Source organism: Anopheles coustani, chromosome 2 (assembly GCF_943734705.1).
Source record: "Anopheles coustani chromosome 2, idAnoCousDA_361_x.2, whole genome shotgun sequence".
Classification (NCBI taxonomy): Eukaryota; Metazoa; Arthropoda; class Insecta; order Diptera; family Culicidae; genus Anopheles; species Anopheles coustani.
In genome coordinates, this window is record NC_071289.1 from 6,502,890 (window position 1) to 6,604,095 (window position 101,206).

Here is a 101,206-nt window from a genome sequence, read left to right on the forward strand (position 1 = left end):
AGGAAACCTTTACTTTCTTCACTGGCAGTTTCACCAAACGAGGAAATCCTTTTTTATTGAACTTTTGCCACTGGTCGACGATTCACTTCTTCACCGGGACTGTATTTAGACACTTCACTTTTGGTTGGTTTGTTTGTTTAGGGACTTTTTTTCGCGGGTTTCAACACAACTCATGGAAGCTCGATTAGTTTAATCTGGTTTTTCCTTCCCAAAGACTCGTTTATATCACATTCACTCCAATCGATCACTGTTGTTGTTTTCACTTGTTATCAACTGAATTTCCTTCCTGTGTGTCACTTTCTTCTTTTGTTTTCTTTGACATTCGTTAAAAACACAGTCTTTTGCACACGATATTCACCACATTCTGTACACTTTTCCTCGCATTGTCTGTGCCCCTCTGTTTTGATGAATCGTGCGCCCCGTACCGTTGCTCAGTTCCGTGTGGACGTAGGGCTAAGCGTCGAGATACACCACCTGATCATCGCCCCCCATAGACTCGGTGCACTTTGAGTGGCGGGAAAAAAAAGAAAAGAAAAAACAAGAAACAACGCATTGATTAGAAAGGTAGGACTTGTGGTGTGTTTCACCACAACGATGGACGGGGCTATCGATTGCAGCGACGGCGCGTCGTGCGGTGCATCTCGATGCAATTTCATCTCGACAGCGAACCGACGCACAGGTCAGTTCGCCGATCCGTCCGGAGATCGATAGAAAAACGATTATCGGGGACCACCACCACCGGTTTCTATGTCTCGATGAAGTTGCAGTTTATGCGAATGCATAAACGGAAGCAGACGGGAAGCGACCTGGAGGAAGGTAACGAGCGAACGAAAAGAAAAAAAAAAGTCACGCAGCTAGCGAAGTGTGACGTGGTGACAAAATGGTTGCAAATTTATGCAGCCCTGTCCACCACCACCACCACCACCACAAGCTCTTCTCGAACCTGTCGATCGTTGATCAAGTTGCAGCAGCCGGGGTGAGCCATTTATTTATTTATTTCTTTATTTTTTAACGCTCATTCTTCGCCACCGATTGCGCCGTTTGCCGACGGCATTCTGGTAAGCGCGCGCAAACAAAAACACCAGCGTGCGGTATAAATTTCCACGACGTGTTGAAAGCGATCGAAAGAAAAAATCGAACGTTTAAAAGCGATAGAAAAAGGCAGAATGAGTGAGTAAAACTTAATCAGGATGTGGCAAATATGTTGAAATCGGTAAGGAACTAATAATTGCTGGTGGCGTTTGTGACGCGCGACCCGGACGGTTCGGGCAGTCTATGGACAGCCCAGCAAAAATGCACTAATATTCTGAATTTTAAATCTTTCCAACTTTAAAAACAGCCTGTTTAACTTTAATCCTGCTTTTTCCATTCTTTTCTCTCCACCCAAAACCGAAGAAAAAGGACGATAAAATAGGTTGTTTACCGCTCAGTGGTTTTGGCAGGATTTATCCAACCAACAGGAAAAACCATAATTACTCTCTCCAGCGTAAAGATTTACTTACTTACTTACTTATGTGGCGCTACAACCGCTGAGCGGTCTTGGCCTGACGAAGCTCCATCCGAAACCGCTCACGGTCGCTCGCCACGCTGGTCCAATTCCGTATCCCGGCTTTATTGGCGGCTTCGTCTACGCCATCCTTCCACCTCAATTTAGGCCTACCACGCCTCCTCTGTCCTTGGGGACAGCCTAAAAGGACTTTACGGGCTGGGTCGTCCGGTGCCATTCTCATGACATGACCAGCCCACCGGAGCCTGGCGAGTCTAATTCGCTGTACGACAGTAAGGTCGCCGTACAGCTCGTAGAGCTCGTCGTTATAACGGCTCCTCCATTGTCCCTCCTCACATACGGGGCCAAAAATCCTCCTGAGCATCTTCCTCTCGAACACGGCTAAGAGGGTTTCGTCAGATTTGGACAGAGTCCATGTCTCGGAGGCGTATGTGAGCACTGGTACTATGTATGTTCGGTATAGTCCCAGCTTCGACTGTCTTGACAGGTATCGTGAGTGGAAGAGATTTCTCAGACTGTAATATGACCGGTTGGCTGCCAGCACCCTAGCGCGAATTTCATCTTCAATGTTGTTGTCGGTGCTGACCTTTGACCCAAGATAGGTGAAATTTTGGACGACTTCAAAAGTGCGTTCACCTACTTGTACGTCACCCCCGCGTAGGCTTTCGGCAATTGTTGGCAGGGCCGCTGATGGTGCCACCATCATCTTGGTTTTTCCCTCGTTTATCTGCAGTCCGAGGTTATTCGCCGCTTGCTCGATCCTTTGGTATGCTTCCGCTACATAGGAGAGTCTTCTACCAATAATATCAATATCATCAGCGTATGCCAGGATCTGGATTGACTTATAGAAGATGGTCCCCGAAGTTTCCACCTCCGAGTCTCGGATGGCCCTCTCTAGCGCTAGGTTGAAGAGTATGCAGGCAAGCCCATCCCCTTGGCGCAGTCCCTTGGTGGTAGCAAAGGAACTTGAGAGTTTTCCATCCACCTTCACCTGACAAGTGACGTTGGTCATGGTCATTCTTACAAGTCTGATTAATTTAGCCGGGATTCCAAATGAGCTCATGGCTTGATACAGTTTTACCCTGGCTATGCTGTCATATGCGGCTTTAAAGTCAATGAAGAGATGGAAAGTGTTTTGTTGGTACTCTGCCATCTTCTCCAAGACTTGCCGCATGGTGAAGATCTGATCAGTGGTTGATCTCCCTCTTCGGAATCCCCTCTGATAGTTTCCTACTATCTCTTCAGCGTATGGGTCAAGTCGTTCTTGAAGAACGAGGGAGAATATTTTGTAGGCGGTATTCAACACCGTAATACCCCTGTAGTTACTGCAGTCTAACTTATCTCCCTTTTTGTATATGGGGTAGATGATACCAAGATTCCAATCACAAGGCATCGATTCGCTATCCCATATCTCAGATATCAGTCGATGAATTTCGTTCTCTAGATTTGCGCCTCCGTTTTTGATCAGTTCGGCTGTTATTCCGTCCGTGCCAGGCGACTTGTTGTTCTTGAGGCGACGGATAGCCTTTCGTGTTTCTTCAATGCTAGGTGGCTGAAGCATGATTTCATCTGCTGGTGGAGCCTCCAGCTGCTCGTTAAACTGATCATTTAGTAATTCATCGAAGTACTGAGCCCACCGCGAGAGGACCTCTGGCTGGTTGCTGACCAGATCTCCATCCTTGCTGCGACAGCAGGTCACCTTCGGAGTAAAGGTGCTTCGGTGGCCTGCTATCGCTTGGTAAAACTGTCTTGTGGGTCCGTAACGCACTCTGGTTTCCTCGAATCGGAATCTTCCTTCGCGTAAAGATTTACCCTCAACGAAAATGCAAGAAGGCACCATCGAAAAGGAGCTTGGTGCGTGCTAGTATAAGAAAGTAGTGAATAGGGTTTCCACGAGCTCGAAGAGCACCAGCACGAGCCAGAAACCGTTGGCAACCGGGAAAATTAAGGGAAAAGTGTGTAATTAGTATGCGACGCTGGTCACAGGCACTAAAAGAAGACTTCCTGGAGGGCGGGGGAGGTTGGAAAATTTGGGAGCACAGCAAGCCTTGGGAGTGATTTTTATTTTCACCACTTACGGTTTCCCATTTTTTCAACCATTTCCCGTCGTTATGGGTTTGATGAAGAGATAATGCTGGAAAAAAGGGAACGTTGAACGTTCGTTTAACTTTTCCGAATAGCATTCAAATAAGAATGACTTGCTTGTACCGTATTCCTTCTGTTTGTTAAGACCAAATTATGAAGCGAAACAAGCGGAGATGCACACACATCTTCATCGCTCGCACAAGAACGGGTTTGAGGTACCGAGATGGAAGAAAATGGTCGGCTCCCTCCACAGAAGGGTGGCCACAGTGCGCATGATTTTTCCTCCCGTGCATACAAACGTACACGTACGTACATATACATATGGAAAGGAAAGCTCGTATTGACGTACGCGCAGGCCTCGAACAGGTGTGGAATCTAAAACAGTGCTCATTAACATGTACTCATTATACGGTGCGGTGACCGCCAGGAATGGATCTCCGATCGTTGGAGCTAGAGGCTGGAAGCCCATGGGCTCCATTACAAGATACATAGACCGCAAACTGCATCGCAATCGCTAGCGATGATCCACCAATGTTGGTTGCGATTTAAGGGCATGCAAATAGGAAGAAAAAGTGGACGTTCAGCTCAAGACGTTCAGTCGTAAGGAAACTGAAACATCCGAAGGTAAAGTGTGGCCTTTTGGGTGGTTTCATTTTAAAGGAGAGAAAACGAAACCCTTACTGGCGGTGTGGTTTATGGTATGGGGATATGATGATACCTTGAGCGTGCTTTAAATGAACCACACGACGAAACATGACAGCAAAGCAGTGTTTACTCGGCTCCACTATGAAGTTATTTATATGCCCATCGGAAAGCGTGAGCGTATGCATTCCTTGCAGCAAATCCACACACAACGAGCTGAAAAGGCACAAATGTGAAGCGAAATCGGTATGGCTCACCCGCAAAACCGGCAATGCATTTTCCGGCATTGCAGTTTGCAGCATATTTGTGACCACAAAACCGTGAGTGGGTGAGTGATTTTTACGATCAAAATGTTGACTTATGTCAGGGCGGGAACGCAATCGTTCATCAAAATGCCACCAAACGAACCCACCTTTGAGCCTTAACAGTCAGGTGCATGTGGTGCGCATCTACGTTGCACTTTGCCGATCCTTTTACGCTAAAGAAAACCCCATCGTCTTCGTTTTGCAAACCGAATATCCTTTAGTAGACGGTCGGCAACGGTTCGCTGGAAGCGTTATATTTCGCACATAGCTCCATTGTAATGGATACCGGTGGCAAACCAGGCGTAAGTGAGCCACGAGCACGCAACCTCGAAGCAATGGCGAATCGGCGGGGGTGAATGAAGTTGGCAAGGAAAAGCCCTCGTTGCCCGAGGGCTGGTTTAGTGAGGGAAAAGAGAGAACCTTAACACACATCGATTGAAGCGGAAGTTTTCTTTTCGTGTGTTTGATAGACAAAAAGGCATTTAAACTCGTTTGGGATGATTTTGATTCTCAAAAGCTTAGTTTCATTTGGTTTAAATTAAGCAAGCAAATTAAAGCAGTTTCAGTAAACCTCTTGTCAAATATACCACAAACTAAATAACTCTGCTAATAAATACATCAAATGATTCCTTCAAACTATGAGATGAGTGAAATGTCGAATGAAGCAAATTTGCCGCAGTGTGCTTTCGTGAAACATTACTCAAACCAACACCCACCTCCCATTCAAATCGGATGAGGTTGCGCGGTCAGCAGCCAGCATCGGATGACCGAAATAGTCTGGCACATTTCCGTCGAGCGTCGCATAGCCGCGCGCTTCGCATAGCTTTCCACCGTGGCAGTCGTCGCGGAAAATGCGCTTCACCGGTGTGGATGGGCCAGGGAGGGGAAGCAGAGAAGACCCGAGGATGGGGCTTTGAAAAATCCCACCCACCCCGAAAAAGGTCATCCCCAAATACGATGGGGCCCGCGCGTCGAGTATGGGGCGGTGGAATCCGGTGAAAAATCTCACCCCCTCGAGCCGGTTGCGGCGAAGAATGTCCTGTAGTCTCCCCCCACCCCATGGGGCTTGAAGTGTTAGTGTCAAACGCGAATGCATCGTGATAAACTAGATAACAAACAGCTTACTTTGGCATTTGGCGGGAAAAAACGGAAGCACATAGCTTTTTCCATCTCCGTTCGAAATGATAATAAAACTAGCAAAGCTACCGAAAGCACTGCGTTTGGAAAATGGTACCGGGCCTGTCGAATAGAGGCAATGGAAATGTCAAACCCACTTACGTATGCTAGCTTCGTCGCTTGCCGCTTGTGAATTCGCTCACAAAACCAACGATGCCACCGTTTGATCGATCGATTCCGTCCGGATTTACCTCTTCCTTGCTCGTTTCGTGAAGGGCTTCTCTGGTTGTGGTGGGGATGTTTGTTTTGTTGCTTGTTAATCCTTTCGTTCCCTAAACACCTACACACGCTCAAACACAAAAGCACAACGAAGCGGCGTTTTTCGTTTTCTTTTCAAAGTGCTTCCCTCTGTTACGCATCGTCGGATTCGGCAAAACACGTGCCACCCACTCGGAAAACCGTCGAATGCTCTTTCGAAGGACACACTTCCTGTTTTGCAACACACCCACAAACTGACGGCACCGAACGCTTATTTCCTCCTTTTTCTATTTCTTTTTTTTCGTGCTCTCAATTTTCAGCTGTCCATTATCACCGGAAAATGGGGCTGGTCTACACACAAAACTCGCGGCACACTTTTCCACCCGGATCGATATCACAGAATCCTCGGCAAAACAAACGCCAACAACACACACACCACACACACATACGTTCGCACGTCCCGCCGTTTTTCCTTTTTTGTTCGCGGCCAGACAGAAAGCCGTTGTTTGGCGTTTCGAACGGGGGGGTGGGAGGATGGGAAAAATCACTCCAAATACAAACGTCACTGAACAGAGCCCGAAAACACGCGGGCTTTGCACCTTTCAACGCGGGCCTTCACAACCTCGTCAACAAACGGTTACGCACTCGCACTTCCCGTCAGCTGGCCAACGGATGCTGTTGCCTCTTGCGCCGTTCTTGGGGAAAACACACGCCGTGGTCTGTCGCGTGGTGTGCATCGCACGTTGTTCAAACCGAAACATCAACTGACGGGCGAACGCTTCGTTCCACACTGCGAGCTCGAGAAGGTCCCGCCGCGCGCATCGCGTCTGCGTACTCCTCTGCGAAGGCAGGGCACGAGGAGGGAGAATGAAAAACCGGTTTTCCTGCCTTTGTTGTGTTGCCTTGCGTTTGCTGTCCCGCACGGGTGGAGGAAGCGGGACAGCTCTGGGTATCGCTTGTTGGCTTTTGTTTCCCTCCACTCGACGACCCAATCGCTGCATGGGGAACGAGGACACTGGGCACCCAACATGGCCGGTAAGTCCTGGGGCTCGGCTCGGTTTCAGTCCTTCTGCTGGGTGTGCTGGCCTTCGCTGGAGTTGCATCCTTCCGTGATCCTGCCCAGATCCGAGGGAGTTTCAACCCTCGAAACAATTGTGGTAAACATTAATTTTTATGATAACTAATCTAAATAAATTTAAAGTGTCTCTAAAAAGCAGTAAAATTTAATTAAACAATTTTCTGAGAGGACACAGTGATAACTTTGATTAAAATAAAATACATCTCTACCACTCTCTTGTTTACATTTTTTACACCCTTTTGCATCTCATCAACCACCCTGTAAAAGATCTAAGATTTACGTTACCAGTCACCCTGTAAAAGGCGTTTTTAATGGTATCTGATTCGTTGTTACTTACCCCTTGGTGCCAGAAAAGGACCGCAAACAATCAGTGAGAAAGAAACGGCGAATGGTCACCCCTTTGGCACCGCCTCCTTCGTCGGAAGGAAAATACTGTACGAAGGTGAACTGTTTGGCGATACCTGAAGTAGATAAGTTTGTGACTCACAAAACCGATTTTTCCATGCTTCCTGCGATCTTTTTCCCGTGGAAAACGCACAAGAATGGAACGCTGCGATTGGCTACACGAACCGGTTGATATCCCCGGGGTTTCTACGCGTGAAGGTCTATGAAACGGTACCGCAGTGCAGCGCACATCAACCGGTTTGAACGGTTGAAGAACGTTCGGTTGCGAGGCAGCGTTGGCTACTATACGGTTTTGGCCAATTTCATTTGGTGCAGTTGCAACATCAGTTATAACATCGAAGCTTTACGAGCGAAACAACATAATGCATCACAACTTTTCATCAAATTATTGGGATTTATGGTCATGTATTGAATGGAAAATCAGTCAACTGCAAGGATAATATTTGCCTTGACATTTTAGAAAGCAACATAATAAAAAATGTTATGACAATAATAAAGTACTGCTACATTTATTCTCGGGTATATTTTCTGAATCTGATACGTAAATATAAAATTAAAAAATGTTGAACGTAGAACAATTTTGCTTGTGTTAATGCTTCAAAATTATTCGTACGGACAACCATGAATAAACTGGACCACATATGTTGCAATTTCTCACAAGTTTTCACAGCGATAAGCTATTATTAAATGATATAAGAAACACCAAAACCGATAATTTATCAAAATTAACATATCATAAAGCCTCCACTCTTTCCAATCGTTTCAAAATGAAAAAAAACCACCGAAACTCCACACTCCCCGATTCTGTTTACCGAAGAGGCATCAAAGTTTTTGCAATTGAAAACATTTGCAACAGGTTACCGGCAACAGCAGCCGGCGGACAAAAGGATCACACAACCCGATGGGGCTCAATCGACATCCCCGCTCGAAGCGGACGAGGCCTGTACACGGGAGATTTTTGGGAATGCACGGTGGCATCGTCATCATCATCAACCTCGTTGGGCCCCTGGCCCGCCCCGGCTGGCGCTGGGGGATGCAGTAACCATACCATACCGCCGAAACCGGGGCCCGAAAAGAGGCGGACAAAAAACACTACCAACCGGATCGTTACCGGTCGTCAACAGTTGGTCGATTGCGAGATGCGAACTGCCAGCGTCAGCTTTCCGGGAACAGGCAGCGGTGAGGTGCCGCAAACCCTCGCGTGGATCAGACCGGTCGTGCGTCCCAAAAGCAGGGAAAAAGGGCGTGCAGGTGAAGTATGAATGATTTTCTCTCACATTCCAGCCCGGAACTCGAACGGGTTTTCTGAAGCCCTCTGGTTTTTCGAGTAGGTTGCAAACGCACACCGATAGCAGGAAAGTGTGTGGGAGAGAGAGGGAGAAAGAAAAAACAGGGAAAAATCGCAGCAAAACCTACACACGCACGCACGCACTGAAAAGTCCTCCCAGCTTGTGAGGAAGGATGGGATACCGGTTCGAAGGTTTTGCGAATGAATGAATCCAACCAGCAGCAGTTCGATACCGAACCAACATCCCGTCGGAGCAAATTTGTCCGAAATTAATAATCGACCACTCGATCGAACGACGAAAGTATGTCCGACGTGCAGCATGCGAAAGGAATGAATTCTAAAACTGTTATGGTTTAATTTACTGGCATTCTTCTATGTACAATTTTTTTCCTTGTGTTGTTCTGAACTTCTTCTAGTACAAACGTATAAGAATTTGGAGAAAGATTTACAACGAATTCTACAACAAAACTATGAAGTGGACTCTATCGAATTCTGTTGCTGGAAACACTCACAACAAAGTAATGCAAATTCCTGGAAACGGGAAACAATTAAATTGCAATCCCTCTTCGACACGAAATTGACATGCGGCATTCAGCCATCCATCCGTCATCCGGTCGATCCGGTTGACAGCTTCCGCAATATATGATGGATGAAATTAAGTTCAGTCGACCAGCATGAATGCAATTTTCACACAATCGACTCCATAACTCTCGGTGTGTTACGTCCCTGTCCCCCTCCCCTGCCCACCAATAAACCCCCTCCAGTCATCATTTACATAAAACAATGCCGAGTGACATTGCAATGCCCCACTCCCCTGGAGTGGTGTTGATGGCGCCATGCCAAACGTTCGTCATCATTCGAATGATGGGCGAACCCGACACTTCATCATAGGTATGTCATCGTCCTCGTCAAAAAAGACGCATTAGAATGGGAGGAAGCCAGGACTCAAGCCGGGCTGGACTGGGAGCGACTCGAGGATGGAGCCACCGTTCGATGGAATGAAATTAAATGCAAATTAAGCGGTTGTAAGACGAAGGTTCTAAAGCCTGCCACCTCCCCCTTCCGACGGTCTCCCTTGTTGCGTTGCCCGTTGTTGAACTCTTCATCGTCAGGAATCAAGGAGGAAGAACGAGGTCGACCGATAGGGACGACGGCAAAAGGAAACGCCAAGCAATGATCCAACCAACGACCGTCGGGAAAAATGGACAGCGGGGAGCAAAAAGGAAGTTTATCGATTTTTAAACGGTTCCATCCATCTGTTTTATTATTCCGACGCCTTCCGATGTTACCTCATCGGGTCGAGGGTCACAGCGGCAAGGAATACGCACGCCAAAATCCTTCCCACCCCTCCGTTTGGTTGATGTTGGTGGAGAGTTTTAATTAAAAAAAAAAAGAAACTCCAAGGAACCAAACAAAGGAGGTACAACGCGAGAAATTGCCCCCAGAAAAAACATGGTCAAATGTAAAGAAACCGCCCGACAAAGGAAAAGAAATGGCAAAGTCCGTGAGGTATGTCACGGGAGTGAAGAAAAAGAAGTCTCCCCCCCGAGAGAAGCGGGTGGAAATACAAGGAAAAGTCCGGGGGAGGGAGTCTTCAACAAAAGACCAATGTCCAGGCGTGGTGAACTTTGGAGCAAACTACTTCGAAGGCAATGAAAACGATGATGGTCCGGGAGATAAAAGGGCACGGTTGTAATAATTTCTTCCCGCCCGATCCAGGAGTCATTTTCGTATTATCGTTGGCTTTTATTTGTATTTTCCACAACAACACAACACGGCAGCGCCAGAACGAGATGAAGGGCGTAGCTGCTGTTGTTGGTTTTTATTTCAATGTGCTTTTTATGGTCCATTTTTGATGCTTATCGCTTACGACTAGGTTGGTTCGGTTTTATGTGCGCAGTCTACACTTTGTAAGTGCCCGGTTTATGATTTTTATAATTTAATTTCTGCTCCCAACAGCTGGGCGCAACTATGTCAATAATAATGTGCGCGTGTCGTAAACGTTCGGACAAAACTTCGGACTCTAATTTAAATTGTGCTGTAATGTTCTTTTTTTCTTTTTCATTTACTAAAGGCCTCATCAAAACTATCTCCTATAAAAAAAAGTGTTACTGAAATAAAACTACGTCAGGTTACCACTGGTTTAAATGTTATGAATCTTCAAACGAATGTATTAAAATTGAATTTATCTCGCTTCTAACAAGCAGCGATTGAACTTGTGTCAAGAAAGGACAACGAGCTGACCCTTCGTAGACCTCGCTTTGATGCACTTTTCCTACAACTGCATCGCAACTAGAATCAATAAAAGATCAGAAATGAAATAAAAACGAGCACAGGAACACCGATATGTTTCCATTTGATTCCACATTGGACAATTTATTTCTCCCTCTCCCTCTCTCTTTCATGCCTACAAACACACTTACGTGGAGTCACACGTGATTCAATCGAAAAGTTGGGAAGATAGGGCAGGAGCAGGAGGGAACACAAATTCCTCCGGAGAGCAGTACATAGTTTTTCCCGCAAAAGAAAAGAAAACGGTTTCCCTCGGTTCGACAATCGAACGTTTCGGTCGCTCCCCGATTGGTTCCCACTATTATTGGCAACCCTTTTTTTTTTTTTGTTTTGCCCTTGTTCTCTTTTTTTTCCTAACCGATTTCGCAAAACGAATCCGAAAGATAAAACGAACCGCTTGCAAGGAAAACGAAAAGAAAAAAAATACCCGCACACAGCTTCTCGAACAAACCAAAAGAAATCACCTCCTTGAGACAAACTCCGGCGCGAGCATGGAACGAAAAGGGACGAACGACCACTTGAAGACGGATGCGGTGAAGTCATCTACCCTTTGGCTTCCCCCTCTCCTACCTTCACTGTTCGACTGTGTCCGGTCGCATACACATAACCAGAGGTGGCCCCCTGTGTGTGACCGCAACTCCATCCCAATCCTCCCCTTTTGCGGCGCATTCGCAACCCTTCGGCTCCACGAGACGGGTTTGCAGATTTCTTTGAGAACGGCCTCAAAATGGCGTCCATAAATAAGTGCCACTGTCCGCGCTGCCAATTGTACGCCACGGTCCATTTTTAATTTCTTCTTGAAAGGGGGGAGCTTTTTGCTTTCGTTTCTTTTTTTTTATTGTGCGATCCTTTTTCCACCATCCTTCTCTTGCCGGATGCGATATCCTTCGTTCATTCTTTCTTTTACTGCTGGCGGGTAGCAATTGTTTGCACGAATTTCTTTCTCGTAACCGCTCAATACTTCCCGCTTGCCGAGTGTCGTCCTTGTTTCTTTTCTCATTTTCTTACGTATTATCTCGTAAATCCAATGATGCCGCTTTCCGATGCCGAAGGGCTCCATCTTTTGTGTTCGATTTCTGGTCATTGAACAATTTCATTTAAGATGCAATCAATGCTGTTTTACTCCACAATGGAAAGTGGTTCGTTGTATTTTATAGTCGAGCAATGAAACATGTATTAAGAGAGTGTATAATTGAAAATTGGATTGAACCCTCTATTTTAACAATTGTTAGCACGCAGGCAGTTTGTTAGGAAAAACCATGTGAATGGATGGTTATCAATGTTTTTAAATTCTGCATAAGATAAACTTTTCCAGTCATTTCTTTTGCTAATTTGTAATTGAAATTTACCCTTTTCAAATGCAAAACTTTCTTTCTATTGCAAAGGAAGCACAAAACAAACCGAAAAAATCATTTGCAACTCTAAGAAAATTATAAATGTGCAAATGCAACTTTCTTTACTATGTCAAACCCTCGCATAAGTTTGTAATGAAACGCAAAATAGAGTATGTTTGAGTTTTTATAATATTTTACAAGTATTGAATGTTCTTTTGGCACATTTTTTTTTAAATTGTGGATTAACGTATAAGATGAATCGACTATCCCTGTAGGAAAATCTTGAGCCTTAGATTTATAATTTATTTTAATTATTTGAACATGAATAATATATTAGTTAATATTCATAATAATCAACTGCAACTTATTATTTTGTAAACTGTATTAATTTAATATTTTAAATACGGAATACTGAATTATTTCAGTTTGTTGGCTGATGAAATGTTGCTTGAAATTGTTCCGCATCGTGCACTGCAGCGCCACTACAGGACACAGTGTTCGGTTCATGCAACAAGGTAATCCGCATTTTTGTTTTGATTCTCATTTCGTATGAATCTTACATAAATTTAGCTGATATTCTGTAGATTCTGTGATACTTCATCAGAATTCTACGATGGGATCAACAGCAGTGGAACAAGAAAATAGATTAGCTCCTACAATGGAGCTATCCGAGGACGAAAGGAAATTTCGCTATCGAGGTAATAGAATAGAACCCAACGACGAAAAGGAACTATGCTAACAATCAAAGTAACCTTCTCTTCCAGCGGGAGCATTTTTAGCAACAGTCGGTGCAACGTCGGCGATTGCCGGATTCAGTAAAGCAATCATGTCCGCGAAAAAATCTGATCCTAAATACTTCGACAAAGGACTTCACGGAAGCATAGCCCTGCACGAAGCCGGTACCAGCTTGGCACTGCGGGCACTCGGCTGGGGCACACTGTACGCCATACTCGGCACGGGAACGATCTGTTTCGGCATTTGGAAGCTGAGCGGTGCAAAGGACGTAAGTAACTCTGCCATAAATAATCTCTGAAAATGCTTTAATAACCTGTATAACACGATTCCACAGATGAAGGAATTTCGTGAATCAGTGGGTAGAGTGTTCCCAAGAGTGCCGAAGAATGATCCACCAAAAAGTCGTACGGAGTTCGAAGGGCTTACCGATCTCATGCAGTACCTATCGACTTGGGGAAAGGATGAAAAATAGTTTTTACTGGGTTACTAGTCACTTATAACATGGTTCAGCGAGAAAAGCAACGATCGAAAGGTGCTGCCATAAACCTGTAAATACAACACAATGCAGTTGTTTTATTCCTAAAAATATCACTTTATTATTTTGTGCGCAGAAGAGTAACAAATAGGATCACAATAAAACTATCCAATCGCAACAATACATGCAACAACTTTCCAAGTTCCATCAAACGAGTAGAACTCGTAGCACCATTCCGTTACGCAGCTTTTTAGGCACATTTCTCTTGTGGGAGGAAGAAATTCACTTGAATAACTCTCTTACATACTTTCTGCATCGGTAGCACTCCTTCGAAGTGCAAAGAAAAATCTCTAAACGTAGTGATCGGGATGAGTGGAGTGGACTACTGGGATGTAATCGATGATTCCGTTCTACTTGAACATCGTAAAACTATCACTCAACAAATCGTTTGTCCTGCAACATTTAAAAAAAATGATTAAGTATCCTAAATAAATTTATCCACTAACTTACGTTATAATCAAAGTCTCATTAGCAGCGATTAAATCCTCCACGTTGGGACCTTCGCCGAAGCACAAGAGATTCTCATCGACGGACCCGCCACCACTGAGGGTCGACTGTAACGGGGTCATCGGACCACCGACTAGAAATTTGGGTCGGCCGTGTTTATTGCCTCCATCCTTGTCCATGCTCACCGAGCGCATCATTTGGTCGAGGTCGGGCACCACGGAACCATTCGTTCCGTTCAACAGTGCCCCATTCGACGTGCCGTTGTTGACCCGTCGCGAAGCGTGACTTTCATCCAACAGTTTCCAAACTTCATCCTGATGCTCCAGTGTTACCCGTGCCAGCTCCCGTTTGTACTTTTCCGTCAACTCCACCACCTTCTCGAGCACCTTTTCGATCTCCTGCATCTCGGTGCGAATGTCGAGCAGTTGCCTGTACACAAGGGAGACAATGAGTTTTGGAATCTACGAATGGAACAACAATCGTTAGAGACTTACTGTTGCAACTCGTGGAATGAAGGATCACGGAGCAGAACATCACGACGTTTCAAACACTCGTACACCGCCTGCGACATGTCCATGTGTGATTTTTCGGTGGTAATCTTCTCCAAAATGCGTGCCCGCGTTTGTTCGTAGCGTCCCTCAACACCTTTCAACCCGAAATGGTCCTGCTGTTCCATCTCCGCCAACAGCAGCTTGTGCCGAAGCGAGTCTCGGCTTCGCTTCAACACCGAATCGTACCGCTTGCTAATCTTGTCCGCCATTTCGGCCAGTTTGCGTACGTTTGTTTCGATGCGGGTGGACCGTTCTTCCCACTGTTGGCAGGAGGAATCAAACATTGCCGGGGAAATTTGCTGTAAAACAGGAAACAAATTATGTATTAATTCCTTTTATGACAGAGGCCATGCCTGCCTTACCTTTCCAACATTTAATGCATCTCGAGCGTGTGCTACCGTTAGTTTATGGTATTCCACACCGCCCAGTATTCCATACACGACCTTGTTCATCCGACCGATTTCGTCCTTCCGTCTGGCAATGCCGTCGTTCAGAATCAACCCATAGTTCCGGATACCATCAACGAGCAAAAGGTAGAGTCGTTGCTCGTTCGCAATGAAATAGTACGAGTTTGCGATAAACTGCCGCAACATGTGCGGCTTCAACTTAAGCTTGATGTTTTGAAACACATCCGTAATACTCTTCGGTATACGCGGTTTGAGATCACGCTGCACAATGCTACCCCGGTATCCCCGGTGCATCACGAACACCATCGGTTTACCGTAAAACTCCGGTAAGTACAGATCGATCGGGCGTGTGTTGGGCTCCACGCGGGACTGTTTCTGCTCGAGGGGAAGGATAAATTCAACCTCCTCCGTTGGGATGCCCGTAACGAGTGAGACTTCCTCGCGAACCTGCGCCATATCGGTTTCCGGCGTTACCTCGAGCGATATCCACCGACAATCGTACAACGAGAAGAGCGTTAGATATCGTTTTTCCAGTATTTGATCGAGTAGGGAGAAAATTTTCAACACCATCGAAGGTGGCGTCGAGTTGCTGCCGTTCCTTTGTTTGTCCTCCGCAAATTTGACCGTTTTCAGTGACGCTGTCGCACCGACCGTGGGGTCATCCGCTGCTGCCGGAGCATAACCGCGCTGTTTCGGGTTCCACTCAAGTGCCAGCGTGAGCCAACGTTCGAGCTGCCGCCTTAGAGACTCTGAGATGTGATTTTCCGCAAAAAGTTCCGTGTGATAAGTGTAGTTATCCCGGTTATCCTCGGTGATCGCAATGTCGGCCGGTTTCTTCTGCTGTACATGCAGCATCCACTTGGTAATGGGCGAATGGGGGATAAATGGACGCACTCCGGTCACTATTTCGAACCCGATCACACCCATCGACCAGTAATCGACAGAACAGTTGTACCGATCGCAGTAGATGAGATCCGGTGCGATGTACTCCACTGTTCCGACCAGGCTGGCATTAAGACTTTGCTTGTCGAGCGCTTTGGCATAACCCAGATCGGTGAGCTAATGAGTGGGAGAGGTTGAAAATGTAGCTAAAATGAACCTAATCTCACAAGGACACTGGAAAAAAAAACGTTACCTTATAAACAAACCGATCACCCTGCTGCTTTAGCACCAGATTTTCCGGTTTAATGTCCCGGTGGGTTATTTTTAGACTGTGCAAATATGCGATAGCATTACGCAGCGAGCGTAGCACATCTCGAACGTCCTGCTCGCGCAAACCGGAACAGTTCTCGACACGGTTTAGCACACGCCGCAGGTCACCCCCCTCGCAGTACTCCATGCACAGGATCGGCAGCCCGCTGGCCGAGCTACGCATCAGCTCCCGAACAAAGGCTTCCGGCTGGACGGCCACAGTGCGTACGATGTTGTCATTCTGCACTTTTTCGGTCATCAGCTTCACCTCGTTGCGCCATCGCTCGCAGTGCTTATCGGTGATTTCACTGTTATCTTGAAGAATGTGGAATTTCTTTATCGCTGCAGGGAGAAGAAAATAAAGATCAGTGTTGAATTGAAAGGTGATTCATCACGGGGTGCATGTTCTGAGGGCCCGACCAACACATACCCACGGTTTGTTCCGTTTGTTTATTTCTCCAAAGGGTCACCACTCCAAAGCCACCATTTCCGAGTCGCTTCTCCCGGCACCAATCGCCGATAACCGGTGGATCCTCGAAAGGTCTTTGCATTTCGATCGTATATCGAACTACTTTCCTGTACTAGAAAACGTCTCAAACTAGACAATCGTTGGACGACTGGAAGAAAGTAAAAGTTTTGCACTAAGCACTCTGCGAACGCCACTCTGGCCTATTTTACCCCGCGAGCAATGCAGCCGAACTAGCCTATTTTTAAACCATTTGCCAGATTTCTCATTCCCGGCACGCGCTTTACACAGACGATTCCGCGGCGAGGTGAATCTGCTGACGGGTTTCCCTAAACTCTCGGAGACACCACGAATCACAGTTGTTTTATTGCGTTCTATTTATAAAGCACAAGCAAACAGCATCATCTGTGCGAATGGTCGAATGAAAACAAAACACCGATTGACAGCAACGACTCTGAGTACCAGTAGTTAACTATGAATTATAAACACGAAAGGAATTATGAAAGGAGGCAGTTGAGAAAAGATACAAAGTTTTTCTAATCGTTTTGATAAAAGCAGTTTATATCGTTTTTTGACCGGCAAGTGATTGAACAAGAAAATATGTTTGATTAAAAATATGGTGCGGTAGCATATGAGATTCAATTTGGACAATTGTCAACAGATTGGTGGACAAAACCAAGGTGATGTATACCGCAGGTGATTCCCAAGATGCCGCCTGAAAAAAATGTTTTTGCAGCTCTTTCTTCTATGAAAATACTAACTGCATAACTATAGTTATGTGACTAATTTGACTCAAATCATTGTGAGTCGATTCAAACAGTTTAGGAACAAGTCAGAATCGAATCAAATCGAGTCGCAAACCAATCAAATCTGATTCAAATCCTAATCGAATCTTTAGAATCCGTCAAATGGGATTCGAATCATTGGAATCCCTCTAGGGATCGAATCCCGATTCTGCCAACACTAGTTGGCACAACACTATTACGACGACTTGTAGTCGGAATTTCGGCCGTCCCGCGGATGGACCGTTTCATCCCATGAAAAATAAAATCCGATATCGAATCGAACTTTGGTAGCGTTTGGTAGAATCAGTTTGGAAAAGCTGCCCGATCGGAAACTGGCCGCCATCGGGCGGAAAGTGTTGTGTGCTTAAAAGAATGTTGGAAACCGCACGGTGAGCGATTGAGTGTTTTCATCACGGTTCACCATGTTTATGTGTACATAATGTGCTGTGCTAAAGAATCTGTGTAGTTTCGGTAGTTACAAAGTGGTGCATTTTCCCTACCCTCAAAAGCTAAAGCTACTAACAGCATAGTCGTACCAGCGCAGTGACAAGAAAGGCAGCGAAAGCAATCGTAAAATGCTCAATTCGTCACGCACCTCCGGATAGATTCTTATTGTTGATCGTTTCGTGAATGAAACGCTCGCGCGGGGTACGGACGGTGATAGGAAAGCGGAAAGCATCGAAGCATCGTTGATCATCGCACCGTCCGGCGGGTGCGGTGCGGTAGTGGGGAAAAAGATCTTTAAGAAAACGGAGAACTAAGCGACTGATACTCGCCTCTTCCTCCGCCGAATTCTCCGACAGTGATTAGCGCGGTGATTTTTCATTCTACAATCCACCACAAGCGGGCAGACGGCGAGCAGCGATGGCTTACATAAATGTCGCAGAATGGAGCGCCGATATGGTGACGGACTGGTTAAAAGGTAAATAGAAACGAATTCAGCACATTCCTCAAAGAGAACCAATATTGCAGCGATTACAACAAAGCAGGCCTGGTGGAACCAAAGTTTTGAACCTATCGCTTAAAGGTTACTGGCATCGTCTCGTAGGGGAATGTTGATTCTGCGTTTTGGGCCACGGCAAGGGGTCAGAGGGTTTCTCTATGCATTCAAGCGATGTTGGCACATTCCACCAAAGAACGCGCCCCGCGCGCGCTGATATCATCAATTTTCGTTCGAAGCCGCCACCATCCGCACAAGGTAAGGTCCAAAAACAGGGTCAGGCGCGCGCGCTACGGTGGTTTGTAGGTTTCGTCGCACACCTTTTGAAGCATACCGTGCCACTTCGCATTACCGATCCTCCCGACGATCCTCTGGAGGAATCGCGCCTCCCTGTTGGAAACATGAATTGTATTTTCACTTTGGTGCCATACAAAAAAAAGAGAGGTAGAAAATCCTCGTGCGAATAAGTTTGAATCGGGGTCGGGCCCGGTTGGAAATAACGAGGGTGCGCCCCGTATCGGCCGCCGACCACAACGGTTTGCGGAACGGAAACCGGACGTAATTAAGGCACTGGACACTCTGGTCAACAGGGGGCAACAAGTCCAGCCAGATACATGCATAATGATTGCCCAGTAACTCCTATCACTGATCTGCGGGTTGGGTCACCACGACGAAACCGCGGATGATTCACTATTTATTACCTTTTTTTTTAGTTTACTCAGAAATTCTTCGTGGAACTGAAACAACGGTTGATAACTATGACTCTATCGGATGACTTCTTCTTTCTATTCAGGTCTGGACAACTCGATGTACCACTATGTGCAGTCGTTCACCAACAACGGTGTCGGCGGAAAGCAACTGCTCAACATCCGGCCTTACGAACTAGAGCAGCTCGGTATGCACGTGATCGGACACCAGGAAATCGTGCTGGAGGCTGTAGAAAATTTGAAAAACTTCGTAAGTATTTCTGCCAACGGTTTTATCTAACATACTCATTACAAGTACGCTGTAGTTTCTATCTGTATGTCTATAGAGAACTTTTTACAGCATATTTAGTAAATTGAATTAAATTGCGTACTTATCTCATACGTAGGACAAGTTAATTGAAACGTGTTTCCAACGGGGAAATTAATAAATTATTCAATTTTGTTTTGTCGAATAATAAATCATTCATGTTCCATTGTCACGCGGAAGCATGAGAATTTTGCTTGCAAACTAAAAAATTTGTCCCACTGCCTGAGAACAACAAACGCTCCTCGATACGCAACCACCCCGGATCGCATGTATCCCAGCAGCAAAGGCCTTCCATCAGGCGGCCACTTCCAGCCAAGCATCTCTCCCCGAATGCGTTTACAGTTTATTAACGCTAATTACAGTTCGCTTCCATAAAGCACCCGCCACTTGAAACCTCCGACCCGGCGGCCAGCGTTCCGTTGGTCGCGGTTTCGGATGCGATTCTTACACCCATGTTGCTCCCTCCCTCACTCACTCACTCACTCTATCTATTCTGTCAGCCATTCATTGTTGGGTTTAGCGTCAGCGTTGCGCAGAATATGTGCATCGTGTTGCAACATGTTTGATCTTGCACCCAAAAGTGCATCCCAGCACCAACCAGTCCCAGTCCCCCAAGGCCCTATGTTTACACTGCATTAGTCAGCAACAACCGTTTCCATCGGACCGAAATGGGCAACAAAGGGCGTACGAAGGGAAAGCGGAGAACGAAAATGAAACGGCCATGTGCACAAATCGCGGGAACAGGGACCGCACACCATGCGGGAACGGACGATCCGCGCACCGGGTGAGCAGGGAAGGGTCTCAGTTGTTGGGGTGTGCTGCAGCAAATGTTTTGCCGTGTTGAGCGAAAGACGACGGAGGAAACTAAAAAAAAAAAAACATGCATCGAAACAACAGCCTCTTCAAACCGGCAAGGCGACCTCAAAACTGGCCTTCTTTGCCCATCCCTTCGTTTCCTACACGCCCTTCGTGTTGCGCAACGCCGCCAGTTGTGGGTCTGGGAGAAGATAAAGAAAAGAACATTCTTATGCACGTTTGCCTGGACCAAGGGAACGTTTATTTGTACTTCTTCATTCACGATACCACCACCGGCTTTGGCGCTGATAGTGTTTTGGGGCGCGCACGGTTGGAGCTTGTTTATACTGGCGTCCGCTTATCGCGTGGTGCCCCGGAAGTGGGACAACTTTTTCCCCGTTCTCATCTTTTCGCTGGCCGATCGTCGACTACTTTGCCTTCACTATCGGCTACACCGTGACCAGTGTATGGGGCATTGCTTTTGTTTCTTTCGCTCATAGTCACGTACATCATTCGGGAGAACGGCGCGTGATAAACATGGCTCACGAATGGTCTCTAACTTAATCTCCCACAGAACTACAACCTGGACAAGGAGAACCTACAGTTCCTGGCGCTACACGTCGCGACCGCGGCCCATTCGCTGACGAAGCAGCTGGAATTTTCCGACCAGGAAAAGCTCGAGACGGCCGTACTGAAGGATATTACGCGCACGATCACTCACCTGAAGGCGCTGATCGAGTGGCTCGATCGGGCACCGTTCCGAGGTGGGAAACATACCAAACGATAATAATCCTTCCCGAAAGTTTTACAGCACCTTCAATCGATCGTCTTCCATTTATTCGTTCGTACAGGTCAAAAGAAATTCGATGAACTACGGAAACAGTGTATGCGATTCGGGCTGGAAGTGGCCACGGTGGCTATGCGCGACCGGTTCTCCCTGATGCCAGTACAAGCGGTACGACCCTACACCTTTACGCGTGCTGCTCATGTTGTGCTACTATAATGTTTTGTTTTTTTCTCCCTTTGATAGATCCGCCAAAACGCGATCAAGCTAGCGAACATCGGTGAATACATCATTAAGGACATTACCGATCCCATCATCCTGCAGCCTGCGTCGCTCGATCTGGTAACGCTGAAGAAGCGCGAGTCGGACCTTGGTTTCCTGATTATGCAAAGCTTCCATGGTGTGCACCGGTAAGTGCAAGATAAAAGAGAGTGTGAGGATCAAGAAGAGCATGTCCGTTACAAGCTGAGATCATAAATTCTTTTTGTCCCGAAAAAGGGAAGGTTAAAACAAGTTGTTTTGCTTCCCTTCTCTGTGTTCCTCACATTCCGATGATACGTTCGTTCCCTTTGAAGGTTATTTTGACATCACGCCGGGAACAGAAGGCAGCGCGCCTACTGTGATCCTCACCAATTATCGTGCAAATGTGCTGTGAAAACATCATCCGTTTCTAATCCCATACCTTGCTTTTCGTCGGTTTTTCATGTTTCGTTTTTACCTTCCCTTCCCCGTTTGCCAGCATCACCGAAATAAAGTTCAACTCGCCCGCCCACAACTCCGGCAAGGTCGAGGAAGGCGATGAAATAGTGCAAATCAACTACCAGACCGTGGTCGGCTGGGAGTACAAAAAGGTCCTGCTGCAGCTACAGGAATCACCGCCAGGTAAGTGCCGTTGCTTGGGCTTATGGCTTGGTGTTGGTTTTCCCCTGTATGGTCAAAAGGTAGCCGAAACACGTTGTTCTTTCCTTCGCTTTCTCATCCCTGATCTTTTGATTTGTGTTTATTGGTTTTCTATCCAAGCAACCTTTGCCGCGATTTACGACGGCGTTCGATGAAAAAGGCCGCTGATGTCCAGTACACTTGAGGGATAATTATTGCGTATTTTCTTCTTCACTATAATCCCCTTCTCTATTGTTGCCCTTTTTTGTTTTATGCCTCAATGCTGTGGTTTTAACGATCTTCATGTTTCTCTCGTGTGTTTGTCATTCCCTTCCCCTATATTACAGATGTCCTGCTGACGCTGAAAAAGCGACCCAAACACATTAAGATCTACGGCCAAATCTACATCAAACCGTACCGCTTGCCGAGCAAGAAGCGATCACTTCCGTACCGCTGGGGTGAAAGCGTCCCCAGCCCTCGGGCCACCGATACGTTCGCGTTGCAGGACTTTTCGCTCCTTCCGCTCGATCGCGTCCCGGAGAAGCACGTCCCGTCCGACACGGAATCGGACGGCAGCGACATCCTCACGCCAACCGATGTCGTGGGCGGTAAGGAGGCGGACAAGGGCGAAACATTCCGACTGTACCTGCCGAAACCGCGGGCGGTTTTGCAGCGGCGCCATACGCTGTCCAGTTTCAAGGATCTGGTCGGTGTATCCTCGTGGCACGAAGGCCGGAAAGGCAAGCCGCTACTCTCGAGCGACCTGCAGCACTTGCGCGACAAGTCCGTGTCGTTTGGGTTCGGGCTGGAAATGTCACCCCGACCTACGACGACCTGTCTCGGGCTAGTGGGCGGTGGTGGAGGTGGTGGTGGTGGACCATCGTCCACTGGCATCGATGCAGTAGCGGCCACGGTCGGGGTGTCCGGAAAGTGCAGCAGTTTCGGTGGACTGCAAAGTTCGCTTCCCGATATCGTGCCACCGGAAGTTCCTCCCGTAGTCGTACCGAGACAGACCGACTTGCTGGCTGGTACGTCCGTATGTGCGCCACCGAATGATCTTGCAATCATCACGGGAGCAGCCAACGGTGGTACCAGCGCCGATGCGTACAAAGCGGGCGTCTCGAAAGTGGTGCGCTTTGAGTCCAGTTCGAAAGCCGACCAGTGCCACGTGGACACCAAGTACACGTGCAAGGTGGACAGCACGGTGCTGGAAACGTTCGAACCGATCCCGTACGTCGACGAAGATCTTCCGCCCGCCGTGCCCGTCGTAGTGCCACCGACTGTCACGGAGCGCGTGAAGCGATTCGAATCTTTTGCGAATCGAACCAAGGCGCCCACCATTACCAACGGCCATCACAACGGAAGGTAATACTAACGAATCCATCACGGATCATCCCTTTGCATGGGGCATCGAAAGCTGAATAATTGATGCCCAATTTGTCCTCGTTATTTTTAGCACGCCGAGTGGTGGTGTACAATCCACAGCGATTTCAATCGCACCGCCAGCACCACCTACGACAACGCCATCCACGGTAGCACCGTTGAAGCCGATACCGATGCAACGACACCTTTCGAAAGAGCCAGAGCTGGCCGAAGCGATCAACACGGTGGTTGTGAACCGTGAAATGGTCAAGCGAGGGCGATTGGATAAAAGCTACAGTACGCCGGCGTATGATGATGAACTGAGCGGTAAGGTTTCAAATGCGCATTGGAAAAATGTTAAGTGAGACTGATTACCTTATTTTTTCTACTTTATCGTATAGACATGCCACCTGCGATAGAACCCCGTAAAGAGCACCTTCAAAAGGCTCCACCTGTGCCACCACCGCGCCCCAAACGAACCCTACCACCCTTTCCGGAACCCGGCTTCGTGTCTTCTCTAAGCAACACACTCGACAGTCGGGACGATAATCCAAACAAATCGAAACTCGCCAACGTAATCGATCTAAAGCAAAACCGAACGCAACCACTACCCGCTTCACCGACCCCGAAACCGGCCGAACGCACAGCTATTCCACCGGTTCCGGCCTCGAGACCGGCGGTTCCCGTGCCGATAGCGAAAATCGTACCCACACCGAACGAACCGCCACCATCACCATCAGTTCCGGTGGCGCCGCCAAGTAGTAGCACCGGAACCACCACCACCACCACCGTTCCGAGCCTTCCAACCGGAGATTCGAGCTCGGAACTGTTGACCCCAAACAAAACCAAGAGTCTTACGTTGAAGAAGAAAAACTCACTCCTTTCGAAGCGCCGAAATGTCTCACTAAAGACACTCTGTGTTAGCGACATCCAGGGTCATTTGTACCGACGTACGAAGGACCGCAACGGTGTTTCGTATTGGGCGAAATACTACTTCGTTCTAATCGAGACCACCCTGTACGGGTTCCGCAGCAAAGAGGCACCGAAAGCGAACAGCATGATCTTTCTGTCGGGCTTTACCATCTCCCATGCCAAGGAGGTCCATTCGCGGCCGCACGCCTTCAAGGTGTACCATCCGTACAAGACGTTCTACTTCGCGGCCGAAACGCAGGACGCACTCGTCCAGTGGATGGAGTACATCAAGCAGGCGACGCTCAAGGGTGTCACGGTGGGTGGCGGAACGGGAGGTGGATCAACCGGTGCCACCCAGCACACGCCGTCGGAGTTTGACGCGAAAAATCTGTACTCCGAAACGGACAGTTCCGACGAGGAGCTCGGGTTGATGGATAGCACCACAAAGTTGAATCTTCTCTGTACTCCATCGCCACAGCTGGCCGGTGCCGGTGGCAACGGATCGCACTCGATGATTGCGGCCAGCAATAGCACTCCGACATCGTCCAAGCCGGATCGATTCAATTTTGGTTCGTTAAAAAAGTTTACCAAGATCGGATCGGATACAAGTCACCAGAGCCATCAATCCGGTAATGCTGGTGGTGGTGGAGGAGGAGGACCAGGAGCAACAGGCAGTGGTTTGAATGGTCCTGGTGGAGGAAATGGAGGTAGTGGTGGTGGGGAGGGTAGCAAGTTTTTTGGGCTTTTCTCCTCCCATCGAAGCGTGGAGAAAAGTAACTCGAGTGAAATGCCAGTGCCAACGCCACAGTTCAAAAGCTACCGAAAGGTGCCGGGAGCCGGTGGGCTTCAGATCGGGACGGCTTCAGTTTCGCCCGAGAGCGGTTACCCACTCTCAACGGGGATGGCGTCCACATCCGCCGGCATGGCACACGCTGCCGATGGAGGTAACTTTAGTGCCAGCAATCTTTCACTCGCATCCGGTTCGGGTTCCTCGATTCCGGTACCACGCGAAACTGTAGAGAACCGGCCTGCCGCCGCCGTTCCTCCTCCCCCTCCCCGAGCGGCCACCCCGACACCGGCCCCTCCACCGCCACCGCCACCGGTGATCATTCGCGAGCCACCCGCTACACCGACGATGAGTGAAGCGGCCGAGTTGCTGAATCGTGCCCGCAAAACGAAACGTATCTCGCCGCACAACTACATTCACGCGTCCAACCCGAACCTGGTGGAGTTCGATTTTACGACGTCGAAAGCGATGGATTTTACCGTGCCGAAGATACACGCCGGCAACACCTGGGACACGGGGTCGCACTCGCACAGCGGCAACCTCCAGTCGATGATCACGCTGAAGGATCTGATGCTGCAGAAGCAGGCGGAGGAGGCGCAGGATATGTACAACAAGCGGGTGTGTCTCGGTGTCGAGAAGCTGGACGATCGGAAGGGTGGCAAAAGGCCGACGGGATCGAACGCGGATGGGCAGGGTCAGCTTTCTGCAACGACGGCACCGGCACCAGCGATTCCCGAAGCGGTAAAACAAATCCAGCGACGGCAGTTACCGATCACTCCCGATTACGCGCAAAGTTTCAAGCTGGACGATGAGGATATTCTGTACACGCGCAGCAAGGAGGGTCAAAAGTTGCGCGATTTCGGGTACGAAATGATTTCCGGCGACGATCCGTATGATCAACGAAACAAAACGAACCGCACCGGTGGAGCAGGAGCTCTCGCTGGTAGTTCAAGTTTGAACGCCAGTGGCGTAACCATCGGTGGAGCTAACATCATCACTAGCAGCAGTTCCACTGGCGCGGGAGGAAGTAGCGGTGGTGGTGGTGGATCGATAAAGAAAAAAACCTTCAATTGGATAAACTCTGGTGATCGCAAGGTCGCACCGGATGCGTCCGAATCTGTAGGAGGTTCGATGATGACGGGTGCTGGTGTCGTATCGTCGTCATCTTCTTCCTCGCTTTCGGTTTCCAGTTCGAACACAGCGGAGCAACATCACCACCATCGGAGTGGACTTTCGCTGCGGGATAGTTTCAAGCGGGGCAAGAACAAGGCTCGGTTGGAAAACTTTAAGGCGAGTAGCGAGAAACTGTTCCAGTTCAAACAGTCTGCACCGGGGGGTGGTGGTGGTGGCTCTAGTGGCGTTGGTGCTAGCAGCAACAACAACGATAAGGAATCGCTCAAAACGAAGCAGCTCGACAAACCGGCCACGCCGGGGGCGATAGTGAATGTAAACCTGAAACACCAACCGGCGCTCATTCCGTTCTCGGGCGTCATCGGTGGTGGAAAGAAGAACAACAACGAACTGAATGCAGCCTTCGAGCAACATTCTGCACTGCTCTTTCAGCAGGTGGTCGGAGGCGTCGGGGACGCTGGTCCTAGTGCTGGTCCCTCTAGTGGTGTGGGACTTTTCGGCACGGGAGGAATAAAAAAATCCAACACATGCAATAGTTCGTCGGATTTTAAGGAAAACTCGGGCAAGCAACAAAATATGCGGAAAAATTCGGCCCCAGAGCGAGGCGCCAATGGAAGTGGTGGTGGTGCTTTTGGTGGAAGTGGTTCAGCGGGGAGTGGAAACGGTGGAGGTGGAGCTAGTAGTGGTGGTGCGACATCCTACTTCACGAAGCTTAGCTTCGGTTCGACAAAGACTGCGAAGGAGAAAAAGTTACTTGGGTCACCCGGGTTACATCGGGCGATTTTCGGTAAGAACCACCAACAGCATCACCATGGACCGGATCAGCCGATCGATCATGAGGTGTTCTCTCCGATTTCCTACACCAAGGTAAATGCCTCGTCCTGTTCTCTTTTCTTGGTTTTATTACACTTTCATCTATTTAATCTTCTCTTGTTTTTTTCTGTCTTGTAGGTTCCTTCACAGGGAATCCAACAGTTACCAACGGACTCCGGTGCTGCGCTTCCGATGGCGACAACCGCTGGTGGCAACGGGATCCCCTCGGTGATGACGGCCAGCACCACCTCGACGGGTACCATCCTAACAACCAATTTCGGCCCGAATCAACCTGCCGTTGCTCCGACCGTACTCGACTATCCCAACATGGAATATCCACCGGTGTTCGAACCGGAAACGTACTCGCTGAGCGATCCCAGCACGAGCCTGACGCTGCTGAAACGCCGCCAGAATCACCACCACCATCAACCACACCCGCACCATCATTCGCACCAGCAGAAATGACGACGTGGCAAGAAACTGCTCCCAACACTGCGGGAGAATGAAATCGGCTAAGATAGCAATCAAAAAGTATAGCCATCGATAAGAAACGCGCGGACGGAATGGTGTTTTTAATTATTGTAATCGTACTTTTAATTTGTTTAAGTGTTATAGTATTATTTTGCCCCCAGGGCGCGATGAGGAGGCGTCCGCGAGGTTTGGGTTCGAAACCACACAAAATGTTAAGCAAAACCTAAAAGAAGCTTTACCTCCTTTCACCACGTAGGATTTCTTGTAGCCCCTAGAAAGGCAATGCCATGGATGTAAGTAAAAATCCAATACGCTGATATTGTACTAAATGATAGAAAACGGAAGGAATGAAAGGCAGAGGAGCCTTGGGAGAACTTTACCATCCCCCGCTTTGGGGCGGAGTGATAAACGGATAGATTCGTCGCTTTGGGAGAAATTGGAAAGCGGAAATAAAACTACAATACTGTTCAATTGTGATGTTAGAGCATATACGGTGACATGTATTTCCGTTCGGTGCACGTGCACGAGCTCACTTTAGATTCCCTTTTTTCGTACCCTAAAAGTATGGCATGGAATAAGATCGGCAGAGACTGTAGGCAAAGCAACTGATTGGTTGGTCTAAAGATAAGCGGAAAAATATAGAAATGGAACTATCTATGAAAAATCCATTTAACTTATGAATCGTTCGTTGTTCTTAGAGAATTTAACTAGATCAGATCTGGCAAAAAGACAAGGGAATATACTACAGTTCGCACTGTTACTGGAATGAGCACATCGTTCTCCTTGTGGCTCGATCGAAACTTTACGGAAAACACCAAAATTGAAGCTGTTACGAATCACGTGTTTGTAGTCGTTAGTAGATGTTGAGCGTTTAGCTCCTGTAGACGATCCTCCCGCTTCCACACTCCGCTATGCGTGCCGGTACATTCCAATGCTGTGTTTATGTGCCCAAGGATTCGTGAGCCATTGGTTAATCGTAATACCATAACCACTAGTTCCTCTCAGAATAGAAACGCATCTATACTATCGAGACTAAGCAATGTGAAAGAAGATTAGTATAGAAGTGTGTACGTGTTTCGCATTTCATTGTTAAGCCCTGTTTCTGCACAAACATGATATAATAAAATAGTGCCTTACGAGTACATGCAAATAGCTATTTTCCTTTTTTGTAGAAATTTAGATGGTAGAGTAAATGAGGTCCCGGCGTTCGTTTTGTTCGGTCGTGGGTCTTGTGTGACAATATACCGAATGTATGCAACAGGTGAACCAGTAGAAAGACTAGGATCTATGTCGGGGCCTCATTTACGTATATATTTTTAAACTATTGAACTGAATTATTGTTTCTATTTCTTTTGACTGCCTTCAGTTGCAATTCAAAATGTTTCATTTTCCAACCAGGTTCTTCTACCAAAGCTTAATTTAAGCAATTAGCTTAGTCAAAGTAACCGTGGGCTTGCTCGTTGACAGTTTCGTTCTAGTGGTGGGGAAATCGAATCCCTAAATCCCAATCTCAATCCGCATACAATCGCGAGACAATGTAAACCAATCGATGCTGGTCTGGAAATCGTTTATCCTAGTCTGAATCGCTTCTCAAATTGCAACTAACAACTCGCTTTTTTCATAATAAAAACGTTCCACACAAAACCGATGTGTGGTTTACCGTTGTAAGTAGTTCTATCCAGCTTGAAATTCAAGGAACGTATGAAAACGATGTTCTTAGCAGGCACTGAAAGTCTGGTACAGTGATTTTTACATGTAGCACTATCTAAAGAAGAAATTTAAATCAGGTCCTGGTCTGAATAATTGTCACTCCGTGGACTACATGCAATGATAGAACATCTCTGTAATCGACGTTCTACTATATTTCTTTGTTAAAAATAGGTTAATGTATCGAGTCAAATCTAATTCAATAGATTCGGATCAAGCCAGAAACGGTCAGTTCGAATCAAATCCCAAACGAATCAATCTTGATCCGAATCTGTTAAATGGGACTCAATCCTTTCGGATTCGCGAAGAGATCGAGAGCTCGAATCTTCCGAATCCCGATTCTGCCAACACTAAGCGAGAGCCCCGACGTCAGATCAGTACTTTTTCCAGCGTACCACCGTTCGATAGCAAATTTTATTTGCTGGGATAGATTTTCTTTCGGTCAGTAACTAGCCACCCGAGAAGTTTTACCAATCTCCTCGAATAGCCGTGTACACGTTGGGGCGCCGTAATACAGCTCGTCGGTAGGATTCGCTGCGGTTCAAGTGAAACACGATACTCGCTCCGGGAATAAATTAGGTGTATGCTCCTGATTACGCTGCGAAGGTCCGTCCGTGATCAATGTCGGGCGCAGGGTGTGCGAAAAAAGAATCACGAAATCGTATTCGCGGCGCGTCAGTGAATCCCGTAGTGAAGATTTCGCATTGTTTCTCGACGTTAAAACTGGTCGGAATTGTGTGAGCAATTGAAGGTTGCAGGAGATGCTGATGACGACGAATGTCGTGGAATTTAGGTGTGAAGAAAAAAATCCCGTCCCGTATGAATGGTGAAAATTGAATGAAAACTTGAGCTCCCTTTCGGATTGGTGTCGCCCCGCTCTTTCGTCATAGAATGTCATTCACAATTTTGAAGTTTTGATCAGTATTGAAATAACTTGCTGTCCGGGGCTCATTGATGTCCGAGGTGTTTTGATAACTAAAGTACTTTCACCACTAGCCTTTGTTGGCTTCGGTTTCCTTTTATGCGAAAAGTCATTAGTGACAATAGTATCCAAAGGTCGTGATTCATCTCAACTGTTCGTATCGCGACAGACGATTTCGAAGGGTACCGGGATTCCGATGTCATGAGCAATAGCAAACGACACTGGGGTAGCGACCGTAGCGGAGTTATCGGCAACCTGACACACCGTCTTAAGCGCTGCATGGAATGCCGCAGGTCGGAGGTGGCCACGGGCCCTTCGTTTTCCCCGTCGTCGGCATCATCGTAGCCAGATATTACCAAACTAAGAAAAAGCAGGAAACCACACAACGTTGAAATCCTAAAGCAAACACGGCAAAAACACGACACTAACCAACCGGAGCGCGTGTTGTTGTTGTTGTTGGTGGTAGGTTTGGGCATGGAAAACGGGAAAAGCTAGGTGTGTCTGCTGCGCTCTACCGAAACTGACCGTGTGTATACGCTTTGCTAGATGCACCTGCTACGCTGTATGGGTGTGTGTGTGTGTGCGTGTAAGTGTGTTTGAATGTGCATGTGCGCGCGCGTTTGTGTGACCCACCGCCGTCGAGCTGTCGTCGTTTTCATGTAACCACATACTTTTTCGCCGTACGGTGGAGGAAAATATCGAGCGGAAAAGTTATTGATTTCCTTCCCGTTTTTCTTTTTTCGTTTTTAAGCCCGAGGAAACCTCCCTGGGCGTAGTAAAGGGAGCGGTGAATTGGAGATAGAGAAAAGTCTTGTCGTGAAAGACGGCCGGCGCTCGTCAAAACGATTGCACTCGGTCGGGTAATTCGCACAAGAAACCGTAGCGCCCGGGGGAGGTAGCGGTCGAAATGAGGGTAGCTGGCTTCAGGCATCGAAACCCTTTCTTGCCTTCCTTTCTTCTTCAAGGGCGGATGGAAAGCGTTCGTACCGATTACGCCCCTCAGGGTAGCACTGCATCGAAACGGTGTAAAGTCGTGGACTGAAGCAAATAGAAACCCATCTTTTACCCGATGCCATATGCTTTATTTGCTAGCCGTTTTATAAAGATTGGAAATCGTTTGTCAAGGAAAACATCACGAACTCGTTTAAAATTGTCCAAAGAGTTCGTGGCGAAAGTATTTTTCCTTGCATCGTCGAAAGCTACCTTGTTTGACATTTCTTGGAATCGGATGTCATCGTCGAAGGATGTAACATTGCGGATGTTTTGGCAGCGGATGGTTGTAATCCTACTACTTTGTAGAAGAAAAACTATTATTTAAAGCATAGGAACACAAAGCTAAGAGAAAGTGTTATGTGTTGCATTACGCTGATTTGTCCCATTGGTACTTGATAACTATTCTGGTGGTAATCTTGTTCAGCTCTTTCCTTTAAATTCTCTAATTGATAATGTCCTTGTTGTCCTTGCAGAGTGGAATCAGGTGGTAGCGGTGGTGTGTGCTGTTCATTTGTAGTAATCAATCGGCACGTGGTGCTCCTGCGTGCATCGATCGAATCATAGTAGCAAAAAGTAGCAAAGTAGGCGTAGGTTTACAAAATTGCATTTGCTTAGGAGCGCATCCGTCAACCTGCAACGAAAGTGAAGCAAGAAGTGAGTTTGTGAAAATTCCCACAGTGCGGTGTGAAGCGCATCGAAAAATCTTCCAACCTGCTCAATCTTCGAAGCGTACCGTCGAAAAATTGCCATGTGATGCAAATGCGCTAAAGTGAATGTGTTTCAGCCGAATGCATTAGAAGTGTGTGCTGCTGTGTGTCAAAGGTACACACAATCCTCGTTTGGGAAAGATAATCATCGAAACCGGCACACCAAGCCAAAATATATCCTTTGTGCATTGCTGCTGCAATCGAGAAAAAGAAGAAAAATCCCAAAATCCTCAAACCTGTGGTGTGGTCTTGAGATTTAAATCCGGTGCTCTACCGGGTCGAAGTGAGTGTGAGTGTGACGAGGGTAGAAAACCAAGTGCGAACTAAGGGAGGGAGGCGGCGACGGGTGTACATCCGTAACTAGATAGGGCGATGGCTTCCGGAGACACGGCCGCCATCGAGACGATCGACCTCGAGTCGGCCCTGTCGACGAAAAACTCCGAGTTCACTACCAGCAGCAAGGATCAGCCGTCGGAGCAAGATGAATATGGTAAGATATTGAATATCCAGCCACCTTCTATGGGTCCTTTCCGGAAGATTGTTCTGCTTAACAATGTATATTTCGCATTATGTTTCGTTTTAGGAAAATTCAAAGAAACACCGGGAAAGTTTAGTATTGCTGAAGGGGTAAGTAATTCCACGGTCAATTATTATCCTGTTCAAGAAGCAGTTCATCGATTCGATTGATCAATTTAAGGAAATCACAGCAGGCTTTATCGAAGATTTTTGAATGTTTTCCCTCGCAAAGGTTCCATTTTTCATTTGTTTCACACGCCTCGTTTCCCAGCCCATCACACTTGGTATGCAAATGAAGTTTTCTTGCCTGCTGATTTATTCATGGTTTACGCGGCCAAGCAATCATTGGCCAAAACCCTCCTGAGATCGCCACACGATGTTTTCATTTCCACGGAAGCACGAGCACGCGAAACCGTAACCCATTTTCCCAAGGTGGCGTTGGTGGGTCGTTCCCGTTCCACCTTGGGTAGCGGCAAAATCCTGGACCTCTACTGGTAGAGAAGTTCTAGATCCCTGCTGTTAAGGCCTTAGAAAACCAGAGGCCAACAAGAATAATATCGATTGACCCATATTCGTTGCACCTTCCGGAACACTTTCGTTTTCACTTCCCAGTGCCGCCGACGCCTGGAGTGAACCAGCACTATTTCACAGCGGCTGGCCCTGAAATGGACATACAGTATCGGCAATTTTACTGCTGCAACAACTCGAAGGTGTGCTGCAAAAGCGCCTGCTTTCGACTCAAATCGTTCCGCTGGCTTCCGCTGGTTAATGTCGACAGGTTGTGTGTTGTTTTGCGATTGTTTATGGAACTACCATGTTCATCTTTCGTTCTTTGTCCAACTCGGTTCGGTTCTGGCACTGGTCTGACCGCGTAAATGCATAATTTAGTGTGTGGTACTAAATGTTCCCCCCGAACGACGGCAACGACTATGGAGTGTCCTTTCCCGGCACAAGGACATGCGATATATCGCGCCGTGTCTTCATGTCATCGCCCGCATCTGCCCTTGGCCATGCAGCGTTCGGGATGTAAGCGACACTTTAATACAGCTGAAAGTGCATTTAAACCACGATAAAGGAATAAGAAACCTTGGCTGGCATGACGTCAGTCACCAGCCCGAAGCGGCTCCAATCCGGAGTGGAATTTTAATTTTGCCCCAAAATTGAACGCCGATTCAAAACCGGTTCCCGGTTGATTCATAGAGTCGTCGTCGTTGCTTGAGCAATACTCTCGACTGCAAATATTCCTGCAAGATGAAGAGTTTCCAAGCTCGCAGGAAAATCCATAATTTCGCACCTGGACTTTCATTTCGTCGGAGACACAAAGCTCACGATGGCTTTCTTGGGTCGGTAGTTAATTTCAACGTGCATGTTACGGAGAAATTTGCAAAACGAGTCCATGCGACATTCTCATCATCGTTGGGGGAATTAAAACTCTAGCAAAGTAGGTATGCTTATAACATTGCCCCTAATCAATTTCAGTTTCATCTTACTTCTATGTTTGCTGCTGCGGTGTTCTGTATTAATTTGGTTTCCCACAGGCCTGTTTGACTTATTTTTAAAAGTTCAACGTCCTTTTCTATGGAGGCCGGTTTCATAAGACGCGCCCATCCAATCGACCGGATAGCATATGCGCGAGTCTCGTGGGATAACGATGGTTTTTGTGAATTATGTCTCTAGTGTCGCTTTGTTCGTTGTCTTTCTTTCAAAAATAGAACTCCGGGAGACTGAACGCTTACAGTTTGCTTACACGGTCGGTTGTTGTTTGATTAGGAGTTTGCTTAATTTTAAGGCAACTTTAAATAAAAATTAAACGCTTTTTGTTGGTTTGGCAAACACAGTACTTTCAGACAATCATCATACCAAGTGCCTCCAAAAGACACCTCACAAAACCAACCCCAGTGCAACGGTCTTCACGTGTTTTTAATTCCAAACAAGGCCGTTGGGGAATTCGGAGCCGCACAATGTTAGTCCCTGTTTTTCTCGGGGCCCGAACTCGCACTTCTGCAAACAACAGTACGCTGTGCGGTCATTAAACCGCCGTTTTCCCATCGGAGGGTTTTAATTACATATTTAGCATACATTTACGGGGTACGGGGGTTCTTGTTGGGCCGGTATTTTGCCAACGTTCCCTTTCTTGGTCGAATCCGCGAAGGCAAACCTCCTTCGCTTTTTTTTTTTTTGTTGGTAAATGATGTCCATCTTTGTATGTGGGTGACGTAGATTGGGAAGGGCCCGTCAATCCTCGTTTCCCGCGTGAGTGGGTTGTAGCGTGCGTGGGTCACGCGTGTCACGAACCTTTTCGCTACCGCGAGCACCACGAACCCCCTGACTTTCGTGTTTCTAAGTGGCCCTTCGGATCCCGTAGAGCTCTCGGAACTATGCGCGATATTTATGGAATGTGAACATGGCGACCGGGGTAGTCCCGGTTGTCCGTGAACGTTAGCGAAAAACCGGAGCACTAGTTGCGCCGGTCATGACTTACGATGTGTTTACACCGTTAAGCAGGGGTTGGCAAGTGGCTTTTTGGAATGTCTGAGATTTACGAAAACATTTTCGAATGATGTTGAGTTTTATCCCAAATAACGTTACATGAATTTCAGGACAAAGTTGAATAACTTTTGCTTGTTAGTAATAGTTCGATGCAAATGGCACTCCAAGAGTTAAGACCGCTGATTAAGAGTCCGAGTCAGCTGATGGTCACGAAGTGATCGACCATGGAGAAGACTTTCTGCTTAGTCAAACCTATCTTTGCTATCCCGTAACTTGGGGGGCCAGCATCTTCTCCTGGAAAACCCCATATCTTCTCTTTTTGCTCCACCTTCCAGGTCGAAGTAAACCGCACTCTCTCGGCCTGCCTTCAGGCCCCGGGGGTCAATTAATTTGTTATCTAAACAAACCATCAGCCATCTTGTGGGGATGGTGTTTCGATTGCCAATGAAGGCAAATGAATTCGTTCGTTTTGCCGCTGATTGCTTATTACGATCGCGAGCTGACCTTTTCGCGCGAGCCGAAGAAAGCAAAAGAGGAAGGGAACGAAGCTGGGCAGCGATCTTTTTTAGCGACTGTGTGTGTGTGTGTGTATGAATCGGTGTTGCGTCCACCACCTTCTTCTGAGGGGAAAACATATTTCTCTTGCGCCGCGCGCAACCTTTTGTTCTTGTCGGGGGCGGATTACAACAAAGAGATTTGACGGGGTCTATCTGCTGTGGGTTTTCCGCGCAAACAGCTTTCCCAACATCCTCCCCCGTTGGCTTTGTTTTTGACTCGGGTAATTCTGCTTACTCGTTCCCTGGCGCCTGGCGTCTTACTTTTGACATTGACACCTCGCGGTGGTGTTTATGGAAGTGCTTCCACTAAACTGAGGGCCTTTAGTTTACACACGCTTCTGGCGGGAAATGGTTTCGAGAAAAGCAACGATCAGTCTTTCAACCAGAGGCAAGAGCACCCCCATTGCACCGTGGGAAAACACGAGGGAAAAATCTACCATAATGGTCCACGATAAAGCAACACCGCACGTCTTGTTCCAGTTCTCTTCTCATAACAATTGATGCCGACCGTTCGCTCCCACACGCGTTCGATGAAAAGGAAAATTTGTAATGAAAAATCGTTTGCTAAGATATGCGGCTCAAATCTCTGGCTCGTTTCGAATTATTTGTCCAGCAATAATCGTGCCTAATAAGGCGTCATTTATCACAACATACCAGCCAGCGACCAATCTACTCAATTAATGCAATTCTTTTTCCATTAAACTTAGAGTAAACTATCTAACTCCATTTTGCACGATTCCGGACTTTTTTCTTTTCTTCTAATGGTCACGATTGAGGCGCACATTTCGTTTAGGTAATTAGATAATGGTTCCGCATGACGGATCGTCAATTCATTCACCGTTAAAGCCTAGGGGTGACTTTGCATCGGGAAACAAATTTGTCATCGTCTATCGACGGGTTTGATGGAATCCCCCCCCCTAATTGTGTCCGCCGACGAGGTGCTAATTGTATTCAAATGATTGCAAAATTCCTAATGGGCGAATCGCGGGGGAAAAAAGAATATGTATCGTTTTAATTACCCATCCATTCCGTCGTTCGAGTTCGAATTCAAAAAGCATTCCTTGTGCAAATGCAAATCTGTTTGACACACACACAAACATTCCAGCGAATTCATGTGCAAGTATTTTATCTCTTAAGTTAAACACCAACTCGTTTCATGGCATGGCATGAAGCATTTAGCTGCTTGAAAGTTGATCAAAAGGGAGCTTCATTTTATGTTGCGAATCTTTTTCTCAGAAAACTCCAGGACTAAAGGTTTGGCCATTCTCGAAACATATGTCCTCTTCTTGGCCAACGACCTTAGCGGACCTTTTCTTCCAGTACCGTAACCAAGATCGGAATCTACCGAAGATACCTTGCTAATTCATTTACCTCGCATGAGGTGTTTGCGAAGAATCATTACTATTCTAACCAACTTTTCCATCGCTCCTCCTCGGCTGGCTTCTCTTAAGGCTCTAATGGACCACTTTAACAGTTAGCGATGGCGAACGCGATGGCGGGGGGGAAGAAAAAGAATAATTTTTCGCGTTCATTTAATGACCCCGAAGGAACGCGCGCACGCTCTGCTTGGTTCGGTGCTCACAAGATCTTGCTAGGCTTCCTTTCTAGACTTCAGCTTCACATTCTGCCGCTCGCTTTTGCCTCCCCAGCTTGTTTTAAGTGTTTAGCCCACTATTGCCACTTTTACTAGCAAGTGTCCTTCTGCGCTCATTAGTGCAAACCGTTTCGACAGACACTCGAGCCTCTGGAGACTCGCATGTGATGTAGTTTAAACGAATAATGTTTCTATTTTCTGCCTCGCACAACTATACCTGGAAAGTTCGCCGTAACTTTGATGGAAGATATGTTGTTCGTCTTTTTTTCCATGTATGGTTCGTCAAATCTAGAGCTCACCAAGGCGGCAACTACTTTTTTATGATTGCCCTGTAGAACTGCTCTCAGGTCAAACTGTGGAGCGAAGCTATTTGGTAGAAATGTGATGTAATAAAATTCAACCAAATGTTTACTCTCAAAATTATGGGTCGTTTGTTTTTTCGTTTTTATTACACGCATTGTTATTAAATTTTGTAGACTCTTTATAAACGCACTTAACGGTTTGGAGTGTTATTTTATGGATGTTATTTGTTTAAACAAGTTAGAATAACTTTCCCCCGCGCCTTAACTGTTTGCATCATTTTATTTGTATACCTTTGCGAGCCTTAGAGCGCAACATTTTAAGAGTTTTCTTTATGACCCGAAGATCCTCAAGTTTTAGACCATATTTTTATTGTCCTAATGCTCCTCCCTGTCCTCCGACCACAAAGCTCACTCGTGCTTAACATCATTGCAATTATCCCACCAGGATGCGGACAAGAAAAATGTCTCTTTCTCACGCGGTCATGATGTAAAATTGACATTTTGGTGTTGTTTTCTGGGAGGAGGAACTAAACCACCAAAAAAAAAGGGAGGAATATACACCGGGCTATAAACCGGGTCCGATATAAAGATATGGACGTGCGATAATGTGGTCCATCGAAAAAAGTCCACTGTTGTTGTACTAGCCGGTGTGTGTGTGTGTGCCATATTGCGCTGAAGGCGGCTCAGGACCATAAAGACTTTTTTCGGGAGTTTTTTTCACCGGACGGTCCCGCGTAAACTTTACTGGCAAAATAACCACTTCTGCGACTCATTTTAACAGTCGTTTGAGATAAACCGAATGACATCCGAGTGATGTTGGAATCATCGGCCCTCTGCTTCTTCCCGCCCAGTGTTTTGTTGCTCATCCAAAGGATGACTTTGTACATTGGAATATGCCCTTCGGGGCCAATGACAGAAAATGTCCAATTAAATCGTTCAGGGGGGGTGGATGGGGAGGACGATAAGCAACAACACAACCTTTCCCGCTTTGCGAGATGACATAATCGGGACGCGTTTTTGTAACCCCTCCACCCCTTCCCGTCCTCCACCAGTCCACTATCGGCGAACTCATACGGATGAACTTTGAACCGGTTTCTTGATTGAGAAAGAAACAGCTCGGACTCGACGAGCGTGTGAAGTGTGTTGGTCTAATTGAAAGAAATCGCGCGATTCTCAGCAACAGATCATTCTAAATCGCTCTTCCCCAATGCCCTACACACCCCCTTGCTCTAGTGTGTGCGTAAAGGGGGAGTAAAAACAACCGTCTTCCAGTGGTCGTCAAATCGTTTCCTCAATTCACACCCCAAACCACCAACAACCGACGTCCGAGGGAACGTTATCGGATTCGCCAACGGATGTATGCAGGATGGTTTTGGGTATGTGTGTGTGTTATCACACAAAAGGGGAGCTAGTAGTGAAGAGGCGGGTGGAATAAAACACAGTCGAGAGGAGGCAACAATGATAAGGATGGTCATTTGCACGCCCCGAGCAAAGGCAAATCGCTGTGTGTTGGAAACGCTAAACATCACTCTAGTGACCCAGTGTTACTGCATTGGCACATAACTCTGGTGTAAAACTCCAATGGAGTGAGGTCACCAAACGATTCCACCAGCTAGAGTTTCCAATAATTACTCTGATGTAATAGATAATCGCTTTCGGCAGCCATTTTGTTGAGCACAGTTCATCCATTAGGAGGTAGGCTTTATCATTTTTTAATAGACACTGGTGCGCAAACGTCTTTCTTACGCCAACTTCCACCGTTAAGTTTCTAATTAAATGTAAGATATATTACCCACTCATCCTTTTTTCGTTCGGATAAAAACCCACCCAGGGAATCGGAACAAACCAGGCGTCCACACCTTATTAAATTAGCGAAATAAAAATGGCCCACCACCAATTCGTGCCCACTCATCTCGCTTCAACAACAACGCCACGATGGTCGAATGGAAGGCGAGAAAATGTTTTTCCCGACCAAGCACAACCAGCACGGAGTTAGAAAAAGGAAAGACTCGCCTTCAATTCGTTGAACTCCTAAAATATATATAAATATCGCCCAAGGGGGGAAGGAAGGCTGGGCTTGTTGTACGGAAGGTTCTTGTAACGGGGTTTTGTAGCGCCTTGTGCCCGGCTTCTGACAGCTGCCAGCTCTCGCGCTGTTCCACTCCGGTGCGTTTCCTCTTCGGTGTGCGGTGGAAAACATCGCGTGCACATCGAGAAAAACCCTCCCCCCTCCACACTGCTACATCCCATGGGGGGCAAGCGGTACTGTTGGCTGTGTTGTTTTCCGCAAATTCGCGATTCCCAGTTAGATCCTACTTGAATGAGCTCGAACGCGTGGGCCTGGGTTTTTGTGCTTTGTTTTAATGCCTTTGAAGTCAATGCCTCCGGTGTGCAGCTTCTTCCTCCCTTCCTTCCTTCCTTCCCATCGCCCCCAGGCCATCACACCAGGTCAGAGGAGCACCACTCGGAAGGAATCATAAACTCCGATGCACGTCTCGAGATATAGCGCGTCCGGTTCAATCACCCGCCCCCCCCCCCCGCGCAATGGTGTTTGAGATTTTGGCAAGAACATTTCGGTAACAAATTAAAATCGTGCTCACGGTTGGCTTCCGCTTCTGCCGGCCCAAAATGTTGTGTTCCGCAACAGTAGTTCAACAGGTCGCGGATCGTGAGGGTCATCCGTTGTTTTGTGCCTTAGCCTTCTGGTGCTTCTTGCCTCCTAAGCTTCATAGTTGGTTTTGAATATTGTTCTGGTTGCATGGATAATAATATTGTAACAACCTAAAATGTTCGGTTCCTCAGCAACAATATTATTTGCCAGCCCGTTTATTGATGTCCTTTCCGGCGTCCACTTAATGGAAACCCACGCAGAGTCCACCAGCTGTGCATAATTGTTTTATCTCGACGATTTATGCGGGTGGAAGTTGATGTTGATATTTGTTTGCTTTTGCTTTGAAACGAGGGAAAACTTTTGCCACCTCCTCCTCCTCTAACTGTAAAAGTTAGTGATGGGTAAATTCGATAAAAAAACCGGAACCGCTTCCGAATGACTCCACCAATATCGGAAGCGGCTCCGTAGGTGCAATACTCCGAGCTCGGAACCGTCCGGAGCCGCTAGTTGGCAGCCGGAGCCGTTGGAGCCATCGGAGCTGTCGGAACCGTCCGGAACCGTCCGGAGCCGTTGGGAGCAGTCCGGAGCAGTCCGGAACCGTCCGGAACCGTCCGGAACCGTCCGGAGCCGTCCGGAGCCGGCTGCCGGCACCTCCAGGTGGAATCGTGGGTTTTACTAAGCCAGAATTGGGGCCAGTTTAAAGATGCTCGGAAGCGGTTCCGGGCGGTGGGTGCGATTCCGAGAACCCATCACTAGTAAAAGGGCGGGAGGTTGTGTCTTCCGATCTTGAAAATGTACATTTTTCGCCGCGCAAGAAATGAGCGAGGGACGCAAAACTTGAACGAGGAGACACATTAGCATTAAAATATCGTCTGGTTTTGTTGTTATTTATTCTATTTCCTGCGAAGATTCGCTTCCAGATGATGGGTGGGAAGCCCGTTTAGGCGTGGTTTCATAATCGGGACGTTGTTTGGAATACACCCGGACTTCTCCTTCCTTTTGGCCTTGACCTTTACGCTGGCGCAATTGACTGGCAAGTTCAGCCAACCACCACCCCACAGTACCATTAGAGGGGGCACAAGTATTCACGCCGGGGAGGGTGGTGCGGGCGTTGGAGTAAAAGGTTTACATAATTTATCGGAAAAAATCGGGTCCAATCTCTCCGAGGAGCTTGGAGTTGGTTTTCCCTTAAGTGGCTGTTGTGGAAAGTTGGGAAGGTTTGGGGCCGACCGCAACCCACCACCCGCTTGTTGATGTTTATTTGCTGATGAAAAACCGACCGCACCAATACCATTGAGGGCAGTGATTTATCTTCTTTGGGGACCATTTACTCATAGTTATGCCCCCCCTCCCCTTCCCGTGGGTGGCTGGTTTGCTGGAGTGTAATTTTATTTAAACATAATAAACGCAACAAAATAAATCACTGCTAATCCTAAATGACCCCGTGCGTGGTCATAATGGGAGGTGGGATATTTTGCGAACCCCTGGCACGTTTATGGCACGAGGATAAAGATTCGCGTAAAGATGATTTCCTTCCGGGAACATTATCGGTTCGGTACCACCGACACACTTCCACAACCGGCATTCCTGCTTCCTTTTTTCTGTTGGATGTCGTCAGTCAAAGCATCCATCGTCGTTCGTCCGTCGTGTTGATAAAACGACGCGCGTGTTCGGTCGTGTTCCATGACATGGCGCCGTCGTAAATTGAAAGCCCAGTGTAAACATCGCCCGGATGCAGATGGCATCGTTGAGTCATGATTGTGTTTATCTTACCGCGCGCTTGTTCCGGAAATTCACTGACTTTTTGCATTATGTTTGTTGTTTTGCCAGAGTGTAATTTAAAACGGTGCAAGCTGAAGCAGCAGTATGTTGTTGGTATATTTGTCTTTTCAATTAAATTTCCCAATCAAAGAAAAAAATTGTTTACGATTGCGGTTGACAAAACAGAGCTGTATAGGCAACATGATTAATCCTCTACCTTGAACACGGGTTTCTTTCATGGGGCTTGCTCGATTACTCACACCTTTATTAGCATCAAATCATTCGTCAACAGCGGCTTGTACGTCGCATGTCTATTTATAGATCTTTCCTACTTTTTCTACGAAAGCTTATGTTTTAAATCCATCATTGAAAGTATTGAAACATAAATCCCCCCCGTGGTTCAAGCACGCTGGTTAGATATGTTTCCGATGTCTTTATAACCGCAAAGCAAGGCAAGCCGCATGTTAGGGAACGCAACCGGAAAGGGTACGGCGGACGGCGTAGGCTTCTTTTTTCGTCGGTTCCGGGGACCGTGACCAAGCCATCGTTCCGCACCCCGCACCCGTTCGATCCAACCAACGATGATGATGATGCTGCTGTTCTTTGCGACGGTTGGCCGGAAAAGTCATTATTCCGGGTCGTCCACTCACCCCCGGCGCGCTGGCGCACAAGAAAGAAGGAAAATGTGGAAGCAAACGATTCTCGAGAGAAAAGTCTTGTCTATCATCCTCACACAATAAGATAAGCTTTTGATTTCCCTTACTAACATTTGATGTGTATAGCCAGATTTTTTTTTATTTACCATATCATATATAAAAACAAAAGCATATTTCAGAATAGCTATGATCCTAATATCAGATAACTATTTTTTTTGGGCAGCAATAAAATAAAAACATTAAACACCATTAGGTTTCCATGTCGTGCCCCATTCGGAACATCCTCAAAATAATCGATCAAGTTCGTAGACATTTGTGGTGTAGGAAAGACGCAAGATCGTTTACATAAAAACCTCCCCTTTTATGGTGATCCGACCTACATCACCCCACAGACACACACACACACACACGAAAAAAGGTTTCAATCAAACCTGATGTTCGAGAGGAAGCCACAAAACCGTCGCTCCCCACGAAACCACCAACCGGATCAATGGTTGAGAAGGAAAGTTCAGTGAGAAGATTTGCAAGGGATTTATGGCGGAGATGGGTTGGCAGTCAAAAGGCGATGTGATTTCGGGAGTGTCATTAGCAAATATGGCCAGAAACAACACGGCATGCACTTTGGACCACAAAAAAAAAGAGCCTGAGGGAAAATGTGGGGGGAAAGCACAGTAATTTAAAGTTACGCTCGTAGGCAAGAAGGGCCTGCGGAGGGCGGGCTCGGTACCGGTTCGGTTGTCATAAAAACTGACTTGAGTAAATTTGAAGAGTTAACCATGAGCCTCTCGGTAACATGAAAGCAAACCACCACCAGGGGTGGGTTGTTTTTTCGGGCTGTGTAAGTAATTTTACGTTCCGTTGCGTAAGCGGACGGAAAAGTTGACGAAAAGCTCCTTTTTCGGTGGCTTCCAGCTGTGTTGCGAACTTTCCATTTCCTCAATTTAATTTGATCCTAAAATTCAATCAAACGTGGTCCCTGACATGTCTTAACTGGTATGTTTTTTCAATTATACCGATGTTGAAAAACCTATTTTCCCCGAATTGAATTCTTTGTCTTTATTGAAGCAAACAATTGAGATTTTGAAATTTCCATTCCTAGCATAACTAACAGATGGAGAGGAAAGAAAAGAAGAAATAAAACACAACTCATGCTCAACTCCATCGCACCTGAGTGCTAACCAATCGTGCATGTACACACCGGAGTCTGCGGTCACTGACGCTGTTCACGATGGCGATGACTCATCTGTCGTTGGAAAATACCGTAGCAGCAGTTCCAATGGCATGTCATCATATATGATAAACGGGAGATACCCGGCCCCCCCGGTACGACCCGTAGAGGACGACGAAAGTCGTCTTGTGTCGACCACGACAACGTTTTCCGTGGTTCCCACGAGATATTGGGAAGGATTCCATTCCAGGAGCGTCTTCAAGGGCCGCCGGGGTGGAATGCCAGAAAGGGTTACTGTAACGTATTTATATTGCCAGCCACTTCTTCGCTTGGCTCGCAATGTTCAACCAACGGTGAAATGATGAAAATTGTCACCGGAGCGAACGAGACTCGTGGTGGTAGAGGGAAATGCGGAAGCTAGACTATGGAAGATGAAAATCAGTTTCATCCAAGCGTTCTCCGATGTCGCTTGCTGTTTCCGCCCGTGGTTGTGTATGACAGTCGTATTTTTAGCTCATCATTCGACGCCACCTACCGACCCCCCATCCCTCCCCGAAGGACGAAAATGGAAATTCCAATCATGGCGACCCACTCAAACCCGGGGACTCTAGTAGTCGGCCCATGTTCCTTCGAAAATATTGCCACTTAAAGAGACACATCGCTTTGTCCCTCCGGTGGTGGCAGGCTTTTTACATTTCCAGTATATCGACCACAACAGCTGGTATGATGATGGACGGCCCGTATGAATAATGGCCGCATTGGATAAATCTCTGCTGAACCCTTCCAATAATAGCTTTCCAACAGAATGTTGCTTTTGTTGCGCGAAACATTGGGAAACATAAATACCAAGGACATTAGCGGTGTTCATGTCCAGAAATGTTTGTCGTCAAGACTCGGATGTTTGTGAGAGTTTGTTTTCCAATAGCTTTTTTGTAAATAAACATCCTGTTGTTTACACTCACAGCTTAAAGCGACCGGATGCCCGTTCCTATCTGATGTTCCAATAAGGCTTAATCCACCAGTAATCGGAAGTTCCCAATCGTTAGGTTTACGCGATATGGTCGTTCGTTGGCACACACAGCTGACGGTGTGTTAGATATCGATATCGTTAGATAAGCCTCATCCAGGAACGCGTCTTTCAGCCACTCACGCTTAACGCTGCTCAACTCATACTCCCCCATCACGAAAAAAGGTAAGACGGAAAGTTGTCGCCATAATTGGCATCCGAATTAGCACATCACCGCCGCCACTACCAATCCTTTACGTCCGATCGTCCACAAGAAACCCATGGTGATAAGAAACTGACGCCGCACGGGTGGGAGTAGTGGGCAATAGAAACCACCAACACATCTCTTACTAAAATCTCGCGAGCTCGTTGGAGTTGGGGCGTTATCTTTTTCCGTCACCTGGCAGTACGCGGTAGATTTTCCAAAGATTCGGAAGGTAACTTTCCGCGCCCGAAAGGAAGGAGTGTTGCGCCACGTTCGATCGTCGCTTGGCGGAGTGGATTCCAAAAGTTCGAGTGTGAGAATCTCTTTAGTAGCGCATCCAACACTGTGCCGCAGCGCCATCGGAGAACATTCGCGAATAGTTAAGAAAAGAATCTTCTAGAACTTCTAAGGTGACAAGTGCATCATGCATCTGGGAACAGAAATGTTGTCCGTTTTAGATTTTGTAAGTAGACACCGTTTTCCCAAAACCATGGATGCTCCAAATTCTTTTCTTACGTCCCATGTCTTATGCAACTCTGATTTAGGCTCTGATTCTTTCTCGTGGGAAACCGTGCTGTGAGCCTTTTAATCACCAAATTAGTTCGTCGGTCACTGGAATGTGTCTGCTAGCGCTGGTTTTAGGCCCCGTAGTCATCGTCAGGGCTTAAGTCAGGAATCTATGTATTTCTTGATATGGACCTTTTTTTTTCTCCACATTTGTTCGGCATTGGCGAGGTCTCACACGCTCACTTTAGTAGCCGCAGCTGAGATGGACAAGTGTTTCGCAAAAAAAAAATAAGTAAATACTCGCACTCACACCACGTACACCACCCCAAGCAGTTTATGCTTTGGATGCTGAATGAAGGAGTTTTGTACGAAGGTGGTGCCACAACGCGGGAGGGGGTAGTTATGCCAATGGAAGGTGACATACTCGCAAACTCAGCACACCGGTGGTACAGTCAGCAAGTAAAACAGCCAACAAACGGCGGAATCGGTGCCCCGGTACCTTGGCATGGTTTATGCATACTACGTCGTGTAGCGGCAAACAGCAAACTGCCTGTCTGTCACTCGTGACTCCAAGGCAGTCATCACCACCTCCGTCGTCCATCACCCATGGCCACTAGGTTACTCCGCTGCTTTCGGCGTCGTCGTCGTTCACTGGCAGCTGATATCTGCCTGCTGCAGTGTGTGCGTGTCCATGTGTGATTGACGTGAATGGTGCCATATGCGCGGGGCAGTGTGAGGCAAAACATTCGCCGGTAGCTGAATCCTAATGCACTGGTTTTGCATAGCCATTATGTGATGCTTATAAAAATGGTTGTTCATGTAGATTGTTGTTGCCTTGTGGGTAATTCTGATAAATGGCTATGAACAAGTTTTACTCCTGAAGGATCATTAGATCGTCTCCTAACGGTTACCGGAATACTGGTGATGTTATGTATTCCATATATAACTTTTTGGCCCGTAAGTGCTTGTACTGGGTAAGATAATAATGCCAACCACATTGTGAGCTTCGTACTGGGTGTCCTCAAAGGTAAAATCGAGCCGAACGCTACCGTTCGTTCGACCTTCCGTTCGAAAGAGGACACGTACAGAACGTTCGAATTACCTACATTCTCCGATGACAGAATCTCCAAGTGTGACGACTGTTGTACTGCATCATTGCCTATATGTCTATAGCTTTTGCGTTCTTTCCGGCAGAATGTGTGGCATTTCGCGGTGTTTTGATTTCCTACCCAATCATTCGGCGCGTTTGTCTCGGTTCGGTTGGTTTTTTTCCTCCTCAACCACCAGCTGAATATGATCCCACACGGTCGTCAACGGTTCGTGTACTCTGACGTCTCCGAATGTCACCGGCCCTTATCAGCACGATGGCGTACCCGTGGCCGTCGCTATATCACGCTGACGTCCTCGCCAACGATAACATATTGGTATGTTGTTGTCCCTTGGCACACAATCGTGCGTCACGTAAAAAAAGGTACATGATAGAAGCAAATCCAGCCGGCGCACAGAGAAACCACATTCCCTACTAACGAACACAACAATGAATCGTTTGTGTGCGATCGGTAGTTTCGCAGTCGGCAATAAAAATGCTGGCAGTGGCAGTGGAACACTTTTATCCAGCGATCGGCGATAAAAATTATCATCGGCAAATCAAGCAACCGAGATTGAATATACATCTCCGAGCCGTCATCTCGGGGTTTGTTGATTACGAATCATCTGTTCAGGTCGGAGCGCGGTCGCACCGGTTCGGTCGGAACGCTGGGAAACGGGGGCAAACTGGAGAAATCATCACGAGGTAGAGGGAAGATAAATAACTCATTTCCGCGCCGGAGATCAATTCATCAATACTCCCACTCGGTGGATGAAGGGGATGATGGGTTTGGTCGTGCAAAAATGGGGGGTTGCCTTCTCTCGTGGATTTTTAATGATGGCGGTGAGTGTGTGTGTGTGACGTTGAGGATGAATTCCAATGATGCAACCAATATGCTAACGAGACGGATTCAACAGTGGGTTGCGGTTTTTGTGTCCATCACCTGTGTCGATGGACAAATCCTACATTTATTCATGTGCCACACACCTATTTCTTATGGTATTAATTTTTCCTGAATGTGCTACAACACACTGTAAAAAAGGCCCGTAACAAATTCAACCCTTATAGTGGGCCTTATGTCATGGTACTTCATGTGTGTTTTTCTGTTTCCATAGCACCGATCAAAGGTGAAGTGATGATGTTCAAACCAGAGCAGACCGCCTGTTATTGAGTGCACTTCCAAAGGCTCCCGCGTAACGCTTATAACGTGTGTAACGCAAACAAAAGACACAGCTGGCAACCGCTTGAAACTCCTCTCCATCGTGTTGCCAAAGCGATGAGTCAATCCGCCTCGGAAAGCCAGCCCAGTCTTAGCACCATAAACTGATTGTACAAATAATAAACGCCAAAAGCCATAGATCAACAGTGCCTATTTGTAAACTTCGTTACGGTAGCGGATGAGGCGTGTACTGCAGGCGGGAAGGTTGGAGGGAAGCTATTGGTCAAAAGAAGCTGATGATCGGTGGATAACAGAAAATACAACTAGCAACAGCACACCCATCCCAGTCCCGATTGCTTCGATTTGCGTCCCGCGAAAATGTTGATCATAAACATATCGGGTTTATTATGGTACTGAGTGGATGATGCTGATGATGACGATCATGGCGGCGATAATAATATTTCGGCCGAGCAAATTTGGGCCGACGATTGCATAACGTTTGTGCAAATACGCTGATGTAGTAGTGCTTGCCGCCGAGACCTGTGAGTGGCATAGATAATTTTGTTTACAGGAATCTTTCATTCATGGTGACTAACCAGCGCCACTCGAAGAGGTTTATTTAAACGTTTGATTCATCATGGATTCCCTGATATTTACCTTATGGGTTTGGTTTAAAATGTCCTCGTAGCATTTTGTCACCCGCGTTGTATACGTTCTTTGCCATCTGGTCTCTGGTCCAAGCAATCCATGCTCCCGGAACGTGATCGGAATATTTGACTCTTAGTTTCGCCATTGTCGGTCACGGCGGGTGAGCAAATGTTCATCCTTAAACTTAAACCCCGTGAGGCCAAGGATTCGTGTATGTGTGTGTGTGTGCTGATCGTGCGAGAAGTTGCATGACCATCACCTAGTCCATAACACTGCGATTCCTTCGAGGTTCCGTCGTCGTCAAGCCGGTACGACGAAGCACAAGTGATGGTATGAATTGTCCAATGAATGGCTTCGCGCTAGCGGAAAAGAAGATTGGAACCGATGGATATCACTCCAACTAACCTCTCCTAAGCTTTGACCGTGTACCCAGTGTTGCCAGCGACCGTTTAGATGTTACGTAAAGTGTAGCTTCTGGCAAAGCTACATTCCGGTGTCTGTGGTGTCAAGTATTAGTAAAGTATGGGATTGTTTAGAAGAAACATTTCTTGCCAATATTTCAATGAAAGTTTAATTCATACTGAACTATTCAATTCAAGTTCTCTTACAGTAATTGTATAATAAATTTACTAGATATTCGCGGACAGACGTTATAAGCAAGGAATTCAATGTCAGTGTCAAAGGTCCCCTGAACTTCTCTAAACGTTGCCAAGGTTGATGGCGCATGGCAGATCGTTGTACGTGGTTCAATGACTCCAGCCCGACCGTACTTGACCACGCTAGTAAACGTGTGGCCATCGTTAAATGCTCTATTCCAATAAATAAATCAAACAGCGCTACACAACCCGGTCTGGTGAGGGATCAGCGGCGACCGTAAACATGGAGGAGACTACAACAGACGTTGTCGCAAATTGCATCAGTCTATCGTTATTGTGCCCGTAATGTGTGGTGGACAGTAATAAACAAACTTAGCTTCACTCGAAGGACATTGGCGTTCGTTAAAGTACTACACTCTGATTGACTATGGCTGTAGTAAACAACGAGATGTCATAAAACATACCTATATGTAAGCCTTTCTGTCGTAGAAATCTGAAATCAAAAATGCCTAGAAACAGCTGTGCCTAGCTCTAATTTCCTGACCCTCTGGAACTCGGGAATGTGTCGTTGTGTGAACTTCTGGTGCGTTTTGTTTGCTTTAACGTGTGGCATGCGATAAGAATACTCCACCCATATCGCTATAGGCTTTGCTGTGAAGTTCATGATGCGGAAGCTTCCTACCCACTCACATGGGCGTAAATAACATCCAATATGGTATTCCCCAGCGAATCGTGCACCCTCTCCAGTTCCCACGCGCTCCGGGTGGGGATGACTAGTTGGTGAAACTATGTGCCAGCATGGTTTTACTTATCAGATGACCAAATCGGTTCGCCCACGCGGAGACCGACGTCGTGCCCTAATGCACGCCCTTAACCTCCCACTGCGCCCGGGGTACTCCAAATCTGACATAATATTTAACTCAAGCCACACCAATGCCATCGCCGTGGTCTCTTATCACTAGAAGGTGGGGGTGGGCGGTACTGGTATGTGTGTCGATTGCCCTTGATGAATGTTTGTATTACATTGATTTTTACCCACCTGCTGTTATCGCCATCGTTTCGTGCTACTATTAGCCTGTGTAGGTAAGGAATGCTGTTGCAAATCGTGTCGCATTTCTCTAAAGAAAAAAAAAAACCAATACATCAGTTGGATTAGAGTTGGGAGATTCAGATTCAAGGACATGAATCTGAATGACTTGTAGCATCGATTTTAAGATTTATGGATCTGTCCATGGAATATTCGCAAATCCCAAAGAAAAGGAAACCAAGGAAACATCATCTAAAGGAAGTTGGATATATTTGAACTACTTCGAAAAATGTACATTTATTTTTCCGCTTAATGTTGTCCTTGCCCTATCCTTTTCGTATCAAGTTTATCAAACTGGAAGATGTTAACTAAACTAATCGTGGACGTTTTTGGATATATTTTTTCATGATTCCATTCTAATGTTGCCAGACTATTTACAAGTATCAATTTAAAGGGAATGATTTATACAACTCACTCTGATGAATGTTGTAAGCAATACGACATGGATAGCTTGAAATCTCGGAAAGGAAATCTCTGGCGGTTGTTTATAGTGTCACATAATCGTAAAAAATACCATCACCTATGCCGAACATTCACACACGAGACATACGAGAGAGCACAACCTAAAGTGCCTGTGCAATCACGGATGATTAGAATTTGATTTGGGTTTTATGGCCACAAGTGCTTTAAACTGATTTGATTCCCTGTAACAACATGTGTCGCATCCTCCCGGCAGGGTAGAGTTATTAGTAGGAGGACGCTATTCCTTGATCTATTTTTACTCCATTCTGCTGACTTTGGCACATTGTGACAGCGCAAGCGAACGGCAAACGAGGCGCACGTAGAAACGGGTCTTCCAATTTAATCTCCGAGGACACTTGACCGATCGACAAACTCTACCAGAGTCCCTCCAGCTCAACAATACATTTTCCCATCAAATTGAACGACGGGAAAGGACAATGGACTCCCACGCCCTGGAGTGGCCAGTCAACACCCAGGTGTGTTTGCATCACTGCCGCCGCCGACCGACCACCTGTGGGAGGTGGTTAGTGCTAGTGAATTTCATTGACGCGCCCCTTTTGGGGATGCCCACGGGACGGTGTTGAGTGCTTATGCAAAATTGATCCCACATCTGACCGAGAGTTCGGTCGGTTTGATTTTTGGAACGTACGAGCCTGGCACGGGCAGAGAGTAATGGTGTTGGTCCTTGGACCAACGCTAAGAAGTCTCGTTCTGTCCGTCCGAAACCTAGCTGTTGCGCTCTATGCGAGAGTCCTGTTGATTCACCTGAATGATGCAGGTTGATTGTTGAATCGATTATTTTGTCCACGTCGGCGGCCTCCGACCGTGTTCGGTCGCTTCGTGTTGTGGCATAGAAATAAATATAGCCGCAAACGACGGGAAGGATACGGGTTGTTGAATCACGGCACACACAGTCTCGCATTGGACCTACGTTGCTGCTGCTGCTGCACGTTGGACGTGTTCTATCAACCATTTCTCTGGGATTTTCTCTTCGAAAAGGGAAACAATACTGCAGGCAATGCAGAACGCCATATACCCCACCACTGTATCGATAAAATAAACGGGCTATGACAGTATCGAAAAGTCATAAAACCGAGATTGTACGATTGAGCGAAGGACTGAAGGACTTTCCTCCTCTTAAAAGGATCTACTCTTTTCTGTGCTTCATACTGTAAAGTGTGAACCTACGGGGAGTTTGAAACTCGAAGTCATCAAATGAAGTCCTTATCGCTGTGCCCATCTATTCGTGCCGTTGAATAAATAAAATGCAATACTCAACAGACCTTCATTTTAACAACCTTTTCCGGCACTTCCATTGGTAACGGGCAGTAAAACAACATTGCTGCATCTTCACAGAAACATTTGCGGATGATTTCGGTAGCCTTAAAGCTGTTCATAAAACGACCCTTTCATTAATGCATAAAGCGAATCGTCGCTGGGCCTATGCTGGGAATGTTGGAAAAGGTAAACAAATATGAAAATTCCGTTTCCGTTGCGAATTTTAAATTCAGTTTGCTATCACAGGCCGAGCACACGTATTTATGAAACATATTGAATACCCTCTTCTATCCATTACCAACGTGCGTTGACACTCGATGTTTCGTTTTGACCGGCGGCTACTGGTATTTCCTTTCCAGCTCTAGAGTTTGGCCAAAGGTAATTTTAGCCGCTTTATAATACTTACTCCATTGCACCGCATGCGTAGTTTGTTGCAAAAGAGTGAGTCCACCACGAGGACGGCGCGTGCACGTGCGAATGATGTTTGCATTATTCATTAGCTGATGTCTTCAATTTGCTCCGCCAAATACCTCGGGCAGCTCCAATCGCTTTACGCCCGGAGCGAAGGGCTTTTCAAGATGGTTGCCACACCAGGCGTCCCCCAAATCAGTGTTCCATCATTCGTCTTACCCCCGGGGGGACTTAAAGAGGCACTGCAGGCAACACTCAATTCGCTATTCATAACGCACAATTGGAGGCCGCAGCTTCTCCGGTGCTCAATTAGCGTAATCTGCATTTCGATAAAGTGAAGTGAAGCTAACTTATCAGCATCAGACCGGCGGGGGCTCTTGATTGCCGGATCGTCCGGCAACGGGTTCGTTGGTCACTCTAAAGCTCTCGCTGATTTGCGGCCTGGTGGAAAGGTGTGGGAAATGGGTTTATGAAGCTTAATTTGCATCGGAAGGTAATCAATTACATGATGCAAGTCATGGAAGGTAGGCTCTGCTCTGGAAAATGAAAGTGAGGTTTGCTTGCCCATCTACAATTTCGGACGTTTCTTTCGTGGTTGAGAAGAAGACACTCGGATCGTAATATGCTCAAGTTGAGACCAGATATCGTTGCGGCATTTTATACCATACGACTTGCAGATAGCTGCACAAAAGTGTGGTTCTCACGAACGTTCCTTCACTGCGTCGGAACTGTTGTGTACTGTGCTGCTGCTGTTGAAACGATAAAAGGAAACATCCTCCTCTTGTCGTGCATAATTTTTTCGCTTTTGCATTGCGCATGCATTTAAGTAGGTCACTTTTCTCCATACGATAACGAGCCGCTTCTCTCCTCAAACACTCCATTTCCATCTTGTATGTGATCCAATGCAATACGTTTGTCATTCGAAGGATCTGGAGATACAGAACTACCCAGAATCCCAATGGAATGATATCACTATCACAAACCGCCCTGCAAATAGGGGGGGGGGGGGTACGGATTGATTCCGACAAGGCACGTGCGTTTCCCTTTCGGGAGAGATATTATAAGCTTTCTTATGCTAGCAAGCAGGAAACACTTAGCCTCGGCTTCACGTTCACAGGTGAATTCACGGAATTCTCGACATTGGTCCTCAGTGTCCGTCCCTGAAAAGGATCAAAGTGGAGGATGAAATGCTTTGCACATCAACCCACTTGACATCAAAGAGGACCTTCCCAAGGTGGAAACCGCTCCACAAAAGGTGTGGAGTATGTTATTTAGATTCATCCTTCCGGTCGGGAGATGGGGGAAAAGAAAGCATCCATTTTATGCACATTGGCCCCGGAAAAGCCGCGGGCACTACCATCTCTATTCCTGGAATCGAAATCGGTGTACGAATGTATTTCGGATCCGGATGGATTTTTGGACGGGATCCAATCCAAATATAGATCGGCATGAATTTATTTCTGTTAGCTTCGAAACGGAATGAAATGTGATAAAAACCGTCCCCGAGTTTATCCCCGAGATGTATTTCAAACATTTTATTTCCTTTTCTGTAACTTTTCACAATTGCTTTTCTGTCCGTGCGAAAGGACAAAAATACAATGCTGAGAAAACAGTGAGTGTCATTTTATTACATTTGCCTCCTCACCTCGTCGTGCGTGCGGGCGGCTTCCTCTTAAATGTTTTGATTCAGATAAATGAAAATTTTCCTATTAGCTTCCGACAAATGAGTTTCCCGTCTGCCGTGCCTCCCCTGCCCATCCCATCTTCGTCGCACCGGTGTTTGCGGAGAAATAACAACCTGGAGCGATTTTGTAAATGGTTACATGTTGATTTTCCCATAACAACCCGGTTCTCCAGGTGCGTCAGGCGGCTCGAAAAACTCGTGTCGACGGTACGGGACAATTGTGCGACCGATGTCTCGGTCTAGTCCCCCCACCAGCAGCTAGCAAAATACTTTCCATAGCGCTTCCGGTCTCACGAACAAATTGAGATTACAAAGATAAAATGTTAATCCTGTCCTCCATCCGCTGGCTTCTCCCTTTTCCGGGTGAAATGTCTGCCAGGAGTGGGAGTTTCCAGGACTTTTTGGCAACGTCAGCTTCCAGGACAAGGAGGATTGAAGGTGTTTGTTGTCCGCCTTCTTCAGTGTTGGCGTTGAATTTGGCGTAAATTCATTTGCACAATTTACTTTCATTCATTCAATTTCAGCTTTGCTGAGTTTTATTTTTCCACTTTCCATTTTCACTGCTCGGTGTTTTTGGCCTCTCTTAGGTTCTGTTTTCCGTAAACGATGGGGACACTGGTTTTTCCTTTTTTTTTTGTCAGGTGTGTTGCCCATTGCATGCTAGGCCCCTTTTTTAATCCATTTAAAAGCAAGATATCCAATCGAAACTGTTTTAAACTCCAAAGCTGGTCAATCTCTATCCATGACAACCGAGGACAAATCAATTACTTGACTAAATCTAGAATTCTTTGATCTTTTATTAAAAAATAGATCATCGCATCACATTAATCTTTCTGTGTTATTCCGTTTTCTCTCTTCCTACAGATGTCGGGGGAGCAGTCACTGCGGCCTCATCGGCCCAAGTCGGACAAGGAGCGCAAGATCGGTCACCGGCGGGTCGGCGAGGGGGGCGAGATTACGTACAAAAAGATCCAGACGACCACGATCATGGGCTCGATCCAGCTCGGCATCCAGCACACGGTGGGCAGCCTGGCGTCGAAACCGCGGCGCGACCTGCTGATGATGGACTTTTGGGAGCTGGAGACGATATCGTTTCCACCGGAGGGCTCCAGTATGACACCCGCGCACCATTACAGCGAGTTCAAGTTCAAAATCTACGCTCCGATCGCGTTCCGATACTTTCGCGACCTATTCGGAATTCAGCCGGACGATTTCATGGTAAGGGGGAGAAGAGGGTTTGAAATTGGAGGCTCTTTATGGTACTAATGTTTGCTTCCTCCTCCAGATGTCCATGTGTTCAGCCCCACTGCGGGAACTGTCGAATCCGGGTGCATCCGGTTCCATCTTCTACCTGACGGACGACGATGAGTTCATCATCAAAACCGTGCAACACAAGGAGGGCGAGTTTCTGCAAAAGCTATTACCAGGGTAGGTTCGGAACTCACTCCGAGTAGTTCAAATGGCATCAAAGTGCGGGTCTCTAATTTATTTAAATTTCATTTGCTTCGTTGCAGGTACTACATGAATCTAAATCAAAATCCCCGCACGCTGTTACCGAAGTTTTTCGGCCTGTACTGCTACCAGTGCAATAGTAAAAACGTTCGATTAGTCGCCATGAACAACTTGCTGCCCTCCTACGTTAGGATGCACCTCAAATACGATCTCAAGGGTTCGACGTACAAGCGAAAGGTGAGTGAACGTGGGTTCACCCACCCAGCAAGCAAAGGCAGCTTATTTTAATCCGCTTGTTTTTGTTACATTCCCATCCGCCAGGCAAACAAAGCCGAACGCTCGAAATCGTCGCCCACGTACAAGGACCTCGACTTCATGGAACAACACCCGAACGGGCTGTTCCTGGAAGCGGAAACGTACAGTGCCCTGATCAAGACGATCCAGCGCGACTGCCGCGTGCTGGAGTCGTTCAAAATCATGGACTACTCGCTGCTGGTCGGCATCCACAATCTCGACCTGGCGGTGAAGGAGAAGCAAGAGGCGGCCGCCAAGGCGCGCTCGGAGGGTGAATCGGATTACGAAGACGCACCGGAAGCGGATCAGTACATGGTGCAGGAGCGTGAGGAGCAACGCTCGACGGCACTTAACCGAAGCAGGTGAGTGAGCGAAATCGCCCAGGCGCTTCCGGCCAGCGTCGCCGGATGCGAAGGAGAGCTACTTGCATGCCATAGGGGGAGGGGGAGGATGAATTTGGCGAACGCTACAGTGTACCTACCGCTGGCTTCCGTTCTTACAAATGTGTAATGTTTTCGTCGTTTGCTCGGAATTACCGCCATTTTGTCGGCATTGCTGCTTGGCGATATACATTTTAATGTACATTTAATCGCCGCTTTTAATGTTCAAACGTTACGTTGCGGTGATTGTAAAATTAGCTGCTTCATTTTATTGGTTATCGCGCAAAATTGCTTCATTGGTAAATATGTTGTTTTTTGTTACCAACCAACAAACTTTTATTTCAGTACATAAATGTATTCTCGGTTTATAAATTTGCTTACACCAACAATTTTAATTGAGTGAGAAGATTTCAATCAATCCGTATTACGATAACACAACTTATTGCTGTAATGGAGCATGTGTTGTTTAAATTATTTGTATCCGCTTTATTGTTGTTTACAAATGAGAAAAAAAAAGTTTATATATGTTTAGCGTAGTAAAACCGTTTGCACCTACACTTCCAGAGACGTACACAGATCAACACGAAACGGGGAATAAAATTGACAGGGAATACAACCACATACGATACATGAGGAAAACTACGGGGGGATGCAATAGGGAAGAGGCTCTACAGTACGGCTAAGGAATTCGACAATTAATTTTAATCCTTTCGGGGTTGTCAAATTCTACACCAAAACTCAACCAAATCAGTTAGGCTTCCTTTTACCTTCGAGCGAAAGGTAATCGGGATCACAATCTCTCCTGCAGAACAAAACTCGTTGTATAGTTCACATTCACAAACAACAATCAAATCCACGTGCACTTGTTGATGTCTTAGTTCTCGGAAAACCAAATCCGTATCCACACAAACCCTACATCTGATCCCAAGTTCTTTCCGGCCGTTGTTGCATTTGCCCTTTTCCTTTCATCATAACTGCTCCTTCCTCGTCGCCTTATGCAGTGCCGTAGTTGAGTTGTAATCATCTGTACCCCATTCCCGCCACCTACTCAAATCGTCGGTCTACCTTTTTTCACTTGCGTGTTAAATTGCGTTCATCATGAACGGACCATTTCATTTCAACCCTGGATACCCATGCTCTTTTTTTCCTAAATACCTTAGAGATCGCAAAACACCCGCAAAACGAAAGTAAAATCTTCGTTGTACGAAATCCGCTCCATCTTTATTAGATTTTGTTCTGTGTTTTGCTAACTCAAATTCAATTTTCCCTCTAGCTGTTAGATCAAGAATTTTTGTTAGATGTTCGCACGCAAGGACCATCGAATGTGTGTGTGAGTGTGTGTGTGCATCACACAAGCCAAGCGGAATGTATAAAGACCGATTTTGCAGAATCCAGCGAGAATTCTACTGACCTCGTGTACCTTGTTCGTTCTCGTTCTTTTCCCAAACCTTCATCCCTGACGTGTAACGGATGTTTTTAATCTATATACAGGCACACAACCTACGGAAAGATGCTTATTAGGTATGGAGACTCGAGTAGATTATAATGGTGGGGTATCGTACTAAAGGAAGATTGTAGTGAAGAGATTTAACGATACGGATCTGAAGATGTGTTGCAATGTAAGGGAGGGTTCTTTTGATTTTATATTTATTTCGGTTGACAAAAGTTCCCTTTCTTGTAGTGAACAATTTTACATATGATTGGATTTTTTAATGATTTCTATATCATGAGAAACATGCTCGACATCGAACATCAGGAAAAAATGGAGACGCCTGGTCGTTGGAACGGGTGAAATATGTTTGATTTTATTTCAGACGGCAGCTTTTATCTGGATATTAATTCTAACGAATCCAGCTATTCAAATACTTAACAGGACATTTGATGTATATTCTATTTATGTTACCCATTAATCTTCGCCATGCAAACGCTCCGTAGCGACTGTTGTTTTTGCGCTATTCGTTTGGATCCAACGATATGCTATACAAGTAACCGTGTTCTTCTAGTTTGTGACTCAAAGCTGTATCAATCAGTTGGGAGTGTAGAAGTGTTTCGTTAAACATAAATAATGCACAATAAGCGGCTATATGGTATTAAACTAATATAATACTTTACATGCTCACCCCCACTTCGTAGATCTATTAACCGCCAACGGCTTGTTGCGCATTCGACAGCAATGGAAAGTATTCAGGCCGAAAGCGAACCGATCGACGAGGAGGATGACGTTCCGTAAGTAATTCCGGGTTCATAAGAACACTATTTTTATTTCATGGGGTCGTCGTGCAAAAAATAATGTCTCAATGTATGTTTCATTTCCCCACAGTCCCGGTGGTATTCCGGCACGCAGCGAAAAGGGCGAACGTTTGCTGCTATTCATCGGTATTATAGATATCCTGCAGTCCTATCGGTTACGGAAAAAGCTCGAACACACGTGGAAAAGTATTATCCACGACGGTGTAAGTATCATGAAGCGATATCACAATGTGTATACATTGCGTTTCACATTTACGGAGATTAATTGTTCGCTAACTTCTCATTACAGGATACCGTGTCCGTGCACCGGCCTTCCTTCTATGCACAACGCTTTCAGGAATTCATGGCCAAAACTGTTTTCAAGAAGATTCCATCCCGTAAGTATCGATCATTGATAGTGTGACTACTTCATCAAGGCAAAGAAGCAGATTCATGCCTTGTTTTTCCTGTTTTCTGTCTGCTATCTACGGGCCAAACAAACTTTCTGAAGCGAAATCATTGTAAATCGTCAATGTATTTCAAATCAATCAAAGACGATCCAAGAGTGGAATGTTTTGCTATTTGTGTTTTATATCCACACCAACTACAAACATGTACTACAACAGCGCCTTGTTCTGCGTTTGCCTGATAATACGCTAAAACAAACCTATGTATTTCTTACCATCTGTTGTGGCAACATTATTATTATGGCCTGCAATGGCCCAGTCAACCCGTACACATTTCTAAGGAAAAATGTAAAATAAAAACACAACAGGAGGAAAACAGCAAGGAAAACATCATTTTGGGATTTACGAGCTAATAGAATTTATATCATTGGAGTCGTCGGTCATAAGGACTGCGGTTTAAAATGTGATGCTAGTGAATATTGTTTCTGAAACAATTGTTTAAGCAGTGTGAGCCTTAGGGCTCCGTAATACATCCGTTAAATGCATAAGATACTTTTCTTTTCAATTCGATGTTGATGTACTTTTATTATTGTACGAAATTTATGTAATGGGTTTCTCCATTTTGTAGCTCACTTAATACCTACTATAAAAGCACTCAGAAGAAATGCAATCATTCATTTTTGTCTCAATAAGAAGGTAGTAAAACCTTCACGGTATAGAAATTTGATTCGTATGTCTACGTCTATGTTTAGAATTGGTTGTGGTGACTCGTTTCCGTGGAAATATACCAATATTTCCGCTAGTGGTGTCCATTACTCTTTGTACAGGAGGTGAATATAGCAAGCCTAACTAATGAAATCGTGATACCTACGAAATCTCTCAGCTCAAACCCACTAGAATTATACTAGTATGATGACCACAAATATGCAGAAAAAAAAACTAACTAAACTTTCATTGTGTCACAGTATTCGTTTTTACTCACACGTCTCCGATGTTTGAAAGCGTCGCCTCTTTGTCAATGAAAAGCAATTCTCTGATCTATATTTCTTCTTGCTTCTTGTTCTCTCTTATCTCTCTTTCTCTTCCCTTATACAATCCACGTGTATGATATATTTGATAATATAAACATGAAAATACTCACGCTGCGACTAAACTCGTTGCTACAAAAACTTACAAAAAAAAAAAAAAAACAATTACCTTCTGGCGGGCCAAACAATATTTACATCAACTGTAATGTTAAATGTTTACAACAAAACAACTCTTCCGTCAATATTCAATACTCTGCGTAATCTTCAATACCCCTTTTAATGCAATACAAACACCAGTGGATCTGCCCGAGATCAAAGGCAATCATAGAAAATTTCGCACGTTGGTCACCAGCTACATAGGTAATCTAACATCATTCTCCTGTTGTTGTTGTTCTTGTTGTTATAGCGTGTTGTTATGCGTTTTGTTTCTTCGTGTGTGTTACTTTAAACCTACTGTGCTTTCTTCTAATTGTTTTCTTCTCTTGCTACTTATGCTCTGTTCCTATTCTGTTGCTTGTGGACCCCTTGCCTCCTTAAAGATATAATCCTATCGAACGGAGACTAACTTATGTTTCTATTGCGTTTTCTTTTATCGTGTTTTGTGAATGTTAATACTAATCATAAACTTTTTCCTTACCAGCTATTGTGTTTGCTTTTGTGTTGCCGTATGTAATATTGTTCTCTTACCAGCAGGAATGACCACTGAATGGGAATGCCAGAGGATGTTTTATTTAAACTCTTCTTTGAGCTACTTGTAGTTAAACAGTACAAGCTTTTCCTCTTTTTGTGTGCATTCTTTATGTTTTGCTCGTATAGTTGGATCGTTTTACTCTATATTTCTTCTTCTATCTTTTGCCTTTTCCATCGTTCACACAATCACATGCTATTTCAAGTTTTGTTCTTAAATTATTTCATAAGTTCAAGGAAAGTTGTTGGACAATATATTTTAATTGAAAAAATTGTCACCATGCTGTTGTAACATACCTCACCAGTATAAGGCTCGTGCAAAAGTTATTGGTTTATATTATTTTGTAGGCCTTTTACTCATTCTACGCCACACTACTACTAGTTCATTAAGTTAGCTTGTGTTGCTAATCACACCTCCACAGATCCAGATTCCATGTCCATGGACAGAGATTTGCTAAGCAATTCATTCTTTCTTTTACATCACGCAGACAGAATTCTGTACCATAAACTGTAAAAGGTTCGCTCCTTTGAAAGATGAGTTTTAAGTAAAATATTGTATTCTTAACCATTTTGCCCCAGAGTGCTCTGTTTTCTACTTCTTCTTCTCGTATATGATTACCTCGTTTTGTTTTGCGAGTCTAGTTTTCGTATTTTTTCGTTCGATTGACCTCTTGATATACATAATTAAGGAGTGATTTCTTAGTGTTAGTGCTTTTGGATACGTAACTACCGCTAAACTACCTCTACACAGTGCTTATTACTATAATTCAAATCCACCGGAGTGGAAGAAGGGAGTGGCAGTACCAGTACGGCCTCTTCTTCGTAAAGAGTTTAAGCAAATGTTATACTAAACTTAACCCGAACAGTGCGTTTTGACTTCATCGTATTGTTTGTTTTTCTCTTTTTTCTTTCTATATTTTTCTTTTTTGATTTACCTTACCTCCACTACCGAAAACCGAACCTGTGTTCTTCTCTACCTACCACCACCACCACCACCATCACCATCGACACGATCGAACCGCGCGTGATCGTGGCAACCCTACCGACCATGACCACCAACCCTCTGCGCCATCTTCTACTTCTCCATCCTACCGGGCCGATGTCCGGGACTCCGTTTTTTGCGCTTTTATTATCGGTTTTGCAACGTGACTGGCTCGAATTAAAATATATTTGGCAAACGTATAAACGCTACGGCAAACCTTTCAAACCAACTAAAAACCCAAATTTAAATTATACGAAAAAAAACCCCATCGTAACTAAATTCCATGTAAAGCGCTAAAACATTCACCATCCAAGAGAAAAAGTTTGTCGAAAGCAGCACAGAGAGCAAAGAATGAAGAAACTGATAGTCAGCGTAAGTGTTTGTCTTAATTTTCATTTAGTTTAAGTTTTCCACACCACCACTAGGGTATATTTCCAAGCAAAGGTTTTACACTGTTCTGTTATAGCGTATTAGTTTTTATCAGAATTCTAGTTTTAGTTTTTGTTTGTGTTTTGTTAACGAGGGTTAACTTGTTTCCATCCATCTGAAACTAACAATACCGAACAGCCCCTATCGAGATGTAATATTTTCCCACTCCTTTTCTTCTGTCATGTTTATCTCTATTCGAATTGTATAATCGTACATCTGTTGTGCTCTTTCTCTCTCTATCTCTCTCGTGTGTCACCTTTATTGTTCTATGTCTTTCTTCGCTGTCTATAACGAAACGTTTAACTGAGACACTGTTTTCCTAATCTCCTACCTCATGGTTAATCTTGTCCGTCTATATACATTTTATTCAGGAATCCTTTTTTTTGCCTATTCATCATCGCTAACACCATGCCTAAGTTTAACATTATCTGGAAATTATTTGCAAAATTTAAGCAAAATCTTTACGCCGTTACCTATCGCTTTGAATTAATTACTACTTACCTTCATGGTTTTTCTAGGTTGTTTGTTTTCGATCGTATTTTCCGCATGAGCGAAATTCCGGAACTAAGCAGATCACTTCCATTTAGTTAAATTTCTCGAACACGCTGACGTGCTTCCGTCGTTTTGTCATGTTACCCTTAACACGTTCTACAAGTTTACTATTTTTCCGCGCGATCAATGTCCTTCGAGACGAGTTGTCTCTATTTCACTTTCACGTTTGTGAAACCATTTGCCGTACCCGTATAACCCCCCCGTAAACTAATGTTGTATTTTTGTTTAGTTTAATACTCTTTACCCCCTCACACACTACTTCTTAATGTACTCTCGATTTGTCACGGTTTTTGTGTCACCGTCTCTGTCTCTTTATCTCTCTGTACCTTTTAACGTGCGTGTTGTGTTGTGCTATCATTTTATCTCGTATGTATCTCTCTCTCTCTCTCCCCTCGATTATCTGTTCTATCTCATCTCTAGGCATAAGAAAAAGGACCTCACATTAAACAAAAACACGATTCGTTAAACTAAACACTACTCGAACATAAGGCTAAGGATGCTTTTCTGTATGAAAAGTGTCTTTTCCCTATTAGAATAGTCACATACCGTACACACACACACACACACACCGACAAGTAGCATTAGCACGATGGACGCGCGGTTAGTTGCTTGCAAAAACTAATTGAATTTTTCCTTTATTTCCTTTCGGAACGATTGTTTGACGACATGTTGTGCAGCCGTAGCCGGCAGCTCCCACCATCACCAAAACCAACAGTTCAATCCGACGCAGGCGCATTTCAATCAGCACACAACAGGGACACCTAAATCAGGTAATTTATGACCCTTTTTTTTAAGCCTATATGATCGTGTTTTCCACCGTCGAACTGATTGTTAAACCGTTGGTTGTAGGGTTTTGTAATGTCAAATCGCTAACTTATAATCGAATTAAGATCTCCGTGCGATCAAACACGAGAAAGTTGCAAGCTCTGTTATCAATAACCTGAACTAACCATAGCACCACACTAATCCCAAGCCTGGCGATCTGATTTGTTTTCTTTCTCTTCCTACTCTTTTAATCTACTAACCTCACAATGTGCTGCGCTGGAAAAAATGCTTTTCTGTTTCATAAACGGGCACATCTTAACGATTGTAAATTGTTGGTTACTGGTGATGCTCCACACTCTCCACACACCCTCAAAACGGGACCGCGGAAACAGATGTAGAAACGTCCTCCAGTGTACACACGGCAGCAACAATCACTACGACCTCGAGCAGCAGTGCGGCCGCTGGTGGCGGGGTCGGTCTTGCCGGTGCTGCTTCCACCGGCGGTAAAGGGGGAACGGGCCCGGCCGGGTACGGCAAGGGGGCGGCCGGTGGTAGCAGCGCAACCGGTACGCCAACCAATATGCCACCGTTGAAAAAGAAAACGTCGGTCGTGAAGCAGAGCGTCCCTCCGCCGGTTCCACCGCGCGGTTCGCCAAAGTTCAACAAGGGCGGAACCGGTTCGGGACGGGGGGCTACGGGATCGCTTCCGAGCCAGTCCAGTGGCCACCGGGGACGCGGCTCCAGTGCAGGTGTGTTTGTGTGCGTTCGAGTGCGCATTTTGCCCCGTTGTTTTTGTTGTATTCTGTTGTTTTTTTTGTAGTTTTCCGTCGAAATGTAGTTTTTCCTCTATAGTAAATATCCTTTTGAATCCATAAATTCGCAACACACACACACAGTTTGTTGTTTCCGTAGGAATTCTATGTCGATTCTCTTTCACCACGTGTTTCTTTGTCTTCTGCACAGATTCGAGTATTGTGTTTGTGTTAAATGGAACTTTTTTTTTATTACAATCTGTTTACTTTCGGATTATTAAATTTTCTTTCTTTACTTGCAACATCTTTTCGAAAATTTGCATGAATTTGTTTCAAAAGTTTTCTCTTTCGATATTCAAAAGATTTTTTTTAAAGCTTTTTAAAGCAGTCGTTTTATGTTGTAGTTCACCCAAGAATATCATGCATTTTATACATTTATTGATTCACATCGTGATATGTTCGGATATCAATCCGACTGGATCCGACTAAAGTTTCACACGATAAAGCTATACCTTACCACCTCAAGCGTCTTTGGTTCTTCCCTCCCTCCTTTTGCTTGGTTTGTTAGTAAAAATGGGCAGATGGAAGGCAAACGGGCATGCAAGAAGGCGATAACGAAAAAAGGATACCGAATACCGAATTGGAAGGAAAACATTGGAGAAAAAAAATCTACTTTAGTGTCCTTCGCTCGTTTGCCTCCATCATCAAATACCCGCCCTGCTGGCCTGCTGGGGGCCTTGGCAAGCAGGATGCCAAAACGTAGCAAACTGAAAATCACCTTCCTTTGAATCACACACTGAAACACAATTCGTGCAGGTAAGAGACAACGGCGGACGGTGGCAACGGGTGGCCACCATCATCAGCGAACTGAAGGTGATCCCGTGCGAAGTGCCGGACTTGAGGTCAACCGGGATCATCTGCGGCCACAGTCGCGATCTCCCGGAATCCCCCGGATCCCGTCTAGGAATGCGCTCGACACGCTCCTGGAGAAAGATGCGGATGAACCGTGCCTGGTCAGTTCGCCAAACAAAGTGCTGAGCTGGCTCAGCAGCAACGACTTCCGCGTTTCGGAGAACGGAGATAATCTGTCCAACGATGAAGATGTTCGGGAGGACGATGTGATAAACGAGGAACCACCGGTCGCTGCTTCGGTAAAGGTACCGAAAGTGGTGGCCGTCAAGCGAAAATCACCCGTCGCCGAGAACAACCCGGCCACGACGAACGTTAAGGATGCTGCCAAATCGTTTGAAAGGCTTTCCAGTCGCAACGGTAGCGGATCATCGGTCCAGCAGATGATAAGGAACTTTGAGCGTACGGCGACGAAATCGGTTGCGGTCACGGTAGGCCGTTCCGAATCGATGTACTCGCGTGTACCCAGTAACTGCAGCTCTTCGAAAGCATTGGTCAGTCGCAACACAAAACCAACACTGCCGCTCACGATACCGATCATCAAGGAAACACTGGTTGAAGATGAAAACAACAACAACAGCTACTGTGCCGTTGCCGATGAGGAATGCCTGCGGAAAAACCAGCCACCGTTTGTGCCAACGGTGGACCGATCAGCGGTGGAGCGGAACGAGGAAGAAGATGACCGGCTGGTGCTGGCGAACTTAAAAAATGTCGTCAAAGCACGCCGGGAGCTGTTTGATCATGCGAGTTCGCCTTGCTCAACGCTGGAAAGAGCGCCACGTTTTATTCCAAACGGGCACATATCATTTCAAGCAAACAACACGTTACCGAAGAAGAAAACCTCTGGACCACCGCCGAAACCGAAGCAAACAAACCCAACGATAACCGCACGCCCTGGAAGACGACATACGGTTCGCGATCACGATGAAATCCAGCGAAGAATCGAGGAAATCGAAGCAGAAATTCGTCGTAACGAGGAACGACTCAACCGGATGCCCACAAACCATCAACACTCGCTGGAGGAAACGGATTTGCCGAGGACAACTGCGTACGGGGAAAACCATGTTCCGGTCGACAGGGAGGAGGAGCACGTCCTCCATGCACGCCCTTGTCGGAACGAAAGCTTTCTTTCGCGCCTGAAACCGAAAGCTCACCGCCACGATGTTCCCCGCCAAGACGCGCCGCATTCGCTGCGCCAGGAGGAAAAAGCATCCATCATCCGGCGCATCGGGCTGCCACTGGACGAAAATCATAACCTCGAAAGTTACCTCGAGCAGTTTAGCCTGGAAGGAGAGTTCGTTTAAATGCGCTGCTGGTTCCGGTTCTCCCTCGTCCGCTTTCCCTCTCTTCTTCCTCCCTTGTCGGTTCTTTCTCGTTAGATAATTCCCACCGATTCCCCGAAACCACCTTCTCTTCTTTAACCTTCCCGCTATCGCTCGCTTGCTCGCTACGCCTCTCCACACTGGCCGCTGGAGTAAATTGATGGCCACTGGCCGCTTGTTGACGCCTTTGACGCTTTGGTTATTGCTGTGGGTTTTCGATTGCGTACTGGTGTTTCTTTTTCCCCCTTCCGTGACTTTGGTTTTTCGCCTTTCGTTAAAATATAAAAATGACAAGATTTCCTTTCAGCGGAAATAGCTTCGGTTTATAGTTTTTCCTGAATAAGACAGAGATCCTCAATCAACCGCGTGTTTCTTTGCGCCTTTCTGCTCGTTTCCCCCCTTTTGTTGGTTCACCCACTAATTGCGCCATAGCGTTATTTCTCCCGTAATCCACTCCTTTGTACCGTTTATTATTTCTTTTCTTTATTTTAATGTACATAAATTGTCTGTAAAAAGTTTTCGTATTATTTACGTACAATGTAGGTAGGCTGGAAGTTTTGTCTGGAGCTACCATTTTTACTTAGTTTTGCATCGATTTTGTTCTTGTCCCATTGCGTTAAAATTATATGTTTGAACAAGAAAAGTCTGGGATAAGATAAGATCAGGATCCAGATCCAGGATTATGATGCGATCCAGTGACCAAGATTGGGATCGAGATCCAGAGACGGGATTCAGAATCATTCATCTATCCTCTGACATGGCATGGATGCGAATCGGATACGGAGAATCAATTTCAAGTGGGATTGGGATTGGCCAGATCTCATCCGTACCATGCACCACACAGTGTCAGTCGACTGGGAGCTTCGTTGGAACTTAGCAAATTATTTTTCCAATAGTGTTCTCTGGTGTATTTTATGTTGACTTGGTATCGCTTCCGTATTTTTTTTTTTTAACAAATGTAAAAGAACATAAACATGCAGCACACACACACACACCATTTTTGATTGTGTACCAGTCACAGAACCACACGCATTTATTTCGTCGCGTGCGAATTGCGCGGAATCGAGGCGGAAAAAAATATTGAAAACCTGACAAAACAAAACAACGAAAAAATCAAACTTAGACGCTTCGTATCTCGTATCTGGCTAGGCACATCTCCTTCCTGTTCTTCCACTCCTCCTCCCGCTTTTGACGACATCTCCGAGCACGGTAGCAGTAGCCATCGACACTCGTCGGACGACAAAACGGGCAGCAGCAGCGGAATCGGCAGCAGCGCCGGTCCCAGTGGCAGTGGTGGCGGCGGTGCCCACGGGGGTGGTGGCCTCGGTGATGGAGGAGGTGGCGGCCTCGGCGGTGGCGGTTCCGTCGATCGACGGAGCACTTCGTGTCGCAGTGATAACTACAAAGAAGACTCAATAAGGTATGTGCAAACCCACGGGGAGGAGGAATCGTTTTCCAATTCCGTCCCCTTTAGTCCACGCCCTTTGAGAAGGGGAGGGGGACATCCGTTTAGTTTTATGTTTTGTGACGATCGTTACCTTCTCTACCCGCTACCTCCTCGCTCCCTTTTTCTCTCGTTCTTGTGTACTGTGAGTTTTTCCAACTCCTTTCTCTCGATGTCTCGATCCTGCCTACCTTATTTCGTGAACCATTTCTTCTGTCGTCCCTTTCTTTGTCACTTTCTGAATCTTCTCGTTGAACGCTCTCTAGCTTGGTGTGTTCTGTGTCTACTCTCCGATCAATTGGTTGTTTTGCATTTCTAGATAGTATGATTTTCCTTTTTGATTCAATTGTTATTTTTCATCTCGACTTTCCTTTAAACTGCTGTATGCATACGAACGAGCTTTTTTTATATTTCATGCAACGTTGTAGGTACTACTTCCTAAATTTATGGAATCGCATGAAACTGTTTCTCGTTGACTCATTCGTTATTCAGTATATTTTCGTGCTCGTATTTGAAAGTAAATCGAAGAAAAGAAGTGAGAAAATGGTCGGAGTCAAACAAAATGCTGGATGTGAAATTGAACCAATCGAATAACAGAAACATAAAGCAAACATCTCTCAAAAAAACATATTGGAACAACTCCAAAGATCTTTTTCTGTACCTTTTTCCAGCAATTTGGATTGTTTTTGCCCCTGGACAAACGGTATCATTATCTAGCATGTTCTTGAGTGTTTTAATTTGTCCATTTCGTTTCGTTTTCCCATGCCTGTGTTGTATGTTACCTTTATTCACCACAACTACTAATAATTTCGTGCTAACCGTTACTGTTTTCATGTTTTACTCTCTACTTTTCGTTCAGTTATCGATCGAAACATCAATTGATCATCCATATTTTTCTTTCAAAGAACTCTGCTTAGAGAATGCATGGTGAGCAGCTAATATCCTGTTGTTTTTTTTTTTTTTCTAAACTTTGTGACCGTTTTTCGTTTGTTTTCTAGTGGCTGTGCGATCGTCTAACACGGTTTTGTGCGCTCTTCGTTAGCTTCATACGAGGGCAGTACAGAACCACCAAATGTTTGTTGTTTTGGAATGGAATGAAATTTCAATTTGCGTTCTTTTAATTCTCTTAGCATCGCCTACAACATATTATCTTATATGTTTATTTATATTTCTTCTTTTTCTTTTTTTTCTCTCTCTTTCTATATCCTCATGGATGCTCCATCCTCATGGCTTGTACTACGCCTCCTGCCTGTCCATGTCGCCAATGCATCAACGTACCATGAACCTCCTACCCTCACGCACATGAAATCTGTCCCCTGTCGCGGAATGTGTTTGTGTGTGTGTGTGTGTATTTGTTTGCGGAATGCTGCTACAATTTTCCGCATCCATTCACCATCATTACCATCTGCCGCCTCATACCGGTGCACCACCTCCCATGACTGTCCGGCACACACCCACAACCCATGTTGATACCCATGTTGATTTCTAAATTGTTCAAATTCAACAAACGACCAACAATGGACGAAAAGCAGTATATCAGAAATAAGATTAGAAAGTCATTTAGCAGTCGAATCATCATCCAATAGCAATTACGGCTCCAGAGGAGCCCTAGCATCGGTCGAAGGATCGACCCCCACGTGGACTGAGGGAACGCCCAGCTTTACGGATTCGAGCTCGAGCGGTGATATTGGAAGTGAGTGTTACCGCTGGCACGCCGATGTGTTGGGCGAAACTAAAACATGTCCTATTTCATTCGCCAGCATTCTCAGGCCATTCGTCTCCCATGTCGGACCGGGACCGCCACAAGCCCACGGTCGAGAAGGCGCTGAACTCGCTCACATCGGAAATGGTAAGCTTTTCCAAGATACACCAGCTTCATCATCACCATCATCACCACCACCAGTACCAGTACTCCTCCTCCACCTCATCGGTGTCGTCCGCTTCGGGGCACCAAAATGGCAGCCACGGCATCATCAACATCAACAGCAGCAGCCTGGGCCGGAAGCCGCACCAGCAGCAGCACCAGCTGCACAAGCAAGTGATCTATGTGAAGAACAGCAGCTGTTCCAGCATTGACCAATCGGTGCACATAGGTGGGGTTAGCGGAGCGAACGGTGTTGGTGGTAGTGGTGGTGGTGGTGCTGGTGTTAGTGGTAATGGGGTCCTGATAAGGGCAGAAACCGGTAGTGGCCGCAGCAGCCCGCTGGTAATGATTCGGCGCACGACATCGACGAAGGTGAGCGAAAGTACCACCTCGTTCGAAATGGGCGAGCCGCACGCCGCACCAACAACCGGTGGCACGTCCTCTTCCCGGCGATCCTCGCCAATCCTAACCACCGGCACGATCGCACACCACCACCTACACGATCGTGCAAACGGGAAAGGCGATTCGTCGCTGACCGATAGCCAAGAGGAGGGAGCCGAAGCTGGTGGTAGCAGCAATGGTTCGCTCACCGAAACCGATCGCAATGCTCTACGGGAAGCCCGGGATGAGAAAAATATCTAGTCCTTCGGAGGAGTAGATGCGCGACACTTCATATTCGATTCCGACGTACAGCGCTGAGCGGGATTAACTTTACTGTTCAAACCGTGCCGTTCGTTACCCACAACGTTTGATTCTTCTATTTGACTGGTCGGCCACACTGTGCAGACTAGCCTACAATATTCCATTCCTCGTGAGAATGTGCTCCGAACCGGGGGCGGGGGCAGGGGCTTCGATGCGCTATTGTATAGATAGATTTGTGACAATGTGATTTAGTTTATGTATGTATTTATTATTTATCATCATCACCAAAACGAACGGGGCTTTAGCGCAAGGGTCAGGTACCGCGCCTACCGGGATTAGCCCTGCTTGACTATGATTGGCCCTGCTGGCATTAGCAAAATACTATTGAACTATAACGAATCCGGGTAGGGAGGGTGTATATTTTGTTTTTCATAGTTAGATATTCTTTTAGCATTTGTGTATATTTGTCTAGCGGAGAGGGAAAAGTGGCAGATTGATAGCATTCTAAAAGAATCACCGATAAGAAGCCAAGTGGACCGTTCCAAAATGTTATTCGCTACAATAAAAGCCACCATTCGCATTCCGAGGGTGGTTAGGAACAACGTTTTCCTCGATTTGGGGAAAAATGTCTTGTCGGGTTTTCGATGTATAAGCTACATCACAGGTTTGTTAGAATTGGCATCGGAAGCCATCGGTGGAATAAAGAAAACAGCTAGCGAACAAATTATCAGAACCTTCACCCCGTCTCGTGGAAAACGCAGCGCGTGAAGTTCTTTTATTGATTGCGATCTACTATCATTTTCTGGGAGTAGTAATAATGAAGAAAACAAGAACAAAAGATATTCGCGTGAGCCAATGGTTGGTTATTAATTAAATCTTACTTTTTAAAAACATAGGTACGCATAGGACCAAATGTCAAAACAAAAGAAAATTGCATATACTCCACTTACATAATTCACCTGGTAGCCTAAACCTGGGACCGTTGGGGTCGCTTTGTTTTTGTTTACCTTGTATGTCGGATCTGTGCCGCAAATCGATCGGATCTGATTTAATTTAAACGCTGCTCGTCACGTGCTTCGTTCGTTTTCGTACCACGGTATCGAGGGAAAATTTGTGTGTACATTTTTTTTCCATAAGAATGCCGCATTCTCGATGGCGAGCGTATATCAGTAAAAAGCAGACAGAAAGACGCGGGAGGGCATCTTTTCACGCTTCAGAAAAGAGAGAGAGGATACGTCAAATATACGTATAATTTAGCAAACCTACAACAGTACGGTAGTGTACTGTTTAACGTAAGTCATATAAAAGTATCGTCGGTGTACAGTGGAGGTGTTTGTTACCTTCCAAATAGGAAACGGAACATGATAATGCTGCAGATAGTAATTGTCGTAGTCTATTCTCCCCTTTGTTTTTCGCTCGACATGGATTTTTTATTTATTATATTCTTATATACTAGTAGGCATTATACTTTAGTTATCAACTACGATTATATACTTTTGTTAGTAACAGAGACACATACTATGCATATTATTATTTAGTAAATAAACGAATCAGATTTGCGAAGCCACGTGCTCTGCGGTACACATAAATCAAAACTCCAGCAATTGACTAGCATTTCAATGGTTATTTTATGAATTTTGTTTTTTTTTTATTTTAAACAAAGTCTTCTACAACTATTTTTCTTGCGTAAGTCATTTATATTTTCTACTATATTCAGTCGATTTAACATAACCCATTTTTTTCATAATTATTCAACCAATAATAATTCTGCACCGTTTTTCGACTATGTAGCGTTTTTGAAAAGCTCAAAAAGCTGTTTAACATCAAGGAAACTGTATTTTTCTAACGCCACTAGCAAAATCATACTAACCGCTGTTGCTGATGCTGCTGCTGCTGCTGTTGCTACTGCTGTTGCTGTCACTTCCGCTAACATTCATTGTAAATGATCCATCTCTTCTTTATCTTCTCTCCTTTACTTCCGTATCATCCATCAAATTGTGTGCTACTAACGGGCTAACAAATGCGAACGAACTTTCTTCGAATCAAACATGTTATGTTATATCCATCGTGTGATCAACAATTCTGCTCGGCCTGTTAAACCGTACCGTCATCCTGCGTGGTGGAAAACTGCGGCGATCGCGCGTGCTGCCCTAATTCTGCCTGCCAAAAATCATTACATCCCGTGCCATCGCCTCAATTAAATCACGCCATTTTTCGCTTGTACAGGAGAACTTACGATATCAAGTAGATTACGATTACAACTAATTTTTAGCAAGTCAATGTCGACGGCGAGGACGGCTTTTGTTTAGCCTAGTAGTTTGTTCTCGCTCTCTCTAATAAAGCAATCGGATCGGAACAGATGCTAGTTCTGGCGTCGAGCAAAATAAACGGTCCTACGGGGGATGTAAATATGTAACAAACTGAAACGGGAAGAACTAACGGACTGAGGACAAAATCAATCGAACACTGGAGAAAGGATTATTCTACAGCCATATTGGTAGCTAATATACAACAATATCGAGCCAACCGAAACCGAGCCGGCTGGAAATACGTACTCTTTGGGAGCGAAGGTGTAACATAATCAAAAACAAAACTAGAAACACACTCTTATTTCTCGGTTAACGAGTTAAATCGAAAGGCAGTAGAGTTGCCTCAGGAGGCAACCTAAGAACACTTGCCAGCCCCCCTCGACACTATTACGTACTGGAGGGACCGGGTTAGCGCAGAACGAAATATTACGCTGTTAATAATCACTATTTCCTAGTTCCTTCCCTGCTAGAGCGCCGCGTGCTCCCACGTGCTTCCATTTCTGTTCCACTCGATAGGCGATCGATTCTGGGTTGGATGAACCGGATGACCGCCCCTGAAAAGATGTGGTCGGTATGTATTGCGTTGGCGGTGTAGAGAACCGTGATCGAAAACGCTAGAATCCAAATCATCATAGAACGTGGAATAGTAATATCTATAGTCAGTTAGCCCTCACTATATCGTTATACACGAATGCATATACAGCGTTACTTGTGTCGTTACTTTTCTTCTCTCACTATCACGATAGCAAATCATATACCTTAGCCCCTACCGGAAACCAATGCCAGAATCGCCAACGTAGAACGTTAGCTTTTCAACGAGCGATGGTATTGCGTGGACACATTGTTATAATGTAAAATATAATTCAACCAAAAAAAAACGAGTGAAAGTACGTGCTGAGGGCAGCTAAATCAGGGCTTCGGGTGGGTTAAGAGAAAGGATAAGCAAAATCATTAGACTTCGTACTAGACTTACGGTCGGATAAGCCAGGAAAGTTTACTTAAAAGCGACGAGTTTATTTAAAACTATTACCGTTCACCGTTCTAAAAACATTACAGTTTCCTTTACTTTCTTTGAGGTTTTTTAAAAATTTATTTGAATACGTCAAACATAAAATGAGAGGATAGGTCGGTATGTGAAAGGTTGTAAGCAGTAGGAAAAGAAGAAGGGAAGTAAAAAGGTGGAAGGTGGAAGTTGGTTATCAAAACAATAAGTACATTATAAGCAAATTGTATAGCCTAGTATCGAGTAGAGCAGAATATTGCTACCAGTTAAACAAAGTGAATATTTAAAGAAAAACCAAACATACCATCAACATATGAATCATGCAAAACCACATACATACACTATAGGTGTAAACGATGTCATTAAGCTACACACATCCGCCAAAATCAAACGAAGAAAGGAAGGTGGAAGTGTATATACATACATATATCATCATGTAACATGTAAAGTTATCACGTTTAAACCACACAAGAGACTGGGCGCCCCCATGTCGCCCGAGAATGCCGTGTGCAAATATCGAGTCTCATTAAACCGCATTATTAGGGGGTCGCTAGTTGAACGATATATAAATGTTATTATAAAATAGTTACGAAAAACCAGCCCGGGATATTCCTACGATGCGTATCTAATCGTAGGTTATACTGAATTACATTGGACCGAACGTGGGCGCTAAATAAGACAAAGCAAACAGACCACAAATGCCACTCTCTAAACCGTTTGTATTTTATTTACGTTTTGGTTAATTGTGTAGTGCTTTTGAAATATATGTTCAGATCAACAGAAAATCATCATTTTCTCGAACAGAAAAACAAAAGAATTTCATGCAACTTTCAACGGCATAATCGGCTGCTTGTGATATGTTACAGCACTAAAACAGACCAAACGCAGACCACTGGCCTTAAGTATCATCCAGGTCGGCAAAGCTAATTTTCTATCGTTTACACCTTTTTTCGTACACGTCTTAAAATTGCTTCAGCAGCAAGCCCAAACGTACATCGGTTCGGATATACTCGTTACATGCAAATAGATTATACAAAATATTAAATTACATTCACTACCCAAAACGAAAACATCCTCCATACCGCATCGGACATTTGGGAGAAAACACTTCTTATAGATAGATAGAGAATCCATAAAGCGATGGGAAAATCAAATTACATTTACGAATAAAGTAAATACAACGTAATATACAGTTCAGTAAGGTTCAGGTTTTTCCAAGCATTTTTTAACGTGGGGAATTTTTCGTTTTTCATTTGAATATGTCTTAATTCTTGTTTAGTTGAATGAAGCTGAAATCTTGGAGGTCCGTTAACGGTGAAAATATGTGTTCGTTCCTCTTTTTCACCTCTGCCACTTAAAGTAAACCAAACTAATCAAAAGCAGAAAATGATGCGAGAACAGAAATAAAACAAATGGACAAACCGAATGGGGGAAAACATTTAGACGACCAATAATAGGCAATAGTTTTTCTCAACCTTCCAGCAGTGAGACTGTTTGGAGAGGATCGTAATACCCAACAAGTGGAAACTGGCAATGCAAGCGTAACTGACCTTTAAACACGAAAGTACGCGTCAGCGTTGCTGTTGTCGCCCATTTCGGCCAATATGTTTAACCCTCCGAAAGAACGTGCCCAATCTGGAGCAAAGCTACGGGGCTACCCGCCCATACTCACTCCTCAAACTGGCCACTGAAAGCAGCTCAATATACAGACATTCATTTTTTCATTTACATCATCATCGTTCAAGCCATATACAGCCCGTATAAGAATACAGTTTAAAATAGTTCACTATGTATGTATGACCGGAACCGGATTGTCAGACATGGAGATGCCTCGGGAGGATGGAAGTTGCGAAAAGCACGGGAAACACACAATAAAAAGACAAACACCTAGTAATCAAGCAAAGTAAAACAAACAAAAAAAGGAAAATTATACACACAAATCATATATGAACTGAATGCAACAATCGGAGTTGAGGACGGAAGACAAATGCGTGTAATTACAAGAATTTCCAATGGCGATTCGAAATATACCGAAAAAAAAAACTATCGATATTTCGTGGGGATGTGTTCTGATTAATTGTGCTTCAACTAACATTTTATTTCTGGTTTTAATGGTGTCGGGTTGTTAGCTTTGTTCGTTCATTTTGTTAATATTCCCAGCATCATTTTCCGATCTGTTATTTTTCACATTTTCTCATAATCGTAGAATGATTTTGTTCTTTTTCATTGCAGACGCACCTGTAGCCGTAGCTGTATAGATAGTAAATTAACTAATTTTCCGTGGTAGTCTTAGCAAAAGTTTTTCATTTATTTATTTGTTGGTTTTAGTTGATTCAAATTCATTTGTAAAAAAAAGTTGGATAATTTGGATCAGAGGGACATAGTCATACTTTTTACTCATGGATAATGGTGCAATATATAGCAAATATATATACATAAATATGGTGTCACACATTTCATTTAAAAACATACAAAGACGAACACTTTTTTCAAACATTTCATTGTAAACAATTTGTTTATTTTGCGCATAAACCATAGGCGAATGTAATTAATAGCTTTAAAAGGAAGCATCACGTAGCCTGCCAATGCTCGAGCATCCGCCGCATGCTACAAAATGTGATTGCTGAACGAAGGGATACTATTTCCGAAATTAACATTTCCCGCCATTTTCTCGTAGGACTCCTCTTTCCCATAAAATGGGCGATACTGAATGCAAGCTTACACACAACACACACATTCACACAATACGTTTTTTAATCTCCTATACTGTATTTGACTCGAGCGCAGGAGTGGATCGTTATCCGGGATTGTTTGTTTCCTTTCGAAGTTTTGTTGAATTAGAACGACAACTTCAGCCCGAGCGTTTTGTACATGAACGTCAGGATGTCGGTCGCTTCTTCGATTTTCTTCGCCGTCGGTTTACCCATGCCATGGCCAGCCTTGCTGTAGACGCGCAACAACAGCGGGTTCTTTTGGTGTTCGCAGTCTTTCACGGCCTGATGAAGGGCCGCCATGAACTTGAGCGAGTGAAGCGGACTAACGCGATCGTCGTGGTCGGCGGTCAGCACGAGCGTCGCCGGATACTGTTCCTTCTCGGTGGTGGGCGTGCGCACATTGTGCAGTGGCGAGTAGCGCAGCAGATTCTCGAAGTGGTCCTTCTCGTTGAGATCGCCGTAATCGGACACCCAGGCACGTCCTATCGTGAACTTGTGGAAGCGCAACATATCCATTACACTGTATGGGGAGATGGAGAGATACATCGTAGTACACCATGGCGATAAGAAACAGCCTACTCAGAGATCACGCACAAACACTTACCCAACTTGCGCGATGGCAGCACCGAAAAGATCTGGCCGTTGGTTGATACACGCACCCACGAGCAGGCCTCCGTTTGAACCACCCTGGATGGCGATCTTTTCATGGCGCGTGTACTCATGCTCCACCAGAAACTGAGCGGCATACTGGAAGTCGTCGAACACGTTCTGTTTCTTCAGAAGCCGACCAGCATTATGCCATCTTTCACCGTATTCTCTGATGCATAAGAAAAAAAAACAGCATGAAATGGAGTCGTATCAGCAAACGAACATTGTCGTTGTATCTTCACGATAACACACTTACCCTCCACCACGAATGTTCGGGTACGCGAGAATTCCATCGAACGAATCGATAAACACCAGTCCCGTGATGCTAAACGACGGCTGCACGCAGATATTGAATCCTCCATAACCGTACAGCAGACACGGTTTGTGTTCCTTTGTGTCCTGTCGGCGCTGCACTATAAACATCGGGATCTTTTCGCCATCCTTGCTGTGGTAGAACACCTGCTCCACCGTGTACTGGCTGTTATCGAAGTCCTCGATCTTTACCTCACGGAAGATGGTCGGTTTCATTACCGCTTCGGCGGATCCTTCCTTCGACTCCTCCTTGGCGGCGCCACTACCCTCAAAGTCATAGTGGTAGATGATACCGGGTGTCAGGAAGGAAACGAAGTGATAGAAAATTTCCGAGTACTTCTTCTTCCCGCTGAACCCAACCACGGTACCGATGTCGAGCGGAAACTTGGACACGAACGCGCCATCGGCTAGGCTGTGCACCTGGAGCAGCGACTTCACGTCATCGATGTACCCGAGCACGATCCGATCCTTGTTGACGCACGTCGTCCAATCGAGCACATTCTTCGGATGCTCGGCGACGAGCGTTTTCCAGTGCTCCATGGCCGGCTGGTCAAAGTCAATGTTCACGATCCGATAGTTCGGGGCGCCCTTGTTCGTGCGGAACGAGAAAATGCTACCCTCGTTGGTAACGTACTGTAATAAGAGGGAACAGGAATAAAATTAAACCATCGCTAGAGTTTGCCCTCATGCGTGTTCTTCACTTACATCGTAGTCACTATCGAACTCGGTGACCACCTTGACAAAGTCGAGCTTCGATTCAAGGTTGCCAGCCTTCTCCAGGTTGCTAAAGTACAGCAGCATATCCTTGCAACCCTTCATGATGAAAAGCATCAGATACTTGCCACAATCCGAAACCTCCGGCATCCTAAAAAAACGAACGATGAAATATATCGAAGAACCGAGTGATGCTGTTCAGACATGTTAAAATTAATAAACCGTTTTGCTACTACTTACAATCGCCACGATGGCTCTTCGGGAAACTCCGCGATCAGCACGTCCTTGTCCTGGGATTCGCCAACCCGATGGTAGTACAGCTTTTGATTTTCATTCGCCGCCGTCTCGGAACCGTCCGCCTTCCCATCGACGGCCGGGTAGCGCGCGTAAAAGAAACCCTTGTGGTCCTTCGTCCAGGAGGCCGTCACGAACTTGGTGTGCTCGATAGTTTCCGGGAAGTCCTCGCCGGTCTCGACGTTGCGGATCTTCAGCTTGGTCCAATCGGAACCGCTCTGACTGAGTCCGTACGCGTACAGCTGGCCATCGTCCGAGAAGCGCGACCCGACGAGCGCAATCGTACCATCGGTGGACAGCGTGTTCGGATCGAGAAACACTCTCGGTTCACCGTCAAGCTTATCCTGGACGTAAAGGACACTGAAACATTGGAGTGTTTAGAAGGCTAAAATATTGGTCTTTAGAACTCGGTAGAGGTCGTGTAATACTCACTCCTGATTCTGCAGCCCCGTGTTCATGAAGAAGAAATATTTATTGCCGTGCTTGAAGGGGCACGAGTACTTCGGGTAGTTCCACCGTTTCCGCAGCTTCTCATTCAGCTTCTTCCACTCCGGGCACGTATCGAGAAAAGGTTTCGATATTTCATTCTGCTTCTCGACGTACGCCTGAGTTTCCTCCGCATCCGGATCCTCCAGCCAACGGTAAGGATCGGCGATCTTTACGCCATGGAACTCGTCCACCACCGACTCATCACGGCGCGCCTCCGGATAGTTGAACCGGGTTGCTTCGGACGAGGCTGCTTCGGGCATAGCAAGGCGACCGTACTTAGTTCTCCGGAAAACGCTGGTAATGGGCCCTTTGAGAAAGGAAAGAAAAAACTTTCACTTTCTTTGATTTATTTTCTTATCAGCTAGAAAGTGAACCATTCTGTTTTTTCACATCCAACAAAGCAACCGACCGGAAAGCCGGTCGATCAATCAATAACAACAAAACGTAACGTTAAAGCACTACAAAACGCGCGTAGTCTTGAGACCTACAGACCTAGTTCTTACGTGGAACACGTAAGTACCGTTGCACCGAGTTTTCAGACTCCCGCCTTTCCCCCCCACCTTGCCACCAATACCTACCGCTCTGTTTAGCAGCTGCTAGCGCCGATGAAGCTTGTTTCGTAAGGACGATTCTACAGCTACGTACAATCAGTGGGCCCAAACTGTGCATACACTTGTTATTTTCCGATGGTTCAAACAAAACTTCCCTGTGATCTTTTCAGTAGATCAGAATGATCAGCACCCGCTTTTCAACGACTTGACTAGAGAACAGCGAACGCGCGCGCAATACGCCAAATCATACACTGAAATGCTCTAAAAGAAGAATCGCCGCTTATCGCGATAAGAGGTTGTTTGATGTGGCGATTTAAAGCCGATGGGTTCACCGCACGGATGTCTTCTATGTACCGAAGCGGCAAGAAGTGATAAAGTTTATTAAAATGACTTTCAAGATTGCAATTGTACTGAAGTCCGGACCAAAGTACCTGGGCATACGAAGGTAGCGGTGTACTAGAGTAAAGTGACAGTTTTCGGCTTGACGTAAAGCACGTGCTCAACAAACGTCAAATATCAAATTGATAACAAATCTCACTAGTCGGTCTCGTTGCTAAGTTAGTTCAGTTAAATTACCGAATTTAGGGAAGCAAAAGTCTATCTACGTAAAAATGGATGATGGAATATGTCATATAAAGGCAGAGTAAGTAAATAAGGCCACGGTGAAATGGATACATCTTGGATTAACAGTATACTATCCACTGCAAAAGGTACCTCATTCCTCGTGTCGTCGTTGAGAAGCCGGTGGAATCGGCAGAAAACCCCACTAATGGTGGAAACGAAATCCTAGCTGCCGAAGCAAAGGAGAATGAAACCAGTGAACCTCCGGAAAAAAGGGGCCGTTTCGATGAGCATCCAGACGGGCGGAAACGACACGACAAAAAGAAAAAGAACCGTGGGCAGAACAAAGCGCGCCAACTACCTTTCAAGCAGGACGATGCACTGAGACTTTGCAAATCGCTGCTGGATGGCAACATACCCGAAGGCGAGGGGAAAAAGTGCCAAAACGCAAACTGTCGGTTTTCGCACGACGTGGATAAGTTCCTCCAGCTGAAGCCAAAGGACATCGACGGCAAGTGCTACATCTACTCGACTAAAGGGTACTGTAACTTTGGCGTTACGTGCCGCTTCGCCGGGGGACACCTGGACGAAAACAATCGTAATGTATATCCACCCGACTATAAGGCGGACAATTCGATGCTCGTTTCGACGTGGCTTAGCACAGGTAAGTAGGATGGAAATGATTGATGTGTGGTTTGTTCGTAGTTTTTAATGTGCGCCAACTATCGTCCACAGATCTACAACATATTTTGCGCAAGAAGAAATATGATTTCTCCAAATCCACCAAGATTGTCAAAAAATTTGAGAAGCTACAGCAGGACGAAAAACCCGATAAGTCGAAATCTGACGAACAAGCAGCAAATGGGGACGAAGAGAATGCGGAAGAACCGAAGGAGGAAAGCAAACCAACGGGACCTGTAACCGACGAAGATCTCATTAAGCTTCGTAGTGCGGAACGGAAGCACATTGATTTTCGAGACAAGCTCTATCTAAGCCCACTTACAACCGTGGGAAATCTACCTTTTAGGAGGATCTGCAAGGAGTATGGCGTCGATATAACGTGTGGTGAGATGGCCTGTGCCATCCCTATCATAAACGGTGCGACGCAAGAGTGGGCCCTCACCAAACGACACGCAAGTGAAGACCTCTTCGGAGTGCAACTGTGCGGCCACAAGCCCCAGCTGGTAACGTACGCGGCCCAGATCATCGCTGAAAAAGCCGACATCGATTTTATCGATCTTAACATCGGTTGTCCGATCGATTTGATCTTCAACCAGGGTGGAGGCAGTGCTCTACTGCGCCGCCAGAACGTACTCCAAGTGATGGTGCAGAGCTGCTCGAGGGTTCTCGCGGACTACGGGAAGGAGTTCACCGTTAAAACGCGCATGGGCATCTACAACAACAAGCTCATCGCACACGAGATCGTACCGAAGTTTGAAGAATGGGGTGCCAGTTTAATAACGATACATGGCCGCACGAAGGAACAGCGTTACACCAAGCGGGCCGACTGGGAATACCTCCAACGATGTGCCGCGCAGGCCACCTCCGTGCCGGTCTACGGCAATGGTGACATTTTCTGCTACAACGATTACGAGCACATCCGCGAGAAGTGTCCCAACATTTCGGGCGTCATGGTGGGACGTGGGGCGCTCATCAAACCGTGGCTCTTCCGCGAGATCAAGGAACGGAAGAACCTCGACCCGTCCAGCAGCGAGCGGTTTGACATGTTGAAACGCTACGTAAACTACGGCCTGGAGCACTGGGGAAGCGATACGAAGGGAGTGGAAAACACGCGTCGTTTCCTGCTCGAATGGCAGTCGTTCCTTTACCGGTACGTGCCGTACGGTCTACTCGAGCGGCCACCGCAGCGTATCAATGAACGTCCGGAAGGGTACCGTGGTCGGGACGACCTGGAGACTCTGATGGCATCACCTAACTGCAATGATTGGGTTAAGCTAAGGTAAGATTCGGAACGCATGTAACTGTGTATAGAGCTCAATCAAAGTAAACCTTTTTCTTTCGTATAGTGAAATGCTGCTTGGTCCCGTACCGGATGGGTTCAATTTCGTCCCAAAACATAAAGCTAATGCCTACTAAAGACGGACCGACGGTGTAGAAAAGGTAAGCAGACTTTCTCAAACCTTAAAAAGTTTCCAACACACCGTGAAACCAAACATGTTGTTTATGTAAATAAATTAATGACAAAATGTTGACTAACTAGAAACGGATAGAGAGGAAATATTTCCGTTAATATTTTTCTGTTTAACATTAAAAAATATCACACCCGTTTCTATAAGTTAATTGAAATTATATTGCACCTTGGGTGTCACATTTGTCATCAAAACAGAACAAACACAACTTTTGAATGGAAAAAAGAATCGTCTTTCAAGCTTTCAAATGGCGAGCCTACTTAATGTAGCTAAGCGCCTCCTCAACGTCCAACTTCGATCCGAGGTAGATGGGGCAGCGCTGGTGGATGGACGTTGGCACCACGTCCAATATCTGTTTGTCCTTGCCCGCATACGCCTTTCCGCCGGCCTGCGTCACCAGGTACGCCATCGGGTTGCACTCGTACAGTAGGCGCAGCTTGCCGTTCTTGGACGCCGCCGTAGCCGGATAGATGAAAATACCGCCGTACTTGATCGTACGGTGCACATCGGCCACCATACTACCGACGTACCGGGCACCGTACGGCTTGCCCTTGGTCGGGTCTTTCTTTGCCTGCACGTACTCGAGCACCGACGAGTCCCAGGTGGACGCGTAGCCCTCGTTGATGGAATAAATGTTGCCCCGCTCCGGAATGCGCATGTTGTAGTCGGTCAGCACGAACTCACCGATGGATGGGTCGTACATGAAGCCGTGTACTCCCTGCCCCAAGCTGATCACAATCATCGTGGCCGATCCGTACAGGGCGTACCCGGCGGCGACGATCTTGTTACCCGGCTGCAGAGCATCCGCCAGCGAAGGTTCCGCTGCTTCATTCACTTGCCTTTTTTCAATATGGAAACAATTTGGTTGATAAGAACGGATTCAACGCTCACTCATTGCGTTTACACTCACTTGGTAATGGAAAAGATGGAACCGATCGACACCAGGCAGTCGATGTTGGACGAGCCGTCGAGTGGATCGAACGACACAACATACTTGCCCCGCTTGTCCGTCTCGATCTCGATCACGTTATCGTTCTCCTCCGACACGAGCAGGCAGGTGGTGTACGATGATCGCAGCATGTTGATGAAGATTTCATTCGACAGCACATCAAGCTTCTTCACCTGTTCACCCTGAACGTTTGTATCACCGGAGATTCCTTGCCTGTAAAGTGAACCAACATTAGAACAGGATTGGTTCAACCGGGTGAAAGTACGCTTCGATACTTACAGCTTGGCGATGCCAGCCTTTCGCACGGCGGAACTTATCGCCTTGATGGCCGTCTGGATACAGTTAAGCAGCTGGGACAGATCGCCGGTAGCTTGTTTGTACTTTTTCTGCTCCTGCAGCACGAAGCGCGTCAGCGTCATGCAATTGGAGTCGAATGCGGGCCCCTGCTGGGTCATGATTTGGACTGTTGCTGCGCAGCGTTTGGTAGAGAATTGGTATTAATGGTTTGTGGATGGATCGTGTAGTACCATGCATTGGATGCAACAGTGCTTGAAAACCATGCCGGTAGTATAAACACTACTAGACCTCTTAGGTACTACATTTCAGAAGGTTGCATATTGATTTAATTTAAAAAAGTAGGCGTAAAGATCGGTTGAGTTAAACGATAGAACACCATGCTCAATCATCTAAAGGCATTAGATTTATTGTTGGACAATAGGAATTAGGAAAGTGTGCTGAAAGAGTGATTTACAGAGAAACAGGAAAAATCATGCTCTCTATGCGGCAGTAAAATAATGTATTCAAAATATTTTACGTACGATTGGACATCGTTCGAGCAGTTACAAGCTTATTGTAGAGAGCTTAATAAGGAAGACCTTTCCAGATACACTACTCTCGGTGATAGACTAGGCAGTGATAAGGACTATTATTATTTGTGTGTAATTTATACCATTAATAAGGGATTTAATCCTACACTGAGCTATAAGTACCTCTTCAACTCAAATCGTTTACACTACCGAGAGATGATGAGACCGAGGGTCGATCGCGGGCCCCCAATGATAATGATAGAGATGATACTTTATCAATGGTGGCTCTTGCCAAGATAAGGACGCGAGTACAGCATTTTTCCTTTCCCTTCTTGCTCCCTATCGTGACGTGGTGGTTTTCACATGGTGACATGGTGCAAAAAGAAGCTCACACATTCGCGTAGTCGCGGGTTTTTAGGGGTCATCGGGCGGGCGGTCAAAGTCAAGCACACAGGCACTGGCGTGTGTTGCCATTCGGGGGTTGTTTTGGTAAAGCCAAAGCGTGATACTTTTATTCCTGTTTTGCGGCAAATCAAATACGTAAGTGTGATAGGAACTGAAACCGTTCGCCACAATTTTGTGGTGGCTAAAAATAATCCAATACCAAAACATGTTTGCGCCATGTGCCATTGGAATATGTGTTTCGTGAGGCGTGAGAATGAAACAACAAAATCTTTAATGAAAGTAAAAAACAACTAAAACAACAAATCCAATTTTAGAATAAAGGTAATCGTAACCATAGGAATAGCTGATCAATTTTTACTTTGAATGAACATGGATATGGAAGTTTTCTTCCACCGTAAGCATCTCGTATTCCCTCATACGACATAGCTTAGCGTCTTTATCACCTATCAGAAGTTAGGTAATGTTAAGCTACCTTCACTTTTCTATTTTGACCTCCCTTGGAGAACCTGTTGAAAACAGAACGGTTCCAATCTTGACGTAACTATCTCGCTTACCTGCTGATGATGTGGAACGAAAAACTGATCGAACTCGAACCTCCTGACACGATCGAGATTAGCGGCAAGAGAAAGTGTTTAGGATCTTGCTTGATGCTGGTCACACACACGCACACTGATCTTTCCGGCGTGGCTTTCCTTTCGCTAAGCGATGCGCGTCTTCGCGGCTCCACTGGTGCTGATCGACTAAAGTCAAGACGGTATGTTTTTCGGGCGAATGCGCCCGAGATGCGGGAACCACCACACACAGCTACATAGCGAGCGAAAGGTTTCCTTATGCTGGTAGGGGTGTGTTCGATGTTTTGGCGTGTTTTTAAAGATTACGCGGTGATGGCGGACACTTGCACAGGGGACCCTTCACGGGACTCTTGGAAGGGTTTGGGGGGCCCGGTTTGATGCAGCCACATGATGCTAATAACTCACACGTTCGTCGAATGCTTATCACACCTACCACCATTATTACGGGGATGCTACATTATCGCCTTAAAATAGAAAAAAATGTGGTCGTTTCTAGGGCCGAGCCTCCCAATATCGCTTAACGCATACATACAGTTGGGTTGACTTTTATTCTACTACTTTTCCTGATCCGGATTTGAGAGTAGATTGAACGTATTCGATTGTAGACGATGCGATAAGGTTTAACATCGATCATAGTGACCGCGTGGTTGGAAACAAAATAAAAAGATCTAAAGGTACGATAATACGTTAGGCTGCAGGTCAGGCTGTCGTCTTTTAAATTTGCCCAATTTAAACGAGATAAGCGTAGCGATAAAAGGAGCGCCAATTTGCTTGTCTATCTCTGCAATAACCCGATTTTTCTTTCATCTCCTAAAGCAAATAACGTAAACACGCGGACAGTGGTTCGTCTTTAGAGTGCTTTTAAAAAATAGTATTTTACACTAAACCGTTTTATTTTGATAATATTTGTTAGCTAGTACTACGGGGCCTGGTTCGTTAAGCAGCAGCCTATTTTCTTGATTGCATTCCTATACTGCATACTAACTGTATAAATGATACTTAATTTTTTTGATTTTTGGCTTTAAAAAAAAGTACAACCCACGAGTTGTGAGTTATGCACAATGATAAAAAAAAACTGAACGAATCCTTCGGACTGAACAGATCCAACGGAAGCAGCAAGCCAACACACCATATCGCGCTCGGGGACGCTCCGTGGGATTTAATGTGGTTTCGTTTCGTCAATTGTGTTTAGCAAAATTGGTCCGTCCTTCGCCTCCCTTGGTTGTCCGATGCTTACGAAACCGCCGCGGGTGGCTTTCCCATTTTTTTCGAATTACAAACTATACAAAATTCGAGGTTGTACTTGTCGAGGAGACAATTTTCGTGGAAGTAGTGTCTACAGTTGAACATCACAATATCCGCACGCATGTTATCTGTAAGGAATTGAGGTTGAGATCGTGTGGTGTTAAAATGTACATATTTGGTGTGTAACCGTATTGAGTTCATTCTAGTTACCTTTATTAACGATGATGTCTCTTCGACACACGCCACAAAGGTGGTCGTCCGAAACAGACAAAGCGCCCTGCTGCACCCGTACCAAGTGCTCATGCATATCGAAGTAATCGGAGGCGAGTATCTCGTTGCAGCCTTCCTGTATCGACACCTGAAGGCTGTATCCGCACAGCATTTTGATGATCGCTTCCTTCAGCCCTTCGATCTCCTGCCCAGGTTGAATTTTGTTCACCAGCAGCTCCGGGTCAATAAAGCCGGCGATGCTGTTGAGCAGCTTCGTCATTACGTGCGGCTTATCGACAGACTCGTTGATCAAATCGTTCCACAGATCCATGTCGTCGTGATCTTTGCAGAAATCGATCGCCATCTGAATGTTCTTCAGATTGTGCAGTATGATGCTAAGCGCTTCCCGTGTACTTCCCATCTTATCCAGCAGGTATACCATCTCTGGATAGAAGAGAAGCTTCTGACAGATGTCGTATGCTTCCTGAATTGGGTAGTTATTCGAGCGCTTGAGGAACGGCAGTAGCTTGTCCGGTTCGTACCGGGCGTACAGATTCACCAGTCGCCAGTGGAATTTATCGCTACTGTCCACCTTATCGTACGCATCCAGGAAACGGTATAGATACTGTTCGTGCTGTTCCAGCTCACGCACGACATCTTCGGGCGGAATTTTGTCCTTCAGCAGCATTGCAATCGCACGTTCACTGTCGAGCTCGATCAGCTGCACGATGGAATCCTTAATCATGCCGTAGAGATTGTACGTTGTGATCAGCTCGAACACGTCCTTGTGTTGCAATCTACAAAACATGAAAAAGTAGTTATTAAAAATGAACCAACTAATACGAATAGAATACTTACTTGAGATACATCGTTAGTGCCAATTCAAAGTCCTTTTCGTGCGTGTACAGTATAGCAAGTGCTTCCAACAGAATATTAGCATCCTTCTTGTTAAAATGATCGTTTATGGCATTGATGACGGCCTTCGTTTTGTAAAGGTGGGGTGGCCATTCCTTAACCAGACGCAGAAACCCGCTCGGGTCAAGCTGCAGATACTCGTACAGGACCATTTCGTATACGTGCGGATTGAGCTTACACTCGTCCGATACCGGGATGTAGCTGCTGACCGACCGTAGTTGCTTTACCTTCACGAACTTGTAAACCTCCTCCTCCCATAGCTGTTTGTCGTTGCCAAAGACACGTGTGCACAGTCGAGCTGCCTCATCAAATTGCTGCAGCGATAGTAGATGATCCAAATAAAGTCGCGCCACGGTAATGAGCGAATATTTTCCACCATGTTTCGATATCACCTCCATCGCTTGTTCAAATTTGCTGTGGAATACCGTAATAAGATTAGATGTGATGTTACCAATAAATATAGTGTCTTTGTCAAAATACGTTGTAAGAAATTTTGCTTAATTTTTTCACATTTTACTTTTTCAAATTCCCAAATTAAAGTTCTTATAAGAATACAGTCGGACGTCGATTATCCGGGGCCGGATTAACCGGGGGGCGGATTATCCGGGGGTCTTGCAACTGACAACTGCACAACCGGGCTTAAATGTTTCCATGAATATTAGGTTGGTTCACAACATTTTGTAGCAATAATGTGTCAAATAAATTTTCTCTGATCGAAAATAGCAATAAAAATACCATAGGAAAATAATTCAAACATTTTTTATGATTAAGCAACTAACTGGAACTGGTCAAAAGTGAACTAGCCGAGACTCAAACCAGGTATTATAAACGGATTTTAGTATATGTTCGATTATCCGTGGAATTCGGTTATCCGGGGACCTCTCGGTCCCGACACCCCCGGATAATCGACGTTCACCTGTATTAACACGTTGCGTACCAAGCGTTTTAGCACACTTTTTAGTACATTTTTTGAAATTACAATTTGTTTATAATATTTGTTAAACCGATTGTTTTCGAAGGCCAAGCAAAAACTTAGCCTCCCAAAAAATTTATATAAAATATTATAATAATTTTTATGTTGCATTTTCATTTATTTATGGGTCAAAAACTTTGTTGTACTAAAACTGCTGTCACCCATATTTGGGTGACGCGGTACGCAACGTGTTAAAAATGAAATTAGAAATAAAGTTTTCAAAAAGCAACTGACTGAAATATTTCAACCATGCACCTGTTTTGTTTACACCTGCATTCGTCTGAAATGTTTCGTACGTCAGATGATTGTCAATTGTCAAAACATAAATATGACATCTTCAAAACGAACAATTTTTGTGGCCGTCGTGAAGATGAAGAGTGATTGTAAATAGAGAAATTATTGTACTTTATTTGTTCTTCTGGGACAAATTAAAGAACAGCTAAAGAATAGAGGCCAAGAGGAAATATCGAATGTCACTACGAAGAACCATGGCGCTCACTAGGTACCATCTGCACAAACGGAGCTGTGTCGGCATCGTGCCACTAGTTTGTGCCTTCCTGTGTGGAGTGCTTCTTACGGCCCTTGTAGCCAACACCAAACCTGCTTGTGCCCCTCTGGGACGGCTGTACGACCCAGAGAATTCCTACTTCCTGCTGCTGCTTATTGTAACAGCACCAGAAAACTTTGAACGACGCACGACTATCCGTGAAACTTATCTGAACCTGCGGCCCCGCATGATCAATGAAAGCTACCAGGAAGAAGTTATACATATTCCCACGTTCAACGAGCATGGCCACCTACAGCACGAATCGGTCCAAACGCAGCGCCAACTGCTTGATAACTATCGAGCGTGGCTCGAAAAGCCCGTGAAAAATATTAAGGTGATCAACTTCAAAATTAAACCACTTTTCACGATTGGTCTGCTAGGACAACCGAAAAACATACGCCGCGCAATCTACGAAGAGCAGCGTGTATTCGGCGACATTCTGGAGCTGGAAGACTTGCAAGATTCGTATGCCAACCTGACCGCAAAGGTGGTTGAGAGTATGAAGAAAATTGACGCCAAGTACGACTTTCGCTATCTCGCTAAGCTGGACGATGATACGTACGTCAAGCTGGATCTTTTGGCGGAGGATTTGATGAGCTACTACGAAAAGTTACACCGCACCAAGCGGCATCCACCAAAACAACCTTCTACCGATAGCGGTACTCCGTTGGAGCTCTACTGGGGTTACTTCCGTGGTGCAGCGTCGATTAAGAAGCAAGGGGTGTGGCAGGAACATGATTACTCACTCTGCGATCGCTATGGACCGTACGCACTTGGCGGTGGTTACGTACTCTCGAAGGGTTTAGTGTCGTTTATCGCCTCCTATGCAGATCGATTGAGTTTGTACAAAAGCGAAGATATTTCGATGGGTTCGTGGTTGGCACCATTCCGAAACATCCACCGTAGGCACGACGTCCGTTTCGATACGGCATGGAAGGCACGTACTTGCAAGAACTATCATCTTCTGCTGCACAAACGAACCGCGCAACATATGCGGGAGCTCTACGCCGGGGAGATGTGTTCGAGGGAGGAAGGCGTTTCGGAGGGGTCGAATCCCCAACCGAAGGAGTACTTTTACGATTGGACCCAACCACCGAGCTCGTGCTGTAAAACGGGTGTCTAAAGCACACACTACACCAGTAAGATAATAGTGAGAGAAATGCAGCCTAATGTGATTGATAATATTTGGTGGTGTTAATCAAGCGCAAAAAAATAGACACACACAAAATATCAACTACTATAGTTAAGCTAGTGAGTGACGGGCAGGAAGAAAAAAAATATCCCTGTGACCAAATGCAAGCAACTGAAACGTACGGCAACTTTCATACACACCCAGCATTAGCACCCATACTGGGATGTTGATTTAATACTAGAGAAATAAATTATTTGTACCAAAACTGAATTGCAATTCTTATCAAAAACTCGATTCAAATCCCATTCAACGAAATCCCCGGAAAGAACTGATACTTTACGGAATCATGTACAACTTACCCATGTTCAATGAGCCACTGTACGCGGTCATCAGTTTCGTACAGATTGGCAACCACGACGTCTTTTGGAGAAACGATAAAATACTGGTTTTCGTCGATCAAACAATCCAGATGGTAATCATCACATTTGTATTCTTCATAGCTGAAAGGATATTATCGAAATCAGTCCCTGGTTTTGACTGTAAAATGGCTTCAAGTTTCTTACCCACGCATTGACAGGCTGTCGGTGCAGATTTCGATGTAATCGCTCGCATTATACTGCAGCACACAGAGTATTGGCCGTAGTGCTTTGTTCGTCTCCGAATCGCGTTCCTTCGAGTAGCCAAGCACGACTAGTTGGACCGTTTCTAAGGGCGCAATGCCGCAGATGTAAAAATCGGTCTGGAATGTGGACACTGCAAAAAAATAGTAGTTTAAGATATGCACGCTTCATCTACCGGCTCAATTCCGAGAGTGACTTCGATAACTTACTTGGATCTACTATGTGCACGGGAAGGTTTCGGGTCGACACCTCGATTGCATTGCGTTTGCGTATCACACATATTCGCACGGTATCGACCCAACCGATGAGCAGCGTCGTAGGGTTGGACCAATTCAAATTACACCGATAGTCGGTTAGTTTTCCCCTAAAATGAAAATTTTTTTAGATTAATCTCGTGCTACCGACGTTGTTCAACCGTATAAAAGCACTTACTCTTTTGGTTCTTCCCATTGGATAAACCCTAGTGAGCATTTTTCGTTCAAATCGTAGACGTGAATTCCTAGCGAACTTGCCCAAGCTACGAACTGACCATTCCATTTAATAGCTGTTACCTGACCCTCAGAATCGCTCAGGACTGTCGATTTGAGACCCTTCAAAAAGGTTTTTTCATAGAGCACCAACTTGTTATCTCCTGCAAGTAACAAGTATAAAAACAAATGTGTTACTCATGACCGCTTTTCTCTGATAACAATATGGTCGAACCTATGATAAATTTCCGACCAGCCCCGGAGCGGTGATGTTGAGGATCCAGCTCGACTGCTTTGATAATTTTTCCGGTGCTAAGCGTTTGATTGTTCTCGTTTGTGTACAATCCGCTAATAACTACCTTGCCGTCGTCGGAGCATGTCGCTATATGCTCGCCTTTACTATCGACCGAAATTTTGTTCACCGATAGAATATGTGCATTTTCCTTAATGTTTATGATGGTATGCACACAGTTTCCCTGGTGGTCGAGCATATGAATCCTTCCCCAATGCGTGCCTAGGCAGAGAAACTGTAATAAGTACAAACCAAAAATTAGTGACAATCTTTAAACATTTGATTTCTCCACACACTCACTCTTGGGTGAACTGCTATGCAGCTGATTGCTTCCTCGCTGAGTATATTTTTTATGTCATTCGATAACCGCACGTATTTAAGCTTTGGCTCAACATCATCCTCCGTTAAGCTGCAGGATTCAGCTGATTCAGGATCGTGCTAATGAGAAGGGGGAGGAGTGTCATGAGCATATAAAACACTGCCAAACCAAATCAAGGTCTTTGCGTGCGATTCTTTCTGCTGCAGCTTACCGAATCAACCATTTCGGCCACACACTTAATATTTCAATGGTGGGTTTGATTTTGGCTTGGTTCACAATCTAGCCTGCTCGGTGGAAATATTGTGCTAAAAAACGACGAGGAACAGGATACGGACAGAACAGACTTTGGAGTCAACCAAACACGAAAACAATGAGTAAGAAAGTTCTGCAAAACAAGTTTGTTGTTGACAAAACTTCGCCTCTTGACAGCTGACTCAGATTGCATGTTTTGATTTAAAGCAGTGTTGCCAATCAGCGACTCTGCTAGAGAGATGATGAATTTAAAAATTTATACGTTGGCATACATTTTCATTTATTTTACTTTACCATAGTGTGAAGTATTCCTACATGGGAAACATACAGGCCAGTACTAGTCAAGTTAATGTGTCATGAGTATGAAGAAATATCCAGCACCTTTTTTCATTTACACTGATGATTTTATTCAATAAGCTGTAAACAAAAAGATTTCTGTTTGGTGCTTCATGAAGTACCATACATTTACAGTTCATCAATCAAACAATCCCATCATATCGGAGATCTCAACGTGTTAAATGAAACTTTAGAAATAAAGACCATCGGAAAATACAATTGTACAATTTCACGCATCCTAAAGTTTTTCTCAAAAGAAAATATATTCGACCTTTTGTATAGTTCAAGAGCATTGCACGCATGGATAGTTGCTCCAGCAGAGGGTGAAAAGTTAACCTTGTAAAACATTTATTCTTTACAAAACAAAACAATAACAATACTCATCAGCTGCTATCAGTTTTCAGTCGCAGCGAAGCGATCACAAGTCGCAATCGAACTACTACAAAATGCCTATGCAAACTAACACGCTCAATGTGACTTTAAATCGTCCGGGAGGGAGTTTACGTGCATTGCAAATTATAGTTACACCTATGTATGTGATCACCTACGTCAAAGTGAATGTTTAGAATCCGTTCGAAACACTTATGCTCGCTTATCAAGGCGAGAAGCTTTGCATTAGGCTCCAAAGTGCAAAAGTACTTTTGAACAATATATGTGTTCGAGACTTTCTCGATTCCAAATTGAAATTATTCCCTACTCATGTTCATGAAATGAAAGCCAGTTGTACTCTGTAGTTTATGCTACTTAAGTTAAGAAATGAGTGAGGATTAATGCTTCTGTAGACAACGGGCCAGTTGACGAAGACCATCTTTAAATCATACGATGGATGTGCATTATTATTATATTCAAATACAACAAAAACACTCCTGTGCAATTCTAACCGTTACTATACGAAGCCTCGCCTAGGAAGTTCGTCTGTTTCTGCGCTTGATCATCTGGGTTGAGCGTGACGTTGTTTGATGCCGTCGGTTGTTTGGGCTAGAATCAGCTGTAACGGCCGCAATAGCCGCATAGCAATGACGATAGGGTCTTCTGGTTGTTTCAGATTTCGTCTAACCATCAGGCGGTTACCAGATACCGGCCATCTCCATCGTGTGGCGTGGTCATGCTGGTAAAGAAACACGCCGTCCGAGGCGTCCTCGCGAACGAACTTGACCTTAGCAACGGTAACAAACGCACCACCATTGCTGTTTTGTTATGGTTTTACGGCATTCAGTCGTGTTTCGATCGGCTTATCAGTTAGATTGCTGTTTGGGACGTTGAGATTCCTGATTCGTCTTTGTTATGACACGATTGCAATTTTCGGCACATCACCCGATACTTGGAACACGCGCTAACGGCTCATCCACCTGCACTTGTTGAGACTAATAATACAGCTGATATGAACCTGTATGAATGAAATGTCCTGATGTAAGTATGTAAGAAATTTCGGTTTAAAATAGATGGAGTGTCGTGGCCACGTCTGCTATGATCGGCATAGCGATATATCCCCTGACGCGATCTTGTTGTTGACGATCCTTGAACTTGAAAATGTATGCTGTTCTTTTTGTTTGGTTCTCTCTTCTCTCGCGAACTAGAACGAGAGCAATGTGTTTGTTTATTTTCTCTCACCCGGCATGTCTACCGGTGTATCGTCGTTTGGTTGTTCCAAATAGTTGAATAAAAGCAATAGGACACCTGTCGAAACATTGATGACCCAGAATGTTAATTGCTTATTGATTTTTAAAGATAAAAGTTAACAGTTGAAATTGTTAAGCTTCTTTCGTATCCGTCTCACTTCTACCTTCAGCAGTCAACGTATGATGCAAAATCATATGATTCCGATGTTCTTGATTGCATGAGGAATATGTTGTTGACTCTCGCGAGAAGAGAAAGAGAGGCGCACATTTCAAGAGAAGAACAGCGAGTCATGCGTGCTGGTGTGCGAAAACGTACCGCGCGCATATTTTCATAGAAACCCGCGTTCCGATTGGATATCGCGTAGTGGTCTGACATCGGTCCACCGCTCCCCGCTTGTGCACTCCTTTTCCGCGAGGTTCCCCCTCTCCCACCTCCAGTCCACCGACGGTTGTCAAGAAGCGTTTTGTTTGGTTTTTACGTCATGCGGTGGAATGATGAAAGTTCAACGCGAGCGGTAACGTCACGGCCCGGGGATACCTTTTTGTGCCGGTCCGGAGTTTTCCATAAGAGCAGCGTAGAGTGCATCTTACATTTTGGACAGGACATTTTGTAGTGTCGGCGATAGTGTCGATTGCACCGGCCTTCTCGAGGTTACGGTTTTGTACCGTGTGCAGGGTGTTCCCTCACCTTGAAGGGTCCGCATGGCTTGGCCATTGATTGATCCAAAGAGAGGGGCAGTTTTGTTGAACGAATGATTCATGTGATGTAGGGCTATGCGTGGTGATATACACCACCAGGGGGCAAAAGGATCCATTGAAATTAGTGGAAGTAGAATAGTTTGGTAGAATTATATTTAAAACATTCATTTAAAGGTTTTTCCGTTTTTTTGTTAGTAGAAAAGATTACAAAGAACCTAGTTCATAGGTAAGAAAAATAGTTTTCACGAGGTGCATTTATCCATATTTTCCCTTTGCTTGCCGACGCGCGTCTGTTTCTCTCCAGTCCTCATCATCACGGGAATATCGTATGATTTTTTCGTTTTCGTGCTTTCTCGCTTTCTCCCCCGGCAAAGCAAACGTGTGTATGCATCAGCGCACCTTGTCTTACTCGTAGCTTCCTCTGCACGATGACTTCTCGCTCGCTCTATGCGCGTCTGGCGTTAGCTGGAACGAGAGAAATTTGCGTTACGATATGTATCGGGTTTTCGGAACACGGATGACGACGACCGTTGCAAAATCAGCAGATTTTAGTTCGCAGTGTGGCACTTGGAAAAAAGTGTTCAACTCCAGCGGAAGCATTTTCTTTGCTGCGGCACGCGCTCCACACAATTCGCGGCATCAATTGTACCAAGAGAATACAGGGAATAGTTAGAAAAGTCGCGATCCTTACGCTGTACACCACGAGGCGTAAATATATTTTCAAGGATTTTACTAGGATACAGAAAATATCCAAAAGAAAGTTGCACGAGAGAACGGTTTACTGCGCTATATTGAACCAGTGAATAAATTCACCTTTGCGTCGGGGCAGGTGAAAAATTGTTTGCAAAAGTAGGCGACGACAGCAGTGTGATTGAACAGTTTAAACCAGCAAAAAAGAGAATCTACCAAACGGAACTGACTAAAACTGATTGCGGTGTGAAAATATTACCATATCAATCAATACCTCCGCGCCAGTGAATATATAAACTAACTGCTTCCAGCCCATTCTTGTACGGCCAGTGGAAAACAATAGTGACGCACACGGTAAGTGAGTTCGCTATGGAGTGTTGCACTATTTTATTACACCTTTGACTAGATAGTGGAAATCGATTTTCTCAAAGGTGTGTCTATGGCTGTGTGGGCCATTGATTAAATTAATATGACGATTTGCATTGTTGCGGAATAGCGGCGAATCAATAAATGTCTGACGGTGAATGTTAATTGCAATAGAGTCAACTTAAATCCTATTGCATACGACGAAATGCATTACGTGAACGTGGAGTAAAACGCTTGTTAGTGCAAAAATAGCCCTCTTCCATTGATCGATTGGTTGACCAAAGCGCGCTATGAACCGTGAATGCAGCTACTAGCTGGGAAAATTGAACGGTTTGGTAAATCGGATATATCTCGGAGAGGAGGCTCCTTTTGTTTTGAGGTCTTTGAACTCACTTTTCAAACCATCACCTTCCAGCGAAGTGGATGGAACAGTTCCCCGGCGCAACACACCGCACAGCAGAACGGGATTCGGATGGTTCCCGCGGACACAGTTAGCGGAAAGTCGAGCCGAGCGAGGAACGAAAGAGTTTTGCAAATTGTAATTAGTTCAACCAAGCCCTCGTGGAAGGGTTAAGTGTGTTTTTTCCTCTGCTCGTCTTTTCCTACGTTCTACTTTACTTCGTACAGTGACAGAGCGAAAACAACAATGGATGCATAAAATGCAGCTTGCATTTAAAAAAAAGCGTGTGTTCTTGAAAAGTGAACTCCACGTTGCCATAAGTCTCTAGAACATGGATTTTTAATTTATTTCTTTCGATTTTAACAGCACTTTTCGGCAGGTTGTTCCTAGGCTGGCCGGAAAAGCATTTACCATAACTGGGTCTAGAAAAGTTACGAATATAGGGAGAAAAGATATACTGGCAGTACATCGTTTGATCAACTTTCACTTTCACCTTTTTGCATCTCGCTGACGTTTTCTATTTTTTTGGGTTTTAATTTGTAGCCGATCATTATCATAGCGCCAAAACTTTAGTTTAATTTGGTTTTTTGAGTTATTAGATTTTTGTGCATCCCAAATGAAAATCTCGCCCTGATGGGTTCTGCTACTGTTGGTTGGTTTGTGCAAGGCACCGAAAACATTTCAGGTTTTATAATCAGAAATTTTTTATTTTTAGGCTGTTGTGAAACCATTTGTCGGCAGAGGGGCTGCTATGTGATTTCAATAATAAGTCAGACAGCTCCACGGGAACAGTTCTTTTTTACGAGGTTGGTTAAGTACCTTCTGAGCTTCCTACTATTTCCTGATCAGCAATTTCCCATTCTGATAATGCAACATGCAACGCAGAAAATACATGGACACGGCAAGTCGCTACCAAAACAAAGCTCCACCGGACAGAAACATTGGGATCACGCTGCCCGTTGGAAACAACCACGAATAGCGGTGGGTCGTATTTTATGTGAAGACCTTGGCCGACCTGATGTTGCATCATCGCCACCAACACCAATCACGAGATGGGTCATACGGGAGTATCGTTGTGATTGCGCCGTCCTGGGTGCGAACGATCGAATCACAGAACGGTTGCGTGCTACTAGCGCCTTTCCAATGAAGCCATCCTATCAACGCAATCATTATCAGGCACCCTCCGGCAATGACGGGACCAGGGTGCTGGAGTTGCGGGTGCACGAAAATGCACCGATCGAACACGCGGTTGGCCAGCGCGCAAAGCACGACGAGCACGAAGGCTCTCAAACTCGTCGGATGTGCATTTGAGCCGATCCGGTACGATCACCATGCGGTGCAAATCGTGTGATCTTAACCAACATTCACTGATCGATCGCGAGAATGTCATACGAGATCAACGGGTTTCCTGGCACTTTCATATTCCATTGCTCCGGTTCTCGATGGATGTAGAGCAGCAGAGAAGTAGAACCATACAACGCATTTGTAGCATTACGATTAGATCTACGATTTGTGCGTTTGAGATTACGAACAATTAGCTGATGAAAAATGCCGCATGTTAACGTAATCGGTATCGATTATTGATTATGCATATATCGGTAACGGTAACCCATACATTTTTTCTATTTTGTGGAACATTTTTACATCAGGGCTTACAAACAACCCTGTTTCTGACATAAATTTATGTCAATGATCGATGTTGTAATAGAAGAATTCAGTGTGCTATAAATTTTAAAGTAAAACATTCAAAGAATCACTTTTTGGAGCACATGGACCATTCCTCCAGAGTTCCCGTTCTCTCAGTGCCCTGGGAAGATGCTGAAAAGACAAACACCAGAAGAAACATATTAGGAAGGAGAAAGAAGGGCATCGTTAGAGGCTTGCGTAAAAGGAAAAATAACACACGATCACTTGCGTGTGCGTGATTCTTGCGATAAGAAAGGACAGCGTAAAAGGACAGAACTCGAAACGCACGTGAACGTTTCGGGGGCTCCATGATGTCCCGAGGGTCCCCCCACTAACACAAATGCATGCAAACCCTTCGAAAAAGGGCCTTGGGTCCGTTCCCTGGCCCAAACACCATCATAAGTACAAGCTCGGCATCACCGGTGGAAGTTAGTTGGAAGCCAGGTTTCAGCACGATCGGTTCCTGAGTTGATCTCCGGACCTGCCTAACGTAGCATAACGTCACAAGTGTAAGTGGTAGCGTAATTCCATAAGGATTTGAGTTTCCTAGGTGACAAGGGGTTGATACGTACGAAGGCTCTTGACTTGGAAGTCATCTTGGTTGCACTTTAGCGTGGCACCCGTGGTTGTTGGGATCGTGGTTAAGTGCATAAGAAGAAGCAAACAACAACAGAAAAAATCAACTTCAATCGGATCACTCGGCCATCCGCTTGACCGCAGACGCGGACACATACATCAAGTGCCCGTTAGAAAGAGTGAGCCAGCGCTAGTGAGCATCCATCTGGTCAAATCATCCGATCTTGGCGAAATCTCTTCCCTACCAATACAGAGATCCGCGCAGCCGCGCGATCAGTAGAGTTAGCGGATCGCCAAATCTCTTCCATCCGCGCGGTATACACCGTTGAACACACGGGGTTCGGGTGTAGCGGACCAGTTAAGCGTGGCTTCGGTGGCGCGGGTTTTGGTGTGAGACAGAGAAGGGACTGGGCTGTGTTCCGCTGGAACCGACAAGTGGATCGAAGAGTGGAGCGATAATGCTGTGGAGGCTATTGTGAGCCGGCTGCATTCGCTGATCTCTCATTCGACGTCGGACCGTTCCGGTGAGCAGACGGGATTTTTCAAGCGAAAAGGTTTTCTTCCATTCGGGAGCGTTAGAGTGTCTTCAAACACCCCCTCCCTCCCCGCCCCTGCTAAGCCTCTTCAGCTTCGTCTTCTACTTTTCGACTGTCCGCGTGCGAATAAATTAGTGTAAAATCCAACTTCCTCCTTTACCTAATAACCGGTGCTTGTAAAGTGACTTTACCTTCAAAGGTGAGTGTTTCCAGAACTAAACCAACTTTTTGTGGCATTAGATGTAATTTTTTTTTTGAGTAAGTCCCGTACGCAACCGACACTATAATATTAGAAAAAGTGTTTCCAGAAAAAGGTGTCCAACGTTGTGAGAGTTTAGCGTATCGTGCAGGATGTGGCTGTTTTGCGAGGATAATAAACGAGCAATTTTTTTATAGCATTTAAATTATCCTATTAAAACGAGGTCGTTTAATTTTTGGCGACCTTCACACCTCTTTTTTCTTCCATAAAGTGTAGCACGTTTCCTTGCAGCCATAAACCACGTTCTGCGTGTTATATTAAAAGTAATGCACGGAACTTACAGGTGTACAACACGCGTTTTTAAAAAGGAATTTAATCTTCCCTTACCCCCTTACCAGGCTGCACTGATGATCTCTGATAATAAGCTATCAAAATGCAGCCCCACTACGGTGTGGCGTGAGGTTTATTAGTGCTACCGAACAGAATACAAAAAATTTAAAAAAATTAAATAGAAATAGAGGCATATCAAGTGAATTGAACGGCTAGATAGAGCGAAGCCGAAGAGATGAGTGCGACGCGTAAAAGATCTTGCGGGAAGATAGAAGTTGCCAAGTGACAACGAAACGTGCATGTTCTAAGAGTGAAGGACGGAAAAGCGAAAGGAGAGGAGGGACGAGAAGAAGCAGTAAAGTGGCCTCACATTGAACTTGAGATTGCCCGAGCACGCGGGGCAATGTGATAACAAGGTGATACGTGCACTCAGGTGTCGGGGTAGCAAAACAAATGTTTTAAAAACACACATAAAAAGGGGGTGTGTGTTACGAATAGGAAAGACATGCGAGTCGCAAGTAAAATCAATGTATTTTTTTTAATAATCATACGAGATTGGAATTAATCGGGTAGAACGTATAAGACGTCCAAGTAAAAACTGCTTGCTCTCGTGGTAGAACATAATTAAACGTGCCCTGCAGAACACTGCTGTAACCATATGTTCAACCATTTTGTAGTTGCAATTTACTTGACTATGCAACCGTGACGTGAATGGTTTTGAAAAAAAAGTTTAAAATGCATGCGTTCCGTTATCAGCGTTACTACTTGTACGCTTCCGAATGCATTGCACATGCTGCAGCTACACTGCAACAACCCGCTCTCGATGTGAACGAAGGAAGTGTAAACATGAAGTTGAATAGCAAAACGTAATATTCACTTTGGCAAACACACACCCCACACGAGCTGATCTTCCTTCTTCCATCTCAACCGTTTTTTTTTGGTTCTAATCCCCCCGGACACTGGGATGATGGCCTTCCCAAAAACCGATCGGTCGATGGCGTGATCGTGCGAGTGGATCTTTTCGCCGGTTGACGTTAAACGGCGATAAAAAGATTGTGGACCGTGAAACGAAGGGAGGACTTGAAGAGAGGAGGAGAAACCATCTGTTTGCATTTGATTTGTCTTGCAGGAATCTCGATATCTGCAATTTACACAGCTGTTCGATTTTTTCGTGGTTTATTGTAGCGTTAAAAAAGCAAATTGATTTCCCAATATTAGTTCTTCTGGGGGAACTCAGCTCTAACAGCTGAGGTACCGGAGCGAGATACAAATTTGTTTCTAAAGTTAAGTTTTCTTTGTTCTTTGTTCTTTCAATATTTTGCAACGAACCACTGTCTGTTAATAAACTCCTTAATAGTGGCCAATGAATGATCTGCTCTCCCTCCTTTGGTCACAGCTTTTGTGCGTGATGCCAATGAGGGAACAATAGACTGGCCCAATGTAAAGATCATCATCTGATTCTTGGAATGTGCGGAACACAATCGACTTTCATTGGATCTTTTAAACTCTGGTCAGTTCTCTCAGCCAGACAAACTTATCCGTTAACGAGAAGAAGTATGTCTAGCCTTGAAGCATAAGAATAAACTGCTTCCGTGTGGCCCTGTTTGGAGCTCAATTTAAAATGAGGATCATTTCGATACGAATTATTTAAAGATTAAATTTTCCCTGCAAGACCTCTTTTGTGTAATGTTTTACTTTCTCGACAGTTTTGCAAATATACTTTGTGGTTGATGATCGTCAACAGTCCTCGATCGCCGCTTTTTTTTAGCAATACCTTCGGCGAAGGTGATATGGCGCATTGAAGTCGCCTGACTGACTCGAACCCTTCTCTTGATTTCTGTTCGGAATTTGCTTTTTTTTTCTTCTTCCCAATAGTTATACTACCCTGAATTTAGGTCGCCTTTTGTAGCAAAAGCAACAGAGTGTGTGATGGCCCGATGTCGTACTTTCGACAGGCATTTCCCTTCCAAGAGAAGCGGCCGGGGCGCGGTTTCTTTTGGCAAAAATCAGCCACTGCTCCAAATGACGTTGGTGGAAAGTGGTTTTTTTTTTTGTTTTGTTTTTGTCTTATCTCGTAGGGTGGCTGAACTTTCTTTGGATCGAACAGGCCAGCCAGAGCTTTCAGGTGCCACTGCTCTTCTGCTTGGAAGTCATATAGGCACACTCAACAACACCGCCCACCCTCCGCCAGAGGCCAGAGATTCGATGCCACTTCCATTCGAAAATAAGGAGTGTTGTGTTTTGGTATCTACGTTTTGGCGACTGTTACGTCAACCCTGTTTTCGAAGTGGAATTGCTTCGAGCGATCGTCGAAGTTGCGCAGTTCACATGGTTTTTGGTTGATGGATGGATGGCGCATCCAAACAAAACAAATTCGCAAAGCAAAAACCTACGGTGGGTTTCATAAGGGATCGGCGGGGGTGACTAGGATATTGACCCCGCGATCGGGGACAGGTGATTCAAACGTGAGAGCAAAATGGGTTATGAAATGTTTTTGGAAGCTTTGCATTTAAGAGTTTGAGAGAAATTTACTATTCCGCGAGTTGGTCCAGAATGCGCTTACTAAAAAAGATGACTAAGGAACTTCATTGGAACTGCAAAGGTATATCCACTTTACCGGAACAAAAACCTCAATCGGTTATCAGTGTTTGCAGTCATGGCGGAACACCTTTCCTTTCCGATGGCGTAAATACACCACCGAACAAAAACAATTCAACTTTGCCATAGGTTGTAAAACGCGGAAAAAGTAACTT

General features: G+C 45.4%; 9 protein-coding genes across 10 annotated transcripts; 5 read left to right on the forward strand and 4 right to left on the reverse strand.

Moving 5' to 3' along the window:
• The first annotated feature begins 12,865 nt into the window (after nucleotides 1-12,865).
• Nucleotides 12,866-13,631, forward strand: LOC131266141 (transmembrane protein 242). The gene is made up of 3 exons (XM_058268508.1): nucleotides 12,866-13,008; nucleotides 13,075-13,313; nucleotides 13,380-13,631. The coding sequence occupies exons 1-3, from the start codon at nucleotides 12,924-12,926 to the stop codon at nucleotides 13,515-13,517; spliced, it is 462 nt and encodes a 153-aa protein (XP_058124491.1). The 5' UTR covers nucleotides 12,866-12,923; the 3' UTR covers nucleotides 13,518-13,631.
• LOC131266120 (inhibitor of nuclear factor kappa-B kinase subunit beta) lies at nucleotides 13,614-17,007 on the reverse strand. 2 transcript variants are annotated; one of them, XM_058268487.1, is made up of 7 exons: nucleotides 16,855-17,007; nucleotides 16,607-16,793; nucleotides 16,121-16,518; nucleotides 14,941-16,044; nucleotides 14,522-14,877; nucleotides 14,031-14,456; nucleotides 13,614-13,973 (listed from the first exon to the last, which is right to left on the reverse strand). In XM_058268487.1, exons 2-7 carry the CDS (start codon nucleotides 16,725-16,727, stop codon nucleotides 13,931-13,933), a joined length of 2,448 nt encoding a protein of 815 aa, XP_058124470.1. In that variant the 5' UTR covers nucleotides 16,728-16,793; nucleotides 16,855-17,007; the 3' UTR covers nucleotides 13,614-13,930. The 2 variants fall into 2 exon arrangements, with proteins under 2 accessions (XP_058124470.1, XP_058124471.1); XM_058268488.1 differs by having other exon boundaries at nucleotides 16,607-17,007.
• Nucleotides 17,008-17,782: 775 nt separating this feature from the next.
• Nucleotides 17,783-28,459, forward strand: LOC131266115 (uncharacterized). The gene is made up of 10 exons (XM_058268476.1): nucleotides 17,783-18,349; nucleotides 19,161-19,324; nucleotides 20,751-20,940; nucleotides 21,028-21,131; nucleotides 21,207-21,370; nucleotides 21,700-21,842; nucleotides 22,187-23,204; nucleotides 23,296-23,528; nucleotides 23,603-26,898; nucleotides 26,983-28,459. The coding sequence occupies exons 1-10, from the start codon at nucleotides 18,292-18,294 to the stop codon at nucleotides 27,307-27,309; spliced, it is 5,697 nt and encodes a 1,898-aa protein (XP_058124459.1). The 5' UTR covers nucleotides 17,783-18,291; the 3' UTR covers nucleotides 27,310-28,459.
• Nucleotides 28,460-29,383: 924 nt separating this feature from the next.
• Nucleotides 29,384-70,291, forward strand: LOC131266117 (uncharacterized). The gene is given in 19 exon segments (XM_058268478.1): nucleotides 29,384-29,463; nucleotides 31,411-32,134; nucleotides 32,228-32,271; nucleotides 54,294-54,647; nucleotides 54,715-54,857; nucleotides 54,944-55,118; nucleotides 55,203-55,537; nucleotides 57,689-57,781; nucleotides 57,876-58,008; nucleotides 58,095-58,182; nucleotides 59,517-59,579; nucleotides 61,180-61,260; nucleotides 62,547-62,639; nucleotides 63,027-63,291; nucleotides 66,741-66,835; nucleotides 66,838-66,943; nucleotides 67,011-67,037; nucleotides 68,594-68,754; nucleotides 68,822-70,291. Coding segments are annotated over 18 exon segments (3,120 nt in total). The 5' UTR covers nucleotides 29,384-29,463; nucleotides 31,411-32,016; the 3' UTR covers nucleotides 69,568-70,291.
• A 5,078-nt stretch (nucleotides 70,292-75,369) lies between these two features.
• LOC131266122 (prolyl endopeptidase) lies at nucleotides 75,370-79,007 on the reverse strand. Its single transcript, XM_058268490.1, has 7 exons — nucleotides 78,629-79,007; nucleotides 77,994-78,357; nucleotides 77,508-77,921; nucleotides 77,259-77,418; nucleotides 76,498-77,186; nucleotides 76,198-76,410; nucleotides 75,370-76,113 (listed from the first exon to the last, which is right to left on the reverse strand). The coding sequence occupies exons 1-7, from the start codon at nucleotides 78,717-78,719 to the stop codon at nucleotides 75,717-75,719; spliced, it is 2,328 nt and encodes a 775-aa protein (XP_058124473.1). The 5' UTR covers nucleotides 78,720-79,007; the 3' UTR covers nucleotides 75,370-75,716.
• An 87-nt stretch (nucleotides 79,008-79,094) lies between these two features.
• LOC131266123 (tRNA-dihydrouridine(47) synthase [NAD(P)(+)]-like) lies at nucleotides 79,095-81,385 on the forward strand. Its single transcript, XM_058268491.1, has 4 exons — nucleotides 79,095-79,244; nucleotides 79,312-79,826; nucleotides 79,898-81,122; nucleotides 81,190-81,385. Exons 1-4 carry the CDS (start codon nucleotides 79,213-79,215, stop codon nucleotides 81,257-81,259), a joined length of 1,842 nt encoding a protein of 613 aa, XP_058124474.1. The 5' UTR covers nucleotides 79,095-79,212; the 3' UTR covers nucleotides 81,260-81,385.
• Nucleotides 81,386-81,435: 50 nt separating this feature from the next.
• Nucleotides 81,436-84,226, reverse strand: LOC131266132 (fructose-1,6-bisphosphatase 1). Its single transcript, XM_058268499.1, has 4 exons — nucleotides 84,027-84,226; nucleotides 82,541-82,730; nucleotides 82,223-82,474; nucleotides 81,436-82,151 (listed from the first exon to the last, which is right to left on the reverse strand). Exons 2-4 carry the CDS (start codon nucleotides 82,714-82,716, stop codon nucleotides 81,569-81,571), a joined length of 1,011 nt encoding a protein of 336 aa, XP_058124482.1. The 5' UTR covers nucleotides 82,717-82,730; nucleotides 84,027-84,226; the 3' UTR covers nucleotides 81,436-81,568.
• A 672-nt stretch (nucleotides 84,227-84,898) lies between these two features.
• On the reverse strand, nucleotides 84,899-90,860 carry LOC131266121 (vacuolar protein sorting-associated protein 41 homolog). Its single transcript, XM_058268489.1, has 9 exons — nucleotides 90,746-90,860; nucleotides 90,389-90,680; nucleotides 90,119-90,317; nucleotides 89,896-90,050; nucleotides 89,630-89,819; nucleotides 89,426-89,566; nucleotides 86,358-86,828; nucleotides 85,500-86,296; nucleotides 84,899-85,417 (listed from the first exon to the last, which is right to left on the reverse strand). Exons 2-9 carry the CDS (start codon nucleotides 90,642-90,644, stop codon nucleotides 85,278-85,280), a joined length of 2,349 nt encoding a protein of 782 aa, XP_058124472.1. The 5' UTR covers nucleotides 90,645-90,680; nucleotides 90,746-90,860; the 3' UTR covers nucleotides 84,899-85,277.
• On the forward strand, nucleotides 87,757-89,325 carry LOC131266127 (beta-1,3-galactosyltransferase 6). Its single transcript, XM_058268495.1, has one exon. The coding sequence runs from the start codon at nucleotides 87,858-87,860 to the stop codon at nucleotides 89,055-89,057; it is 1,200 nt and encodes a 399-aa protein (XP_058124478.1). The 5' UTR covers nucleotides 87,757-87,857; the 3' UTR covers nucleotides 89,058-89,325.
• Nucleotides 90,861-101,206: the final 10,346 nt, after the last annotated feature.

Coding starts and splice junctions, on each gene's coding strand:
- LOC131266141 (XM_058268508.1), top strand. CDS start 12,924: ATGGGATCAACAGCAGTGGAACAAGAAAATAGATTAGCTCCTACAATG. Junction 13,009..13,074: donor AAGGAAATTTCGCTATCGAG/GTAATAGAATAG, acceptor CTTCTCTTCCAG/CGGGAGCATTTTTAGCAACA. Junction 13,314..13,379: donor AGCTGAGCGGTGCAAAGGAC/GTAAGTAACTCT, acceptor ACGATTCCACAG/ATGAAGGAATTTCGTGAATC.
- LOC131266120 (XM_058268487.1), bottom strand. CDS start 16,727: ATGCAAAGACCTTTCGAGGATCCACCGGTTATCGGCGATTGGTGCCGG. Junction 16,045..16,120: donor GTGATCGGTTTGTTTATAAG/GTAACGTTTTTT, acceptor CCCACTCATTAG/CTCACCGATCTGGGTTATGC. Junction 13,974..14,030: donor AATGAGACTTTGATTATAAC/GTAAGTTAGTGG, acceptor TAAATGTTGCAG/GACAAACGATTTGTTGAGTG.
- LOC131266115 (XM_058268476.1), top strand. CDS start 18,292: ATGGCTTACATAAATGTCGCAGAATGGAGCGCCGATATGGTGACGGAC. Junction 20,941..21,027: donor CGATCGGGCACCGTTCCGAG/GTGGGAAACATA, acceptor TCGTTCGTACAG/GTCAAAAGAAATTCGATGAA. Junction 23,529..23,602: donor GTATGATGATGAACTGAGCG/GTAAGGTTTCAA, acceptor TTTATCGTATAG/ACATGCCACCTGCGATAGAA.
- LOC131266122 (XM_058268490.1), bottom strand. CDS start 78,719: ATGCACAGTTTGGGCCCACTGATTGTACGTAGCTGTAGAATCGTCCTT. Junction 78,358..78,628: donor AGCAGCTGCTAAACAGAGCG/GTAGGTATTGGT, acceptor CCTTTCTCAAAG/GGCCCATTACCAGCGTTTTC. Junction 77,419..77,507: donor GAAGAGCCATCGTGGCGATT/GTAAGTAGTAGC, acceptor TCGTTTTTTTAG/GATGCCGGAGGTTTCGGATT.
- LOC131266123 (XM_058268491.1), top strand. CDS start 79,213: ATGGATGATGGAATATGTCATATAAAGGCAGA. Junction 79,245..79,311: donor ATATGTCATATAAAGGCAGA/GTAAGTAAATAA, acceptor CCACTGCAAAAG/GTACCTCATTCCTCGTGTCG. Junction 79,827..79,897: donor TTCGACGTGGCTTAGCACAG/GTAAGTAGGATG, acceptor TATCGTCCACAG/ATCTACAACATATTTTGCGC.
- LOC131266132 (XM_058268499.1), bottom strand. CDS start 82,716: ATGACCCAGCAGGGGCCCGCATTCGACTCCAATTGCATGACGCTGACG. Junction 82,475..82,540: donor AAGGCTGGCATCGCCAAGCT/GTAAGTATCGAA, acceptor TTCACTTTACAG/GCAAGGAATCTCCGGTGATA. Junction 82,152..82,222: donor TCCATCTTTTCCATTACCAA/GTGAGTGTAAAC, acceptor TATTGAAAAAAG/GCAAGTGAATGAAGCAGCGG.
- LOC131266127 (XM_058268495.1), top strand. CDS start 87,858: ATGTCACTACGAAGAACCATGGCGCTCACTAGGTACCATCTGCACAAA.
- LOC131266121 (XM_058268489.1), bottom strand. CDS start 90,644: ATGCTCGACCACCAGGGAAACTGTGTGCATACCATCATAAACATTAAG. Junction 90,051..90,118: donor CAATGGGAAGAACCAAAAGA/GTAAGTGCTTTT, acceptor TTTTCATTTTAG/GGGAAAACTAACCGACTATC. Junction 89,567..89,629: donor GACAGCCTGTCAATGCGTGG/GTAAGAAACTTG, acceptor ATATCCTTTCAG/CTATGAAGAATACAAATGTG.